The sequence below is a fragment of the Phodopus roborovskii genome, unplaced genomic scaffold, assembly GCF_943737965.1.
Source record: "Phodopus roborovskii unplaced genomic scaffold, PHOROB, whole genome shotgun sequence".
Lineage (NCBI taxonomy): Eukaryota > Metazoa > Chordata > Mammalia > Rodentia > Cricetidae > Phodopus > Phodopus roborovskii.
This window is the reverse complement of record NW_026125052.1, coordinates 21,174,478-21,292,615: the sequence shown is the minus strand read 5'-3', so window position 1 is coordinate 21,292,615 and position 118,138 is coordinate 21,174,478. Positions and strand designations below refer to the sequence as shown.

Here is a 118,138-nt window from a genome sequence, read left to right as displayed (position 1 = left end):
TTTCTGGTTGTATTACTTACTGGTCTGTTGACCTTTCTAGATTTCAGTGTATCCTCTTGTATTTGTCTTCGAGACAGTTTTGCTTTGTGATCCCAGCTTTATCTTGAATTTATCTATGTAGTCAAACACTCAGCAGTCCTCCTGCCTCAGCCACACAAATGATGGGGTTACAGGCACGTGTCACCATGCTCAGGCTTATTGTATCCTCAATAAAATGTGCCTAATTAATACCTAACTAATAGAACTGTTGCACAAGATGACCCTAAAGGCATGTGTCTGCACATTTCCAGATGAGGCAAACAGTAAGTAGTAGCAGCACCGATGAGATAAAGCACTTTTGTGGATAGGGAATTTGTGTAGCGTACTCTTAGGGATTGATCCCCAACACAGAAGAGAGGGTGGGCTGAGAAAATGGGAAGGAGTGGACAGGAGAGCAGAGAGCGAGCAAGCGTTTGCAATCTAAGGAAGTACAGACTGTAGTGAGCAGACTGGATACTGGATAGCATCTTGTGGTAAATAACAGTGCTTAGAACAAGAGTCACAGCCTTTTTTCAATCCTGTTATCTTCTAAGAAGAGCCACCAGACCACGCCACACCCAGCAGAGTGGCTTTTAATTTTCTTTAAACCTCACAATAGGAAGGAGTCACATCTTTTGTTTGCTACATCATTTTATTTAACCCATTGCTACCCCACAAGTGCTTGGAGGTCACTGTAAATTGATTTTGGCCAGGCAGTGGTGGCATACACCTTTAATCTCAGCACTCTGGAGGCAGAGGCAGGTGAGTTTGAAGCTAGCCTGGTCTGCAGAGCTAGTTCCAGGACACCCAGGGCTACACAGAAAGACCCTGTCTCAAAAACAAAAAAATAAATAAATAAAACAACAACAACAAAAAAAACAAACCAAAAATCCCCTCCAAGTCTAAATCATGACTTCTTCCGCTAGAGGGCGGCATGTGCCAAAATAAACACTGAAACCACCGCCAGTGCATTTTAACACTGGCTGTCTGTAGGGAGCTGGCTGGATCTCTCTGCTGCCAGTGGAAAGTGTAAAATACACAGATTTCTAGACTGTCCCCTACCTATGCTGAATCAGTAAGGAAGGAAGCACAAAAGGTGTTGGAAATAGATTTATTTAAGAAGCTCTCCAAGAAAAATAAAAACATTTGGTTAATTCCCTTCCTCTTACTTCCCCAGACATACCTAAGTCATCTGTCAATCTTTGTTGAATGTACTGGGTGCATATATAAGTGTATGTGCATGTGTGTGAGTGCATGAGTGTGTGGGGGGGCATGTATACTTGTGTGGGCATGCATGTGTGTGTGTGTGGTCATGCGTACCACAGTGTGCATATTGAGATAAGAGGATAACTTTTAGGAGTCAGTTTTTTTCTTCCCACCATGTGCTCCATGTGGATTCCGGGAATTGGACTCTAGTTCTGGCTCGACAGCCTTTACCTGCTGACCCATCTCATCTTGACCTTCTAAAATGGGAATTATTTAATATGGCTCCAGGAAGATTGTTAACTGTCTATTTTCTGGACTTCATATGATTAGATCTGTTTCAGAGAAGCCCTAAAATGTCTTAGTTTTTATATTTATCAGCGATGCCAGCTTTTGATTTAACACAAGTAAAAAGTTGTTTCAGGCTGCATGTGACTTCGGGCAAGATTGTGGCAACTCTACTATAAATAAAACACCAGCACTTGTTAGTCTGAATTGCCAGTCAAATGAGGAAGTGCACAAATGTGTAGGCTGATTAAGCCTAAGAACAATCCGGTGGTACAGAGGAGATCTCCAGGGAGCATGTAGCAGGGCAATCAAAGCCCAGGGATTGGGTCACCTCAATACGAGATAAATATCCCTACTCTGGCTCATGTTCCTTGATGGTTTCTGTTTGTTTGGGAATCTTTAACACTGATTTATGAGTCAGATCGAGGTCACTTCTTCCTTGTGCTCCATCTGCTACCTTTTTTGGGGTCACGGTGACATTTTGAATTGTCAATAAGCTCCAGTACAGCAAGTTCCCCTCCTAGGTCTCCCCCCCAACCCCACCCCCTCCCCCTCACCCCCTCCCACCTTTGCTATTTTGAGGTAGCATTTCATGTAGCCCAGGCTGGCCTCAAACTCAATATGCTGTTGAAGTTGACCTTGAACTCCTAACCCTCTTGCCTGCCTCCTAAATGCTGACTCAGCAATCCTGTCCCATCATCCTAGCTCCACCCGTAAATTTGTTATGTTGGAGGAAATACACCAGAGAAGGAATATGAAAGCAGTCTTTTGATTTGTTTTTTAAGTTTATAGGTGTGTCATGTGTGTTTGTGTGTGCATGAGTGCAGATGCCCACAGAGACCAGGGGTGTCAATGCCTGTGAGCCACCTGATGGGAACTGGCCTTGAATCTTCTGGGGAAAGCAGAAGTTTACCTGCTAAACCATCATTTCTCTAGCCCCAAAGCATTTTTTTTTTTCATTCAAGCTTGGTTTTTTGAGACAGGATTTCTGTGTGTAACAGTCCTGGAGTCCTGGCTGTCCTGGAACCCACTTTGAAGACCAGGCTGGCCTTGAACTCACTGAGATCCTCCTGCCTCTGCCTCTCAAGTACTGGGAATAAGGGTATGCACCACCAACACCCAGCAAAATGAAAAAGAAGAAGACGTTTTAAAAAAAAAGTTTATTACTGTATGATGTGTGAGTGTGAGTTCAGTCCTGCCACAGGACAACATCTAGGAGGTTTGTCTCTCCTTTCATTAGTAGTTGTGGGAATTGAACTCGGGTCACCAGGCTTGTACGAAGGCATTTTTATCTGCTGAGTGTGAGCTATCTCACTGGCTCCAAGCTCCTTTATTTGGAAATCCAAGCCTATGGTCTTATGGGTCAGCTTGCAGTCTGGACCTGTAATCAGTCATTGAAGTGTTCCTCTCCAATTCAGGGTTCTAGGGTCACCGTGCACAGGAGGGTTGGAGCTTCTAGTCCCCCACCACTCTCTGTCTGGCAATCCCTAACTTGTTTGCATTGAGACTTGTGGGTAGCACTTCAAATTGTGTCTGTCTGATGCTTTCAAAACTGCCAAGATTTGCCCCTCTCAAGCTGGTGCTGGATTCTGCAGTATGATGGGAATTGGCCCAGGTAGGGGGTGGAGGTGAAATAGGAACTCTCCCTACAGGATTTGGTTTTCCTGGGGACAGTTCTGTTACAGTTGGATAGACTTGACCCAAGTACACACAGACTGGACACTTAGTCCACGCCCCCTCCCCTTGCACACATACACTACTTCTTTGCTTTTTTTTCCCTAGAATTACACTTTTCCTCAAGGTTGTCAAAGGAGCAAGACAGGGAAAAAACTAGAGCCTTTGTCTCTGCTTCCCTCCCTTCATGGCCCCATGTAGCCTAGGCTGGTCTCAAACTCACTATATAGCCAAGGATTACTTTAAATTTCCAGTCCATCTCCAGGGTTAGGGATTACAGATGCGGGCCAACACACGCAGCTTTTAGAGTGCTGGACAAGTAGCCCAGTGCCTCACGTATGCAAAGCAAGCATTCCACCAACTGAGGTAGACTTCCAGCAACTCCCTTTTTCTACTTCGATTAAAAAGTAAGCTTTTCCCTTGAGTTCTGTTAGTCTTTCCTATTCTAAACAAGTTCTGTCCTCCCTCTCCCAGCTCAGAGTAGGGCAGCTTGGGCCCCAGTGACCAAACAACTTATTGGGCCCATTAATTCTGATTAATAACCCACAACCCTTAAATAGACCTTGGAGTCCTCAGCCCACCCACACCTACTGAAGAGTTGTGACACATGTCATCTCAAGCTTCATCAGGCCACATCTACAAAGGTCATGTAAATACATATGCAAAAGGAGCCACATGATTTCCTTCTTATAATTTTTGGTGAATGAGTCGGCTGTGCTTTATACGGAGGGGAACGGATGGTTGCTGGATATGAATTGGAGGGAATTCCTGAGGGCAAGGCAAGGGAAGAAAGGGCCTTCGGGCTGGAGGAGGCACAGCTGGAGGACCCTCCGCCTTGAACTCTGAATTCCCGCCAGCCGCTGAAACCCTTGCTCCGGAGGTCGCCTAGGCAACCCCTACTAAGTGGTTGCTGGCAGCCGGGAGACGGAGAGCTGTTGGGCAGCCCCTTCTTCCAAACCAAGCCGGGAGCCGAGGGTCCTTCGTTGGGCGAGTGGGGCCTCCGATGGGGTGGCAGACGCTATTTTTCCTTGGTCTGCGGACCATTTTATCTATTGGAAAGCAGAGCGCCCACAAACACCGAAAGCCACAAATACATTCTCCATCGCCTAGCGCCCAAGGACAGAAAGCAGCCCGAAGCTAGCCCCACCTCGGCCTCGTTTTAACCCCGCCTTCTCACGATGGCCACGCCCCAAACCGCCATAGGCTCCTCCCAACCCAGACAGTGACTCCGCCTTCTGCAGGCCCCGCCCCCTGAACCGCCCTTTACCCCGCCCCGACCGGAAGAAGCCTCGGCACAAGGCACTTATAGGGCCGGGAATGGGGGTGTCGCCGCCGCCCAGTCAGCTCCGTGTCTCCCGATCCTCCGCCGGTGCCGCAACGACAGCGCGGCACCCCCGCCCAGCCCTCTGTCCACTCGGTCCCCTGAACCGGCCTGCGGAGCCCGGAGCCTGGGCCGCGTCCCCGCCATGCTGGCCCGATGGCTGTTGCTCCTGCTGGCGCTGCTGCTGCCGCCGCCCAGCCCCGGGGTGAGTGACCAGGGGAGTGCGGCGCGGGGACGGGCGGGCTTGTGGCCGGAGGAGAGTCGCGCGGCCGCCGTGGCTGGCGTCCGAGCCGGGCCGCGGCGGCGGCGGCGCTGGCAGCTGCGGGAGGCCGGGCGCCTGGGCTGAGACGACAGCGGGAGGCTTGGCGGTGGGAAGCTGCGGCGGGGCGGCCGGCCACACACACGCAGGCGTCCCCTTGCCCAGGCGCCTCCGGGGCCAGCGCGGCCGCGGCGGCCAGCGGCTCCCGGGCCCGGGGCACGCGCGACCCGGGGCTGTCTCCCGAAGGCCCGGGCTCCGGGCGCGCTGCCCACCTGCCCCGCCGTCTCCACAGGTGGGCGCCCGGTGGCCGCGGAAGGACACCCGAAGCCGGGCGAAGCGGGTGGTGGCTGGAGTTTTGAATCTTTGCTCGAAAGTTTTTAAAAATACGACCTTTTGCGAGGCGAAAGCAGCTGGGAATCGGGTACGGCGTTTTTGTTTTTGTTTTTTTTAGCCCAGCCGCTGGGTTCTGCTTACCTGCCCCGAAGGTTTCTTTGTATTCGGAGGCAGGGGGCTTCCTGCCAGTGTTCTGGTTTGTTAGTAAGCCGTGGGCACTGAACCCTTTTAAAGACCCGATGCGTGGGCCAGATTGAAGTCACTTAAAAACTTAAAGCTGTCCCACGTGTAGGGTCGTCAGATTTACTTGACTTATCCACTTAGGGTTTGGACACTTGGACTAAAGAGGACATTTTGTGGGTGGACGTGGCTATTTTCATCTTCAGATTGGAAGAAGTGAGGAGTTAATTTTTTTTTTTTAAGATAAACGCACTGTTCAGGATGTAGGATGGCGTTTGTACTAGTTCTGTTTAATGACCTCTTTGAATGTATCATGTTCCTTTTAATATGGCATATCATGTACCAGGTGTCCTGTGGAGGACTGACATGTGTGCAGACCCGCGGGCCAGCCGCGTTCTTATCTCTGGCGAACTCTTTGAACTCTTATGCCTTGTAGGTAAATAATTGTAGTTTCAGACTAACAAGAAATTAGAATTTAGAAACTACTGAAGTATTAAAGAAGGTTGATGGTTTCAATTTCAAGGTCTCGCCCCCCAGGAAAATTTATATGCATTTTCGTAAGGACAGACCCTAGGCGATTTTTTGTGTGTGGGGGGGTCTGTTGTTTTTTTTTTTTTGTTTTGTTTTTTTTTTTTTCTCTTCTAATTAAAAAGAAAAGATCTGCTTTTCACAACTAGGACCAGGTTTTGAACTTGAACACTTCACCTTGGGTTGGTTGATTGCTGCCTGGTATCTGCTCACAAACAGAATGACTGAATGTTTTATGTGGAAATTGATCATTTCATGTTTTCACAGCTGGGGTGTATATGTTTTTCTTCCCCACAGCTTTGTATTTACTCTTCTTTAACTAGATTCTGGTTTTTGTCATCCAGCAACATAGGATAAGGACCAAAATAACCATTTAGCTTTAGGTTTTAGTTCATGTCAGTATTTTCTTTTTTATGTCAGTATTTTCAATTGTGCTTAGAAATCCATACTTTCAGATCCTTATCAAAGGGGTCTTAGTATATCTTTTTCAGATGAAAGGTCAGGATTTCACTTTCAGAATTTTCTTCTAATAAGACATTTGCACTCCAAACGTGGCTAAGAATTAGTATTTTAAAATCTGAGGTGGAAGTTAGAGTAGAATTTGTACTTAGAGGAGGCAGCAGTGACTTTGGGCAGAATACAGCAGCTGTTAAATCAGACAAACCCGATGACTTGCTAACTGTATCCTCCGGGAAGTTACTTTTCTTTTTAGGGACTCCATTTCCTGATGTGTGAAATGGGGACTGCTAGTGCTTGGGAAGGAAGGTACCTTGCACATAATGGATAATGAATGTATGTTCTCTTTATTTCCCTACCAAAGTACATTTTATTCTACATCATTTTAAGTGTGCTGTGCTTGACAGGGATTTGTGTGTGTGTGTGTGTGTGTGTGTGTGTGTGTGTGTGTGTGTGTGTGCATGCCTGTGTGTGTGGTATTTTGTTTTGATTGAAGAAGTACCTAGTACATTGGAGGCAATGCTGTGATTTTCTTTCAGAGTGTGTTTTTTACTGAACCAGACACTGACTCATTATTGGTTGAGACGCTAGGCTACAAGATCCAAAATGTAGTAACATCCTTATTAGTAAGTCCAGAAGCCTGCTTTTGCTGATCCAGAATGTGCTTAGTCACAATCTAGAATTTTCCTTTTCTCCCTAGACTTTTATTTTATAGCTAATGTTGGTTAATTTTACATAGGTGCCACTTCACTTAATTATATCCAAAAGATTGGCATTATGTGAGACCAAATGGTTTTGTTTAAAAAAAAAAATTAGCTCAGCTAAGATACATCAAGTTTATTTAGTCAGTATTTGGTTTGAGGGGGGTTAAGAAAAAGCCACTGAGAACCAAGGACCATATGTGTAAGAAACACAGAGTGCCTCTGAGAGAGAAATCTCAAACCAGAAATGGCCTTGTTTACCATTTTCTTTGATGACCATCACCTGCATGAATTACCCCAGTAGGAGACATGGAGTTACTTATTCTGCAGCTGTGAGTAGGGTGCTTCATTGCTGGTGTTATCAAGGTAGTTGGTTGTGAACTTGAACTATAGTCATGCACACATGTATGTTTCATTAATTCAGCTGCCCACTCAGCTTTCTTCAGCAAAATAGTGTTTCAGATCAGTAAAGAAAGCATTTACAGGCTGGAGAGGTGGCTGAGTGGTTAAGAGCACTGTCTGCTTTCCTAGAGGACCTGGGTTCAATTCCCAGCACCCACATATCAGCTCACAACCGTCTGCAATTCTAGTTCCAGAGGATCTAAAACCCACACAAAGACATACATGCAAATAAAACACCAGTGCACATAAAATAAAAATAAATCATTTTTTAAAAAAAGAACATGTACTTGTCTTATAGAGGACCTGGTTTTGATTCCCAGCATCTACATGGACAGTCTATAATTTCAAATTCATGGGATTCAACATCCTCTTCTAACCTCTGTAGGCACCAGGCATGCATATGGTAAATAAACATATACATACATGTTGGCAAACATATATGTGTGTGTATGTGTGTGTATCCATAATAAAAATATTTTTTTTTAAGTTTAAAGATAGAACATGATCCTGAATAGGAACTGAGTGAACCACATAAAAGTTTCTTTATGATGTCTGATGGCATAGTTCAACCTTCATGGATCTAGGGGAAGGAGGTAGTTATTTGCTTGCTTCAGGTTTTCTATACCATTTTCAGGTGGAGTCATTGGATGTTTATGAATTTTCATTGAAATTCTCCTTGCTTTTGAAATCTAAAGTCATCTGTAATTTTAGTATTTTGTGTGTTTATAATGACCAAATATTTCCTCCATAGAAATGATACAGAGGAGAAACACCTAATGTCATTTTAATGGATTCAGTTCATATTATTTTCAAATACTTTGGAGCCTGTCACCTAGCAAGATGATTAGAGAGTGGTGCTGACTTAAAAAATAGGGATGGTGAATCATGCTCTGTGAATAATAAGGGTGTTGGTTGGCTGTGTCTTCCGGATGCTAAAGATTGTGTTGTGGCTTCCATATTCCACAGACTTGCCTGCCTCAGAGTGACATACTGCAGAGAGACGAGGATGAGTGCACCCTACCTATGGGGGAAAGTAAAAATTAAAAACAAATAATCATAAGACCTTACTTGCATTTCTTCTTAAAATTTTAATCATCCATGTAAAAAACATTTGAGCTTTTGTGTCCATCCACAGGTTGGGGAATAGGGTCCTGATTGATTGGGTTGGAAGAGCAGTAGTTGTAGTTTGCCTAGTAGTTGCCTTGCTGGAGTTTGGAGTTGTTTTCAATTTCTCAGACTTATAAGGAAAGGTATTACTGCCTTTTATTCAGGGGTGCGAGCAAATGAATGCTGTTTCTGTATGATAACATGGAAAATTTAAAAAATATTTTATATACATTGGTGTTTTACCTACATGTATGTCTGGGTAAGGGTGTTGGATCTCCTGGAACTGGAGTTAGAGACTGTGAGACTGGGTGCTGGGAATCAAACCCAGGTCTTCTCCAAGAGCAGCCAGTGTTCTTAACCACTGCAAAATCTTCTCAACTGTTGGATGTTGTTTAAAGCATTAAACCAACTTTAAATTGATAAGATAGCCATTTGAGAGTAAGCTGTTTTCTTTAAGGTGAATGAAAAATGTTTTCAGGATGAGAATAACCTAGGCACTCGCTGACCCCTATGTAACTAAGCGTTGCTGAGAAGATGCTTTATGCTGGCTTTTTAAATAGCTCCTGGGCAGCTCTCTTTGCTCCACAGTGGTTTCAGATCAGCTTTCTAGCAGATGCAGCCCCCACGAGCAGTCTGCAGTTCCTCAGGGTAATCCTGTGACTTTAGTTTTGATGGCAGCCTGTCTCCTGCAGATAAGATTCTTTGTAAGTGATTATGAGGCCACTTAAAGTTTTGCCTGAAGACTGTCCATAAATCAAGAGGTAATGTATTAATTGTCCTTTTGGAGGCTCCTGTTCTTTTCATGGCTTGTCCATGCAGCTGTTTTTCTTAGGAAGATTAAAGTGCCAATTGACAGTAAAGTTATTACTTTGGGTTTTGTTGTTGTTGTTTTTTATTTTATTTTGCTTTATTTTCCTTTCCCTACAAACATACCTGAACCTATTTATTCAAAAGATTGTGTCACTTTCAAAAATAATTATTTCATCAGGGTCAGTTTATATGTTATATAAATATGCTCCCCCAATTTTTTTTAACTTTTTGGTTATATAATTTATAACTTAACAATAATTTTAACTCTAAAACACAATAACTATTTTTTAAAGTTATTTACTTGTATTTTAGAGACAGGGTCTCTGTGTAGCTCTGGCTGTCCTGCACTAAGTAGACCAGGCTGACCTTGAACTCACAGAGATTCCCCTGCCTCAGCCTCCTAGTTGCTGGATTAAAGACATGTGCTACCATACCCAGCACCAAAATAACTTGTAAAACTTTTTTGATTTGGTTTTTTTTTTTTTTTTTTTTTTTTTTTTTTTTGAGACATCATTTCTCTATGTAGCCCTGGCTGGCTTGGGACTCAAGTGTAGATTAATCTGGCCTAATCTAATTTGTATGGTGCTTTTCCTCTGCCTTGAGGTTTTTGTTTTTGTTTTGTTTTGTTTTGTTTTGTTTTGAGCTTTTCGAGACAGAATTTCTCTAACAGTTCTGGATGTCCTGGAACTCACTTTGTAGAGCAGGCTGGCCACAAACTCACTGAGATCCTCCTGCCTCTGCCTCCCAAGTGCTGGGATTTTAAGGGCATGCAACACCTGCCTGGTGCCTGGTGCTGCCTTTCTAGTTGAGATAACAGATGTGTACCACCATGTTCTACCAAGATAACTTTTCAATAACCCTAAGACAAAAAGGAGCCTTTTAATAAATACATATATTTACTCTTAAGCCAGTTATCCTTACATAACTTAAAACTGTTCCCACTTCTTTCTGGCCTTCGCTGAGTTTAACTTCTACATGAGTCACACTGCAGCTTTGATGGCAACTGTTACTACTTAGATTGATCACAGTTTATTGCAAACACTTGGATTAGATTCTTACTGGTTTACTGAAATGAAACCCAATAAAGTTCTAGAAATTTTGAGCTGTAGTAGCATGTGTGAATACATGCATGCATATAGGCTTCTGGGGACGGTGGGATCGGTGTAGACAGCTCCAGTCTGTCTCAGCCAGCTGATCCAATCCATCAAGAGTACAGTGCTGGTCCCTTAGTGATAGTGGGAGTGCATGGCAGTCTTGGATAGTGAAGTTTAGGCTTATGCCACTATCCCCACTTGTTCCCAGGGGTGACCCTTCCCTCTCAGGTTGAAACCCTTACCCTCTAGAAAAATAGATTAGGAAGCCAGGGCCAGAGAGGTCTGGTGACCTGTCCTTGGTTATATGTGAGTGGCAGGAAGAACTTTGGACCGGATCCTCTTGCTTTTCTCTGGAGAGCTGTCTCCCAGCCCTTTGCAGGTCTTTGGGGCTTATATTAGAGCTTGTCGGTTCAGCTCACCTAGTTAACCTGAGGAGTGGACAAAGGAGGGCTGCCATGAGGCTCTGGGTTTGGAGAAGGACCATCTGGTAGGTTTGCTGGTACTCAGGCCAATGTTTTCTTAGATTGTGTATATTCCTCCCACATGAGCTGTGACCCTGTGTTGTAGTGTGGAGCTTCAGTTTAAACTAGAGAAAACTGCCTTCATCTGAGAAGCTTTATCAGGAGGCAGGCCATTTTTAGTGGCCTGACCCAGCTCCAGAAGGTTAAGATCAAGAGGCCACTAAGCCCAATTTTTAGTTTAACCTCATTTCTTTGAGGGCTAATAATATCCGAGCAGGTGCATGTTTTTCAGAAACTTCTTGCCTGGTAACAAAACTGAAAACTCGTCTTAGAAGTCCTTAACTGAGTTCTTATTACCAGTTTTGCCGAAGCCCTCACCAGGAAACCCTGACGAGGTGGAGCTGTCTCTGCAGAGGCCCCACCTCCCAAGCAGTTTTGTCACCAGGGAAGTGGGCCTGCAGTGACAGCAAAGAGTGAGGACCGGACAATGGCAGTGACCCTAGACCATAGAAGGACTCAAATTAGCCTAGGTGAACCTAGGAAGAGAGTATAACAGGGGCTTGGGGGACAGCAAGGTGTCCTGGGTTTTGTGTGTGGCTTCTGGCTGACTTATTTGTGCTAGAGCCAGAGAGACAGCCTTGCTTTATTTTATTTTATTTTGCCTCCTCTATAGAGTTTAGCATGTGGTGTTAGCCAAACCCATTGTAATGTAGACACTCAGCAAATACTGACAGAATTTCCCTTTCAGGTTCATTAAGAACATTAAAGCAAGGGGCTATTTTATTATTTATTTATTCACCTGTCTGTCTGTCTGTCTACCTACCTATCCATCCATCCATCCATCTGTCCATCCATCCATCTGTCCATGCATCTATCTATTGGGGGCAGGAATTCTCTGTGTAGACCAGGCTGGCCTCAAACTCAGAGATCTGTCAGCCTCTGCCTCATGAGTGATGGGTTTAAAGGCATGTACCACTACTCCCCAGCACAAGGGGCATTTTAACTTCAAGCAAATGACTTGTGGATTCCATGAGGAAAGATGTCACTTTGGCTGTCTCTATTCTATAATCCCTCTGTTTTGTTTTCTTGTTTTTTGGTTTTTCAACACAGAGGTTCTCTATGTAACAGCTCTTGCTGTCCTGGAACTCACTTTGTAGACCAGGCTGGCATCGAGCTCACAGAGCTATTCCTTCCCCTGCCTCCTGAGTGCTGGGATTAAAGACATGCACCACTACTACATAACTTCCATTCTATAATATTTAGAAGAATTTCAATGATAATGTGTATTTTTATTCAGCTAGATAGGCTTTCAGAACATTTGCTGCTTGGGTGGGTAAACCCAACCTGAGTTTGTGGCATCTGTAAGCTCCTCATGTCAGCAGTGACATTCATTTTTCCATTGCCAAACCCCATCAGGTCAATGGTGGTGATCAGTCCAAGTCCATTTAATTCTTCACTCAGTGTGAGCTTTCACTATTAAAATAATGACCCTTGATCCAGGGTTGTCTTCATGTATTAATATGATTTCCTTAGTTAGTGGACTAATTTATAATTATAATTCAAAACCACATTGTTCTTCAGTGGATCATCACCCCTCCCCCATCTCAAATAAAGGGACAATTGTTTGTTGAGGTCTCAGGAGTGTTTGTCATGGAAACTGAATTTCTTCCTATATTTCTGAACAAACAGTGCTGTCAGATCCCCAGAACCTGATGTTGCCGTTGATCTCTGGCGGAGCCAGAGGAGCTTGTTGACTAAGGTAAATCATATTTCTTAAAATTAATGGCCCATGACTCCTGAGGGGCTTTGCAGGTGTAAGAGAAACATCTGCATAGAAGGCCACAGCTGCACCAAGGATGTGTTCCTTGCAGCAATGCTTCCTAGCCTGGATTCAAATTAGTCATCTGGAATCACCAGGGAAGCTTTTAAAGCTCCATACCCAGCTACAATCCCAGAGAAGGAAATAAAAGTCTCCAGGCATACAGTCTGGCATCTTCTAATATATATCATGTGTGCGGGAGTCCACAGAGGTCAGAAGAGGCATTTGGCTGGGTGGTGGTGCACACCTTTAATCCCAGCCTTCCAGAGACAGAGGCAGGCAGATCTCTGTGAATTTGAGGCCAGCCTGGCCTACAAAGCAAGTTCCAGGACAGCCATGGCTGTCACACGGAGAAACCTTATCTCAAAAAAACCCAAAATAAAACAGAGAAGCAAAACAAAAAAAGGACAGAAGAGGTCTTTGATCTCCAGGAACTGGAGTTACAAATTGTGGGTGCTGGTAACCAAACTAGGGTCTTCTGCAAGAGCAGTAATGGATCTTATCCACTGAGCTATTTCTCCAGAATTGGGATTATAAATGCACACCACAATACTGGGCTCTTTACATGTGCAAGAAATAAAAGTCAGGTCCTCAGCTTTGCACAGCAAGCACATTACTAACAGCTAGCTCCCCAGTCCTTACTATTCAACATTTTCCTATATTACTTTTAAAAAGCAGGTTAACATAAGAACCATAGATACTTATTTTTTGAGCACAAACTGTTGAAATTGCTATTATTAGCGTTACCTGATAGCCGGCCTTATATTAAAATACACTTAATAACTGAACCGCAAGAGGTTTATACAGAGTTTTTTATAATAGTTTTTTTTAAATATACTTTTTATTTCATGTGCATTCGTGTTTTGATTCCATTTATGTTTTTAATGTGAGGGTATCAGGTCCCCTGGAACTGGAGTTATTTATAGACAATTGTGAGCTGCCATGTGGGTACTGAGAATTGAACCCAGGTCTTCTGGAAGAACAGTCAATGCTCTTAACTGCTGAGCCATCTCTGCAGCCCCCTATAGATGTTTATTAGAAAGTACCCAACACTTATTTTTGCTTTCTCTGTTTATTAAGAGACTGGGGATTAAAACAACCCAACTTTCCAGGTTCCATTCCCAAACCCTGACAAGTAAAACATACTTGTGATGTTAAACAATGCAAGCAGCAACTTCCTAGCAAGAATGAAGTAGCCACGGGAAGTGGATGAAAGGTGTTTATGGAGGGTCTTTAAAGTACAAGAGTGAAGCATGTGCTTTCTTGAAGTCAGTGCGCCAAGGACATAGCTGTGTCCTATGTTTAGTGTGCCAGCACTCACAACAGCCATGGCAGGGAGTCAGCCTAAATGTTTGTCCATAGATGAGCAGATAAAGAAAATGTGGTATGTATGTACAATAGAATGTTATCCAGTCAGGGCTGGAGAGATTGTTCAGTGGTTAAGAGCACTGGCTGCTCTGGCAGAGAACCAAGGTTCAGTTCCCAGCACCTACATGGTGGCTCACAAATCACCAGTAACTCCAGTTCCAGGGGATCTAATGCCCTCCTCTGACCTCCACAGGCACCAGGAACACATGTGGCAAATAGATATACATTCAGGCAAAACATTCATACACAAATAAATAAAAATATTTTTTAAAAAAGAAAGAATGTTACCCAGTCATGAAAAAGAATGAGATCCTGTCACTTGTTTTAACATGGATGGAACTGGAGGACATAATGTTAAGTGAAATAAGCCAGACAGAAAGATAGATGCCATATAGTTTTTATTCACATGTGCAAGCTAAAGAAATTGATCTCATAGAAAACAGATAGTAGAGCCCAGTGGTGGTGGCACACATCTTTAATCCCAGCACTTGGGAGGCAGAGGCAGAAGGATCTATGTGGTTCAAGGCCAGCCTGGTCTACAGAGCTCCAAAGCTACACAGAGAAACCCTGTCTCAAAAAGCCAAGAAAAAGAAAAACAGATTGTAGAACAGTGATTACTAAACCAGGCATCGTGACACATGCCTATAATCCCAGAATTTGAGAGACTAAAACAGGAAAACTGTTCAAGACAACCTTAGCTTAAGACCCCATCACAAGGCGGGAAAAGTGGACGTACCAAAGGCTGGCAGGGGATAGAATGAAGGAAACAGAGAGGGCAGGTAATTAAAATATAGTTAGTTACTAGTGAGACGGCTCACTAAGTAAAAGCACTGGCTAGTAAGCCTAATGATCCGAATTCTGTCCCCAGAACCCACACGGTGGAAGGAGAGAACTGACTACACCACATTATCCTCTGACCTCCACACATGTGCCCTGGCACATGCCCCTCCTCCCAAGCAAATCAATCAATCAATAAATCAATCAATCAATATTTTAAAAAATACATAGTTAGGAAATTAGGAGCTTGTAGCTCAATAGAATGTAGTTAGTAATAACTTATTAAAGATTTCAACATAGTTGGAAAGGATTTTGAATGTTTCTTTTTCAAAATTTATACCTTCATTTTTATTGTATGAATATTTTGCCTGCATGTATGTCTGTGTTGTTACCTGTAGAGGTCAGAAGAAAACATCAGGTCTCTGGAACAGGAGTTACAGGCAGTTGTGAGCCACTGTATGGGTACTGGGACTCTAACCCAGGTCCTCTGCAGAGCAGCCAGTTCTCTTAACTGTTGAGCCATCTCTCCAGCCCAGAGTTTGAATATTTCTAACACAGAGAAATGATACATGAGATTATGGATATGCCAATTACTCTGACTTGATCGTGGCATATTGTATAGATCTTAAAAAACATTGGGAACTGGGCAGTGGTGGCACACACTTTAATCCCAGCATTCAGGAGGCAGAGGCAGGTGGCTTTCTGTGAGTTCAAGGCCAGCCTGTTCTGTAGAGTGAGCTCCAGGACAACCAGAGCTACATACAGAAACCCTGTCTCGAAAAACCAAAGTTCAAACCAAACAAAACCAAAAAAAAAAAAAAAAAAAAAAAACCCAAAAACAAAAACCCAACCAACCAAACAAAAAACATATTGTGGATACATAAGTACATACAACTATTTTTGTTTTGTTTTGTCTTTTGAGACAGGGTTTCTCTGTGTAGCTCCTGACTGTCCTGGAATTCACTCTGTAGACCAGGCTGGTCTTGAACTCGGAGATCATCTGCCTCTGCCTCCTGAGTGCTGGGACTAAAAGTGCACACCACCACTGTCTGGCCTATTGTATTTGTTTAAAACATTGTTTAGGGGTCAGCAAGATGTCTCAGTGAATGGATTAGCTTGCTCCCATCTTGACTACCTACCTGGTCCCTGGGACCAGCATGGTAGAAGGAGAAAACTGACCCCTGAAAGCTGACCTTTCCTCAAAAACTAACCTCCATGTATGCTTGCACAGACACACACTTACACCCCAAGTAAATGTTTAAAAGTAGGTTTAGTTTTTACATAGGAAGAACATGAAGAGCAGAGTAGGAGCATAGGGACCTAGTGAGTCAGTCAATGGACATGTCTCCATCAAGGAAGGCTCAGCTGTCCTGGAGGACTGGAAACACGGAACCTTATGTCGATTAGTGTAGGGGTCAGCATGCAGGTCTGTACTCCTAAACTTCTCGTCTCACCTTCTGGAGGAATGGTGGCAGCAATTTTCAGATATGTTTGAAAATCCTGAGCAAATCCAAGAGCTCCAGTTTTTTTTATTAATTTATTTTTTACATTCCAATCCCAGTTCCCCCTTCCTCCTCTCCTCCCACTCCCCCACCTCCTGTCTGTTTCTTGGAGAGGGAAGTCTAAGTCTGTCCCATCATCTTGTTGAGGCAGGACCAGTACCACCTCACCACCACCCACCTCCCTATATCCCCCCACCCCACCACCACTGTGCCTAGGCTGAGCAAGGCTCCTCCCCATGTAGAAGGGCTCCACCACGTCAGTCAGATCTTGGACCCACTGCCAGTGGCCTCATATATTGTCCCAGCTGCACCACTGTCACCTGTATTAAGAGAGCCTAGTTCGGTTGGTCTAATGCAGGTTCCAGTTGTCAGACCAGAGTCAGTGATCTCTCACTAGTGTGGGTCAGCTGATTCTGTGGGTTTTCCCATTATGGTCTTGACTCCTTTGTTCATATTATTGTTCCTCCCTCACTTCGATTGTACAAGAGCTCCTATTGTTGATTTTTTTTAATGGTAACAAGTAAAAATTTAAAATTAGGGAAATTGCTCAGCAGTTTCTTGATTTTTGTGATGACTTTGTTTCCAAGTGTACATGATTTTTACATTAACCAAAATTAAAATTTCTTGCCACTATAGTAGCATCTGTAATATCACCAAAGAACTTAAAATACTATAAAAAATTAAAATACTATAAAAAAAGTTGTAAAACCAGATTTGAAGAGCCTCACCTCAGAGGTACTGTTTGCTCTGCTTACAGTCTGGATTCTGTTGGGAATCAATTTCTAGTTGTCATGGTCTGGTTTGACAAAGAAGAAAACAGTTTCCTTACACAGAGTGATTAAGCGTTTATCTGTAATTTTGCTGTTTAACTAAAAGAGAATCAAACCACGGTTTCTTCTAAGACCAGCCCTATTTCTGCTCTGAGGGCTGAGTACTTGGAAATCTCTAGAGTTCTTAGTGCGTGGTAAAGCTCAGTCCTTATCTGATCTGTGGTTGGAGAGAAGGAGGGCTCTCCCTTTAGGTTTAGATGGTGGATGCTTTAAGAGTCTCTAGCTTGAGTTATACCTAGAAACCAGCCTCTGGTCCCTACAGTATTTTCTTTTTATTTTATTATTTGTTTTACCTTTAAAAAATTCTTTGATATTTCTTTCCTTACCCAAAATCTTAAAGTGAATCAGATAATTACTAATATCCAGTGTTGCAACATTTTGAGATAAGTGGAGACACGAGGGTGTGGTGGGTCAGGGAGGTTTAAGAATGACTGTGTTTAAAGGCATCGAGATTTCTGTAGCCTCTGTGGATTTTGGACATGGTTTGATGGGGTGGGGTTAGAACAGCAGCAATGCCTGAGGAGAGGTGAAGTCCCGGTAAGTTATAGGTGCTCACACGCAGGAGTAAAAGGCTCAATCCAGCCCACTCTTCTTTCCCAATACAATAGAAAGCTGAAGCCGGGTGGTGGTGCACACTTTTATCCTAGCACTCATGAGGCAGAGGTAGGTAGAGCTCTGTGAGTTTGAGGCTATCCCAAAACCTTGGTGTTTTGTTTTGTTTGTTTGTTTATAAGATAGGTCTGACTATGTACAGTCAGCTGGTCTAGAACTACTGTGTAGACCAAGCTGGCCTCAAACTCATAGCGAACCGACTACCTCAATCTCAGGAATACTGGAATTAAATATGTGTGCCATCATACCCAGCAACTTTGGATTTTCTGAATTTTGATTCTGAGGTTAGTCACGAGTTTTGGAGTCAAATGGACACAAGTTAGGCATAGGAGTGTGAAGACCTGGCCTAGGAAGGTAGGAATTGCTCTGGGCAGGGACTGGTAGTGTTGCCAAGTCAGCTGTCAGGAGGCATCATTGTGGAACACACTTTTTTTCATTGTCTTATGATTCCTCTGCTAGGTGGTCAGCTTCTTAAAGGCAGGAGTTTTGTAAGCTTTGGGGGTTCTATATAGCAAGCCTCTTTCTGTACATGTGTAGGATAAAAACAAGGGTCCAGTCTGAGAGTGGAGTTGAAATAAGTGATCCAGCAAGGAAGAGAAACTGAAGAGTCAGCCAACAGGAAGCCGAGTGAGGTAGGGAGTGCCTGGAAGAGATTGATAAATCCTACAAGTCCTTGCCAGCCTCCTTGAGTAATGGAGGTCATGATTCAGTGACTTATCTTGGTCTTTAGGATTCTAGGTTTCTCTCTTTTGTAGTAAAAGTCACCCTAGAATGGGTGCAGGTACCGGGGAGACAGATTGGGTCATTCTGATCTCATGGACGTGGCTGTTCAGAGAAGGCTGTTAGACGTGGAGTCTTAGAAAGCAGACCTTGAGTTGGGGTTCACCAGAAGGCGTCTTTAAGCTTTCCCATGAAGTTTTGCTCTGTTGCCCTCATAATCGGCTAGAAACCAGCTGTGCAACATTATTATAGTGTTAGTATAAGTTAAAACACGAGGAAAGATCCTCACAGGGCATTGTGTTTGACTTGTGGATTGTTTCAGGAGTAGGGTTTTCTTTCCAGGTCTGTTGTGCTGTTATAACAGCATATGGTCCTGCTGCTTCTGTGGGGTAGCCATAGATAAATCATGAACTAGACATGTTAAGTAGATTCTGGCCTTATGGCCCACTCTGTAAGCGCGTGCTCCAGCTTGTGCTTTCTTCCCTAGCTGTCTGTATCTGGGCCTGTTCTGTCTGCTTGCTCTCTCCAGCACATGGGTCCTAGAGGTCCTTAAACGCATCAAATATCTTCAGCGTCATAGCCTCTGCACAGACTTTGTCCACCGCCTCAGTTGTTCTTCCTTCCCTTGATCCATTAACTCAAGAAAACTTTTGAGAGGAAATCTCCATCCCTTTGAAAGACCAGATCATCTCTGTTACACTTCTACAGCTCTTTTCTGTCTCTTTAGTAGTGCATACAGCAGCTTGTCACTTTCTGTTTGTGAGATTGACTCATCAGTGGGTAATAGACTCTGTCAGACCTCTTTTATAATGATTATTATTGTGTTTTGTTATTATTAGTTTTAAAAAACTCTCTCTCTCTCTCTCTCTCTCTCTCTCTCTCTCTCTCTCTCTCTCTGTGTGTGTGTGTGTGTGTGTGTGTGTGTGTGTGTAGGTCAGAGGATGACTTGTAGGTTGTTAGGTCGTTTCTCTCCTAACACTTTATAGGTTCCAGGATGCAACTCAGGTCACCAGGCTTAGTGTGAACATCTCTACCCTCTGAGCCATTTTGCTAGCCTCCTCCTCCCTCCCTTTTTTTTTTGAGACAGAGTTTCTTGTCCATGACTAGCAATGTATCAGAGAATAATTTTGAGCTTCTAATTCTTACATTTTTGCTTCTGAGTTGTGGGATTACAGATGATAGTTGTGCATTCTTTTAAAATTATGATTAGACCCTCATGTCTCTGACACACATATGTATGTATGTGTGTGCATGCGTGTTTGTGTGTTTAAATTCATTTAAAATTTTAAATTGCACACACACACACATACATTCGTTCATTTAAGTTTCCCTAAATGTTCTACTATTTATCCCCATTTTATGGGTGAGAAAGCCAAGGCATAGGTTGGTTGCACATTGGTGGTCTGGCTCCAGAATCTGGCCTTAGCAGCCATAACATAATGGCTAGACACTACATTGTACTGATATTTGTTGACTTGTCAGTATCATCAGAAAATGGTATGACCAGGCATGGTGGCATATGCCTTTAATCCCAGCACTCAGAACAGGCAGGGAGAGGCAGAAACAGGTGGATCTCTGAGTTAGAGGCCACCTGGTCTGCAGAGCAAGTTCCAGGACAGCCAAGGCTACACACAGAAACCCTGTCTTGGGGGGGGGGAATGAAAAAGAAAGAAAATGGTATATTGTATAAGATGTTTCTAGATGGTTGAAGTACAGTCTAGAATATAACATGGGAGTGACATCTAGTAAGAATTTGTTTACTACTTACACTTTTCCTCAAACGTCACAAAGTAAACACATTTTCTTGTTCCCTTCTGGAATCTTTCCATCTTCTCTCTGGCAGCACCATCTATTGTACTGTTACTATCTGTCCATGAGAGATGGGAGTAATCATCTTTAAGACAGAGTGGATAATCAGGTATTTTAGTTTATTTGCTTTCTGATGATATCCTTGGCTACCACCAATATCCTTTGTTAAGTGTTCCTTATTACATTAATGTAACTCTTGTTTTGGAATTCTTTGCTTTTTAGTATTTAAATTATTATTATTATTATTAGGACAGGGTTTTTCTGTGTAACAGCCCTGGCTGTCCTGTAACTCAGTCTGTAGACCAGGCTGGTCTCAAACTCAAGAGATCCGCCTGCCTCTGCTTCCTGAGTGCTGGGATTAAAAGTGTGGACCACCACCACTTGGTTTAAATTAATTTTGGGGACAGAAATCTCTGGTGTATCCCAGGCTGGTCTTAAACTCCATATGTAATTAAGGATGACCTTGAACCCTTGAATCTTCGGCTTCCAATTCCCAAGTGCTAGGATTATAAAAGAGTGGTGCTGGATGGAGATACAGCCTGGAGCCCCATGCGTGCTAGGTTAGCACTTCCGCAACTGAGCTACATCCCCCATCCACCTCGAAATTCCTAATATTTGTTTTGCTTCTTAGCATTTACAGAGATGTTGATATTTCTCAGTTTTTAAGAGGGACAAAAGCAAAACAAAACATAGAAGCTTAATGTCCTTGCCTCACTGTGCAGATGCCCAAAGACTTAGAGAAGTTGGCAGTAAGGTTGGATGGCCTCCAGACTACACAGCCTGACCAGGATGGTGACCTTAGGAAGAGAGATTGGGGGAATTGGGCCTGTGCAGAAGAGTGTGGAAAGTATGTCTTACCTCCATCCCCTCTCTAGGCAGCCATTTTCCTTTTTCAGGGGCAGATTCTGTTCCTTGGTATCTGCAAAGGCTTCTTTTTGAACCTAGAGACTTGCTGTCTCCCTGCGGGCACTCCTTCCTGCTTCTGTTTCCTGCCCACCATTTGATAAAGTAGAGAAGGCAGTGGTGTTCCATGCCAACTGGTTCCTCTGGCTTTGTTCTTTCATTTCTCCATTTAAAAGCCACAGGTCTATAGATTTGGTTATTCCAACATAGTCTTCCTCTATTGTTCTCCAGCATATTGTTTGAAACAGGTCTCTCACTGAACCTGGAACTCACAGTTTTGCCTAGATGAGGTGGGCAATGAGCCCTCAGGATCCACCTGCCCCTGCCTCTGCCTCCTAGTTCTGCTGTTACAGGAGTAGATTGATTGCTGCACCTGGCTTTTACATTGGTGCTGGGGATCTGAAGTCAGATCCTCATGCTTGTGCAGCAAGCACGTTACCCACTGAACCATGTCCACGGTGCTCCCTGCCCAGAGACACAACTCACTGTGTCGACAAAGCTGGATTTGAATTTGTTCTCCCTCCTCTAACTTCCAAGTGCTGATATTACAGGCATGTTTCATCACAGCCAGCCAGACGTTTTTCCACAAGAAATGTCAGTTTCTGTTAGCCTCCTTTTGTGTGAGCATCTCATTCCTTCCAGTGAAACACTCATAACTTTGAGAGGCTCATCAATTTATGGCTGGTTAAAATGATTCCTGCTGTTGAAGGAAGTTGTCTCATACTAGTCAGTAATGTGTGTTTCCTATGTACACTAAAAGAGTAACTCTTCATCAAAGCAGGGAGCAGGCCTATATTCTCATCATCTCCTGACAGACAACCTTTTTAGATCATTAGAACTGGGTAGGCCTACTCTACAACATGGTGGCTACACATAGAAATAGTATTTTGTGTTCTTGTTTGTTTTTATCTCCTTCTGTTCTTTATTACATTTTTTTATTAATTAACTGTGTGTGTATGCATACCTAATTTGCATGCATACAATTGTGGATTCTCTCCTACACTGTCATGGGGTTTCATGGGATTGAGATTGGGTTTTCAGGCTTGGCAACAAATGCCTTTACCTGCTGAGCCATTTTGCCTGTCCTTGAAAATTGTTAAGAGACTAGACATTAAATGTTCTTACCATATACACACAAGCTAAGATGTGAAGTAATGCATTTGTTAATTATAATTAGTTTGATTATCCATTCTGTAATGTTTATCAAAATGTGTACACTTTAAATTTATACATTTTAATGTCATTTAAAACATAGTCTTATTTAGTTTTTTAGAACAGAGCTTTACTGTTTAGCTCTGGCTGTCCTGGAACTTACTCTGTAGGCTAGGCTAGCCTCAAACTCACAGAGATCCATCCACCTGCCTCAGCCTCCCGAGTGCTGGGATTAAAGGAGTGCCCCACCACCGCCTGGCATAATTTATTTTTAAATTAGGAAAAGATCTATGTTGGATTGGTGTGGGCTGTAGGATTTTTTTTTTTTAATGATGGTTAAGGCTATAACTTTTTGTTATTATTTCCACCCACTTACATGGATCTCAGAAAATTTCATCTAGAACTTTTTTTTAAAAAGGCCTCACCCTGGGAGCTGGAGAGATGACTTAGTGGATAAGAGCACTGGGCTGCTCTTCCAGAAGAGCCAGGTTCAGTTCCCACCATCTACATGATGGCTAACAATCATCTATTACTACAGTTTCCGGGGATTCAGTGCCATCTTCTGGCCTCCTTAGATACCAGGCATAGGCAGACATATATGCAGGCAAACTAACATACACATTAAAACAAACAAACAAAAAAAAGACTCCACCCTGACTAATTACTATGCTGTATGCTATAATCCGTATCTTTAGAAATTCTATATATTACATTTTAGTCTCCTTAGAAAGATCTAACTCTCAAAAAAAAAAAAAAAAAAAAAGCTGGGCTGTGGTTGGTGGCACATGCTTTTAATTCCAGCACTCGGGAAGCAGAGGCAATAGATCTCTGTGAGTTCGAGGCCAGTCTGGGCTACAGAGCGAGTGCCAGGACAGGTTCTAAAGCAATACAGAGAAACCCTGTCTCGAAAAGTGAAAGGGGAAAAAAAAAAAAAAAAACCCTAAAAGATTCAACCCTGATATCAAAGCAGAATGCTGATCCTCATCTATCCCAGCAGGATTCTAAGGGGAATTTCAGGCCTGAAGTAATTTAGGCTTGTGGCTCTCAGAGAACTATGATTTAAAGTAGTAAAATTATAGTTTAGGGGTAGTGGGCAAAGGACCAGATTGGGAGGTGGAGCTGTGAGTCCGCCCTGCGTTATGGTTAACTGTCTGTGGTGCTTGGGCAAGTCACTTCACCTCTGTGGGCCTTGATTTCTTTCCCTGTGCAATGAGAGGGTTGGGAGGTGATGTGTTGGTCCTTTCATCTCCAAAATTACATATGTCAGAAGCATAAGCAGCTGTGCTATTTGGTCTGTGTTATGTGGAGCCACGTGATTAAATCAACCCAGCTAACTGGGGGAAGGACAGTGGTGCTGCAGACATGGTTGGTAGAGGTAGATAACCTGCCAGCGTATGTCAGGCATGGGGATTCTTCTGGGGTCTGGCCCGTGTCAGAGCCAGAGTATTTCATGCTATATAACTTTTATCATGATGCTTGGCAACATCTGGCAAGTGTAGGTGGCAATTATGTCATAAATACAGTTGTTTGTAGATAATTTAAATTTAACTAGGGCACCTACCCACTTTCTCTTTGACCTCATCCCTTTCTACTCCCTTTGCCCCAAGGAATCTCTAAGGAAGTATAAAGAGCAAAATTGACAGTTTCAGATTATTATCAGGACTGAAAATGTTGCTGTGTAATTGAGACTTATTCTCCCTTTGGGGTTTCCACACAAGAACTCCTTAATAACAGGTTAAAAGGAACATGAGTATCCATATTCAAGAGGAGTTCGGCTCTTGAGAAGTAAGGCTGGTGCATCTTACAAACGTGTAGTTTAATCAGCTCTTTGTTAGTCTAGATTGGGCTGGTTCTCTATCAGCCCGGCAGGTTCCTTAATTGTTACAAGCTCTAAATTGTAGTTATTTCTCTTAAGTGAAGACAACAAAACACACGATAAGGCTCAGCTGCTAGGTGATCATGCCTCCTTAGGTTTTGGTTTTAGCATCTTATAAAATGAGTGATTTGGCCTAGTTCTCCAGTACTCCTCAGACATTTGATACCACTCCTGGGATTTGATACCACCTTAAGAACAAGGCTTTGTTTTCTTGTCTGTGGTATGGTAAAGGGTTTCCTGAAGCACTTTTCTAACAGAGTGTGGTGGAAGGACCCTGAAGACAAGTAGAACTGCAAATGACTGAACTTGGACTGTGCCTTGAGCTCTACAAGCAGTTAGGGGACACAGTCCCTAGCTATTGTGAAAGCAGCCACCTTTGTGCTCAGGAGTAAAGTGGACTTAGGAAGTACCTTTTATCAGATCCGGTAAAAGCGGAGGGATAGCCTGAACTGAAGAGTTGTAACTGTCTTGGGTGGTGGTTAATTACACCACACCCTAAAGTTGCCACAAATGCTAGTTTAACTCTCCCAGCTGCTTCATTGGAAGCCACACAGTATGTTCAGTTAGGCCTTGCCCTTTGCTACATCCCCAGCTAAGACAACTGACTCCCATCCAAAGTAAATGTCATTGTTACCTTTACTGACACACTATCAGGAAATGTAACAGTCAGAGCTCACTAGAAGGAACTGAATGGTTGATGGATTATGCTGACACCACAGGTAAACAGCATGACAGAATTTGGAACAAATTGGGATTGTTCTGAAATCCTTAAAACTAGACTTGAGGAAGCTAGAAAAGTTTCTTACCAGTGTTCTGATGTCAGCAGGCCTTTAAAGGCAGACCTTTTACTTGAGAAATTAGCCCATTTCCCTGGGCTGTGTAAGAGGCTTGGTCCCCGATGGGTCCTGTGGGCTTTCTTTGCTATATAGAGAGTTGTAAGTAATGGATTTGTGCTCTTAACCAGGGACTGATTTCTGTCTCATGCTGCTGTTAGGAATTCCTTTTTTGTTTGTTTGAGGTTTTTTTTTTTTTTTTTTTTTTTTTTTTTTTGGTTGTTGTTGTTTTGTTCCTCTCCCCCCCCCCCCCCCAAGCAGAGTTTCTCTGTATAATAGCCCTGGCTGTCCTTGAACTCGATTTGTAGACCATGCTGGCCTTGAACTCAGAGAGTCAAGTGGTGGGATTAAAGATGGACCACCATACCCAGCTCTGTGAATTCTTTTTTTTTTTTTTTTAAGTGTTTTATTTACGTGTGTGTGTGTGTGTGTGTGTGTGTGTGTGTGTGTGACATGTGGGCATGTATGTGGAGGTCAGAGGACAGCTTGCAGGAATTGGTTCTGTTCTTCTACTGGGTAGGTCCTGGAGATCAAACTCAGGTTGTCAGGCTAGGTGTCAGGTGCCTTTACCTGCTGAACCATCGCTTGGCCCTGCTGTTGTGAATTTTTGATGGTTTTTTGGCTTTTGTTGGGCACAGTCTCTCATTCTGTGATCAAATGACAAAATGATTTAATTCTGCTGAGTACTTTTATAAAACAATCAGAATCTCCAGGCTTTGTTTGCTTTTATAGGTAGTATTTAAATACTACAGGACTGCACTCTGTGATGGCATACCAGAAAAGCGTCTTTCTGATCATCTTTAAAAAGCAGTGAATCTGGGCCAGGCAAGTTCCAGGGCAGCCAGGGCTGTTACACAGAGAAACCCTGTCTTGAAAAACCAAAAGGGAAAAAAGAAAAAGAACAACCTTAGGTTGGTGAAATGGCTCAGTCGTTAGCCATGTATTAGCTCAGTTTCTTTGTTTTTGTTTTTTTTTTGGGGGGTGGCAGGTTTTCCCTGTGTGGTTTTGGATTCTGTCCTGGAACTCACTCTTGTAGAACTCACAAAGATCTGCCTGCCTCTGCCTCCCGAGTGCTGGGACTAAAGGTGTGTGCCACCAATGTCGGGCAGTTGTCAGCCATTTGAATTGTCAGTCCCAGAGGACCCAACCCCCTCTTCTGGTCACTGTATGCACATGATATACAGACATACATACATACATACACACAGACAAAATAGGAATTCCCTCTGTAGACTAGGCTGCCTCTACCTCTGCAAAGGCTGGGATTAAAAGATACACTGCACCACTGCCCAGCTATAAACCTTAAAAACATCTTTTCTTTTCTTTTCCTTTTCTTTTTTCTTAAAAAGACCAGTCTTGGTGACATAGCAAGACTTCATTTAAGAAAGAAAGAATTGCCCAGCCTGTTTGTTCTTACATGTCATTGACCTCTGCTTCGTCATTCATCACACTCTGTCCATCCCCGCTACCTCAACATTCAAGGTCTTGTTTTGCTTCCCCTTTTGAAAATACTCTTTTACTTCTAAGCATTATTGCTAGAGCTCATAATTGCAAACTCTCATTCTTTAGCACAGTCTAATTCACTTGAAATTATTTTTCATTTAGAGACATGTAGATCTAATTGCTCTCAAGACCTTGTATTTCCAAAGTGGACAGTAAAACAGAACACATTGGAAGCCCTTTATGCCTCACTGCCCTCCCTATTCCATGTCTTAACTGTAACACTGTATTAACACTGTATTATGCATTCATTAGTAAACCAAAACCACCCCTCTTTTTTGTTTGTTTGTTTGTTTAGACGCTATAGAGTCTCATGTACCTTGGTTGGTCTCAAATTCCCCCAGTAAACAAGGAGAGCCTTGAATTCCTGGTCCTTTGGCCTCTAATTCCCAAGTGCTAGATTATAGGCATGCATCACTGTCTGGCTTATGAGGTAATATGGATCTAGCACAGGGCTTCGTGTGTGCTAGTCAGGCACTTTACCTACTGGGCTATATCACTAGCCCACCAAAATGAACTCCTTTTTAAAGAAATGTATCTTATATGTAAGGCTGTTTTGCCTGCATATATATCTGTATACCATTTGTGTGCCTAGTGTCATCAGAGGCCAGAGGAGGAGGGAGTCAGATCCCCTGGAACTGATTACAGATGTTTGTTAGCCACCATGTGGGTGCTGGGAATTGAACCTGTGTCCTGGAAGAGCATCCATGCTCTTTTTAATTTTTTATTATTTTATGAGACAGGGTTTCTCTGTGTAACCCCTGGGCTGTCCTGGAACTCTCTTTGTAGACCAAGCTGGCCTTGAACTCACTGGGATCCGCCTGCCTCTGCCTCCTGAATGCTAGGATTAAAGACATGCGCCACCACTGCCTGGCGACTGCCAGTGCTCTTAACTACTAAGCCATCTCTAGCCCCAAAATGAGCTCCTAACTCCTTTGCTTTCACTTTTGGAACAAGTTGACTGGTAGTAGATTTAAGCCCTGGTAAGAAGTCCTTCACTGCAGAAGGCAGCTTGATTGTGGCCAGTTATAGGTTCCAAGAAGAGAGAGGGAGAGAGAGTGTGCATGCCCGCCACTTTTCTTAATTACAACAGATATAATAGTACATATCTATAATTCTAGCTCCAAGAAGCTAGAGGTAGGAAAATTGTAAGTTCAAAGCTAGCCTCAGATACATAGGTAGACCCCGTCTCAAAAACAGGGAAGGGGAGAAAGGAGGAGGGAAAATTACATAAAAATAGTAAGTTAATGTAAGAACCACCAAAGATTGGTTGAGAACACAGAATCATCGCATGGTTGGCGCCCTGCCTTTGACTCCACTCTGCATTAGCAGTCAGTGATTAGTAAATGCAGAGAGTGGTGCTTCATGCAATGGGAAGCTGTTGGACTTGGTGAAACTTCACTGTGTAATCAGAATGTTTACTCAGCTGGGCCTTGCATGGGATAAGGTGGCTTATTGAAGTGTGTGCTGAACAGGGTTACAGTGAGGGTCCTTCTACCGACAAAGGCCAGGAATAAAATATGCTGGTTTAAATGGTGTACAAATTGTACTTAATTGATTTACATGCACTTAAGTTACTTACAAAACAGTGGGTCTTGCTAGGTAGTGGTGACTGGCACACACCTTTAATCCCAGCACTAGGGAAGCTGAGGCAGGTGGATCTCTGTCTGAGTGCAAGGCCAGCCTGTTCTGTAGAGGGAGTTCCAGGACATCCAGGGCTATACAAAAATCCTGTCTTAAAAAAAAAAGTCGCTGTTGATGAACAGCAATTACAGTCCTCTTTTATGATCTGGTCCTACAAATGAGACAGTACAGTTTGCATCAAGCATAGATCACTTTGGAAAAAGTCATCTGATTTGAGATGCTTCAAAGCCTGAGCATTTCCAAAGTAATTTCTGGTCACTTGTATGAGAGGGGCTTTGTGGACAGACCCTGGTGTCTTTGGGAACTAGTGGATGTTCAGTTTGAGAATAGAGTAAAATACCTGCCCCTGTTATTCTCAACTACTACGGGTTTCCTGATTGGTCACTTTCTAGAAGCCATCTTCAAACTAAGTATATATGTATAGTTTAAAGCATCAGTTAGTTTCCAGACAGCATAAAGCATAAGTAGGTTTGACCTTTTTCCATTTTCAGGCCCTCTGGAAACTAACAGCCCTAGGGTCTGTTCCTGATTTTCATCTGTTGTACTAAAGGCTGGAATGACTAGGCAAAGGTAATGGACATGTTCATTATCATGAACCAGAGTTTTTCAATGTTCTGGTACAAATAGTTCTCAGCTATAACCAGTATCACAAAAGGCATCTAGGAGCATATTTATTCATATTAGTTATAGCAGCTATATTTAGAGGTAGATACTTTCATGTTTAAAAAAAATGCTGAAGATTTGGGAAGGTAGCTCAATTGGTAGAGTGTTTCCTTAGTACAAATGAAGCCCTAGGTTTGATCTCCAGTACCACATAAGCCAGGGATGGTGGAGGCAGGATTATCATTGGCTATATAGAGAATCCAAGGCCATCCTGGGCCACGTAAGGGCCTATCTCAAAGGGAGGGATAAATTACGATTGAGGTTTTGAAACACCAGGAAATTGATAATACATATTTATTTTCTGAGAGTATGATAGGCTACATAGTAAGACCCTGTCTCAAGCAGAGGAGAGAGGGGGAGGGAGGAGGGAGTGAGAAAGGGGGGAATTATAATGGCTCCCAAGGACACCCAGTTTGAATCAGTTATTAAGAGCATACCTGCCGTGCTTGGTGAGGGTCCAGAGGTGACTGTGGGCATGACACTAGCAGCTAGAGCTCATGACTAATCCAGCTCCTCTCCAAACCACAGGCATTGCCTTTCCTATGTTCCCAAGCTATCCAAACAAGGTAGATGGCTTTTGTCTGCCTGCTAGTAGTAAAGGAGCACTAAAGTTCAAAGGTTTTAAACTCTACCACTGTGATGAGATGCCTGGGACATTCTCTATACTGCAATGAAGGCTTCAGTAATGGCAACTCTCTTATCCTTTTAGATTATTGGTGACTACTGCTAATGAAAGGTGGCAGAGCTGCCTCACACCCTGACATTGAAATGTGCCCCGGAACTCAGGTGCTCACATAAATGCCCTTAAAGGTCCGCTTCTCTCTCACCAGCTTACTTGTGTGTTTGCAGGAAGCGGAAGAGAATATGATAGTGCTGTAATTTTGTAATATTTTCTTAATCTTTTCTCTGGTTTTGTTTATTTAATTTATTTACTTTGGTTTTTCAAGGCAGGGTTCTTCAGTGTAGCCTTGACTGTCTTATAACTCACTCTGTAGACAAAGCTGGGCTCGAATTTATAGAGATCCTCCTGCCTCTGCCTCCTGAGGGCTGGTGTTAAAGATGTATGCCATCACTGCGTGGCTTCTCTGTGTCATATTATAATTAAGTTTGAAGTTTTTGTTTTGTTTTCTGGGAGACACATGTGCCATAGTACATGTGTAGAGGTCAGAAGACAACCCAATGAGCAGCTCTGTCTTTTCACAATGTAGATACTGGAAATTGAACTCAGGGCATCAGACATAGTAGCAAAAACCCTTACCTCCTGAGCCATCCTCAGCACTCTGTTTTTTTGTTTTGTTTTAATTTTGTTATAGGTTGTTGTTGTTTTGTTTTGTTTTTCAAGGCAGGGTTTCTCTGTGTAACAGCCCCACCTGTCCTGGAACTAGCTCGTAGACCAGGCTGGCCTCAAACTCTCAGAAATCCACCTGCCTCTGCCTCTCAAGTGCTGGGACTAAAGACATGTGCCACCACTGCCCAACTTTATAAAAAAGACATAGTGTTCTGTTTGCGTGTATCCCAAAGGCCAGAAGAGGGCACCATATCTCATTTCAAATGGTTGTGAGCCATCATGTGGTTGCTGGGAATTGAACCCAGGACCTCTGGAATAATGCATCTCTCCAGCCCCTTTAATTTTATGTGTATGAGTGTTTGTCTTAACATATGTATGTACACTGCATGGGTACCTGGCCCACAGAGGCCAGAAGAGGACTGGAATTATAGAGGTTGTAAGCTGCCACATGGGTTCTAGGAACTGAATGAATCACGGTCCTCGGCAAGATCAGCAAGTGGTTTGTTTGTTTGTTTAATGATTTTTTGAGACCGTGTTTCTCTGTATTGCTTTGGAGCCTGTCCTGGAACTAGCTCTGTAGATAGGCTGGTCTCAAACTCACAGAGATCTGTCTGCTTCTGCCTTCCGAGTGCTGGGAATAAAGGTGTGCGCCACCAACTCTCGGCTCAGCAAGTGCTTTTAACGAAAGCCATCTCTTCAAGCCTCATCACTGTCTTTCTAAAATAGAAGGATGAGGGTGTGGACTATTTGGTGCAAGTAACAGAGACCCAATTCCAGCAGACTTACACAAATGGGAATTTGTTTTAAGGATAAGTGTGTTTGAGCTTAAGGAAAGCATTTGCTGAGGTCCAGGGAACAATGGAAGGCAGACGTTCTCTTACTGTCTTTGAGCAAAGTTTCTTGTCAGGCTTCCAAAAGGTCCATATGGTGAAAAACAACAAAACTCTTCCTGAGTTTATAATTTTCTACTCTAGCCACCTAGAACTTGGTTCCTGCATAGTTCTAAGATAGTTTTATAAAGTGGTTATTTCCTTGGTAACTATTTGCTCTGGGCCATACAATCTTCTCATGTCAGGGGAAGGCAGGTCCACTTGTTGCTTGTTACCCTCTGGAACCTGGGAGCCAAAATGATTTCAACCATTCCCAAACAGTGACCTTTAGATCCTTAGATAGGACAGGTACCACCCTTGAGGCTTCTGTGGCTTCCCTCTGAGTACGATTTCCGGGTTCCTCAGGTAGAATTAAAAGCAGTCTTTAATTCTGCCTCCAACTCCAGGCCCTACACAGATAACAGACCCTCCAGGCAGCAGGAAAGTTAGCTCTTTCACCTGCTCCAGAAAGACCACATCAAAGTAAGGGCTGCACCTTCTGCCCTCCAGGCTAGCCCTCCAGGGGACGAGCCAAGTTCTAGCAGCTGCTCCAACAACACCCCGGCTGGGTACCTCCAGTGGGTCACTCCTAGAAAAAGGAATGCATGGTCCTGCTACCTCAGGCTGCCCTAAGGAGAACCATCAGACCCTATCTTTTAAGGTTCTTAAGAGAGTGAGGAGACATTCTGGCCAGATTCCCATTCACAAATAACTACCCAATACTTTTGTTTTTAATATGAAAAGACAACTACTCTAAAAGGAGTGCTTGTACCAAAATTCAGATGTTACAGTTTAAACAAGCATTATTGACCTGCTTAAATTCAAGACCCCCTCCCCCCTCAGTAGAACCAGGTAATTTGCGGGATAGAGATAAAGGAAAAAAGTCCATTACAAAAAGTGTGACACAGCTGAGTGAACCCCATCTCAACGGGACAGTTTTATCTAAGAAACTACCAACTGTCATACACATATGTGGGTGCATGTGACAGATCCTGTGGAAATCCTGTGGTGAGGGTACAGAACCTAGCAAAGCCAGAGGACACAGATAGAACTCCAATACAATCAGAACAGGTTTTTCATTTGTATTTTTCAGTAGATAATGTATATGAGAAATTTTCTGTACATAGATTTAAAGTCTGTTAAAATTTTAAAGTCTGTTAAAATTTTAAGTCTGTAAAATTTTTTCTTGATATTTGTCTCAGTTTGTTTCAGCTTTTTTAGAAAAGTATATACTATTTAAAAAGAATAGTATATACCTGGGGGGTGGTGGCGCACGCCTTTAATCCCAGCACTCGGGAGGCAGAGGCAGGTGGGTCTCAGTGAGTTAGAGGTCAGCCTTGTCTACAAATTGAGTTCCAGCACAGATAAAAGGACTGTTACACAGGGAAACCCTGTCTGGAAAAACAAAAATAAGTAAATAAATAAAAATAATTTTTAATTTAATTTTTTGAGATGGGGTCTTGCTACATAGTCCAAGCTGATGTTTTACTCATAATCTTCTTATCTTCTCTAAAGTGCTGGGGCCACAGGCATGGGCAGCCATATCTGGCCCTCCATTGTCAGTCATGATTGAACAAAAGAGATAGACTTTAAATTGTATTTTGATTGTGGAGAAAAGTTTGGAGTTAGATTTTTTTTTTGTCAATTTCTTCAGTAACAGCTTCAATTTATATTATAAATTACACTGGATTCTTGATGTTTTAATTTTTTACTTTTTTTTTTTTTTTTAAAAGACAGAGTTTCTTTGTACAGCCCTGTCTGTCTTGGAACTCCTTCTGTAGACCAGGCTGGCCTCAAACTCACAGAGATCCAACTGCCTCTGTCCACCCCACCCCCCACTCCCCAGTGCTGGAATTAAAGGCGTATGCCACCACCACCAGGCAGAGTACATTGCTTTTTAAAGATTTGAAAAACAGTTTATTTATATGTGTGTGTGTGTGTGTGTGTGTGTGTGTGTGTGTGTGTGTGTGTGTGCGTGCGCGTGCGTGCGCGCACGCGTGAACCCATGGATTCCAGAAGAGGACAGCAGATCCTCTGGAATTGGAGTATAAGCAGTCATGAATGCTTAGCATGAGTGCTGGGAGTTGAACCTGGGTCCTCTGGAAGAACACAGAATGCTTTTCACTGCTGAGCCATCTCTCCAGTCCACGGATCTTGATATTCTAGCATATATAGTATTTATATAACAAAGGCTGACTTCCTATTTTACTTTAAATGTATTCCTCTAAATCTTTGCTTTAAAAAAATCTCCTGGCAGATAAGAAACAGTTGTTGTTCTTGTCTATTATGGACTCATAACATGCCAATGTTTTCTATAGTAAAATAGACCCAAGAGAAGGGAGCCAGGGAGCTGAACAAATTGCCACCCCCTGCCCCCAACCCCCATTTCAGAGGAAGTTGCCCATAGGTTGTTTCAGAGTTTTTGTCATGTTAGATTATAGACCTGTTGGTCGTGGGAAGGATCAGCACTTAGGATAAAGCGACTCAGCTCTTGTCTGGATGTGTGCTCTTGGGTGAGAATGTAGGCCCTCCAACCTTGGTTTCTGTGTTTGGAAGATGGATGATCATGTGACGGATGGTTTTGAGGGGTTTGTGATTATATATGCCCAGACTGGAGGAGTGGATTGGCAATGAAGATACTGTCTGTCTCGTTGCAGAGTTTTGGAAGTGCCAGCACGGTAACCCTGCCTGAAACCCTGTTGTTTGTTTCAACCCTGGATGGAAGTTTGCATGCTGTCAGCAAGAGGACTGGCTCCATCAAGTGGACTTTAAAAGAAGGTAATTCTGATTGTCCTGGAGTGATATAGAAACTTACTTAGCTGCTGCCAAGTCAACATATTCTAAAGGAAAATGGTTATATGATTAATAAAATAAGAAAGGACTTCTGCTCAGAGAGTGACTCTTATGACTCTCCACTGAATGCAGCAGATGAAGAAACTATCTTATCTTTTATGCTTCATTGCTTCTGTCCAGACTCTGAAAAGCTCTAGGCTTTTCTATTAATAGCTCTAGCTGCTTTCTGAAGACCTTCTGCATTAAATTTGTTAAGTTCTAATGATCAGAGTCTTGTAATCATAATTATAAGAAGATATCTTCTCAACCCTTTAAATTACTCACTTGTTTTTTTTTTTTTTTTTTTTTTTTTTTTTAATAGAGCCTGAAATAACTGTGGTCTGTAAGAATTGACACTCACCCAATTTATCCACATTACTGAGTTGTTGAAATGAGACTTGTTTCTCTTTGAACCCTCGTCTTACTATCATTCCATCTTCTGGTGGTAGTCAGTGGTGGGAAGTCCTACAGCTGGTGGAGTCATCCTGCTTGATTTCCAAAGCCATCTTCCCAGACAAAGCCATGCCCATCTCAGCTTTGGAGCTTTTAATGTCCTCTCTGTTATTCTGTCCACCAGTAAGTCTTCTTCGGTCTAAATCAGATCTGACCGATGTGTTTCCTTTCATCACTTTTCCACCGCTTATTATTTTCATGAGCACAGCATTAATTTTCCTTTGTTAAGCAGTCCTCCAGATGGAAAAATACTGTCATATGTCAGAAGGTCACCGTCATTTTGTCAGTACTGTGACAAACCTGCTTCGAATCCATAGCTAAGGGCAGCCTGAACACTAGGGTCATCCTGCCCCGCCTGTTTGGGCCCTGCATGGAGCCGCAAGAACTTTAAGGCACCCAAAGAGCCAGCACTATGAGAAGTGAGTGACCAAAAGATGACTCTTAGTGCCATCTTGTATTGTAGGCTCTGAGAACTTATGTGTACAGTCTCTCCTTCAAGTTAAGCCTTTCAGGGTTTAAAACTAAAACAGGATTTTTTAAATTTCAAAAATGAGAATCAACAAGTCACAGAGGACTGGGAGAAATAGTATGGCTATTGGATGTTGGGGCCTGTCCTTCCGTTTTAGTGTTTCAAGGCAAGACATCTTTGCCACTCTCTTCTTCCCCCTGCTCACTACACAAGTAGCCTTGGCTGTGTCCAGTACAACCGGGGCTTGTCTTGTCTGTTACTTACTCAAACACATCAGTCTGTTCTTCCCTGTGGCTGAAAGGTTTTTTTCCCTCTATTGTTTTCATCCCATTTAATGTGTATTAAAGAGAGTCTCCCTGCTTCAGTTCCCAGCACCTACATGACAGCTCACAACTGTCTATAATCCTAGTTCCAGGGGGTCTGACACCCTCACACCCAGACATGCAGGGAAAACACCAATGTACAGGAAATAAAAATAAATTTAAAAAACTAGAGAATCTAAACCTGGGAAAGATACTATATGGAACTTAAAGAAAAAGGGAGACCTTGTTGTCAAGGCACCATAGTTGGACAGGGAGCAAAGACAGCTTCAGTGTAGAGGAGGGTTTCTGTGACTGCTCAAGGGAGGTTCTGGCAGTGCCATGAGCCAGCACCCATCTGGCTACAGGTAGGCTGGTCACGTGATGGTTTCAGAGGTGGACCATGGCTTGAGAGGGTGGGGGGGGGTGGGATTTCATTTGGGATGGAGGCCTGACAAAGACAAGGGAGTGTTGTAGGATTTGGGAGAAAGGACTGGTGCATTCAGCAGGAGTCTGGGGATACACTAGAGGTAGAGAGTTCCAGAGCCACAGGGTATGTTGAACCTGATTGATTATACAGGAAATTGGGAGCTATTAACATGTTTGAACAAGTGAGTGATCATCAAATGTTCGACTTTCAGATAAATCAAGCAGTAGCCTGTGTGGGAAGGCTAGAGACAGAAAAGCCACCTGAAAACAGAGTAGGGAAAAGCCATGGATAGAGAGATTCAGTAGAACCCAGCTACTGACTAGGTAAGAAGCTCAGAGAGGAATTGTTTTTGATACACACACACACACACACACACACACACACCAATACATATGTATGTATGCAATTTTTTTTTTCCAGGATAGAATTACTTTGTGTAGGCCCTGTCTGTCCTAGAACTCCCTCTATAGACCAGACTGGCCTTGAACCCACAGAGACCTGCCTCTGCCTCTGCCTCTGCCTCTGCCTCCGCCTCCTACTAAGGTATATGTCACCACTGTCTGGCAGAGAGAAACTGTCAAAGACACTTAAGAATGGATTAGTGTGCCTGGCAGTGGTGGCACACACAGGACAACCAGGGCTCTGTTAACACAGAGAACCCTGCTTTGGGGAAAAAAATGAGTTAGTGATATTTATTTAAGATCTAATCATGTGAAGTAATATCTACCGTGTTGTAGATCTCATTGTTAAGAACGAACTATGGAGGGGTTGTTTTGTTTTTTGTTAGTTTTTGTTTGAGACAGGGGCTCCTGTAACCTAGAATGCCCTCACTCTTGATTTCATTCCTTGACCTTCTAAGTAACAGGATTATAGATGTATACCACCAAGCCCAGCAGAATTATACTTTATAATTAAATTATGCCCTGGATAGCAGTAGCTTCAGTTTATATTTCTATGCAAAGATAGTAGTGACACATTGATACTATCAGTTGGCAATATAATTTTAATCTTATGGCTAAAAGTAAATATTTCAAAATTGGCATATCAAAATTTTTAATATACAACTATATCATTAAGTATTTAGACATTGTTATAGACCCTGAATATATAGCAAGGGAATAAAACGGCGGGGGGGACCCTCCCTTTTGCCTGAGTTCAAAGTTTTAATTCTAGTAGCAACACATACAGGGAAGAAATTCATGGTGGAAAGAGCTGTAGAGAAAAACAGAGCTGGAAAGCGGATCAGCGCTGGGCTGTGGTAGGGTTGAAGGACTGCAGTTTTCAACAGGCCCCACAGAGAACGTCATTTGAGCAAGACCTCAGGGAGATGAGAGTTCCTGTAGTGAGAAGATCTGATGGAGTGTTATTGCGTTTAAGATTAGCTCCCACAGGCTCATGTCCACAGCTGGTGGTGCTCTTTTGGGAAAGTGTGGAAATGTTAAGAGTGAGGCCTGGCTGCTGGAAGTAAGCCACTGGGGATGAGCCCTGCCTGAGGGTTCTAGCTGGGTCTTAGTTTCTCATTGATCAACGTGATGTTAGCAGCAGCCTCCCATTTCCACTCACATGGACCAAGCTTCTGCTGTCATGACCTTCCTACTGTGGGGAATTGTATTCTCTAAAGTATGAGCTAAGAGGCTGGAGAGGTGGCTCAGTGGTTAAGAACACTGACTAATCTTCCAGCACCCACATGGCAGCTCACAATCGTCTGTAATTCTAGTTCCAAGTTATCCAGCATCCTCTTCTGGCTTTTACAAGCACCAGGTATACACCTGGTACATAAAATAGTATGAAACAAATAAAACCAACCCTGTGAGCCAAAAATAAATCTTTTTTCCCATTAAGTTCCTTCTGTCTGGTATTTTGTCATAGTAGTGAGAAAAATAACTGAAATAAGGGCGAGGGCAGGGATTTCCTCCATGGAAGAGCATTGGGATGGATGGGCCTGGCAGGAGTGGAGCAGGCGGAGCTAAACTGAACTTGGGGAGAGATGGGGCCAAATAGGGTATAAGTGACCCAGTTCTGCCTTTATATGATTTATTATAAAGGTATACGTTTGCTTTCCTGAAACAAAATTTATAGATAGTGACTTACACATATTGTTTCACCAAAAAAAAAAAAAAAAAAAAAAAATCTGTTGATCAACTGTGATTTTTAAAAATTGAGATAGAATCTTGCTATGTAGCCCAGGCTGTCTGTAGAGCTCAGGTTGGCCTCAAATTTATGATTCTTCTTACTTGGATTCCTTAGTACTGACATTTCTAGATACATAGTACAATACCTTGCTCAGGAAAACAATTTTTAATCATATGTGCAGAATTTACCCTGTAAACACTTGGACCTTTCATTTATGAGGGACACTCCACCAGTGAGGAGACATTGGGTCTGTTGATGGAGATGAGGATATCAACAGAGCCATAGAGGCACTTTCCAACATGGTGGACACTTCATGGTAATGTTCAAGTCAAAGAAGCAGTCTTGACTTATACAGTAGGTGTAGTCTGAGAAAATTCAGTATATTATATTGTACAAAATATGTTAAAGAATATTGTGGCCTTGGATAGCTCTCCCATGTGAGTGACTAGCAAATCAAAGCAGTCTGGTTATTTTGGACTACACAATGGCTGGGTATAGTGGTGTATGCCTTTAATCCCAGAACTTAGGAGGCAGAAGCAGGTGGATCTCTATGAGGCTAGCCTGGTCTACAGAGTGAGTTTCAAGACAGCCAGAGCTACATAGAGACTCTACCTTAAAAAAAAAAAAAAAAAAAAAAAAAAAAGATTACCTAGCATTTTTGGCCCCAACCTCTGTGACCATCAGAAAATGTTGTCACAGATTTCTGAGTATCCCCTCCCCCAATAAAGAATACAGGGCCTGTTAGCCAGTGGGAGGACTTGAAGAGAAGTGGGAGAATCCAAGTGCAGGAGTGACATGCCTGGGTGTTAGATTGGATGTGTCTCTGTATAGCCCCATAGTCTCATGTGGTGGAATGCTTGGTCCATAAGGAGTGGCAGGCACTATTAGGAGGTATGGCCTTATTGGAGTAGGTGTAACCTTGTTGGAGGATGTATGTCTCTGTGGGGGCAGGCTTTGAGGGCTCATATGCTCAAGCGATGCCCAGTGTGGTACATAGTCTCCCTCTGCTGTCTATAGATCAAGATACAGAACTCTCAGCTCCTTCTCCAGCAAGCACCATGTCTGTCTGCACACTGCTATGTTCTTCCATGGTGATGGTGAACTAAACCTCTGAAGCTGTAAGCCAGCCCCAATTAAATGTTTTTCTTATAAGAATTGTCATGGTCACGTTGTCTCTTCACAGCAGTAGAAACCCAGGACTGATTCTTAAGCTCCAGTTTAATGTGATGTGACAGTGGGGACTTTATGAATAACATAAGGACGAGACTCCATACTTGCATTAGTGTCCTTATGAGAAGAGGAGAGACCCATGTATGTGTCTTTTTCTGTCATTTGAGGGCACCGTGAGAAAATGTCTCTAGCCACGAAGAGATTCCCCACAAGAGCCAACCCATACTGGAACCTGATCTCAGAATTCTAGCCTCCAGAACTAGGAAAAATAAATGTCAGTTGCCTAAGTCCCTCAGTCTGTGTTGTTTTGACAGTAGAGCAGACTAGGGTACCTGTCCTCCAGTTGAGGATCAGTAGATGCTGTGTTGAATGAGACTAACTGATGGGGCTAGGAAGAAGTTGAACTAGTAGGCAGCAGTGTACTGCATATGTCCACACAAGGGAGGATTCGGTACTGGGCCTGAGACAGTAGAGCAGGTGGGAGAAACCTGTGAATGCAAGCACAGGCCTTCAGCCCATCAAACTTGTGTTCTTCAGAGTACATACCTGGGACTCCCATTTCATTCTTTCTTGTTTACTTTTTTCAGGAGCCAAAAACCTACATGTTTTTCCCCCCCCCTCCATTTCCATACTGGCTTTTGGCAGGTACAGTTGTTCCTCAACCAAGCACATGTTGCTGTTCCCAGCAACAAAGGTGTCTTGTGCCCACATGAAGAATTATACTTAGTAGGGGGAAGAAAAAAAAAAAAAGCTTATGTGTTGTGGGCACTAAGGTGAATTGTGGCATTTTGCTTTAGGTGTGGTTTTCCCAAGTCTGGTTTTGTGCTACAGCAATCCCTGTCTGCCTTTGAAATCAGGTGTGTGTGTGTTCCATTTCTGTAGCTTTAGACCAGTTGCCAACTGTGTGCAGCTCTGCTCTGCATTAGCTTTACAAACCTTGTGTTGGTCTGGTGCAGCTGAACCGACTCTAATATTCCCAGGGCTGGCTTAGGGCTCCTGTTCTTTCTCTCTATGAAACACTCGCTGCTGATCCTTTTTGACATTCATATCTTCATCAGATTACTAGTTCTTCTTTAGTAGCCCAACTATATCTCCTTCCATCTCTTTTCCAGTAATAGTGGATACAAAGTACTGGGTCCAATTTAGAATCATTTTTACTAATCATACATTCTTATGAAGCGTGCAACATGACTGCTATCCCAGCTAGACTCCCTGGTGTCCTGTGAGTGGTTAATATTGGAGATTCTCAGAAGGGGTTAGAACAAAATCACTTAATTGACATTTGAAGACAGCCTTATACATGAATGTCTTTTTCTTGCCTTGGTCCTTTCTATGCTGATAGTCATGGCCCATGAGTCTAGAGTAACACTCTTCTGCTATCCCCTTAGAGTTCAGCTGGCCACAGTCCTGTTGTGTAGGTACAGGAAGTACCTTTCTAAGTCTGACTGTTACTCTTCTCAGTCCCCAGTTCTAGGTCATAGCCAGGCTTGTGACATGCATCTCCTGGATTTATGTCTGCTAACCATCATCCTCACTCCCCACTGTCCCTTACTTTTATAACAGTCTTTACATTTGCCTGTCTAATTTACCCCACCCCATCCCTCCGCCCTCAAATGCCAGTGAGACTAAAGCTGTTCTTGAAAGACAGCAATGTTGCCTGCAGTGCTTGCCACCCATATCCATGTGGGGCGTGCGCCACCCCTGCATAAGAGAAGTGAAGGAAGGGAGCATGAGCATCCTTAATGGGCTTTTCAACGATGGATACCCATCACAGCTAGACCGAGAAGCATTGGCTCATGTGGTCAGGTCTGAGCTCATAGTATGCTGTATGCTTCATCCGTGTCTCAAGCCTCACTTCCTGGCACAGAGCTCCTTACCAGCCTCAGAAACCTTTGCCTTAGGGGCTGGAGAGATGGCTTCGTGGTTAAGAGCACTGGCTACTATTCCAGAAAACCCAGCTTCAATATCTGACACCCACATAGTGGTTCATCTGTAACCCCAGTTCCATGGGATCTGACACCATCTCTGGCTTCTGATAGTACCAGGCACACAAGACATATATGCAAGCCAAAATACTCAGACATGTTTCTTTAAAAAAAAGTCTTGGCTGTGGCTTATAGTGTTGGACAAAAACTTCATGGCAGGCCACTTCTTAGTCCTCAGGAAAAGTGAGCCCCTTCTTCACCTGGGTTCTGAGAGCCTTCATTGAAACCTGTGAAGGTACTGCCAGCTTTTGCTGGGGTTTTATCTCCCTGCCAGATTTCTCCTTCCTTGATGGGGCCTCTGGATCACTGAGGGGCTGTTAATGTCAATTTAGTTCCCAGGACCCTTCTGACCAAGTGTCATTTGAGAGTCCTTGGACCCATGTGGGACTTACTTTGCCTCCTTGGATGCATCTACCCCTGTCACTTGTACCACTGTGGTGGCAGGCAGTTCTGATTTCTTATCTTGAGTTTCACACAGCTTTTTGTAGCTTTTGTAGTACCTGTTAGGTTGAGTGTGTATTCTTAGGAACACTCAGAGATCTACTTGTAAAAGAACAATGGGAACATGAGATAGGGAAATTGTGGAATGTGATGATATTTCTTAGTAGTTCCATTTCTTAAGGAATTCCCAGGCTTTGGATATGATACATATCATTTTCCTTCCACCTCACTGCTCAAGCATGAGAAAGGTATTTTTCTTTCCCTTGTCTGTGGAGCACTGAAATTAAGTCTGACAAGAGGGAATTTTGACAGCTTTTTATTTTGAAATTGCATTGGGTTCTCCATCTTTCTGGTGGTACTAGGGATTGATTCTAGGCCCTTGTGCATAGTTGGCAAGTACTCTACCACTGAACTGTATCTCTTTCTCTCTTTACTTTTTACTTTGAGATATCTCACTAATTGTCCAGGCTGGTCTTGATCTTATTCTGTAGTCCCTTTTGCTGCCTCAGACTCCTGGGTAGTTAGAATTACAGCTATGTGCCATCAGGCCAGCTCTTCTCTTTTTTTTTCTCTCTCTCCCTCCCTCCCTCCCTCTCCTCTGTGTGTGTGTGTGTGTGTGTGTGTGTGTGTGTGTGTGTGTGTGTGAGTGCGAGTGCGCGCGTGCGCACACGCACGTCCTAAATATTCCAGCCCACACCTAGGACATCCTCTGGCATGTGGCACATGTTCCAGAAGTTTTTGTATGTACCATGACATAGATACCCACTTCACAAGCCAGTGTCTGACCTTCTATTATCACATAAAACACTTAGCAGAACTAAGCTGATAGTAGATACCCAGTATTTGTTTTTGAGATGCACGTGATAAATTTCAACAGATAATTGGTAGTTGGATTTCTGTCCTGAGAGAGACAGAAAAAGAAAGATAGACAAAGGAAAGAGGAAGGGAGGGAAAAGAAAGCATGTGCATGGTGGGCAGAGCATTTGAGACTTCATCTCTGGTCACTATTCTTCTTATGCCTTTTGATCAATTAGTTGTAAATAGTACTATTCTCAGACCAACCTTAAATGCCTGTTGAAAGGACCAGTCAATAACATTTCAGATCACTTGGAGATATGCACTTGGAAGTGACTGACCAAATGCTATAACATCCAGGTTGTCCTGGAGCAGTCTCAAGAGAGGAAGCTGGTTCCAGTGGTTATAAGTGGGGCCTGGTAGAGGACAGTACATAGGAGGACAGTATGACCTATGCTTTACCCGAGTGTATCTAGATATCCTGGAGAAATGGAATGTTCCAGAAATACTGGTGCTCATCTCCAGTAGGGAAGAGAATGATCTCTCAAGGCTCTTTGAGCAGTAGTTAAGTGAGCAATGTGTTCTTAAAGGTTCTGTAATCAAAGGGTTCTTACTTCTCCCGCCTAGAGCCACCTCCAGAGAAAACTGGCCATCCTCAGTTACAGTTTGAAACAGTTACTTAGGCTGGTTGACCTCATCAAAGCTCTTCTCCATTTAGCGTGTGCCCCCTCCCCATCCTCTCCTGCTGCATACCAGTCTGACCAGGTGGGGGTGGGGTGTTTCTGGCATGCAGTTGCCCTGGGGAACTGGAGGGTCAGACCTCCAGAAGCGTCTTACAGGTGAGAGTGGGAACAGGAAAGCCTTTGTTCCCAGCCTGTTGGAAAGGGTTTTCCGGAATAGCTTTGTTTTTAGTCTTTTTTTTTTTTTTTAAATTGTTTTGTTTTTAGACTTTTCATTTTAAAAAGTTTTATACATATGCAGAAGTAAAGAGAACAACAGCAAGAGAGCCTCATGTGACCAACGCCCACCTGCAATAATGGCCAGCACATGACAGTCTGTCCCTTTCCTCCCTTTATTTCAAAGCAAAAGCCACATCATCTTATCCATAAATTTAAGTAATTTTTAACTGGATGAATAAACATACTGTGCCTGGACAGCTGCTTTTAACTTGTATTATGTAGGTGTTTGTGTGGGATTACCCTTTTTATTAGGGAAATTTGGCTGCACTCTACCTGCAGTGTTGACTGTCCCAAATTACCGATTGCCTTTCACTCTGCAGACTGCGTTCTTCACTGTGTATTAAGAGGGCAAAGGCCTGCACAGCAGCCACTCAGAGACTTGCTCTCTAGTTAGTTGCTAAATATATGTGAATTTTCTATTTGCTGTGTATATTTCATAACAAACAAAATAGGTAGACCCTGACCCAAAGTACCTGGAGTTCAGTACAATCCTTAAATAGTCAATACAGCAAAGCTGCTTGAAACAAAGTCTCCCGTGAGAAACATAGGAGGTATATGGACCAAGTACATGCAGCAGATGCTGTTTGAATGGAGACTGTAGGGCAAACTGACTTAGATAGATGGAGGTAAGCAAGTAAGGGCAAGCCAGACACCAACATCAAAGCCCAGGATGAGTTTAGGGAAGAGTCACCGCAGAAGAAATCACGGAGAAATGGGCTATTTGTAGTTGACAAGTGGCAAACTTCATGCTGGAAGGAGTTGATAGTTTTAACCTCAGAGTATACTATAGTCATTTCAATGGTATTGTGTCTTTGTGAAGCTGGGTTTTTGGCAGTTGCTATGACAAAATTCAAATACCATGTGAAAATCTGTGTTAAATGATAATGAGGGTGCCCACATGCAGTTTATTATAAGGCTTGAAAATTGTATAGTATTTGACAGGTACACACATTCTATATTAGTAAGTAATTGTGATTAAGAATGAAACAGTTTTCACTGTTTTGTGTGGGTTTTTTTTTTTTTTTTTCTTTCTCTCCATGGTTTCTCAGTTACTGGAGTCTAAATTCTAAGTTGCTTAGACCTTTGTACCTAAGAAGTGGAAGTGTTAGGAATTTTTTTGAGGAAATTGCTTACATGAAGAATGCTATGAACCTGAAGGAACTAACTTAAGCCACAGCAGTAGAAGACTTTAGGCATGTGAAGGGGAGCTATTGGAGGATTTTAGGCAGGAAGAGTCAAGGATCGCCTTTGTCAAGCCTAGGTTGTAGCAAGTGGAATGTGGGTCTGAGAGACAGAGAGACTCAGATGAGGAGTTTAAGTGTAGACCAGTGGGAGATGATGTCCTCTCTTCCTCCTTTCCTCCTTCCTCCTTCCTTCTTTCCTCCTTCCTCCTTCCTTTTTTTCTCCTTCCTCCTTCCTTCTTCCCTTCCTCCTTTCCTCCCTCCTTCCTTGTTTATCATCTATCTATCTCTATCTATCTATCTATCTATCTATCTATCTATCTATCTATCTATCTATCTGGAGGCAAGGTTTCTCTGTGTAGCCCTGGCTGCCCTAGAACTCATTCTGTATGTAGACCAGGATGGCCACAAACTCATAAATTCGCCTTCCTCTACCTCCCCAGTGCTGGCAGTAAAGGTGTGCACCACCACTGCCTCTCTGTTTAAAAAGTGATAAAATGAAAAGGAGGACGTAAGTCCCCCCCCAAAAAAATAAAACAAAACAAAAAAAACCAGTAAACCAAAATTTACCAAACTTGGGATCTGATTGAGTGGGAATAGTAAGAGAATGCAATGCTAAGGACAAGGGTGTTTCTAGATTATGTGACTAGGGTAGTGCCAGGCCTCAGTCCCTTCGGGGTTATAGAGCGGGGAGTCTGTGCTAGGGCCCGAGCAGCTGGAAAAGGGAACATTGTCAGTGCAGGTGGAAACTTACCAAGAAGGATTTGAGACTGTTAGCTTTGCTCACTGAAATGTTACTGTAGCAGTGTGATCTTGACAGAGGGGAAAGTGTAGGTAAGAGAGTGGGCTGGGAATTTGAAGCAGTGCTTTCTTGTATGGCTCAGTATTAAATCATCTAGCATATATTATTAGAGAAAATTCCTGCCTCTCCAGACATTTATTTTCTAGGCTTGGGCCTAGAAATCAGCATTTTAAAAACCTTACTGCTAGATGCTGTTGGTAGTTGTAAAATGCTACATCCACTTTGGAGAACTGTTTGGTAGTTTCTTGTCAAATGTAAATAATATGACTCAGCCATTCCATTCCTTAGTTTCCCAGGGGAAAGAAAAAAATAGTTCAAATAGAGACCCATATTCAAGTGTTAGTAGTTTTTATTCACAACAACAAAAATCTGGAAACAACCAAACTATCCATCAATAAATGGATAGGTAAACAAATAGTGGCATGTCCTTAAGGCAAAATGCTACTCATTGATTAGCTGATGATACAAACCAGGGATGAATTTCAAAAGCATTGTACAGTAAAAAGAATCCCTACACAAAGAATCTCCATTTGCCAAACTTAAAAACAAACAAAGGAATTTATCTATCAGTGGTTCTCTGAGGGTGAGGTGATTTGGGAATATTGATTCCAGAGGGGTGTACGGATGTGTTTGGGATAACAGAAATGTTCTGTGTGTGAAGGTAGTGGCATAGGTTATATGCCTTTCAAGATTATTCAAACTGTGTACTTAAATTTGATGCATTTAAAAAAGAAAGGAGATCATATACATAAGAGAGGAGGAGGAGCCAGAGGCTTTAGAAGTAGAGAAGGAGGAGCAGGAGGCCTTAGAGATAGGATGCTTCCTAGTCCTTTGAACAGGAGTGTGCAATGTCTGCATAAAGGATGGAGTTGACAAACTCAATCATGGATGAATGGTAAGAAGTCCCAGAGACCTACAGTCTCCATTTTACCTGTGATACTGGAGGCAAGGAGTGGAGATTTGAAATACCAGGAATAAGCTGGGACAGAGGCCAACCAGGAAGTAGTTAATAAATACCCTAATGATATGGGACCCAGAAGGCTCATATATGTACACAATGTTGTCCCAAATGATGGCAGTGTTTTCAGCAAAATTCAGAGAGAGGCCTGGCTTGAGGAAAGGGAATCACTAGGTAGGGCCAGGGTTCTAATTGATGAAGCAAATGTGTTAGATAATTAAAAGTGATCATTGATAGATATGTGGACTGAATAGGAAGTAGGAAGGAAATTAATGCCTTTTTGTTGTTTTCTCTGTGTAGCCCTGGCTGTCCTGGGGTCTGTAGACCTCCTCCTCCACTTTCTGAATACTAGGATTAAAGACATGTACCACTAGCACCTGGTGAAAATTTTTGTTGTTATTATTATTATTGTTGTTGTTGTTTTGTTTTTCAAGACAGCGTTTCTTTATAGTTTTGGAGCCTGTTCTGGAACTAGCTCTGTAGACTAGGCTGTTCTTGAACTCACAGAGATCTACCTGTCTGTATCCCTAGTGCTAGGATTAAAGGCATGTGCCACCACTGCTGGTACTGGTGAAAATTAATGCCTTTTAATTACTTCATTCAACAGATGCATTGGATACCTCCTACGTGTCAGATTATTTTAGATAATGAGAATATAACAAACAACAGAACACAGTCAGTATTTAGAATCAGACACAAACAGTATCTTGAGACAAATTAATAGCAGAATATCCAGAATTTAGAAGGGAACAAATGCCATAGGGAAGATTTTGGCAGAGGATATAGGAAACCCTGGGGCATAGAGGTGGTCATGGAAAACCATTGAAGTATATACTTGGTCAAAGGTCTAAGTAGAGGGAAGAGATATGCAAGGGCGCTGAGGCAGAGCTGGCCTTGACAGTATGCTGAGGAATGCCAGAAAGTGGCATGCTGGGATAGACTAAAGAGGGACAAGTGTGGGGTGGTGGAGTGGGGAATGCATGTGAGCAGAGGCCTGATGAGCTAGGAAGACACCAAAGTGTTTTGAGTCCTGGAAATGTGTTCTGATTTATGTCTTTGGGAGGGTCGCTATTCTATGTTTGAAAGCATTGAAATAAAGTCTTGCCAGGTGGTGATGGTGCATCCCTTTAATCCCAGCACTCGGGAGGCAGAGGCAGACAGATCTCTGAGTTCTAGGCCAGCCTGGTCTACAGAGTGAGGTTCAGGACAGCCAGGGCTACACAGAGAAACTCTATCTCGATAAAACCAAACCAAACACAAAGAAATAAAATCTTGAAAAATTTAATATGCATTTAATCCATACACAGATGCTCCATGAAATTGATGTTATCTCTTATTTTCTCCCTTTTTACAGCTTGGAATTGAGATTAAGTAACTTTGTTAAAATCACTAGATGTCATTGGCAGAACTATGAATAAAGCCTTTGTTTATCTGATTTCCAAGGCCTGTAGATGAGGAGAAAAGGTAGGGCTTGAGAGACAAAGGGTTCTAGTGATGTTGAAGATGCATTAATTAGAACTAGGAAACAGAATGATGGTGGTCTTTGTAGTAACAGACCACAGAGTTTGGCAACTGCTGACATGTTAGGGAGAGATGGTGTCAGCAAGGTAATGTGAGCCTAAACCTTTTTTTGGTGAGAGTCTTTTTTTAAACCTTTCTACTTATGACAATTTTTCACATGTGACATCTTCATACTATTCTGTATATTATAAGTATATAAAATAGGTGTATGCCAGGTGGTGGTGGCCCACACCTTTAATCCCAGCACTTGGAAGGCAGAGACAAGCAGATCTCTGTGAGTTCAAGGCCAGCCTAGTGTACAGAATGAGTTCCAGGACAGCCAGGGCTCTTATAGAGAAACCCTTTCTTGGGAAAAAAAGAAAGAAAGAAAATGTCCTTATGTTGTACAGTAATACATATAATGAAGATACACAATGAAAATATAAAAAAGTGAAAACTAAAAATGTCTTATAAAAAAGAAAAAAGGGCTTAAATCTTGGCTTAACACTTGACACTGCAGGATGTGGAGCATCTTCAACATTTTCAGAATAAAAAAACTAAAGATTTTTTTAAAAAATGAAACTAATGTAGATGACTCAAACAGCAGGGCTTTTTCAAATAAAAAAAATTATTTATTTACTTTGAGATAAGGTCCCATTATGGTCTGGAACTTGCTGTGTAGATCACATTGGCCTCAAACTCAAGAGAGCTGCCTGCCTCTTCCTGAGTACTGGGATTAAAGATGCCAGGCACCAAACATCAATTTTTTAAGTCAAACATTTTAACACAATATAATCTAAAGGTAATAGTAATTTGATAAATGCTGATGAATGAGAGTAGGAAAATATTAAAAGTTTTTGTTTCTGTAATTAATTAAATTAAGTCATTATGTTTTTTTGTTGTTGTTGTTGATAGTAGAGTTTTGTTAATTTCTTTGTTTGAGACATTCTCAAGTAACCCAGACTGCCTTAGAACTTACTGTACAACTGGGGATGATCTTTGAGCTCCTCTAATTCTCTGGACTGTACACTTCCCAAGTTTGGGGATTGTAGGTATGTACCACCATAATTGACTTTAAACCATTACCTTCCTATAAGAGCAGAAAATCTTGTTTCCCTCTCCCACCCAGACCAGGTTTTTCTGTGGCTTTGGAGGCTTTCCTGGAACTAGCTTTTGTAGACCAGGCTGGTCTCGAACTCACAGAGATCCACCTGCTTCTGCCTCCTGAGTGCTAGGGTTAATGACATGCACCATCACCACCCAGCAAGAGCAGAAAGTCTTATATTATAATCAATAAAAATAAAGTTGTTCATAACATAAGCCTAGGCATCTCAATTTTGAGCAAGTGTTTCAGGCAGTATTAATGACATAGCACAGCATGATGGTATTCAGGGTGCAAAGTGTGCTTGTATATTCAGAACCAAGACTGAGGTTGTGCAATATAGCATGGTTGAGGGCTGCCTAAAACACCTTAGTGTTCAGAAAACTTTCACTCTTGCCAAATTCTTCCTGACCCCCATATTCAATTATGCAGTCCCATGTGGGTTTCAGAAGTTGGATTTTTATCAACAATAGAGAGTACTCAATCTTAGCACTAGAGCTCTCATTTATGTGTGTGTGTGTGTCTGTTTCTCTCTGTGTATGTGTTCTTTTTTTTTTTTGTTTGCTTTGATATATATATATATATATATATATATATATATATATATATATATATGTTTTCTCAAAAGAGAGAGAAGGCGTGGGGAGAAGATGAGGGAGGGGAAACCATTAATCAGAATATATTGTATGAAACAATATATTTTCAGAACAAACAATTAATAAATTAATATAGGGTACTTAAGAAGCTAGTCTTCGGTGAAAGATGGAAGGATTAATTTGGACAATGGAGACTGAGGTACTAGTAGCACATAAAAGAAATGTCCAGGTGATTCTGAGATAATAGCACCAGATAGGGACCTAGGCTCTCCCTGCCTTGTGGTTAGAGCTGGTTATAGAGAGAGGAGAGGCTTGAGCAGGAACCTGGAAATGCCCCTCCACTCGGACCAAGGAAGTACCTTTTGTTGGAGTTAGGAGCATTTATACTTCCACCCTGATGAGCTTGGACAAAGCAAAGTGTGGGCATCTGCTTTGCCAGCTTTGTCTCTGGTTAACAAGGATTCGGTTAACACAGTATGGTAGCAGTATGTGTCACCTGATCTGGCCCAGGATTCTGGACACCAGCTGGTGGAATTGAGTCCAGTGGCTGCTCCTTCCACGGCAACAGTTAGCAGTTTGGTTTCTTCCCAAGGTAATCTTGGGAGAGACCAAACATTGTTTTCAGTGTATTTCCCCATGGCTTTACTTGCTAACCTCACCTTGAATTACACCCATTTTACTCCCCTCCCCGTTTTCCCTTCTGGAAGTAAAACAGCTCAATGAGGTTGGCATTTACTCTTATCTGGCTCCATATGGATAAACTGTCCTATTTTGCAGGAGTATTTGCTTACAGCCCTGTGGTTTGCTCAGGGTTTCTTTTCATTGGCTGAAAACCTGTAAGCAAGAGTCTTGCCTGTTATGGTTCTTATTAGTAAATCTAAATAACTACTTTCCTTGTTGATCTTTCATCACACCTTTTCAAGTGATGCTTAATTTTATTTTTTGTTGTTTATCTTTAACTTTTATCAATATAGCAAATTTCAAGAATATGTACAGAAAATAATGAGAAGACTCCATGCCCCCACTTCCATCCCCAACAAGTTACCAGCATCTGCCTTTTTGCTTAATCTGCCCTTCACACAATTCTTTTCTGTACTAAAACAAAGGTTGGGTTCTCACCAGACAAGGTCTCACTAACCCAGGCTGGCCTTGAACTTGAAATTCTCCTGCTTCAGGCTCCCAAGTGCTAGAATTACATGTATGTACTACCATGCCTGGCTACCAATGATTCTTTTAAGAAGATAAATATCTGTTGAACAGGCCATTGTTATACCTCAGAAACTGAGCAGCTTCTGCGTTTTTAACCTGGTCTGTACCTTAGCAGAAGTTTGATCAGGTATCCTGCTTATACTGAGTAGATGGGGAGTGTGAAGGCAACCATACAGACTCAGCCCTAGAGTTTATCCCTTCCTAAGACTAGAAAGCAAGAATGATTCTTTGACACTGATGTTGGCCCAGGGAACCTTCTGTTTCCCACCAATATCCTTTATCTTTTTTTAAAAATGTATTTAACTTTATGTGCATTGGTGTGAAAGTGTCAGATCCTCTGGAACTCAGTTACAGACAGTTGTGAACTGCCATGTGGGTGCTGGGAATTGAATTCTGGTCTTCTGGAAGAGCAGCCTGTGCTCTTAACCCCTGAGCCATCTCTCTAGCCCCTGACCTCCTGTATCTTATGATTCAGGGTACATCATCAAACCCGAGGCCTCAAAAAGCTAAAGGACCAACACATAAGCCATAAGAAGCTAGGGAAATCTGTCTCTGGAGATGAGTCCATGAGACTGAGTGAACTGTACAGCAAAGATAGGTTGTGAACAGGAATTCAAACATGTTAACGCCCATGTCTTATTTTTATAATTGCTAGATTTTAGCAGTGTCTCCTTCCTCTGTTTTATCTGTGATATCATTAAGTGACTAAAGTAATCAAAAAAGATAAATGGCTTTTATACTGCTGTGCTCTCTTTGGAATATGGCATTTTTGCTTTTGCAGGCTGCATAGTTTTGAGGCTGAGTTGGAGTTTCTGGACCCTAATTGCACCTTGCCTGGTTTGTTTCAGTTGAGTGAATAAAGGCCGTGTGCCTTTATTTCCTGTGTCTTGCATCAGTCTGTTTGTGAGAGTGTACTGAGAGGTGATTAATGGGAAAGATAAACATGTGCTTACTGACTGAAAGTTCACCCTGTTTCCTGCGGTGGCTTTGGTTTAGTGAATTGTTTGTTTGCTGCCTGCAGACCACATCTGGTGTGTGTCTCTGTTGTGAATACCGTCTGCTCTTAAAAGCAGAATCAACATATGATAAGGTTTGACAGACTTCACAGGAAAATCCCAAGTGACAAGAAGATCAGACAGCTGCCTGTCACCATGAGCCTCTGGAGTCTAGAACTCTGCGTACAAAATCTAGTTTTCTGCTCTGGAGTGTATAGCTTGGTTCTAGCTGTGGGTTTTGCTGGGATTACTGCCTCGTTGTGCAGTCTCTTCCTTGAGGTTTCAGATTTTGCTGCCAATCAGGAGCCTCCTCTTTGGTGCATGCCTAGGAGAACCTTGGGAAAGAAGAATTTGGCCAGATTTTACTGCTGTAAACATGGATTTGAGAGAGAGAGAGAGAGAGAGAGAGAGAGAGAGAGAAATGTTTCTGTCCAACTTAAGTAATACTGATCTTGTAGAAAATTTAAGAAAAAATAGAAAAAGTGAGATTTGCTTATACTTTTAAAAAGAACATCATTAAACTTTTGATCTTTCCATCTAGTTTTTTCTGTTGTACTGAAGGTATTCAGTATTGTTATATTCTAACCTATGTAAATTGCTTCACATGATTCCAAAAGCATAAAAATTTGTACATGCTTGCAGCTTAGGTTTATTAGCACCAGGCTTGGTGGTGCACAACTTTAATCCCAGCACTTAGGAGGCAGAGGCCAGCATCTCTGTGTGTTCAAAGCCAGCCAGAGCTACACAGTCAGACCTGTCTCAAAACAAACAACAAAAAAATTTTATTATACTTTTTAAGAGGCTTTATTTTTTCTGCCAAAGAGATAATTTAACCATATCAAAGAACAGTTTCTTCATTTAAAATGCTATTGTGAACATCTTTGTATAAATAGCTCTTCCTGTATTTTACACTAGATTTTATGGAAATACAATTAGTGGATCAACAGAAATCAATACTTGAAGTCTGTAGGATTGCTATAAGTTGCTACAGGACATTTACTATCCAGGTAGCATCAGTTATGAATCCAAAGTATGGCATTTTCCATTGGGAATATCTAGGTATCCAACAACAATCTAATGATTCAGATTTTAGAAATCCCTCTGGTGAGGGGACTGGTTCAGCGGTTAAGAACATTGGCTACTCTTCCAAAGGACCTGCCTTCAATACCCAACATGCATATGGTAATTCACAGCCATCTGTAACTCCACTGCCAGGGTTCTAATGCCCTCTTCTGGCCTCTACAGGCATTTTTATTCATGTAACACAGACATACACACAGGCAAAACATTCATACGTATAAAATAAAAAAAATTTTATTAGACTTATTTATTTAATATGTGAATGTCTTGCCTATGTGTTAATAATGTATGCTTGAAGTGTCCTCAGAACCTAGAAGAGGGCATTAGATTCCCTGGAATTGGATTGGATGGCTGTGAACCTCTATGTGTGCTAGGAGTCCAACTCGTGGCCTCTGCAATAGCAACAAATGCTTTTAGCCACTGAGTCCTCTCTCCAGCCCCCTCTATCTGATCTTAGTAAGAATTGTAAGCACCTACCTGTGTACCTTTGTGTGTTTCCTGAAGTGCCCTCTCATGACTTAGCTAATGCAGGCCAGCCTTAGTTGTTGATACAGCTTGTGAAGTTGGTCCTGGGATGTTTCCAGGGCCTGACATTTCAGAGCCTGTCTGATGATGCTTCTTGTTCTTTTGCACAGATCCAGTCCTGCAGGTCCCAACACACGTGGAAGAGTAAGTTTCCTCATCTCTTTAGTCTTTCCTTTTAATTTACCATCTTATTTAGTCACCAGGCACAAATACATGCACAAGTTTAAAGTGTAGTGAGAACTTTTGAAACATAAAAATTTTCCAGGTGGGTGGTATGTTAGAAGCCTTTGTTGGGTGAGGAGGGAGGTAGTAGTAAAAAGAATTGTTTGGGATGGAGGTGTTTTTTTCCGCCGGAGACAAGGTCTCATTATATAGCTCTGGCTGACCTGGAGTTCACTCAGTAGACCAGGCTGTCCTCAAACTCACAGAGATCTTCCTGCCTCTGCCTTCTGAATGCTGTGATTAAAGGTGTGCACCACTATGCCTGGCTACTTGAGATAGAACTTAAGTTGAGTTTTAACCTAAATTCTAAAGTCTAGATCTCTCTTTTTAAAATTTATTTATTTATCCAGTCTCTTAAAAATATTTATTTATTGGGTGGTGGTGGCATATGCCTTTTTTCCCAGCACTCTGGAGGCAGAGGCAGGCAGATCTCTGTGAGTCAAGGCCAGCCTGATCTACAGAGTGAGTTCCAGGACAGGCTCCAAAACAATTCAGAGAAACCCTGTCTCAAAAACAAAAAACAAAATAAAAAACCCCACCATCCATCCATCCATCCATCCATACATACATACATACATACATACATACTCATTCTATTTTATGTGTATGGTTGTTTTGCTTGCATATATGTCTGGGTATTAGATGTGTTGCCTGGTGCCCATGGAAGCCAGAAGAGGGCATCAGAGCTCCTGGGCCTGGAGTTACAGATGTAGTAAGCCACCATGTGGGTGCTAGGAATTGAACCTGGGTCCTCTAGAAGATAGACAGCACTTGACTGTAGAACCATCTCCTCCCTGGATCTCTTTTTGTTCACTGTATTCATATCATGGAGAGGAAAGATGAATGTAACCTGCTCTTAGAGTGTTCATGTTCAAGGGAACATTGTTGCCTGTAAGAGCCTGAAATGATGGAACAACCCAAATTGAAAACAGATTCAGTAAAGGATTCCTCATGGCATTAATTATAGTTCCATCTTGAGGACATCCACCTGACAGAGCATCAACCTGAAATCTTTTTGTGGGATGCTGTTGACAGAGACCTTGTTCTGTATCCCTGACAGGTTCTCTGATGTCAAGCGTTCAAAGTTTGCTTTTATTGCTGTCATTTAAGAAATTAATGTTTGTTGAAAATGACAAGTAGATATGGGCAACACTAATTTGATTTAGTGGATTACTTTTTAAAATTAAAAAGAGGAGAGCTGGAGAGAGAGTGAGCGCAGCAGTTAAAAATACTTGTAGCTTCTACAGAGGATTTGGATTCAATTTCCAGGACTCACATGGTAGCTCACAACCATCCATAACTCCAGTTTCAGGAGATCCAAAAGGCATATACATGGTGTATTCACATGGTGCATATACATGATATATATACATGGTGTATTCACATGGTGCATATACATGATATATATACATGGTGTATTCACATGGTGCATATACATGATATATATACATGGTGTATTCACATGGTGCATATACATGATATATATACGTGGCAGGGGAGATGCAGGAGTAGTTGGAAAGGGGTGTGAAAAGTGGATATGATCAAAGCATAACATATACAGTTTTGAAATTCTCCCAGAATAAGTAAGTCTACAGATTTGGACTGTTTATACACGAGACTGTTGGTGCTAAGTATTAAGTGTTGATGCCCACATGCAATGGACATAGAAGTTGAAAACAGACTTACTAAGCTCTTTCATTTATCTCATTGTCATCCACAGTGCCCTGACCAAAAGACAGTTCACTTCTGTGACTTCCTATGACTTTTCCTTCTCAGGTTACTTTTTTCCATTTAAATAGAATATATACCTCCATGGGGTATTTTATTTTTATGTGGCTGAAGTGAATAAAGCAGTGGGTAAAGTTGTCTCTCTCTCTCTCTCTCTCTCTCTCTCTCTCACACACACACACACACACACACACACACACACAGGCTTGTCATGATTTTGCATGATTTTGATTGTTGTTTTCTTTTGTTTTGTCCTTGGCTATATAGTTTATCCTTGGTGTTTATTGTTTAATTTCTAGGCCTGCTTTCCTCCCAGATCCCAATGATGGCAGTTTGTACACACTTGGAGGCAAGAACAATGAAGGCCTGACGGTGAGACTATTTAGCTTCTTTGTATATTCTGGAACTCTTAACCAAGTCCTTATCTACATCTGCATGTGAGACCACCTAGGAGCTTTGTACACACTGCTGGGGATTCTGATTCAGTTGTGATTCAGATCATCTCAGATCATCTGGCACGGGCATGGGCATCAGTGCCTTTTCAAAGCTTCCTAAATGAGCATTAAGATTATTTTTTTTTAAAGCCAGGCAGTGGTGGCGCTCACACCTTTAATCCCAGAACTCGAGGGGCAGAGGCAGGTGGATCTCTGTGAGTTTGAGGCCAGCCTGGTCTACAAAGCGAGTTCCAGGACAGCCAGGCTATTACACAGAGACACCCTGTTTCAGAAACAACAACAAAAAAGAAATGTATTTTGAAATACTGTTTACTGGGCCAGCAAGATGACTCTGGGTAAAAGTACTTCCTTCCAGTCCTGATGATCCAGGGTGGATTCCCAGGACCCACATGGTAGAAGGAGAGAACTGATTCCTATAAATTGTTCTCTGGCCTCCACATATGTGTTGTGGCATGCATTCAGTCCTCTCATAGTATACACAGATAAGTAAATGTCATAAAAATGTTTAAAAAATCATTTTTCAAGCCCCCTCATTTCAGAGAGATGAGCAAGCTCCCCTTTTAGCAGAAGCATGTGATAGCCTACTGCTGTCTCTACTTGAGATTCTCAAACAGTAGTTCTCAATTTTTGTTACACACTGTAAGAACCAGAGGCATGCTTAAGTATACTGAGTCTAGGGACAAAAGAGATGGCACAGCTATTAAGGTCTCTTCCAGGTGACCTAGATTCAACTTCTTGCACCTAAACAGTAACTCACAACCCTCTGTCACCCAGTTCCAAGGCATCTGTCCACCTCAGGCTCTGCATATATGTGATACACAGACAATTTGGGAAAATCCTTATACACATAAAAATAAATAAAATACATTTTTAAAAAGTTTTAAAAGATGGACTGGAGAGATGGCTAAGGGGTTAAGAGAACTGCCTGCTGTCCCAAAGGTCCCAAGTTCCATTCCCAGAGACCACATGATGGCTCACAACCATCTATAATAAGATGTGGTTTCCGTCTTCTGGTATGTGAATACATAATAAATAAATCTTTTTAAAAAAAAGTTTTAAAAGACATTCTGAACCTTGCTATACTTGGTGGTACATGTCTTTAATACTAGCACTTAGGAGGCAGAAGCAGGCGGATCTCCATGGGTTTGAGGCTAGCCTGGTTTACCTGGAAAGTTCTGGGTTAGCCAGCTCATAGTAAGACTAGGACTACATAGTGAAACCCTGTTTATACACACAGTGCACACAACTGAACCTAGATCTCAGTTCCACAGTTGATTGATCTTTGTCAGTATTTTTGTTTCAAGTTCTCCAGATAAGAAAATTTAGAAATTAACCCATACAGATGATCACCTGACTTGTGACAATGATGATACTTTGGTGGAGGGCTATCTTTTTACTAAATAGTGTATGTCTTGGAGTGGGAATGTGGCTCAGTATTAAAACACTTACCTGATACAGGGCAGGTTTACTCCCCAGCACAAGGGGGTGAAGATACAAACAAATCAGTGGGATATCCATGTAGAAATAAGATATCTTGACTGTACATCCATCCACATAAAAATCAGTTTCAGACAAATCACATTTAATAAATGTGAGATGCAAGATAATAAAGCCTTTAATCCCAGCACTTGGGAGGCAGAGGCAGTGGATTTATGTGAGTGCAAAGCTACACAGAGAAACCCTGTCTTGAAACCCTCTCCCCCCAAAAAAGATAGCAAAGCTTCAGGAGGAAGTAGTAGAAGAGCTTCATGGTCTTAGACTATGTCATAATCTTAGAACATTTTCATTACACTTATTTGTGTCTGTGTACGCCCACTCATTCCACAGTGAGTGTATGAGTGAAGGTCAGAGGAGGTGTGCCATTTCACCAGCCCATAATGATTTCTTAAATAGAATACTTTTAAATATACCAACCATAAATATAGGTAAAGATTGATTGATATATTAATTATGTTAAAATTGAGAGCTTTTTTTCATGAAGAAAGGAGGACCCAAAATATTTGTAGTCCACATAACCCAACATTTGGGGGGGGGGAAAACAAAATATTCAAACATCCACATTTAGAAAAGAAAAACAACTCCTACAGGGGCCAAATTCAACCCCCCCAGCACTGTAACAGCTGGGTGTGGGTACATGCCTCTAATCCCAGCACTCAAGAGGATCAGAAGTTGAAGGTCATTGCCATCCTCAGCTACATAGTTTAAGAACAGAATGAATTACACGAGACTCTGTCTCAAGTAACCAACCAAAAAGAACTCCTGTGTGTCGTTAGAAAAAGACAGGTGTTTGGGCATGTGATGCACACCTCTTATCCCGGCAGCGACAGGCAGATAAAGCTCTCTAAGTTTTAGGCCAGTGGGTTCTACATAGTGGGTTACAGACCAGCCAGACTCTCAAAACACCAAAAAAAGAAGAAGACAGGTGATCCTTTGGAAAGGTAAAAGAATGTATTTAAATGGTGAATAAATGCATGAAAAGGCATCATTGGGGATATACAAATTGAAGTCACAATGCTAACTGCTGCCCAGTGTGGATATGATGACTGGAATACCTAACAGAAGAGAGAGGAACCTTGTGTGTTTGTGGAGATGCCAGTAACCAGAGCTCTGTCCACTGGGAGATGCAGGTAGTACAGAGATCTCAATAGCAATTGCCACAGACCTACAACCCAGTAACACTCTCCCAGGCATGTACCCAAGAGAAGTGCATGGATATGTTCTCCCAAAAGCCATTGTCATAGCAGATCTCTACTGTTGTGTAAAGACCAGGACCATAGTTCAAGAGGACATGGTTTATTTCATCTGAACAACTCTCAAGTCATACTCCCTAACTGAGGGAAGTTATGGCAGGAACTCCAGGTGCAGGAACTGAAGCAGAAATCGTGCAGGAATGCAGCTTACCTGTTTACACTGTTTACTTTCCTATATAATTCAGGACCACCTGTTCAGGGAGGGCAACCCCCACAGTGGGCAGGGCCCCTCCATATCAATCATCAATCAAGAAGATGCCCCATAGGCTTTGCCTATAGGCCAATCTGGGGGGGGCATTTTCTCTGTTGAAGCTCCCTTCTAAGTTGACTCCAGCCCATGGCCAGGTTGACAAACCAACCAAGATAGATGTTTATCCTACCATACTGCTTATTATATGCAAAATGTAGAATCTAGATAAGTACATCAATAACAGAATGAATAAATTATGAGATAGTTGTTCAGTTGAATGCTCAGCTGGAAGAGCCAACAGTCTACAAGTGCATTCAACATGGTTCTGTCTTTCAAATGTAACACTAAGTAAAACATGACCAATAGAACAGGCCACATACTCAAGGGTTCATTTATATAAATCTCAAAACCAGGAAAAACTAGATTCTGTTGAGTTTGGAGTTAGCATAATAGTTACCTCAGAGTTAATTATGACAAAAGTACCAGATGGGGCTTCCAGAGAGCTAGGAATGTTCTCACTCCGTCTGATAGAGATGTTAGAGACATACATTTACTTGATGCATTTGCTGAGCTGTGCTTATGAGTGCCATGCTGGTTCTATGTTATACTTCACAAGGAAGTTTTGAAAGCCCTCACACGATTCTAAGGTGCAGCCAAGGATACAAACCCTGTCTAGACTTTAAGTGGACTTTTGTGGGCTCTCAAATGTATATTTTAAATTAGACTTAAAGCACCTGGGGCTGATACAAACAGAGAAAGGCAGGACTGGGGGCGGGGCTGCATGCTTCACCCTCCACAGTCTCCGCATTGGTTTCTCGCCCCATCACGTAAAACACATCTGTGTTTTAAGTATTTTGTTTGCTAGAAATAGTGTGAAATAATCAGTATAAGTCCTCTCACTTGAATTTCTTGTTAGGGTTTGGGAGGTGTCCCCACTTTAGAGGTATAGAAACTGAGCCTGGACAAGTCAAAAGAATGTACCAAAACCAAAGCTCCCAGGATTGGTGTTTGGACTTGAAGAGATGTGATTTCCCAAGGATGCTCTCTCAGCTGTGATAGTCTGTCTTGGAGCACAGGGCTCCAGAGTGATTCCAGAAACATCTGACAAAACTCTAGGCATTGTTCCCTTTTGCTGTCATTTTCCTTTTTCTAAGGTTTGGTTTGAATGTAGGAGTGATAGGAAAATCCAAATCGTTAATTAATACCTCTGGCTGTGTTTATTAACACTGCAAAAAAAAAAAATCTTTTATCCCTTAGAGAAAAGGTAGCAGTATAATAGAAGCCTAACAGCAGGTACAGCAGGTATCTATCTGCACAGTTTCCGGGCCTGTTCCAAAAATAAACTTCACTGAAACAAGCAGTAGCCAAAAGGGCCCGTGAGAGGTCAGCTGTGGGCTCAGAAGAGGCAGTTTTATGATGAGATATGTTGAAACATGGGACTTCTTGGAGTTTCTTTTCTGGGCATAACTTCCTTTTTATAACCCAAAGGCTCTGTTTTCAGTAGAGAATTACTTACTGAAGAAAACACCAAAACTCAGACCTTTGTGTTGCCCATATAACCATCCCCCTTCCCTTGAACCTTGACTTACTTCTAAGTTGCTTCTTTTCAGCATTAATGATCCTCCTATGGTACAAGGCATTGTCCTACTACCTAGCATGGATATTTTTGGGCCAGTTTTTGAAGAGAGATTTCTTTCTCTCTTAAGAAATACCTAAGACAGTGCAGCTTTCCACATTTGTGTGATTTTTCTCAGAAAAGGTTTGTGGCCCCCTCAGGGAGTACCTGGATGGGAGACCCGAGGGACCTGTGCATCCTGTGTAAAGTAAATGCTTTGGTGTACAGAGTTCAGAGGCCGGGGAGCCCAGAGGCTGTTGGAAGTAGATGTGGAAACCTAGGACCTCCTCCTTAGGTTCCAATGAGAAGCCTCCGTTTGCAGTGCACTTCTCTGTTTTTAGAAGAACTGGGTAACAGAAACAACATGCTTGGTAAAATTACAGCAATTTCACAACACTTGGTTAACTTATTGTTTTACTTTTTTTTTTTTTTTTTTTAAGAAACTTCCCTTTACCATCCCAGAATTGGTTCAGGCATCTCCATGCCGAAGTTCAGATGGAATCCTTTACATGGGTAAGAGTTCCCATTCTCAGCACTAAAAGCTTGGTTCTTTTTGACAGTGAATCCTGGAGTCTGGGAAAGTTTTGATTAAGAGAGTGGCTATTGCCACCCTCTTTCAATTCCTTCTGAGAAAAGGGTTTCCTGCCTCAGTTGTGCTTTGGTGCTCTTCATGCCAGGACCATTATGAAAGAGCTCTCTCCTTCTGAGGAAAAAGTGACATCATTAATATGGTTACTCATTTAACAAGCTTTTAGCCGCTGGGTTAGCCTGCTGCTACTATTTCATGATTGCAACATACCTAGCTGCAAAGGGATAAAGTGAATACAATAGTCTGAGCCAAGGAAGGGAAGCCAGGCTCTGCCTATTAATTATAGGGCTTTCTTAGGATTTCCTGCTATCAGAATATTTGGTAGAAGCAGCAGTTAGCAGCTTGCCTAGATAAGCTGTCTTCATACCTGTGGGGTCACAGCTTTCAAAGCATCAGCTCACCTGTGTTTCTTCAGCACATTGCTGCCAAAATGTCAATAAAAGTGCATTGGTAGCACAAAGGAGGGCTGTGTGTGTCTTGAAATTCTAGTAGCAATAATAGCCTGTGTTTATCTAGCAGCTTTCTTTTTGAGGAACTGAAAGTGCTTGTTGCCTATTCATGCCTCAGGATCTCCATGTATATTTTCAAGTCTCAAATGCAGGCCGGTTTTTAAGTTTTGCTAGGGACACCCAAGCTCCTGCTTCTTTGCACGAGCCATTAAGAATGAGGAACTGCCAGTCAATAGATTCATAGGAATTGACCAGCAAACCTCTGGACCATGCCCTGGGCCCATATGACCATCTTCTGACTGTGTTATTGTTCTCTATTGGTCTTCCAGCAATTCATCGTCTATCATCAACTTAGGATATTGTGTTTCCACCATCTTTGTGCCATGTCTTAAGTGAGTTCAGAGTATATTTATGTTCATGGTAGTTACTCAATCTACCCATCATAGCTGTAGGTAGATTGTACAGACTGCAATGGTCCTTGAAGTAACCAAATGTATGTCACATAGATAGAAGCTATTAATGGTCATAGTTATTTGGATATAATTTTTCTCTATATTCAGACCTTTTTAATTTTAAGACCTTATTTTTGAGAACAGTTAGGATCCACAAACAAGTTGGTCATGTTTGGAATCTGATATGTCTGTTACAGCTAAATATAGCTTTAACAAATTCTGGTGGCCTGTGACCTTCTCTGACATCTCTGTGTTCTGCATCCACGGGAACCTGAATGTAGGAAACATCTATTAAAGTAGGAAGATTTAAATGTCCAGAGACATGGCTTACAGAATAGAATGCACACTTTACAGTTGACTGTGTTGGCCTTCAAATATACTATACCATCTATATTATAGACACATATGCTATGTATTTTCCTAAACATGTTTATGTGAACATGCTGTCTGCCTGTTCATATTCATAATCAGCTGACCAAGGCAAGAGGTATAACCTGTGACCTGGGAATAGTTTACTGGCTAGAGACAAAGGTTGAAATAACTTCAGCCTCATTAGCATCAGTTTACAGCAACTTTGCTGACCAAGTCACAGGTACTAGCTAATTATAGTTATATGCTGCTTCACATGTGTGTTAATTGGTAGGGATGTTGAGGAACATGAATCATAGTTGTCCAAAGAACCCCTAGGTGTGCTTGTGTTTATATAGATCCTCATTCGTGGGAAAAGGACAGGCAAGATTTTTCATATTTATGATAGTTATTTAAAGCAATAAAACCCAACTTAAAAGTTAAGAGAACTTTTTTCATATTATAATTAGGTTATAAACTTTAGAGAAATTTTTATGTCAGGTTTTGAGTATTAAATTAATATAAGACTCAGTGGCCCAAGCAGTTACTACATTCACATTACCATTTATTTAGGCACTTCCAGAGCACTATAGAAACACTTCTAACATCCTAGGAATTGCAGGCCTGTTTCCAAGCACAGGGAGGGTCTTGAATGGTTAGAACTGCTACCTTGGCGATGTTGTTTATTCTCTCTTGGGGTGAGTGTTGGCGCTGTGTCCACTAACATTCCAGGTAAAAAGCAGGACATCTGGTATGTTATCGACCTCCTGACTGGAGAAAAGCAGCAGACTCTGTCATCAGCCTTTGCGGATAGTCTCTGCCCGTCAACTTCCCTGCTGTATCTTGGACGGACAGGTGAGAAGTGAGCCTTTGTTAAACAACCTGTCTGTGTCTTGAGTGGATGAGACAAAGCTCCCTCCACTGGCCTCTGTTACTGGATTTGTTCTCCAAAAAGTAGCCAGAGTTGCCCTCTCCAAGCCACCAGGTTTCTCAGACCCTTCAGATCCCAGGGAATATAGTCTAGATTACTCTGATTACCTACAGAGCCCCATCATGAAGCTGGTACGTTTACCTCATTGAAGTGTTTGCAACTGGGTAAACTACCTATTGCTTTCAGAATAGCAGTGATATTTTTAGGACTCACAGTGGAGTGGCTCTCTCTACCAGGTGTGCCTGGCTTGGGCACATCAACGCCCTTTCTTCTTCCACAGCTCTGCTCACAAGTTCCCTCCTCTGTGAGGCTGTTTTCCCAGCCTTCAAGTTCCTGCTTTGTTCAGGAACTCCATTTTCCTCTCCTGTTCTGGGGATACATGTAACAGTTGACAGGCCTGTTACAACAGCCATCCTCCCTAAAAAATCAGTGTCCTCATTGCTGCTGTTGGGACTACTTAAGATGTGTTTCTTTTTTCCATCAAGTAAAGCCTTGCAGGGATTCCTAGCTTCACACAGGTGTAAAAACTATGGGTCTCTGGTAGAATAGCGGTATTGGAGGGAGTTTGGACATGCTCTGGCTTTAGATGAAATGTATGTTCCTAGTCTGTAAAGCCACTGTTTCCTTTATCTGTTGCCATGTAATAAGCTACCTAACCTAGTGTCTTAAAGTATTAAGACATTAGAAAGCCATTTTATTGTCCCCAATTCTTTGACTAAGGAATTAGGAAGGGCTTCACACAGATATCTTCTCTACTTTCCAAGCTGGAATGACTTGTGTCTGGAATTGTGGTTCAGCTCCGTGTAAACTTCCCCCACACATCCATAGAGAAAGCCTGCACTTCCTGGCATGGCTCCTTCTTGGGCAAAAGTGGATGGTAGAATGCCCCATAAGGTCTGAACTCCGCATTCTCACAGCCTTACTTCTGCTTCAGCCATTGATCAAAGCAGGTTATTAGACAGGTCCAGAGCCAAGGGTGAAGACAAAGACAAGTTTTCACTGAGCATGGGCGCACATCTTTAATCTCAGCATGTGGGAGGGAAAGGCAGGAGGATGAGGAGTCTAGCCTTGCCTGCATGTGAACGTAAGGCCAGCCTGAGCTGTATGACACTCTGTCTTAACAAGGTAATGAGGGGACAGGGGAGGACGGGTTCTCTCTCTTCTGCCTTTCCTTCCATCTACCTGATGTACAGTGATGAGACAAGGTGGCTGTAATAAACATTCCCATTCAAAGAGAGAAGAACAAAGGGTAGAGGATGTGGCTCAGTAGTAGAATGATTGCCTAGCATGTATAGGGTCCTGGGTGTAATCCTGAACACTGATGACAAAACTAGTAAAAAAAAAAAAAAAAACAAAAAAAAAAACAAACAAACAAAAAGGAAAGATGATGATTTTTAGTAAATCTGAAATCTAGCCAGGCGTTTATATTCAGGTTCTCCCACTCGGGAGTACAGAAAACAGTCCTTGCAGAACCCAATTTTACTCCCAGACATCTGTTCCTTATGTTATTCTCAGTGGCTTTTGGTTCTATCCTATGGGAGAAATGCTTCCTTTTTCATCAGAAATGGTTAGTTTAGGGACTGGAGAGATGGCTCAGCAGTCAAGAGCACTGGATCCTCTCCCAGAGGGCTGGCTACAATTTCCCAACACCTATGTGTTGGGTTACAACTATAACTCCAGTCCTAAGGATCAAATATCTTTTTCTGTCCTCCATGACAACATGCATGTGATACTCAGACATATAGTCAGGTACACATGCACCTAAAAGAAAAATGAACACACACACACACACACACATATATATATTAAGAAAAAAATGGCAAGTTTTATAGCTTTCTATTTCTTATTGAAAGTAGGGAGCTTGGAGACTGAGTCTACCCCTTTTTATTATCTGATTATTGTGCTAATGTTACTTCTTTAAAGACTTGGTGGGTTTCCTATATGTCAAATTATAGTTAATCCATTAGGTAAAGACCATATCACAAATGTCCACTTTGATATTGTGAGAGTGCCCTGGCCACATTCTTATGACTCTTAACTAGAAGAAGGACCTCGATGTTATCACCTTAAATCTTTCTGCGGTCTCTAAGAAGGGTTTTATATACTCACCTGAGTTTGATTTTAACCTTGACCTGGGACTTTTTTCCTCCTGCTGGTAACTCCGACCTTCCTTTTTATTTTATTTATTTGCCTGCTTGATTATTTATTTATTTATTTTGGTAGGTAAATTTTTGTTTTGTTTTGTTTTTGAGACAGGATTTTTCTGTGTATCCCTGGCTGTCCTAGAACTCATTTTGTAGATCAGGCTGGCTTCAAACTCAAAGAGATCCACCTGTCTCTACATCCCAAGTGCTGAGATTAAAGGTGTGAACAACCACTACCCAGCCAGAACAATTTATTTACCTACCTACCTACCTGTAAATGACAGGACTTCTCTGTGTAGCCCTAGCTGTTCCAAAAACTCTTTATAGACCAGGCTGGCCTGGAACTACCTATCTCTTCCTCCTAAGTACTGGGCTCTGAACTTCCTTTTCATTGGTGGCACACACCTTTAATTCCAGAATTCAGGAGGCAGAGGCAGACAGATCTCTGATCTACAAATCAAGTTTCAGGACAATCAGACGGCACAGAGAAACCCTGTCTCAAAAACCAAACAAACAGAAAAAGAGTCTTTCCATCTGGAGATTCCATCCTGCTGCCTTGAATCTCATTAGCTACATCCCTGAGTCTAGTGGGTACCTTTTCTGTCTTCCAGGTTACTGTAAGCAGTAGCCTTACTAATTTGTTTACTATATAAGCTCATGATTGGGCTACCCCTTTTCAGCTTCCCATAGTGGTTTCCTCACTGTTCGCTCAAGTTGCCTAACACTCCCCTTGTTGCCTTCTACCACCTGGTCCCAAAGTCAGGCCATGTTTTTTGATTTTTGTTATGGTACCATCTTACTTCTAGGTACCCATTTCTAATATCCCCTATGTATTAACTATAATTAAGAACCCTGAAACATAGTGGCTAAAAGCAGCCATTGCACAGCTAATGATTCTGTAAGCTGTAGCAAAGGTGATTTGTTTCTGCCAGGTTCACTCTTGTGTCTGAGACTTTAGTCCTCCACATGCTCTTTCCCTTTCCACATGCATATTCTTAATGCAATTGAGTGAAAACTTTTTGTAGTAACTGTATAGCACCTTAGTAGGTTCTACAGCCTCTCCATGGTAACCAATGGGTCTGTATTTTCCAGAATATACCATCACCATGTATGACACCAAGACCCGAGAGCTTCGTTGGAATGCCACCTATTTTGACTATGCAGCCTCACTGCCCGAGGATGATGTGGACTACAGTAAGTGTACAAAATGAATGGACACCCAGAAAGTTGGGTTGGCACCTTCTGCATGTCCACATACAGAAGTGATCTCTCCAGAAAGCAGGGTTTTTTGTTTGTTTGTTTGGTTGTTTGGTTTTTATTGTTGTTGTTACTTTTTAAGTAACCCTTCATCACCAAGTTCTGGGTTTTTCATATATTTGTGGTGATGGCTTTAGCCAGAGAGAAGGGAAAGCACACATTTTGAGTCTCTATGTATCGCAGAAGAAATTTACTATGAATTCATGGACAGTAGAATTAAACGTTAGCGTGTGCCATCAATAGCTCCATCAATAAGGTCACTCTAGGAGGCTGAAGAGATAGCTCAGAGTACTTGTTGCTCTTGCAGAGGACCCAAGTTCAGTTCCCAGCATATGGTAGCTTATAACTGCCTGTGACTCCAGTTCCAGGAGATCAGATACCTTCTTCTAGTCTCCATGTACACATGGAGTATACATGTAGTATACATAAATATGTGGCACACATAAATAATTCATTCAGGTACTAGCATATTCTCATAAAATAAATAAAAGTTAAAAACCTTGCCAGGCTGTGCATGGTGGCACACACCTTTAGTCTGCGTACCAGGGAGGCAGAGGCAGGCAGACTCTGAGTTTGAGACCAGCCTGGTTTACATAGTGAGTTCCAGGAAAGCCAAGTATATATAGAGAGACTATCTCAAAAATATAACAAAACAACAAAAATCTTGCCTAGCATACATAAGTCCCTGCATCCAATCCCTAGTACCACAGTAAGAAAAACAAGGCCACTTTTAAATGTGGTTCATACTCTAATTACTTCTCTAGTTTTAACATTCTGTAACTCAGATGGTAACCATGCAACCTCAGTTTATTATATTAACTGGTATCTGAAAGTTTGACTTTCTGTCTCGGGACCTCACATACTTTAATCTCTATGTGGCTATTTGTGGGGTCAGAAGCACCCAGGTCTGACTTTTCAGTTTTAGTCACAGGTTTTAAATGACTGCTCTGAAATGGCAGCTTTGTAGGCCCCAGCATTGGCTCCTCTCTCCTCAGCATTTACTCTTAACTTATTGAATAGAATAGTTTTGTTTTGTTTTTGTTTTTTTTTTTTTTTTTAATGGCAGGAAAGTGGGAAATAAACTTATTTTATAGTTATAGGTCAGGCATCTCTTAGTGTCTTGATACTGAAGGGCTTATTGGAAACCAGTGAACTCTTGTGACCTGAAAATATTCCAGAACTCTCCTCTTCAATGAAATGACTGCAGCTTGCCAAGAGAGTAGAGAACATGGTTGCAGGATGTGGTTGACGTGCTTTGTTTGGTCTTTGCAGAGATGTCCCACTTTGTGTCCAATGGCGATGGACTAGTGGTAACTGTGGACAGTGATTCTGGGGATGTGTTGTGGATCCAAAACTATGCCTCTCCTGTGGTAGCCTTCTATGTCTGGCAGCGGGAGGGCCTGAGAAAGGTGATGCACATCAACGTTGCTGTGGAGACTCTACGCTACTTGACCTTCATGTCTGGGGAAGTAGGGCGCATCACCAAGTGGAAGTATCCATTCCCCAAGGAGACAGAGGCCAAGAGCAAGCTGACGTGAGTTGGAAGAGTTGGGACAGATCAGGCAGCCAAGGATAGCCATAACCCTGGTGGTCTAGGACTGCTGCAGTGTAACATACTCTATACTGGAGGAAGTCAAGGGGTGGGCAGACATCTCTGAGGTCACGTAGGTCATCAAGAGTCAACACTGGCTTGTTTTTTTCATTCTGGCTCAGTGGTACACACCTTTACTCTCATCGCTTGGGAGGCAGAGGCAGGCCTGGTCTCCAGAGTGAGTGCCAGGACATGCTCCAACGCTACACAGAGAAACCTTTTCTTGATAAATCAAAAAACGAAGAGAAGATTTTTATTGTACATCATACTTTAAAAATCGGGAAAAAAGTTGTTACAGTGTTTGTGACTGAGACTCAGAAGGCTTGTGTTCTTCATCCCCACCTGGTCAAAGCCTGTCAGTCACTTAACAGACTAGTCCTCACCTTCCTGTTATAGATTTGTGAGGAAGTGTGAATGTGATCACAGAGGGGAGAGTGTTGTCTGTAGTGAAGCACCATTCAGGTGGAAGGTACTTGTTGGAAGAAGTCTGGATAGTTTCAGAGATGATGGATCCACCAAGGCTCCTAACAGTAGCGATCATAGGGATCTGTAGGCACAGTCCCCACTGTTTTCATGCTGATACTAGACAGGCCTCTGTGATGTCTCCGCTAGCTTACCTGAGCAGATTACCAGGAAATATCACTCAATTTGGATTGGAGTTTCCTTTTTCCCCCCTTTTTCTTTTTGTTTTGTTTTTCTTTATTTGAGATGGGGTTTTATGAGCCTAGGCTGGCTCCAAACATACTGTGTATACTAGGATTACAGTACCACCCTACTGCTTTATGCATCGTGTGCATCCCTTTTGCTCTCAGCGTCTGGAATAGAGCAGTTGCCCGTTCCTCTGCAGGCCCCGTGGTATCCTCACCCCACAGAAGCATGGGGGTGGTGCTGGCTCAGGGTCACCTGGGAAAATGCTGGTCATCAATAGTCATCAATACAGCCCTTTCCTGGGCTGTACTCGACTCAGTGTAGTCCAGCCCTGGCACTGTGCAGGTGAGGAAAGTGAGGCTTGCCATTCTGTAGGTGACAGGTGAAGCTGGGCCCTGAAGTCTACTGTGCTGTCATCCTGCGGTACCTAGTTTCTGTGGGAACTGCATGATTCATGTGAGGGCAATGCTTGAGTCTATAATTGTGACCTCCTAGAAGCCACACTTCGTGAGTTTGGACATGAAATGATTTCAGATGTGTGTTTCTGTTTTCTTCCCCAGGCCTACCCTGTACGTTGGGAAGTACTCCACCAGCCTCTATGCCTCTCCCTCAATGGTGCACGAGGGGGTTGCTGTAGTGGTGAGTCAACTGTGGGACACAAAGATGCAGTTTCTTGACTGCTTTTGTTCCTTTTTAGCAACAAGTGACCTTGAGCTATATGTGAACATCTGGTTAAGAAGAGGAAATGATTGGCACACGCCTGTAATCCCAGCACTCAGGAGGCAGAGGCAGGCAGATCTCTGAGTTTGAGGCCAGCCTGGCCTACAGAGCGAGTTCCAGGACAGACAGGACTACACAGAGAAACCCAGTCTCAAAAAAATGAAAAAGAGAGAGAGGATGAAACGTAGAGCTGAAAGAATCATGAACACCTTCTGTACAACCACATTCTACTTTGAAAGCAGGATAGTTGACAGAAACACACCTCTTATACCCCATGGCTTTTGTGTTCAAATCTAAACTCCCCAGGCTTTTTTCCAGGTAGTCCTACCCTGTCTTTCTGCTGAATTTGGGGAGTGACGTGGTCCAGATAAACACATCTCTTCCACAGTCCCCGGACTTCCCTGTTCCTCTTTCTACTGAGTCTGTTGCTGGTCTGTCACTTCCTTTTCCCTGCGCAGTCCCTTTTTGTGACCTCTCCCATGCCTCCCCAGGCTACCAGCCTGCTTTGAGCTCTCTCTGAGTGTCTGCGACATCACACTCCTGGCCGCTTGTCCTGATCTTCTAGTGTCTGGACTGGTTATTTGTACATTGTCTGCCCAGTGAGTTGGTTGGCTGCTGTAACAATGGGGCCACTCCTGCCTCTATCAGCTCATCGGTGTCTGCTTTATTCCACATGAGAACCTGAAAAGGACCAGACATGAGAGTACATGCCTATAATCCCAATACTTGTGAGGTGGAGACAGGAGGATCTGGAGTTCAAATCCAGTCTGGGCTGCTTAAGTCCTGTCTCAAACAAAAATCTGAAAAGATGTCAGTGGAGCACTATTGTAACCTGAGGGAGGAGACCAGAACCAGAGCAGTCAGTCCCTTTAGGGGACAGTGGTTGTGGGGAAGTGCTGCAGGAAAGCTCTCCAGCTCACAGCATCCCATCTCCTCAGCCCCGAGGCAGCACTCTTCCTTTGCTGGAAGGTCCCCAGACAGATGGTGTCACCATTGAAGACAAAGGAGAGTGTGTGATCACCCCCAGCACAGACCTCAAGTTTGACCCTGGACTGAAAGGGAAGAGCAAGCTGAACTACTTGAGGAATTACTGGCTTCTCATAGGTAAGAGCTGAGCTATCTTTGTTGGGTAATATGCTGCCTCCTGGTGGGCAAAAGCCAGCCCTGCTGGTTTACTGCTGCTCTTCATTCTGAACGCATTGTGTGTGCTGTCCATCTCAAGATGGCTTAGATCTGGGAATGTTTTTACTTCCAAGGAGTTACAGAGTTCCAGGTTACCTTGTCAGGTCTCAAAAGCAATTTCTCTAATGTTCCAAGACTCAAATACATGGTGTAATTTTCAGGCCTAGAGTGTCTGCTCCCTATTCTCACAGTGACCACGTGAGGTAGGTATTCTTATTATTCCCACTCTATAACTAAGAACACCAAGGCTGTTCATATGGAATTGAATAAATGTGAGTAAGAGGCTGGGTAGGGCAAGTTTAAAGTCCCATGATTACTAATAGTTGTGAAGTAAAAGGCAAAAGACTTATGCAATCTGAAGAAACTATAATCAACAGCCATGAAGAATCTGGACTGTTCTTTGGCTATGCACAGTGATCCTAGGGGGGTTTCTTTTTCTCAATCTATTCTCTTATCGTTGTGTTATTCTCAGGGCTACCCTCCAATCATTTGACCTCTGCAAGTGCTAAGCTTATAGGTATGCACTATCATGTCTGACTTCTTCCTTTCATACTGTTTTCCCCTTGCTGAGGAGGGAACCAGGGTCTTAAGCATGCTGAACATGCCTTGACTCTGGACTACATCTTGACCGTTTTTTCTTCTTCCCATTGTTGTTGCCATCACTAATGACCCTGAGGTTGAATTAGAGGCTTTGTTACAAAGATAAGAGGTTGATCTGACATCCCAAGGCATTAAGTATGGCAAACAAAGGCAGAAGTGTGGGGAACTATGTCTGACAAGTATCCCAAGTAATTAGAGCAGGATGGAGTCTTCTTGAATCATGTCTTTCCTTTCTGTGCCTCCCCCAGCACCAATAATACACACCAATTCTGATGGCCCAGCCTTAATGATGGTAAGAGATGGGGTTAGTCCCAGCAGGATAGGGTAGATGTGGGTAGCTAGGAGAGTGTGGGCCCAGGAAGCAGCAGCACCTGCCAGGCAGTGGGTCAGGACCAGAGTATGAGTACTCAGGAGCTGCAGGGGGAAATCTGGTTGTGCTTGAGCTCAGATCACTCCATTTGCAGGTCTTCTGGAAGACCCTGTTCTTTGTTCCTTTTGATTCTTTACAGCTGTCTTTATACTGTTGTTGTTATCCAGATACATGAAAAAACAGCGCAAGAATTCTTCCTTTATAGTAGTAGTTTGGGAAAGCATGTATGAGTGGACCCACATTGAAGGGAGGGAGAAGCCAATTAAGCCGATGCCATTAAAATTAAGGGTCCAATTAAGGGTCCATAAACTGCCTGGCAGTGGTTAATAAATGACACAAAGGAAATGTGTATGAAAATATTAAACAATGTACAAGAGAATTCTCCATGGCAGAATTGCAAAGTGAGATCCCTTTAAAATTTGATCCCTTTAAAACCCCTGTAAACTTCAGAGTAGAGCAACTGTGAAGCCTGATAAAGTTCCAAGAGGTAACTAAGTAAGGATCTCACAATTCTGAGGTCCTCTGTGAGAAACTTCGTAGCTGATCAGCTTAACTCAAGGCAATAGAAATATGTAACAATCTTCTCATAGACCCTAGTTATACCTGTTAAAGTCAAGATAGAGGCTTTGGTTCTAAGCCCACCTGCAGATTCACCTTGAAGATAAAATGAATCTGTTGTTGCTCTGTTTCTCACCCCAGCAGTGACCTTGACTTGGTGTTCAGCCTCACCTAGTGCTTTGTCAAAGAGGCAAGAACTGCCATTGGAGACCCAATGCAGGAGTTCCAGACAGATGGTCCTGTGCCTTTTGCTTCAGAGTCTGGACCTGTTTGCTCAAAGATATAGTTACAATGACTGGGTGCTATTTATATAAGAATGTTTAAGAACCTTGTGATAAATTTGCAAACGGTTGGTTCTGAGTGCACATCAGGATATTACTGCACACCCTTCTTCAGCAGGAGCCTGTTATAAGGGTGTCAGTGACATCTCTAGCTGTATATTGGTAGGGAGCCTTGTAGACATGTAGGACTTTGAACAGAAGGACTGCCATCAGGGGATGGGTCCTATAATGCAGGGTGGCCTGTAGAAGAACAATCTCATTTCTCTTAGCCAGTGATCTCTTGTTGGTTGGCCTTGGTGACCTGTGGTTAGCCCCATTCAGATTCCTGTGTCACCACCAAATCTGACTCAGAGTTCTGACATAAGTAGCCACATGTGGGGAAACCCTTTTGTAGAACAGAGCAGGCTTCAGCATGCCATGGTAGACAAGAGAAACTTTGAGATGGTTCAGAACTAAAGTAGGTTTCCCTTAAAGCACCATGTCATGCTGTGGCTAGAGAAAGCCTGAAAAGACTGAAGTCAAATGAGGGATTAAAGAGGGACTTTCCAGATCAAGAAATGCAAGCTCTGTCTAGTTCCTGTCGAGTTTTGCTTGGAACACATTGCAGACAGTCTCTAATAGGTTTTGGACAGTATTGGAGAGATCACAGAGTAGGGGCTGAGGAAAGGAGTCAGTGGGTAAAGTGCTTACTATATGAATGTGAGCATACAAACCCATATAAAAAGCCAGGTATATATACAAAGCAGAGACAGGTGGATCCTGGAATTCATTGGCCAGTCAGTCTGGTTGAAACATAGAGCTCCAGTTTCAGTGAGAGACCCCGTCTTTAAAGGAAAAAAAAAAATATATATATATATATATATCCTCATGTTAACTTGTGGTCTCTACACACAACCAAGAAAAAAGATTATAGCATGAAAAGCCTGACTCGAGCTAAGAGCTGACCCCACTAAGAGACCAGAAAGGAGGGAAACTGATGGGGCCTTTCCAGCCTGTGAATGGAACCATTTCATATTAAAGCCAACCAGATTCTCATAGGAAACTCCAGTTCCTTATTGTGGCTGCTTTGTTTCTTTTCTTGCACACACTAGATTTGGAGTGGGGGGTGTGCTGAATGCCAGGCAGTCATGGAATAGGATGTACAGAACAGTGAGCATCACTCTGCACCCATCATCCTGTCCGTCCAGCGCCCACTCCCTGTCATTCTCTCACATTCCTGTAGGTGGAGCACAGGAGTGAACCCTGCCTGAGCAACGGAAATGCACAGAAGGGGGCTGGGGAGGTCTTACTAGCCTGATGCTTCTAGAAAAGGCAGTGAAAGAACTTGTTTGAATGAAGCAGCATACTAGTCCCTGAGTTGAAGATATGCACCCACAAAAGCCTTGCATTAAAACATCTTGATGCCTTCCATAATAAGGACATAAAGGGTTTTTTGTTTTGTTTTGTTTTTTATTTGCAGAACAAGCAGACTACTGGGCTGGAGAAGCGGCTCAGTAGTTAAGGGCTCATACTGCTCTTGCAGAGGACCCAAGTTTGGTTCCCAGCACCCATGTCAAGTGGCTCAGGCCCACCTGTAGTTCCAGCTTCAGGGGGATCTGTTACCTGTCCTTAGGCACTGTACATATCCACACACATCTATGTAATTAACAATATTTAGTTTTTTGTTTTTGTTTTTGTTTTTTGTTTTTTGTTTTTTTTTTTTTTTTTTTGGAGACAGGGTTTCTCTACGTAGCTTTGGAGCCTGTCCTGGAACTGTAGACTGGGCTGGCCTTGAATTTACAGAGGTCTGCCTCTGCCTCCAGAGTCTCTCAGTGGCCTGGAATCCACTGATTCGGCTAGGCTAGCTAGCCAGCAAGCTCCAAAGGTCAACCTGTCTCCATCTCCCCATTGGATTACATACACATCATCAACTTTACTGCATGAGTTCTGGGGATCAAACTTGGGTCCTCATGCTTTCACAAGCACTTGACTGATTAAACTGTCCCTCCAGTCATAAATTTTTTTTGGGGGGGGCTGTTGTTTCTTTATTTTTGTTTGTTTGGGTTTCATTATGAAGCTCTGGCTAGCCTAGAACTCACTGTGTGTATCACGCTGGTGTTAAACTCACAGAGATCCATCACCTCTGCCTCCCAAGTGCTGGGTTCAAAGGTGTGTGCTGCCACTCCCTGTAAGGCTTCTGTTCCCATGCTAATCCTCCCTTTTTCTCAGTATAGGACAGACCCCCTCCGTGCTTAGGGACTGTTGCTGAAATTTTGTCTTGAGAATTACCACTGCTGAGGAACTGTTCTCATTAAAGGTTTCTTCCCTCTTATAGGACACCATGAAACTCCTCTGTCTGCATCTACCAAGATGCTGGAGAGATTCCCCAACAACCTGCCCAGACATGGGGAAAATGTGATTCCTGCTGATTCAGAAAAAAGGAGCTTTGAGAAAGTGAGTGTAGACGTGTGAACTGATGGCTCTAGCTTTTCTTATCAGGTGTTAAGGGGACTAGATTGGGGCCTCAGCTGGTCCATCCAGTTGGAAGAATCCCAGCATTAAGGAACTGTGTGAAACTATTCACACAGATGTTCCCATAGCATACCTTGTCCTGAACCCTGAGAGAACAGAGTGGAAAAGGCCTCTGAGGACAAGCTGGGAGCTTCAGTTGAAAGTCCCTAAGCACTCAACTTGGTTAATTCTCCTCCATCTCCTCTGCTGGTACTTTCTTTTTTGTAATGGTTTACTTTTATTTTATCTGCATTGGTGTTTTGCCTGCATATATCTCTGTGTGAGGGTATCAGTCAGATCTTGGAGTTACAGACAGTTGTGAGCTGCCTTGTGGGTTCTGGGAATTGAACGCAGGTCCTCTGGACGCACAGTGTTCCTAACTACTGAGCCATCTCATCACCCCACCCTGCCCCACTCCACCCCACCCCACCCCCTCTGCTGGTACTTTCTATTGGCTGTTCCTTATCAGATTAGAGGGTTGGGGAGGCCTGTATGACCAGCAAAGGGGACTTGGAGGTTTGTGAAGGCCTTGGTGAGCCAGCTATTCAGTCCTGGAACTCCTACAGCTCTGCCAAGTGGGGAGGGGTGATAGAGAAGGGGGGTAATGGAGAAGTGGGGAGGGGTGATGGAGAAGTGGGAGGTGATGGAGAAGTGGGAGGTGATGGAGAAGTGGGAGGTGATGGAGAAGTGGGAGGTGATGGAGAAGTGGGAGGTGATGGAGAAGTGGGGAGGGGTGATGGAGAAGTGGCCCAGGCTGGGAGAGGGTTTGAAGAACAAGAGCATCTGATATGGGCGATCTGTGGTCTAACAAATCACTTGAGAGACTTAGTTTTCATTTGTTTGTTTGTTTTATAGTACTCCTGGGGTTATAGGTGGCTGTGAGCTGCCTGATGTGGGAGCTGGGAACCAAACTCAGATCCTCTCCAAGAGCAGTACATGAATTTAATGACTGGCCACCTTTTCAGCCCCACAACTATCTTTTTAAACACTCTTGAGCAGTTAATACCTAAATAAATGTTCTCCCTTGTCACATTCTCAGCACATTTTCTCAGTCACTTGCTACATATCAAACAAGCTATAGTCCCCATGCACTGTGAGATAGATACACTATAAGGGAGGCATGAACAAGAGGTACCTGGATGGACTCAAACAACAACTGGAAGGGGAGACAAGGGCATCCAGGCTGATGGTTACAGGAGAGATGTAGTGATATGAGCATGTGGAAAACCCAGTGTGTGAGGTCAGGAAGCTGTGTGTTAGCTTTGTTGGACAAACAGGGAACACTAGCTGTTTGAGTACAGATCAATGGTTTTTCTAAACTGTTCCAGGAAATCTCTGAGATTCCGAGGAACTTGAAGAGAAGCTACATGCATATCTGATTTAATTTGGAGCTTCTTCATAGGCAATTCTTTCTCTTCCCCCACCCACCCCCCTTTGGATTTTTGAGACAGAGTTTCCTTGTGTAGCCCTGGCTATCCTGAAACTTGATCTGTAGATCAGGCTTGCCTCCAATTCACAGAGATCTGCCTACTTCCCAAGTGCTGGGGTTAAAGGTGTGTGCCAACACTGTCCGGCTAGCATTTCTTTAATAAAAGCATCGATACTTTGCCCTCACTTTGGAAAAATATTAGAATTCTTAAATAAATTACTTTAGTTTAGGAGTCACTTAAACTTTAAAGACAACCTAGCTTTGTTAGCTACACTAGGTATAGACCAGCATATATTATATAATATGTACAGCTTTCTTGTTTTTTGGGTGTGTGTGTTACAATATGGGGGGGTGCTAAGTATTAAGTATTAACATTAAGTATAAGGAGGCCAGAAGACACTGGTGCCCTGCTCTATTGCTCATCACGTTATTCCCTGAGACAGTCAGTCTCTTACAGAGTCTGGAGCTAAACTGGTGACCAGCAAGCTTCAGTCTCCACCTCGCCCCACTGCTGGGGTTACCCTTGCATACTACTACATCTGACTTTTTATGTGGTTTCTTGGGATTTCACACTTGTTTGTATAGTCTTGCTTTATTTTTGTGGCTTGACTTCTGTTTGTTTTTTGTTTGTGGTATCAGGATTAAACCCAGGGCTTTTGCGTGCTTTATTTTTCAGTGTGAAAAGGTATCGAATTGATGGCCAACTTTTCACTAGATTTTTTTTTGTATAGTTGGTTTAGGTGATTTTACAGTTTTCCTTAAATAACAAATCTACTATCAAAGGAGTAGTATATTTATCATTGAAATTTTTAAAAGAATGTCAGGGTCTAAAGGTATTTAAATAGACATGGCTTCTCTTGAGTGCTGACTTTATCTATAAAGCTAGACATTTAGTAGATCTCTTCCATACAAGGTTATCAACCTGGTTGACCAGACTTCAGAAAACACACCAACCACCGTGTCTCAGGATGTGGAAGAGAAGCTGGTCCATGCTCCCGCCAAGCCTGAGGCCCCCGTGGACTCCATGCTCAAGGACATGGCTACTATTATCCTGAGCACCTTCCTGCTGGTTGGATGGGTGGCCTTCATCATCACTTACCCCCTGGTAAGCCTTCATCCTTCTCATGGCCTCTGCATTATGGTACTTCTCTGTCAGTCAGTAGGTGTCAGTGGAGGAACACAAAAGCAGCCAACATGTTTCATATTTAAAAATCAACATTTGAGCCAGAAATAGAGTTGTTCTCCTCTAATTATAGCACTTGGAAGTTTGAGGAACTACATAGCAAGTCCAAAACCAGTCAAGGTTATATAGTGAGACCCTGTCTCAAGGGGGGGAAAAAAGACAAAAGGGAAAAGAGAAATATTTGCTTATCTTAAATCATTATTAGAGATACTAACTTCTCATGAAAAGACAGTTTTGTAACTAAATCTTAGTGTTTTTCAAGATAGATCTATAAAAGCTAATGTATAATCCCTGCCTAAGATCATTTTAAACAATTAGTGTGTCTTGTTTTTCAGAAGGAAGGATAGCAGATGAAAATCTGCTCCCTTACATCAACTATGAGATCAGCTAAAGTGTAAGGGTGGTATAGTGTGTCCTTTTGTTTCCTAGTTGCAGATAAGTCAATAAAAATGATGATGTATTTGAGTGGGTAAGACAATAGTCCCTGCAGCAAGTTGTCCAAGCCTATAGTGTTGCCTCCTGTGAACACTAGCATACAGGCAGCTCACATCTATCCAGCAGGGAAGACAGAGACTTTGTATGCTTTTCTTTCTGTGGGCAAAGTACAATTACCTAATTGTTTTTAACCTCATACAGTCCTAAGAGGTCATTGTTATTTACTCTCTGTCCACAGAAGAAGAAACTAGGCCCAGGGAGACTACGTTCCTGGGGTACTAAGCTAGTAGGCAGCACACCCAGAACTTTGACCCTGTCAAAGGGAGCTAGAAAACTCCCTCTAATCCACCTCCCATGCACAGGCAAGAATAATAGCAGGCACTGATGCTTCTCATGATGGTGGAGCAAAGCTTCCAGAAGGTGCTGTGTGGCGGCATGATGGAATCAGGTCCTTAGGAGCAGGACCTTGGCTAGGCACCATGATTCAGCCCCACACTGCTTCATTCTGAACCCAGCTTCCAGCCTGCCTTCTAGACGTCAGGTCACCCTGCTCTACCCTCTATTCAGGACAGCCGCTAAGGACCAGGACCTGCCCCCTCCCCACCATACCACTGTGCACCTCTAGCCATTCTTCACTTTTACAATAACTCGAAGGTTTTCTTAAAAGTCACTAATTTCTAAGACTACATGGAAACTTCTCCACTTGGCTTAGCCCTCTTTCTAGTGCAGGTGTTCCTCCTGGTAGCCACTTAATCTCACCAGCACCCTCCAGAGGTAGACTGTGTCCTACAGAAGAGTCAAATTACCAAATCAGTTCTGTCTCACTATGGCTTCTCTCTGGCCTTGTGCCTTAAGGTTCAAATAAAGTCTGCCTGCCTCCTTGGCCACATGGAACACCTCTCCCTGTGACTTATTTCCCAGCTACACTAACCAGGATGTGGGTTTCCCTTCACAGAGCATGCATCAGCAGCGCCAGCTCCAGCACCAACAGTTCCAGAAGGAACTGGAGAAAATTCAGCTCCTGCAGCAGCAGCAGCTGCCCTTCCACCCACATGGAGACCTTACTCAGGACCCTGAGTCCCTGGACTCATCTGGCCTCTTCTCAGAGAGCTCAGGCACCAGCAGCTCCAGCCCATCCCCCAGAGCCTCCAACCATTCACTCCACTCCAGCAGCTCTGCCTCCAAGGCTGGCACCAACCCCTCCTTGGAGCAGGATGATGAGGGTAAAGATAGTTCCCGTTGTATCTTTGCACATCACCTGGAGCTCAGAACACCATGGCATTCCTGAGGGCTCACTATGTTCTCCCCTGGCTCCCTCCCACCTATGGGTCTCTGCCCCATTCAGGTATCTTCTGTTTGAGGGCCTTCTTCTGCCATCTTTCCTCTACAGGGCTATGAACTGTTGTTATCCAGAGGGAAATTTCCCATCTGGCTCAAGTGAATTCCTGAGACCAGCCCCTGGCCAAGCTTGAAAGTGAAGCAGTGACCCACTTTCCTCTTGGGGTGTGGGCTTAGCCAATGGTCAGGGCCCATATTCTGGAAGGATGGCCACAGTGATTGTGACGGGGCCACAGAGCCCCTAGTTCTAAGCAGTGTCTTTATTTTACCTGTCCTACTACACTGAGACTTTTTAGATATAGATCTTTGAGGTAGGCCTTTAGATCATTTTTTGTTCACCATTAACTAAATATGAGACTCTATAGAGAGTTCTTTTCTTTGGGAAAAGCTTAAGACTCCTGAGATAACAAAAGGGCAAAAACAGGATGTAGGGATAAGGGACAAGATGTTAGGAGGAGGCAGGGCCCTGGCATAAGTGAGCAGTGGCCTGTCTAGCTCTTGCCCACCAGAGATCTGGGGATACAGGCCGTCTTCAATGCCAAGTCTCACTCAGAAATCAGGAAGCTTCAGGAATCTGGGGATACAGGCCGTCTTCAATGCCAAGTCTCACTCAGAAATCAGGAAGCTTCAAAGTTCTTTGGGTGGTGTCTGAAAATGAGCTCTTCTTCCTGTTTTATTCCAGATGAGGAAACTAGAATGGTGATTGTTGGGAAAATTTCATTCTGTCCCAAGGATGTCCTGGGCCATGGAGCTGAGGGCACAATTGTATACAAGTGAGTGGTGTCGCCTAGTCCCCCAACTATGTGAGTGCTCGTAGGGTTAAAGTTTTAAGTGCCAGGTTCCTAGGGCATAGCAGGGTCAAATGACCAAGGTAGGTGAGCCTGGCCTCCAGTGAGCTCCCACACTGTCTTAGAGTTTCTGTTGCTGTGATAAAATATGACCAAAAGCCCCTTGGTCCACACCATACTCCATTGAAGGAAGTCAGGATGAGAACTCCAGGCTGGATCTGAAGTAGAAATCATGGAAGAGTGAGTACTGCTTACTCTCTTACTCCTCATGGCTTGCTCAGCCTGCCTCTTATATACCCCAGGACCGCCTGCCCAGGGTGATAGCACTGATAGTGGCTGGGCTCCCACATCAGTCACCAGTTCAGGAAATGTGCTACAGAATTGCCTACAGGCAAATCTTATGAAGGCATTGACTCAGTTGAGAATCCAAGTTGACTTAAATTAGTCAAGCAACACAGTAAATGCAGTGGAGTCACTGTGGGTTGCTGGTGTTTGGCCAGGGCCTCTGGGCCTTTTAGCTGAGGTAGCTGACACTGGAAGAAGGAGCATTGGTTCCCTCCAGGGCTGATCTCATGTCTACAGCCCGTCGTGCACTAACCAGACTCAGCTACTTCTTGTCCTACAGAGGCATGTTTGACAACCGTGATGTGGCAGTGAAAAGGATCCTCCCTGAGTGTTTCAGCTTTGCAGACCGTGAGGTCCAACTGCTTCGAGAATCAGATGAGCATCCAAACGTGATCCGCTACTTTTGCACAGAGAAGGACCGGCAGTTCCAATACATTGCCATTGAATTGTGTGCAGCTACTCTGCAAGAGGTGGGTCTGGCTGGCCTTCTAGTACCTGAGGTCAGTGACAGCCACAGCCACTGTAGCCTCTTCTCCCACCAACTGGGATATGTTCAGGAAGTATCTATTTATATTTTTAAACTTTGCTTTATTAACTTTATTGAAGTTACAATACAGCAACTTCTGCTCATCTTAAATGCACTCTGTGTGTGTGTGTGTGTGTGTGTGTGTGTGTGTGTGTGTGTGTGTGTGTCCTCTTGATCACCAACTACAAATACAGAGCATTTTTAATCACCACAGTCTTTGTGGAGTGGTCCACTCAGCATTCGTGGCCAGTGGGGTTGCAGTTAGCATATTTCTTCTTCCCTCTCTTTTAGGGAATCTAATAGGTTCTTCTTATCCCTGGTCTGGTTGGGTATAGTCTTGGAGGTTGCTGGTTGATAACTCCAAACTGTCAGAGCATCCTAAAAACTCCTTTTGCTCCATATTTAGACTCACCTGGAACATTTCAGTATCTTTTGGGTTCTCCTGTAGGCTTGCCTGTTGCAGGCAATAAACCTGAGTGTCTTGCTTATCATTTTCCTCATTGTAAATTAATAAACTTTGTTTATGTGGTTAGTCAGCATATGACTTTAGGAGATCTGTTGGAAAATATGGGTTGAACTGAGAATGTTGTCAGTAAAATGGGATTGAAAGAAATGATATCATAGGCTAAGAAGTCCTGAAGGTTATGTGCTGTGACCTTGCCATTGTGTCTCTTACAGTATGTAGAGCAGAAGGACTTTGCCCATCTTGGCCTAGAGCCCATCACTTTGCTTCAGCAGACCACCTCAGGCCTGGCACACCTGCACTCTCTCAACATAGGTAAGTGGATCCTCTTGGCCAGGCCAAAGGGGGCAGCTAATTTGGCCTTCATAGGAGTATGCAAGTGATCTCTTGAGAGGCTGTGTAGGAATTTGAGGGATAACCTTAGGTAACTGAAAACTGAACATTCCAGGTATTTCGGAGGCCAACAAGGACCCACAACCCCTTGTAGGAAGCTGGGGTCACTCATAGTAAGCTTGGAATGAATTTGAGGTTCTCTCTTAGTTCACAGAGACCTGAAACCCCACAACATTCTCCTCTCCATGCCCAATGCACATGGCAAGATCAAGGCCATGATCTCTGACTTTGGCCTCTGCAAGAAGCTGGCAGTGGGTAGGCACAGTTTCAGCCGTCGTTCAGGGGTACCTGGCACTGAAGGCTGGATCGCCCCAGAGATGTTGAGTGAAGACTGCAAGGAGAACCCTGTAAGTAAATGGAATGTCTTAAAAACCACAGTACTGGTGCATTGTTTGTCATGGTTTGCGGGCCCAGGCACACATGGTTCCAGAATGACATCCATTTAACAAAGAACTTTACTGTGAACTTCCCATGTTGTTCTGATAGATACACAGGAGCACAGATGATGAATAGTAGTCTCTTTCCCAACCCTTCCAATCACTTTTTAACACATTTTTCCTTTGGGAACCTGGAGAGTTCAGACTTGCCTAAGTTTTCATTTGTTTAAGTTTGTTTTGTGTCCCCAGACTTTCATTTTAAGAATTTGTAGTCGTACAGAAAATTGAAAGCTTAGGACCTCTGTGCTTCCTTCTAACCTGAGTCACGGTTACTATGTGATGTAGACTTGCTCTGTCCTCCTGTGTTTGCCTGTGGCTGGACTATTTGCATATAGGGAGCCTTCCATCCCAAATGCTGCAGCATTTGTTTCCTAAGAGCAGTGCCTCCGCCCACCTGTATGCCCGCACTCTATTTCCTCACACACAGTCCAGCTGCTTCCCCCAGCCAGCCCTCAAGGCGTTCACAGCTTGTTTGGTATTCCAGGACCCTGTTGTGTGCTGAATCCACTGTCTACATTCCCAGCAGCCCCCCCCCCCCCCGGACCTGTTTTGTCCCCTATGCTTATTCTGGATAGGGTCTTGAGCGCCCATCCTGGCTACTTCATTTGCTTCATCTTGGCTGTGCTGCATAGCTCGCTCTGGTCTTTATATGTCCTGTAAGCCAGAACTTAGGACGAGAGGCTCGTTTAGTTTCAAGAGAAATGTTCCAGGCAGGACTAGATCATGAGTCAGGGAGGAATGTGATGTCCTGATCAGAGATGCTAACTTGGGGCTTCTGGCAAAGAGCCAGCATCCCAGGCTGTTAACACACACACACACACACACACACACACACACACACACCGCCAAGCCCATGACCTTACATCAGTCAGGACACTAGAGTAGCACTACAGTGTCCCTTGCTGCTCTGGGCAGTTCATATTCGTCAGCCACTTTATCAGTCAGGAGGGAATGAATTGAAGTCAGGGCTGTGAGTAAAATGATGGCTGTCTGAGGCCTCACACTCTGCATTTCTTTCAGACCTACACAGTGGACATCTTCTCTGCAGGCTGTGTTTTTTACTATGTCATCTCTGAGGGCAACCATCCTTTTGGCAAGTCCTTGCAGCGGCAGGCCAACATCCTCCTGGGTGCCTGCAGCCTTGACTGCTTCCACTCAGACAAGCATGGTGAGCAGGTGGTTTGGGCGGTAACACCTTCCACTGTCTTGCCCGTTGGGCCTTAGGAAATGCTGAAACACACAGAGTTGATGGAGGCTGGGTAAGATCATCCTGGAGTACTGAGATGCTGACCTGGGAGAGTGCCCCCTAGAGACTGCTCTTTCTACCTTGTGATCAGAGGCCCTCCCTGGCATATGGGAGGGCCTGTGCTCTAAACTGGAGTCTATTGTATGAGGGCCATGGTTGCAAGACATTGTCTGTCCTTCTTTGAGCTGCTGACTTGGATACAACACGTACTTCTTCCTGACTGGGAAGTTTGTAGATTACATTAGATCACAGTGCTGTGCTGCTATGTGAAAAGATTAAAACAAAGTAATTGTTTTACACTGGGCAGTGGTGACATACACCTTTAATTCCAGCACTCAGGGGGATCTCTGTGAGTTTGAGGCCAGCCTGGTCTACAAAGTGAGTTCCAGGACAGCCAGGCAGGACTATTAAACAGAGAAATCCTGTCTCGAACTACCCCCAAACCCCAAAACCAAAAAACTAATACTTGTTTTGCTTATGAGTTTTTTCCTTTTTTTTTTTTTTTTTTTTTTGTAGAATAACACATTAGCATAAGGGCCCACATTTTCATTATAGAGGGATGGATATCTGCTATCAATGATTTTGTATATATTATTCTAATTGCTTATCTAGATATGTATACTCACATTTATAAAAGTGGGTCCAGAAGTGGTGGCACACACGTTTAATCCCAGCACATGGGGGCGGGGGGGGGTCAGGCGCAGGAGGATCTCTGTAAATTTGGGCCCAGCCTGATCTACAGAGTAAGTTCCAAGACAGCCATGGCTACATAGTGAGACCCTGTTTCAAAACAACAACAACCTAAAGATGGGGTTAATGGGTTGACAAGATGTCTCAGTGGGTAAAGGCACTTGCCTGCAAGCCTGATGACCCCAGTTCAAACCCTGGGAACCCACCTATATGGTAGAAGGAGAGAACCAACTTCTTACAAGTTGTCCTCTGACCTCCACAATCCCTTCCTCTATACACAAATAAATAAATGTAAAACAGCGGGGGTGAAGTGAAGGCTAGAGGTTACATACTTGTAGTCCTAGCACTTAGGACACTGAGGCAGGAGACTCTCAAATTTGAGACCAGCCTAGGATACAGAGGGAGTTCCAGCTGAGCCTGGGCTGATAAGCTCCTGGTGGAAGTCGGGATGGACTTAAATCACACATGCAGCAGGCTCACTTTTCAACTTCATGTTTTTGTTTGTTTACTGAGTCAGGATCTCTTTGTGTAGCCCAGGCTAGCTTAAGTCTTCTTATGGAACTCATACTGGTTTCAAAATCATGGTCTTCCTGCCTCAGCTTCCTGAGTACTGTGATTACAAGCCCATCATGCCTCACCTTGAATGTCTTTCTAAATCCATCTATATTTAGCCCTGGTGTCATTTTAACAGCTCATCATCTAGTACATAAGCCTCTGGTTTGGGATATTTTTAGTCACTACTTTGCACAAACAACATAATGAAAACTCTGTTATCAACTGATGTTTGGTGTGAGTTCATTATTTTATCAGAATCCATTCCTGTAGCAGAATCTTGTATCAAAAGGCATACAAGAGGAGATGGCCAGTTGGTAAAGTGCTTACCACAAAAACAGGAGGACTTGGGTTTGGATCCTCAGCACTTAGGTTTAAAAAAAAAAAAAAAAAAAAAAAAAAAAGCCTGGTGCATTTTACCTGTAACTCTAGTACTGGAGAGGCAGAAATAGGAGGACCCTTGAGGCTTCCTGGGTGGCCATTCTAGCTGAAGTGATTAGCCCCAAGTTCAGAGAGACTCTTACGTCAGAAAACATTAGGTTGAGAGCAACTGAGGAAGACATCTGACATGTGCAACAGGTACACAAAGGATTCTGATAGTTCACTTGGCTACAGGTTGGGAATAATGGGTTATTTATTTTCCTCCTTTTTAGAGGACGTCATTGCTCGTGAATTGATAGAGAAAATGATTGCAATGGATCCCCAGCAGCGGCCCTCTGCGAAGCATGTGCTAAAACACCCATTCTTCTGGAGCCTGGAAAAGCAGCTCCAGTTCTTTCAGGTACCTGTTTCTGTTTCTCCATCAAATCTAACTGCCTTCCAGCGTCTGAAAAGGTAGAACGGACAAAGAGCAAAACACATGACCTGTAGCTCACAACCAAGTCAAACGTGATTGACATTTGTGTTAGTAAACTCAAGTGTATTGTAAGGGGGGTGTATTAGAATCATGAGCTACAGCCTGGGTAGCCCAGCAGTGGCCATCTGCACACTGGAGAGACTGAAAAGCCAGTAGCTGCTCAGAAGTTGCACTCTACGCTAAAGACCTGCAAGATTTCCTAGAGAGCCCCTGGTCTTAGCCCACAGTGGAAGACTGACAAAGCAGGGTTCTGATGTCCGTGAAGGATGGCAGCAGCTACAGAGTGGGATGGGTGTTCTTATCAGCAAGAAGCAAAGGCCAGCAGGCTAGACTGCTTTCCCTCAGACCTCTTTATATCTACCCACCTGTCAGAGGGTACTGCCCACGCTGGGAGAAGGGCCTTTGTTCTGGAGCTGTCTCCACAGACCCACCCAAGCATATGTTGATTCTAGATATGATCAAGTTGACAACCAAAATTAACCTTCACATTTTGAGTTTTTTCATATAAATAAAATTATAATTGGGATCAAACTATATATCCTGACTATATATAGACTATAACATTCTATCATATGAATATACCTTAATTTTTTATTTCTTTAAAAAATTAGTTTTTTTAATGTTATGTGTATAAATGTTCTGCCTGCATGTATGTCTATGTACCACATGTGTTCCTGGTGTCTGTGGAGTTCAGAAGAGGGTGTCAGATGCCAGGAAAATGGAGTTACAAAAGGTTCTAAGACAATGTGGGTGCTAGGAATCAAACCTAGGGACTCTGGGAGAGTAGGAAATGCTCTTAACTAACTACACCTCTAATTGTTAACCTTTATGTTCTGGGATTGCTAATGATACAAAAGTAGACTAAATACTCTAGAGAGCTCTTCTAATCTATCCTCCAGTTTTAGCAAGTATTCATTTCTATGCTCTTTCATGCCCCAGATTATTTTTTAAGATGTATATGAGTGTGTATGTATGTTATATACTTGCCTGGTACCCACAGAGGCCAGCAGACAGTGGCTCCCCCGACACTAAAATTACAGATAATTGTGGCTGCTACATGGGTGCTGGGAACAAAACCCTGTCTGTTATGAGTATGTTTTTCTGCCGGCTTTGGTTCCAGAGCTGTGCCAGCCCCAAATAACACAGAGACACTCTATTAGATATAAAGCTGTTGGCCTGTTACTAATGTTTTTTATTGGCTATCTCTGTCTTAACTATTAACCCATTTCTATTAATCCAGGTATTTCCATGTGGTCTTATCTTACTGGAGAGAGGGGCCAGAATTCTGTTCTCCCCATCCTTCATCTTGAATCTCCTCCCTACTTCCTCCCGAATTCTCTTTGTCTCCTAGTCCCGCCTATCTTGCTTTCCTATTGGCCAACAGTGCTTTATTCATTAACCAATAAGAGAAGCATATTTACAGAATGACATCTCCCATCACCTGTCCTTTACAAGAGCATAAAGTGCTCCTAACTATTGAGCCCCAGTCCTACATTATTTTGAAGCAAATCTCAGATACAATATAATTTCATTCAGTGTCATAAATTTAAACATCTCATTAAGATTTTTCTATTGTTTTTACTCAGATCTCATTTTGTTTAGTATTCACTTTCCAGCTAAAAGATCAATGGCTCTGAACTCCTTTGGCATTTGACAGCTCTGTGGGTTTGTGACATTGCCAGGTGGCTTTGTATAGACTAATTGTGGGTGGTTGGTGGCATGAGATGATTGACCAGAGTATCTCCTCTCTGCTGTGAAGAGCAGTGGGGGTGGGGCAGCAGGGTTCTCTCCTGGAGAGCACCTGACTCAGAGTGGACACTCACATTATCTGGAGTTAGACAGGAGCCTTGGCTATAGTGATGTCCTAGAGCATACACTTCTTGAAGGCAGGACTTTCTAAACTATTTTAATTACAGCTCTGTCCTCAGCACCCAGCAAGGACACTGCCTGGCCTGTTGCTGGTGCTTAGTAACTATTCAGATGTCTTTGGGTTGAAGGGCCCAGTATCTTATTCCAGGGCAGCAGTGGGTGTGTATAGATAGTGTCATGATTGGTCACTGTGTGCCATAGGATATAACACGAAAATTCTCAAATCTGGGTCACTTAAATGACAAAACAAGACAACAGAATAAAACTTACATATGAAGACCTTCACTCCACCATAAAATAGTTAATGCTAAGATGTGTGTGTGTGTGTGTGTGTGTGTGTGCACGCGCGTGTGTGTGTGTATACATGCCAGTGTATAAGTATAGTTAACTGGCTCTCCAAGGGCTCAGCATTGATATGTGGGCTCATCATCCCCTGCCTGTCAGCCAGTCTTACTGGTGGGTACTTAGGGTTTCCGCTCTTCTTCCCTCTTACCCTGCTTGAAGCCCAGTGGGGCCCACAGATCCCACACCCACCGCCAAGTGCTCTTGAAAAGAGGGCCCTGTTTCTGTCTCTCCAGTCCTAGGTAAACAGTTATAACCTGGTTAGGGTTTGTTTGGGGATTTCTGTAGCACAGATTAGTTGAGTTTCCTTCTTATGTTGTGGCTCCCTGGAGGATGACTCTGTAAGTGTGCTTTGTGTGAGTGTGAACTTCCAGAGGCAAATGCATGTTCTGCACACACACACAGGTGCACCTCATAACGTCTCTCTTTTTGTCATGGAGGGGATCTCTGCAAGTTTGTCCCAGTGAATGACAGGTGTATCTGCTCACAGGGAAAGTCGGTGGATCAGGGTAGTGAGCTTCAGGTCCCTGCTGCCTGGCTTTGAGGAGGCTGTGGCCTGGGCCTAAGAGGAATGCTGGTTTGCTTACAGCCCACACGCCAGTGGCTACTCTGTCCCTTAGTGTGGACAGAGCCCAGAGCTAGTGTTCCTGTCTCTGACCCAGCATCTGCTACCTGTTCTCCTTCACAGGATGTGAGTGACCGAATAGAAAAGGAGTCCTTGGATGGCCCGATAGTGAGGCAGCTGGAGAGAGGCGGGAGAGCTGTGGTGAAGACGGACTGGCGGGAAAACATCACTGTCCCCTTGCAGACAGGTGACCACACAACTGTAAACTTGATATGAACAAGGCAGTTCCAGCTGTTGTCATTCCAAATCCACTTCTTGGATTTGACACTTACTTAAGCATGTCCTTGGGTGTGGTTACATGCGTACATGTTCATGTTTATCCCTAAGTGATAGTGTCGTGCTTGAAGGTGCCCTTTTCTCATCTGGATGAACTTCAAATGAACATCACCTTTATTTTAGGTCTAAGAGGTAGCATCTTTTTGTTTGTTTGTTTTTTTCGAGACAGGGTTTCTTTGTGTAACAGCATTGGCTGTCCTGGAACTCACTCTGTAGACCAGGCTGGCTTTGAACTCACAGAGATGTACCTGTCTCTGCCTCCTGAGTGCTGGGATTAAAGGTGTGTGCCACCACTGCCCAGCAAGAAGTAGCATCCTTTGCAGTGACTGAGATTCACTTTAGTCCAATTGCAAGACCCCAGTATTTTCTTTAAAAATTTATTTGCTTAACCATTACGTCTCTTAATGTTTTTCTAGATCTACGAAAATTCAGAACCTACAAAGGTGGCTCTGTCAGAGATCTCCTCCGAGCCATGAGGAATAAGGTAAAGGGCTTGTGTGTACTCTGGGGAAGGTGGCCAGAGCAGATATCTCCTCCTTATATTCATTTCTGTGTATCTTTTTTCCACAATGGATCCCACCCTGTAGAGGCTGGGCAGCCTCAGCTGGATTTGACAGGTGGCTTAGTCACTTTTCTATTACAGTGAAGAGACACCATGACCAAGGCAACTTATAAAAGGAAGCATTGCTTACAGTCTCAGATCTCAGAGGGTGAGTCCATGACCGTCCTGGCAGGGAACATGGCAGCAGACAGGCAGGCATGGTGCTGGAGCGGTAGCCGAGAGCTAGAGAAAGAGACTGGGCCTGACGTGTGCTTTTGAGACCTCAAAGCCCACCCCGCCCCCAACAAGGACACACGTTCAAATATATGAGCCTATGGGGACCATTCTCACTCCAGTCACCACAATAAGTAAGCAACCGTGTCTCCACTCGAGGAATCTCTCACCAGAGACTTCAGAATGCAGGGCTAAGCTCTAAGGACCAGGCTCTTGGGACATAGGTGTCTCATGGTCTCTGCTGGATTATGGTACCCTTTGGCTGCCTGACAGACACCTTATAAGCACTCTCTAACAGGGACTTTCTGGTCACTTTCCTATACAAAGCCAAGTCTTCAGAGGTTTGGGGAACGGTTCCTCTGTGCCCTTTTGGAGTCCTAGGGATGCTCCTGACCCATGCAGTCACCAAGCAGACTTCACAAAGGCCTGACCCCAGGTACAGAAGCAGCCTCCAATCCTGTTAGGACAAACACTACAACTCCATGACCTTCGTGGGAGGCCTGCGCTCCCTTCCAGGTGGCCAGCCCCATGGTGAAGCTAAAGCTGCTCCCCTTAGGCTGAGCCTCACCCACTTTGCGCTCCCCTTCTGAAGGAGCAAATCCTACAGGACACTGGGATGTATTGTTGGTGCATGAATCTTTCCTTACAGAGAAGCCCTGAGCACTGTCATCCTGCTGCTAAAGCTGTATGTCTCTCTGCTCATTCACAGAAACACCACTACCGAGAGCTCCCTGTGGAGGTTCAGGAGACGCTGGGCTCCATCCCTGACGACTTTGTGCGCTATTTCACATCACGCTTCCCCTACCTCCTCTCACACACCTACCGCGCCATGGAGCTGTGCAGACATGAAAGACTCTTCCAGACCTACTACTTGCATGAGCCCACAGAACGCCAGCCTCCAGTGACTCCAGATGTGCTCTGAGCTAGGGCAGCCACTCTAGTCTGGTGGCCCCAACAGTGACCGTGGGCCGAATCTTTGCAGCCCATAGCTTGCTGCCTCTGGGATTAGCGGGAAGACTAAGCTTCTCAAACCAAGTGCCTTGAGCTGCCGCCCTGCAGCCAGAAGAGGACAGTGCTGACCCTAGGAAGCGGGAGAGGTGGCACCTCATGACTGCAGAGAGCTGAGGCGATGTGGCCCTGAAGCCTTGTAGTCAGGGTTGTCTACAAAGGTGGGCCTGTCCCAGAGGCTGCAAAAGGAGCAGCATCGACCTTTCCCTGGATGAGCTCGCTTCTCTTTCACTGGATGGACTCTTTCCCCTTATATTTCTTTCTAAAATCCCTGTGGGGTGGCAGTTTGGGGGTCTTTCAGTGAGGGAGTAGAGGCATCCTGTTTTGCACGCATGCTAAGAGCAGCCTGGCTGGGGTGCAGCAAGTGCACCCTCTGCTAGAAATGGTTTGAGAAATCCAGTGTGCTAAGGAAGAGGACGTGCAGAAGTGTTGTCCTGGAGACAGGAGGCACCTCCACTTTCTGGTAGCCTATGTTGCCTGTGCAGCAAGTTTTAAATGTGGGGCATGGAGTTAGAGACTGGTTAGCCGTGCATCTGGACAGCTGAGGTGTGTCTGTGGGAAAGGAAGATGAAGAGGGCATCAGTTCTGGGTGTGGTGCTGGCCCAGCACAAGCGGCCTAAATAATGGCCCCTGGTAGATTGAATCCTGTCCATGTGAACCAGAGATGAAGAGTTCCCTGGCCAAGAAGTCAGCTAAGACCAGACAGGGACAGAGACAGGTATTCAGGTCCAGAGGGGAGCAGCTAGAGGGAACCTCCCAGTCACTTGGAGAGGCTCAGAGCCAGAAGGTCTGAGTGATAAGGCCCCTCTGCCCCAGAGGCTAGCGGATGAGCCCACAGCTTGTGAACCAAAGCCCTAGGGGTAGACAACCAAGGCCAGGGCCATCACAGGCTTTTTAGGCCAGCTTTTCTTGTTCTGGCAAATTTTAACGAGTGTATTTTGATCATATTGCAGGAAGCTGCATTTGCATCAGTAAGTTAAATGTAGCTTGATGCTTGTGAAGAAATGCAAGATGTATTATCTTTTATTTTGTGTAGTACCAAAAATCACTATTCCCTCAAGAATGAAGAACAATTGTCGAATGCTAAAGAGTAAGGCATTCTAGCAACACTACATAAATGTGTTCCCGTCAATTATATCAGTACCATTTTTCTCTAAAATTTTTAACTTTAGTTCTAGTCAGAATTTACTGTCTTCTCCCTCCCAAGACCTTAGAGGTTAGAATGCAGTCAGGGGGAAGATTCTGTGTGGACCCCTGGAGCCAATGAGGTCTCTGTTGCGTGGTCCTGGTGAGCTGAGGCTCCATTCTGTTCTGTGCTGAGAGTAGGCTCGGCAGCCTACTCTCAGATTGAGTCATTGCTGCTGCATCCCCTGAGAGGTCTTCTAGAGGGCTGGAACCAGGACCACTCACCCAAAGCTTCCTCTGCTGCTGTAGAACTTGATTCCCTTACTTTCATAGTGGCCAAAGTGAACTTTTTCTTAATCTCTTACATCTTTGAATCTCATGGGTGACCTGTTTTAGACCTTAGGACCTCAGGCTTCCTGCTCATCTCTTAGCATAGCACTGTGCCAGCGTGTGCAAGAGGGAACAGCCCAAGACCAATCGCAGGAGGTGGAGCCAGTGTGCTCTAACAGCATTTCCTGGGGACGGCTGCTTACCTTGCTCATCTTGGCTGAGTTTCCCTTTGGGGAACGCTGAAGTCTTTTCTAAAAGCCCAGCTTGATGTTATCTCCCATTTTACCGGGGGTCAGCTTTTCAAATGTCCTTGCCGCTTAACAGATCAGTTTCTAGCCAATCAAATTTCCAAAAGTCCTCTATTCATCATACTTATTTGAAACTTTCTGTAGAGTTAGGTGGGGCATGAGACACTTGGGACACAGATGACAGTTAGAAAGACTTGTGCCTTTCAAAGCCTCGTGAGAGTCGTTAGCACACAAGTGTCGGGGCAGAAAGAAAACTCAAGTGGGAAGAAGGATGTATATTGGGGCTTGCCCCACTTGTGCCTTAAAACTGTCCATCTCAGAACCAGGCAGCTCCGGTTGGTCACCTCTGTGTGCCATCTAGGAGTCAGGCAGCCATTAGCTCTCCAGGTGTCAGGAAACACTGGACATCTGGGGTCCTCGGCAAGAGATGCTGTCTGTGCACTGTAGCATCTTCAGTGGTTGGCAGGTTTCCTGGGAGACTGCCCAGTTGTCTACAAGCACAGCACCTTCAGCTTTAGGATGGAGTTGAGCTGTGTCTGGGACGTTATCTTTGTTAAACCTGTCTTGTGTTGAACTTTAAGTTTAGGAAGTATGCCGTGCCATTAGGCACCAAAGCACTTGCACTTTTGGGAACTTAGGTGTTACTTGGCAAATCACTGAGCCATCTGGAGACTGACAGTGAACCCCTGCAGAGTTGTCCCCTGCTCTCAGTATGGCAGTATCTGTAGGCTCTTCCCATGATGCACTGCAGAGAAGGTGGAGGTCTGGGGTCAGCAGATACAGCCAAGTGCTTTCCACCAGCTTTGAAGATAGGATGAGACGTTCCTCGGACTCCACTCACTCGACTTTACCAGATTTGTGCGCATGTGATTCAGTCAGCTGCTGCAGCTCCTTTCCCAGATGAAAGGCTGGCCAGCTGCTGCTGTGACCCACCTCCTGCAGAGCACCTCTGGCTGCAAGCTCTCCTGTGCTGCTCACTTGCTTGTCACCTGCAGGGTTGTGGTCCTGTGTGGCTTCTTGCAGGCCCCACCCTCCAGCTGTGCCAGGATTCTTCTGTCTGCTTCTGTTCCTTGTTCATTGTCTTCATCATCCAGAGGTGCAGGAAGAGCTGAAGGAGCAAGCAGCAGCTGGAAAGAGCAGCTGCCCTGGAAAGAACCTCTTGAAATCCCCTGTTCACGCTTCTCTGATTGATTTTCCAACATTTCTATCCTTGCCCGTCACTCACTTCTGGGAGCCAGGGTGATGGCCACCAGGGGTCTGCCATCAGCTCCCCTGAGGGTTATCAGACCTCCAACTGAGGTCTGAATTCTTTTAAGCCAAAGTGCCTGCTCTCTTCCCTATTCTTGGTTTTCATTATGAACTAGTGATTTACCTTCCGTGTGTAATTCTGGTTGCTTTGGGCACTTAGGTCTCCTGTGTGCTGAGCCTCCCTCTGGAGCAGCCTTAGCCACACTGTTTGCCAGAGACCTGTGGCCTCATGTCTCCTGCTGCCATGTGTTTGGTGGGTATAGTATTCTTTCCCAGTTGTCCCTAAAACTGATGGGGGAGTCCCCACTCACCTAAGCATTACCAGCCAGCTAGGTGGCATCCCCACATGAGGACCTTGTGTAGTTCTTTTTGCAATGACCTATTTATTGAATCTATTTATATTTATTTAATTTGTACTCTAAAGTTTATCTGGTTACAATTGCACTTGCTTAAAGCACATCAGATCTGTTTTGGACAATACCCCTGACCATTTTAAAACTGGAAAAGGAAAGTTACCCTGTATCCTGCCACCTTATGGTAGCCCTGTCTTTAAAGGGTGAATAGTTTGGTCTGGGTAAAATGTTAATTTTTAGATGATTTTTTAAAAAACATCTTGTGCCATGTGTCTTCTCTGTGGACAGTTAATTGTTTAATTGATGTGTGCTGATTGTATGATTCACTCCTCTTCATGGAAACTAAAATATTCTTTTTAGCTTTATATTTTATAAACTGCCAGATTGTACAACTTTTATGTGTATTTTTAAAGCTCATGATATGAGGGCCATTATCTAAGGTAAATGGCCTATTTTCGTACCTCTTGTACAGTTTTATAATTCTGCTCATTGATGAAGGTGACTTACGCTGAGCCAACCACAAATAAAGGTAGTTTTAGATTTGGGAGTCACTTTGCTTCTTAAAGACTAGAGCGTGCTTGAAGCAGGGAGCCGGGCCCACCATCTTCTTCCAGGGGTGCAGCGTCTGAGTGACCTGAGCAGCTGGCTAAGCCTGTGAGAAAATGGGTCCCTGGTATCTATGGCTGGGTTCTGGAGCTAGAACACCCTCCTTAGGGGCTGTTGAGGAAAAAGACTGCCTTGAAATGTTGCAGGAAATTTCCAGAAGTATTGTTTAACTGAATTTCAGGAAGGTGGCCCACTGGGATTGACCTGCCACACATTGGGAATTAGGCTCCCAGTCAGTCTGGGGTTTGTATATGATGAGTAGGATTCTGGACTGAGAGACCTGGGAAGAGAGAAGAACTGTGATTAACCCCACTAACAAAGCACCGGGCAAGTGACACAGGTTAGCAGCTCCCCAGACAGCTGGCCCCAGGGGTGTGCTCATGGCCTAAGTCAACTTAGTCTCCTCATGTGCTTTCTCATCCTATCCGGAGAAGTCCGGCCTCCTAGTGCTCTTGCCCCAACACAAGGACTGTTTACAAAAGACAGACCCCAGCATCAGACTAGCCCAGAAGACCCTGTCAGGTGCTGTGTGGATGCTAACCATCCCCTCCCACTTCATGCCTTAGAAGCCAAGAGGTCTGGATCCTTAGGATCATACCTTCCCTCTACAGCACTAAATCTTGGACCCAGACATAGCCCCCACAAGACTGAGACCATCCTCTTCCATGGTCCATAAGAGCCAGAATGACACTACTGAGAAGTAGTAGAGCCTTCAAGAGGTAAGGCCTTGGGAGATATGGAGGGTGCAATTAGGCCATTGGGAGTGTGCCCTCAGGAGATCTGGGCTCCTCCCCTTCCTCTCTGTTTTCTGGCCACAAAGTAAGCAGTACTCTCGGTTGACCTCGGGGTGGCTAGAGAGGCTATTGACCAGATGGGACACCAGGTAGGTCTATGGCCCAGAACTCTATGATCTCATTACAGTCCCTCCATCCCTACCTCCAGGAAATGCCATCCTGATGTCCACTGCATCCCAGAGTAAGGATCAGGCATACGTTGTCTGGGAGGAGCAAAGGGGCTGGGAAAACCAGTGTTTGTCCTCACTGCCCACCTCCACAGTGGGAGATGACGGTTCTCATAGCCTTCCTGAGATGGAAGATTCTCCCACCACAAGAAGAGGGCCATTGCCAGGCACCACCACACACTAAGGGCTGGCCTCAAACTCACAGAGATCCGCCTGCCTCTGCCTCCCGAGTGCTGTGTTCTTTTCTTCTCGAGTGCATGGTTCCCAAAATCCACAACTATTTTAATTATACACATACAGAACAGACCATTAGAGCCTCTGGAGCTGCAGTTACAGGTCATTGTGAAACACCCCACATGGATGCTGGGAACTGAACTGAGAGCCTGTGGAGGAGGAGCAGACACTTGTAACCAGTTTGCTATCTCTCCAGTACCCTGAGGGACTTTATTTTCCTCCTAAGACAGGGTTTCTCTGTGTAGCCTGGCTGTTTTGGAACCTACTCTGTAGACCAGGCTGGCTTTGAACTCAGAGATCTGCCTGCCTCTGCCTCCCAGGTGCTGGGATTAAAGGTGTGCATTACCACTGCCTGGCCTATTTTGAGGAGGGTGATATTGTGGGAAGCAGAGGCAGGTGGATCTCTGTGAGTTTGAGGCCAGCCTGGTCTATAAGAGCTAGTTCCAGGATAGGCTCCAAAGCCACAGAGAAACCCTGTCTCGAAAAACTAAAAAAAAAGAAACAACAAAACAAAATAGTCCTTCAGACTGCCTGGTGACTCCACCTGTGACCACAGCCCTTAGGAGGCTGAGGCAGGATTTCCACAGGTCTAGACCAACCTAGTCTATCCAGTGAATTTCAGGCCAGCCTGGACTACAGAATGAGCCTGTCTCAAAACACACAGATTCTCAGGGACCCATCTGCAATTTACCTTTGAACAAGAAGGAATGCTAAGCCAAACTCCTGGAATCCAGTTGCAGAGAGGGAGAAGTGATGAGCAGAGGGGTCAAGACCAGGCTGGAGAAATCCACAGAAACAGCTGACCTTAACAAGGGGGAGCTCATGGACTCCAGCCTGATAGCTGGGAAACCAGCATAGAAAGGAACCAGGCCCCCTGAACGTGGGTGTCAGGAGGACTGGGCAGTCTGTGTGGCCTCTGGTAGTGGATCAGTATTTATCCCTAGTGTACTAGTGGACTTTGGGAGCCCATTCCACATATAGGGATACTCTCAGCCTAGACACGTGGGGGAGGGCCTGGGCCCTGCTCCAAATGATGTCACAGACTTTGAAGACTCCCCATGGAAGGCCTCACCCTCCCTGGGGAGCAGAAAGGGGATGGGATGGGAGTTGGTGGGGGGAACAGGGGAGGGCAGGAGGGTGAGGGAACTGGAATTGATATGTAAAACAAGCTTGTTTCAAATTTAAATAAAAATTATATAAAATTTTTTAAAAACATAAAACAAAAAACGAGGAGGAAAAAGAAAGAAGGAAGGAAGGAAGGAAGGAAGGAAGGAAGGAAGGAAGGAAGGAAGGAAAAAGAAGGCATGATGTTTGGCACAGCCACCCGGCCCAGAGATGTAATTCTCTTACCTTTTAGAGTAGGTGGCAGGATGCTTACTCTCTCCACCACTTGGTGGCGCTCGTGTGCTGTCCACCCCAATTCCTCCTGCAGTGGATTGTTTAGTATGGCTAAGATGAGCAGCCTGAATGCTGATCTGACTCCACAATCTGTGGTGGGAACCCCCCCCCCCCCTTGAAATGAGGCTAGGGCCCAGATCAAAGAAGAACATGCATATGGGCGTTTTGACTACATGTATGTTTGTGTACCATACACATGCAGTGTCTGTGGAGGCCAGAAGGCATCAGATTCTCTGGGACTGGCATTACAGTTGTGAGCCACTGAGTGCTGACTGAACCCAGGTCCTTTGGAAGAACAGCCAGTATCTTAACCACTGAGCCATCTCTCACCCAGGGACCTGGCTTTCTGAACCCAACTCCTTCATTAGCTGGTGGTTTTCTAAGTAACCCACAAGCTCTTCTCATTGCGAATTGCCGTTGACCAGAACATATGCCACCCTGTCCCTTGTAGAGTGAGGATGATCGTGGAACTGGGCATTCTGTGAGCCCCTGAAATAGTACAGATGGACACAATCTACAGATGAGCACATGTCCAAGTACCGACTATGACAACCAAACTTCATTGTGTGCCCTTGACTGGTGTTTTCTAAATTACCTATGTAAACCCATGATTCCAAGCTGGCCCATAGCCTCAGCCAGTGACTCAGTCCACCATGAAACTCTGGCCTTCTCTGCCTTGGTCAACACTTGGCTCTGTTTTCTGTTTGTTGGCTGAAATTGACAGCCCTTCCTCATTCTGCTAAAATAGTGTGTACACCCATCACCTCCACCTCCCAAGGGAGAAAAGGGGTCAACTCAGAATAAACAATCTTTAACAATGTGCCTGTGCTGAGCCAGTACTAATACAGACGTCCCAATTGCTCTTTACAATGTAGAGTACAAGTGTGCGTTTATAGTATAGCTATGAGAAAGTGTCCCCTCTGTCTTCCTATCCCTCCTGGCTTGAGATGTGACTGTCTCCCCATCATTTATATTCACTACCCTCACTAGAAGCCAAACCAATGCCCCCACCTAGGATTTTAAACCTCTAAAACAGAACTAAATATTTTTTTTTCTTTCTTAAGTTTGATTACCAGGGCTGGAGAGATGGCTCGTTGGTTAAGAGCATTTGCTGCTCTTCCAGAGGACCAGGGTCCAATTCCCACCACACACTTGACAGTTAACAACTACCTATAACTCTGGTTCTAGGGGATCTGATGCCTTCTTCTGGCCTCCACGGGCACCAGGCATACATATCATACACAGACCTATACACATAAAATAATACAGAAATAAATTACTTCTGGTGCTTTCTTGTGACAGACAGTATGATACTGACTGATACCCCAATTTTTGTGTCTATGACAGATACTGCTAAAACATGGGTAATATCAGTCCTTGGTTTGGCAGCAGTGTGGAAGGACATTTTAAAGTTACTTTAAAGCCAGGCATTGTGATGCACGCCTCTAATCCCAGCACCCAAGAGGCAGGACAGGTGGATCTCTGAGTTCAGGCCAGCCTGACATGCAGAATAAGTTCCAGGACAACACAGAGAAACCCTGTGATGGAAAAGGGGGGATGCTTCAACGAAGCTGAGGCACAAATGCACTGAGAGAAATTGTTCCAGAGCCAGTAGACTCTCAGCATTCATTCTGTGAACACCCGATAAGATCTAATTTGTGGCTTTGCCGGGCCAGAACTCTTAACTGCTGTGAATTGTGAAGCTGGCCTGTGAGAATAAAACCCTTTGCTTGTGGGTGAACCTAGCTGGCTGACTGCCCAGTATCCACCCAATCCCCCTTCCCCCCAACTTTCATATTTCCTGCTTGTTAAAACAAGAGCACTCTGCTTGCTGGTTGAGGCTACAGACATGAAGAGGTGAGGGGTGATGACTCTTAGTCGATAACAGGTTTTTGTGGACTGCGGGACACGGCCAGATGGTGTTCTGTGCTGCTAACTGGACAAGCACAGAGGAACAGTGAGTGGCTCATTCCATCAGTCTGGAGAGATAGCTCAGAGGTTAAGAGCACTGGCTGCTCTTCCAGAGGACCTGGGTTCAATCCCCAGCACCCACATGGCAGCCCATATCTGCCTGTTACTCCAGTTATGGTGGATCCGACTCCCTCAAACACCGATGTATATGAAAATTTTTAAAAAGAAGCTAAATAAAAAAAAGAAAAAAGTGCACATCAAGGGTGTGAACAAGACAGCGGTTCTGAAACTTACAGAGTGGCTGTCTGATATAGCAATTCCACTTTTGCGTATGTTACCAGAGAACTGAAAACAGAGATTGCCCGCCATTTAACCATGCATAGTTCTACAGTGTTGCATGCTCACGCCCTTCTGCAGTGGCTGGCACACTCATGGAAGGGGACAGCCACATTTCTAGCTGAGAAGCTAAGAGGAAGGAGCGTAGTCCAACAGCGTCTTTCCAGAATGGTTTCCAAGTGACCCAAGGATCCCACACAAGGTCCTGGCTCTCTTTGAAAAGATTTTGTTGTAGGTCTACATTCCCTAGGTCTCAGTCAGTGGTCTCTTGGCCCTGCTGTTCCTTCCTGGGCAATGGGGAGACAGAGCATTGAGGTAGGGGGCATGAGGAAGACTGGAGATGGTCACTTGATGGTGGCCAGGAAGCGGAGAAAATAAAAATAGGAATTGGAATCGACAAGATAGCTCAGCGTTGTATATGCCAAACCTGATGACCCGAGTTCAATACCCAGGACCCACAAACTGCCCTCTGACCTCTAGTGTGTGGTGTGCACATCTGCATTCATGAACATGCGCACACTAAATACATAGATTCAGCAGTAAGATGTCTTAAAAAGACAATGGAGCTGGGCAGTGGTGGCGCTCGACTTCAATACCAGCGCTCCAGAGGCAGAGGCAAGCAGATCTCTGAGTCTGAAGCCAGCCTGGTCCAGAAGAGCCAGGACTACATGGAGAAGCCCTGCCTCAAGAAGCAAAGTAAAATAAAGACAATGGGAATTTCCACACCACGTTTGTAGCAACGTTCTTTAGAGCAGCAAGAAACACGGTGGCCAGCTGTGGCAGGTGAGTGACAAACAGACTATGACGTGTGGATGTGTACAGTCTACAGCCTTAGAAAGGGACGTTCTGCCACATGCCGCCAGGATAAAGTCAGAGGAAGTCACGCTGAACGAAATGAAGCCGGCCCAAAAGCACCCAGAATAGTAAATCATAGAGACGGAAAATAGAATATGGGAGTTGCGGGGGTTGGGGAAGGAATGGGGAATTACTGCCTGGCATCTGGAGCTTCAGTTTGGAAAGATGAAAAGCTCATGGTGAATGAACTGCTACACAGCTGTATGTTTGAAAACGGTTGAAGGCATAATGGCTCATATAACGCTAGCCAGCCCTCAAGAGGCTGAGGCTGGAAGACTTTGAATTTGAGGCTAGCCTGGTCTAGATGATGGGACCCTACCTCCGGGGGAAAAAAAAGAAAGGAAGAAAGGAAGAAACTACATAAAAAAAAAAAAAAAATAAATAAATGTTGTTAGGTACATTCTCTGACAATGTGGGGAAACGTCAGTAGTGGTGTTAAAATCATGTTAATTCGATATAGACACCAGGGAACAGGAAACACGTGACCCCTGAGTGAGCTAAATGTGGAACCAGTAGAAACTTGCACCTCACACCACATTGTGGCAGTTGCCAGCATCTGAACCCTGCACGGTAAGTCACAGCCTCTGGCTCCCCCACTTCTGCTGTAGGAGCCCAGCAGCGGGAGCTTCTGGACTCTTGGGTGTTAAGCCTGAACTCTGCTCTCCTCTCTCTGGGCCTGCTCTCCCTCGACACTGGTGAGCACAGTGGTTGGGGGATCCCCAGAGGGAGTCCCTCCCTAAAGCTTCTGAAGATCTTGTCTTGGTCGCCAGCCCACCACGCTGGCCCCGCCTTAGTGTCTGCTTCCTGTTTTTCCGCTTTCTTCCTTCCCTTCCCCCTCTGGGTGGCATCCACACAGGTGACAGATTTAGAAACAGCCCTGGATGGCCTGGAACTCCCAGAGGGCCACCTGATTGTATTTCCTTTGGGATTAAAGTCATGGGTCACCATACCCAACAGAGCCATGACTGTCTTAGCCCCAGGTCCGCATGGGATGTGACCTGGAAAGGGACAATCCTGCTTCTCCCTCCCCCTTCCCCTCCCCTGCTTCCCTCTCCTTTTCCCTCTCCTTCTTTCCTCTCTCCTTTCTCTCTCTCAGTTTTTTGAGATAGCCCTGGCTGTCCTGGAACTCGCTCTAGACCAGGCTGGCCTTGAACTCAGAGATCCGCCTGCCTCGGCCTCCCGGGATTAAAGGTGTGCGCCACCACTGCCACCCAGCCAGTTCCCTCTCTCCCTGAGAACCATGCCAGTCAGTGACAGGAGCTGTTAACGCTGTGGTCCACATTCCCACCAAGCCTCCTCTCTTCTTTCCCCTTTGTGTTTTTATAAAATTGAACATGTGACGTGTGAGAGGCGGCCTGTGACATACCTGTCACCAGAGAGCACAGAAATGTCACTAAAGCTCTCGTGGACTTAGCTCCTCAGGAGCCACATGCTCTTCACCCACTCGCTAGAATTTGGTGTTAGTTTCCTCTCTGAAGTGTTCAGTCATACAAACATGCTTATTTTTATTTTGTGAGATGATTACACAGTGCCTAGCATTCCAGATCCCTTAAAACATCTTCATTTAAGCCAGATGTGGTGGCAGCTGCCTCAAATCCTAGCACTTGGGTGGTAAAGAGAGAAGAGAAGGTCGGGAGTTCAAGGCCAGCCTCAGCCAAAAATTGAATTTGACGCCAGCCTGAACTACTGAAGACTTTGTCTCAAGGAGGAAAGATTGACTCATTTAATTCACACAACAATTCTATGAAGGAGATGTTGTCATGAATCCCATTTTACAGATGAGGGAGTGCTAGCATAAAGAGATTGAATGATTTGCCTAAGGTCATATATGTTTCCTGAGTCTTGGCACAAAAGCTCTCCCAGGACATGCACATATCTAAGAGAAGAACTGTGCCTTACAGGGAGGAAGCTGCTTAGCTCAGGGCTGGAGAGATGGCTCAGTGGTCAAGAGTGCTTGTCGCTCTCGCAGAGGACGCAGAGGATGGGCATCCCTTCCCTCTCTCTGCTGATGGCTCACAGCCACCTTAACTCTAGGACATTCCACATTCCCTTCTGGTCACAAACACATAAAAATACCAAATAAAGTAAGTCAGTTCTTACTCAGCTCTACAAGATAACATTTTGTTGTTCCCTGGGGAACCAATATACTCTCCCATTAGTAATTGTAAAAGTTGCTATTGACCTGTAACTTCCCCAAAAATTGACCTTTCTATATCTTAACCTCTGCCAACTTAGTAGATGTGGTTTTCATCTTAATCTCCTGGCTACTACTGAGTTAAGAGTAGTGGCCTCTTTCCTTTGACACTCCTTTGTGAATTTGATGCACTCAGTTATCAATGGTTTGTTTATTTTTCAGTGCTGGGATAGAACCCAGAACCCGTGCATGCCAGGGAAGTGTTCTACCCATTGAGCTACAGCTCTAGCCCCCTTGTTTATGATTGAAAGTTTTGAAGACTTGACTAATACCTTACCCCGATGACATAATACCCTCCTATATTTTTTGTCAATGTCCCTAGAGTTTTCTTTCACACATAATTACTCACTGTGAATGGAATTGAGTTCTCCAATTGATGTGATGTGGGGTTATCACCCCCTCCTCATCTGGTTAATCAGTTGACCCAGTCATCCACAGTGTCACCATTGTGGTTCTAGGGTCTAGAAACTAGGACCCACTAATTAATCTCCCTACCCCCTTATTAATATTTTATACTAAATCCCAATATTCAAAGAGCAAATTGCCCATCTTACTCTTCCCATGTGTCTTGATCCTTTTATCTTTTCCACAAACTCTTTATGAGCAGCTCTCGAGTCCCACGAACAGCCTTACTGGGATTAACTGGAATTTCACTGAGTCTGCCCATCAGTGGAGAAGGTAATTATCATTTGAAGGCGAGAACTTAATTGTTTCACTAGGACCCAAGATAAATAATAATGGGTATTTATCGGGGAACAATTAAACAGAAAAATACGAGGAACCACAGGAATGTTTCTCTGCCCTTCCTACCTGATCAGCTGACCCATCAGAAAGGAAGGAGCAAAGGAAAGCCACGCCTCAAGCTTCCCTCTGTCTGCTTCAATCTGCCTGAGGCCACACCCAAAGGGGTGCAGCCACCGCTACAAGTTCACTGCAAGACCACTACAATCGTTCTTTTATATTTTATTACATTTTATCTTAGGGGGCATGCGCATGCCCCGGTACACATACAGACGTCGAGGACAGCTTGTGGCAATCAGATCTTTCCTACCACATGGGTTCCAGGGATCAGATTCAGCTTATCAGCCTTGGTGACAAGAGCTTATCTATCTGCCCCCTGAAAGAGCCATCTCAGCAGCCCCACTCAGATGTCTTATTTCATCTCAAATTAAGTCTGAAAAGGTAGTTTTTTCTGAGATTTGGTTCACTTTGTTCCAAATTTTACGCCATACATTATTTTATGGGCAAAGGGGTTGAAAGTAGCCCAAATTGGCTCCAAAGTCACTGTCCACCAATCTCAGCATCTATGTGGCACTAGAATTATACAATTGAGCCAGCACACCAGGCTTTTATTTGTTTGTTTTTTACACCGGGTATCTCTGTGTAGACCTGGTTGTCTTGGATCAAGCTGGTCTTGAACTCAGAGATTCACCTGCCTCTCTCTGCCTCCCAAGCGCTGGAATTAAAGGCATGGGCCACCACCACCACCTGGCTTATTTTTTGTTTGTTTGTTTTGTTTTTTTTTGTTTGTTTGTTTTAATTTTGGTGCTATACATATAAAATGTACTGTGTGCCCATTTGTTTATTTATTTTCAGCCAAGCATGTTCACATTGTTCCAAAACTAATCTTGGGATCTTACAAAATGAAACACCCCCTAGGAAAACTCCCACTTCCCTTCCCAGCCCCTGGCCACCTCCCTTCTCCTTTCTGTTGTGCTGGCCTTTTTATGACCCTGCTATGTTTCCACAGTTGCTCTGGTGATGGCGATTTGCTTTCTTTTTGAGCCTTGTCAGGAAGTTTTCTCTGGCCTCCTGCTGTCTTGCATGTCCCTCCCAAGGGTCTCTGGGGAATCTGACCCTCACGGTGGCTTCCTTTGCCCCTGCTCTGGTGGCCTTCATCAGCTGCCACAGCTGCCTGCCCCATAGGGACTTCTCTCTTACCTAGGTATGTAACCTTGACCAAGCCACTCAGCCTGTCTGTGTCTCAGTTTCTCCTAGGGGATGAGTTCAGTAGGAGTACTTGAGCTTGTAGAGTTTAGGAGAAATTAGTTAACAATTACAGAGTGTCTCGACAGTGACCAGCATGAAGTGGGTACAGCCACATGCCCCAAGACATTGCAATTAGTGGCAAGCCACGCGTACAACAGGGGTCCCAGAAAATGACACCGAAGTTAGAAAAGTCATCCCACCTAGAGACATCATAGCCACCCTAACACCGTATTCAATGCATGGCTCCCAGATCCCTGGTGACATCAGTGCCAAACTACTGTACTGCCGTTGTGTTCAAGCACAGCATGCACAGATATGTACATGAGGTATGTAGTATCTACCGTGTACCGTCTAGGTTTGTGTGGACACACTATAATGCTCACACAAGCACAAACTGCCCCATGACGAATTTCTCAGACCACTTAGACCCTGTCTCCAGATGAAAAGCACACAAGACTACTAGGGATGCATCCCGGAGCACTGGCCTAGCACGGATGAAGCCATGGCATCTCAGTCACCAGCATCCCCAAGATGAAAGAAAAACATGTTCCCTTCCTAAGTCATGTCTGTCTGTTGCTGTTGCTTGCTATTATCTCCACTACTGTTGTTGTTCTTATGACCCCCTGTGTCACCCAGACCCTTCCAGCTGGCCTGTCCCCTGGGTCCTGCAGTGTGTCAGCCTCATATGAGATCAGACCCCCGGCCCCTCCTCTTCTCCCTCTTCCCTGTTACTCTGTCTGCCCCTCCTCTCTGGCATGATCCCAAAGCCCGGCGGCTTCATGCAGGGACACCCCTGGATCCACACTGATAACAGCTGCTAGCTAGCTATACCCAGCAGCCAGTACTCAGCACTGTGAGAATGGCAGGATGCCATAGCACTCTCCAACCCGGGAACACAGGACACTGGTTGAGCCATTGAAGCTTCCTCCACTTGACTTGGTCTGGGAGCTGGCTTCCTGGTCTCAGATAATGAGCTCTCAAAACCCTGGGACTACCTTCAGATAGGCCCTTTCTGGGATTCCACCAAGAAATCGAGGTGCCCCACCTGTCCTGGAGGAGCCTGAGAAGGCCCTCTATCCCTAAAAGCTAACTGCCTATGGGAAAGCATGCCTGGCGGGCACTGGGCTCTAAGCTTCCCAGGCCGAGGCCCTGCCTGGAAGATAGATAGGCAAGATGGCAGTAACTGACAAGTCTAGCAAAGAGCCTAGGATTTGGGAATAGGCTGTAGCCAGTCTGTTCCCTGACTTCCGGGGCCTGGGCCACTGGAGACCATTGGGGGCTGCCCTTTTGCAATCTCTGAGTCCTATGTGGGCCCTGCATTGACTGAGTTAGGGCTAGGCTTCTCCTAGAAACTAAGCAAGGCATTAAGGTGTGCAGACACATGCAGGGTGTTAGCAGGGGCTTGCTACATGACGCTGTTCTGACTTTGGATATTATCTTTCCAGAGATGACTACGGCAGAGGCCTGGTGGGATTCGGGGCGCCTCAGATCTGAGCTTCACTCTGCTCATGCACAGAAATAGGAATACCATGTGCACATGTGTATACACATGTGTGTGTGTGTGTGTGTGTGTGTGTGCGCGCACACACACGTAAGTGCATACACACGTGCTCTCCCATGCGCCACACACACTTCCCTGAACATTAGCTCTCATTACTCTCCTAACCCTTCACAGGGAGCAAGACACGTGGGAGGTCCATGTTATACCCTTGCTTATCAGCTGCTTCCCGGTTTCCTCTGCCTGAATTCTTGAGGGCCTGAAGGCTTGGGAGCTGGCCTGTGTATATGGCTTCCTGATCTCAGATAATGAGAGGAAATGAGATCATTGGTGCAGAGACTACGGATTTCAGTCCAGAGCGCCAGCCTTCACTCCCCAATCTGTAGTGTCCATCTTTCCATCTCCCTCCAGGCAGCGGTCAGCTGTGCTCCTGGAGCCCACAGACCCCACAGACCCCACCTGAGATGCCTTCTTTTGCTTGCCGGAGCCTGCCTATAACACTTCTTGCCCTGCTCTGCTGCCCAGGTAAGCGGCCCCAGGGTTCCCAGCACGTGGCATCTTAGGGTGGAGAGTTCCATACTGTTCCTCGGACTTCATGTTGAGGAGGCGGGCATCCTGGCCACAGGGGCCTCTCCACCATGGATACAGAAGACTGTGACAGCCTGGCTTTGGTTTTCCATGGCCTCAGGCAGTGGCTAGGATCATGGCCTCCTGGTTACTGGATGGAACCAGCCCAGGGCTCTGAGAATGTTGATATGGTAGGCTACCAAGGTTGGATGGTGAGTAGGGGGTTAATAGGGGTCTCGGGAAGGGATGCTGGGGTCTAAGGGAAGACAAGACAATGTGCCAAAGGGGCATAGTGAACAGCAGAGGGCAGCAGAGACATTGCACTCACTAGGACAACAGAATGGAAATGAAACCCTTTTAGGTGGGTCAAGGAGACCCGAGTGCCTTACACTTTCAAGTGTAAGTGCCAAACACTTTCAAGCCTACTTGCACTCAGGGCCCAGGGGAGGGCACATTAGCCCTCTTAACAGATGAAGAAACTGGGGTTCATAGAGAGAATGCATCTAACCCGAGGCCACCCAGCCAGTGCATGGCGAATGTTGAGTTCAAATCCAGCACTGTCTTCGTGGAAAGCCCTCCTTTGCCACTTACTTACATACCACTAGCTGATGGCTGAGTGAGCTGTGTAGGGAGGTAGCAAGCATGGGCCATGTGTAGGACCTAGGACCTTCACAGAGGACTCCATCTCACCTCACAGTGAGCACTGAGGGTCTCATCTTCAAATACCAGACACTTTGCAAATGTCTGTCTTGCACAGGGCTGTGTGGTCAGCATAAAGAGAAACGTGCGAAACTCAGGCCCAGTCTTCTAGAAGCTTCAAAATGTCTACAGAGCTTCAGCATAAATTATGAGTCATTAGTGCAATGTGTCCTTTTCACGGTAGCCTGTTGCTTTCCTGGCCTTTGGTGCTAACATTCCTCTTCCAAGCTAAGCTCCTGCCATTCTCCCTCTGCATTGCTTCAAGAGAGCATGCCCCCAAATGGCAGGTCTGCGAGCCAGCAGTCAGTTCCCTTTATCTGGAACATGCTCCCACAACACAGGCAAGGTTCACTACCTCCCTCCATATTTGCCCCAAGGCCATTATAATTATCTTTTATTAACCATGTTATTAAAAATGGAGTCACTCTGGACAATGGTGGCGCACACCTTCAATCCCAGCACTCGGGAGGCAGAGGCAGGTGGATCTCTGTGAGTTCCAGGCCAGCCTGGTCTACAGAGTGAGTTCCAGGACAGGCAAGGCTGTTACCCAGAGGAACTCTGGCTCAAAAAAAAAAAAAAAAAAAAAAAAAAAGAGTCCATCCATTACCTCCCCTCCATCTCCCCAGAGCTTACCACTACCCAAAGGGCATCCTGGGAGTTCTCCATGACTGTGGGAGCTCAGAGCTTCCTTCTGTTCTCGGAGGTGTCTTTGTGACAGAAGGAATTTTGAGCTGGAGCTTAAGGCAGTCAGAGACAGGCTTGAGGAAAACTGACCCAGCGTTGACAGACAGACAGAGGGACTGGAGGAAAGAACACAGGGAGTCACTGGGCCTCTCTATAGGCCCTGCCCCAGGAATGGGGCAGAGGGACTAAAGGTGACCTGTCTTCTTGAGCCTTAATTACAACCGCTGGTAGTAGAGATCCCAAGGGCAGGCAGGAGTCAGAGGCATCCACTGCCTGGTATCTCTTCTGGTCTTCCAGGGTCCGGTGAGAAGGCCTTTGATGTCTATATATGGTCGGAGAAGCAGGTAGTAGAAGCCTGGGAGTCTTGGAAAGTCAACTGTAGCACCAACTGTGAGAACCCGAAAGTGGGCGGTCTGGAGACCACCATGGACAAGAAAACGTTGGAAGAGCACCCTCAAGGGAAGTGGAAGCAGTTCTTAGTTTCAAATATCTCCAGTGACGCCAAACTCATCTGCCACTTTACCTGTGCCGGGCAGCAGCGCTCAGAGCACCTCAACATCACAGTCTTCCGTGAGTGTCTATGCATGGTCCACATCTCCCCGGGCTCCCGAGCCACAAGCAGGTCAGGCCCGAGGGCTCAGGCTCTGCCTACACCCCAGAAGCAGACTGTGGAGGTTTTGAATCTTGCTCCAAGAAGGTCGGTCCAGCCCAGGTTTGCACAGATCTAGAAGTGAGTTCAGCCACCAGAGCGCTCCACAGGCAGTGTGATGCTAGCTAATGGGCTTCAGGAGGTGAAGGAGCTACTAGAGAATGGTTTGGAGAAAGTGGAGGTGCCACGCGGTATTTTGTGCCCCTCCCCCACCCCCCAGGGCCCGTAGCAAATGTGCCAGCATAAGCCAGGGCTCTCTCAGCATCTTAGCTCCAGCTGTTTCACCGCAACCCGTTACCAACACTGATGCATCAAAAAATGCAAAGTTGTTCAAAGTCCTAGGTGGAGTGGGGTTGAGTGGCATTTAAAAGGGAACCAGGGTACCGCCATAGTCCTTATTCAGTGATCTGGAGTTGCACTGGTCATGAACCTGACTGGAGAAGTGAGGCAAAGCCTACTCCTGCCCCAGCTTTACAAGGGGGCTCAGGGAGCTCCTCGGGTTCCCACGTGCATAGGTGCCCCCTTCCAAATGCTCATAGCACAGCCACCCCGCTGGTTAATTGGAAAATGCGTGCTTAGTATCTGGAGGGGATGGAGACAGGTCCAGATGTTTTGGTTTGCTTTTTTTTTTAGCCTCCTATTTGGGTCTATGATCTCTGGATCTCCTCTTTGTAGACCCCCTTTCTATTTTCCAAATCATGCCCACAGAATTCGCAGCTGGGACATCCTCCATCATACATTTCTTCTTCCTCCTCCTTCCAATGAGCAGGCCAAGCCCCAGCTCACTTCCTCCCTCTCAGGTCCAGCTAGGAACCTGGGTTACCAGATGTCAGGGTACCAGGTTGGGCCCGCAGGGATATAGCTCCATCCTGAGTGACCTTCCTTCTTTGTCTCCTACAGAGCGTCCAGCTGAGGTCACCCTGAGGCTGCAGCCTCCTCAAGTGATTATGGGTGACGCCTTCACCATTGAGTGCACAGCATTGGCTGTGAAGCCCCTCAAGAGCCTCACCCTCACAGTGCTCCGTGGCAGAGAGACCTTGCAGAACCAGACATTTGGGGGAGCTGAACCTGAGGCCACCGTCAGATTCAACAGCACAGCTCTAACAAAGGATGGCCACAACTTCTCCTGCCAGGCTGAGCTGGACCTGCGGCCCCACGGCGGGTATATCATCCGCAGCATCTCAGAGTCCCAGATCCTCGAAGTCTTCGGTAAGGAGACTCTGGGCTGAGAGGGCAAAGGCGGCATCCTTCTCGGCACCATGGGGCAAGAAGACCCTTAGAAGAGAAAACTCTTAGGTGGCTTGATGTGCATGTCGAATCTTGAGGGCTCTCTCTTACTTCCTAATTCGCCAGCTTTCTCTCCAGGTTCCAAGCTGAGCTCTAACTTCTCCAGAAGCTAGGAGAAGCTCAGCTGGTGGCTGGGCCGTTGTTGAGCATTGTGTAACCTTGACCATGGCAGTGAGCTCTCAGTAGCTATGGCCCCTTTCTACAATGAGAAGGCTGGCTGGCCTGACCCACAGGTTTCCCTGTGACACTTGGTGGCCAAAGCCTGTTGTAAATGAGCTTGCTTGCAGCTCGCTCAGCTCTGCCTGAGAAGGGACATGGTATAAATATGACTGTGACATCCCCTGGGCCATGGTGTCCGGGCCATGGTGTTGTTTTATTGTTTCTGTTTTTTTACTCTTCTCTCTTTGGGGGCCTGCCACCCAGCTCCCAAAAAATCTAGACGCTTTTCTTTCTTTTTTAAATATTTATTTACTTTTATTTTATATGCATTAGTGTTTTGCCTGCAAGTGAATCTGTGGAGAGTGTCACATCTTGGAGTTGCAGTGTTGCATTACATGTGGGTGCTGGGATTTGAACCCAGGTCCTCAGGAAGAGCAGTCAGTGCCCTTAACTGCTGAGCCATCTCTCCAGCCCCTGGCTAGCTTTTTTATTGTTATTGTTGTTTTTGTAGTTGTTTTGCTTTTTGAGACAGGATTTCTCTATATTGCTTTGGAGCCTGTCCTGGAACTTGCTCTGTAGACCAGGCTGGCCTTGAACTCACAGAGATCCTCCTGCCTCTGCCTCCCGAGTGCTGGGATTAAAGGCCTACGACACCCACACTTGGCTTGTTTTTAACTTAAATTGTCCCGTCTACCTTTTGTCTCTGGGCTTTTACCTTTCTTTATTTCTGTATATCTTTTCTTTCCTTCTTACTCGGTGTCTGGCTGTGTGGCTGACCCTGACATTCTCCTCTCCTTTACTCAATCCTCCTCCTTTTCTTTTTCTCTTTCCATTTATTCTCTCCCCCTGGCAGCTCCGCCTACCCTCTCTCCTGCATGGTTATTGGCTGTTCAGCTCTTTATTAGACCAGTCAGATGTTTTAGACATGCAAAGTAACAGCTTCACAGAGTTAAACAAATGTGATATAAAATGTAGCAACACATCTTTGCATCATTAAACAAGTATTCCACAGCATAAACAGATGTAATACATCTTTGGCTAATATTCCCCACCACCGTGGTATCCACACTCTACATACTGGTCTGCTGGAGGTGCTGGAGGAAGGGTATCTGCTCTGCCTTATGGCCTGGAGAATAAGCCACCTTCCTCTTAGACGTCACACTGTGGGCAGACACCTTATGCCACCGCTCTCTGTTACGAGGCTGACTGTGGAATGCATGATGGGCAAGGGGTAATGGGTGGACTCCCTGGGGTGCCTGGCATCTGAAAATCTCTAAGTCTATTGCCTTTTCCCTCCCCAGAGCCTGTACAGGACAACCAGATGGTCATCATAATCGTAGTGGTGTCAATACTGCTGTTCTTATTTGTGACATCCGTCCTACTCTGCTTTGTCCTCGGTCAGCACTGGCACAGGAGGCGGACAGGCACCTATGGGGTGCTAGCTGCCTGGAGGAGGCTGCCCAGAGCCTTTCGGCAACGCCCCATGTGAGCTGGTGTTGCTAGGGCCCTGGTGGCTACTGGAACTCAAATGGGGCCTTCAGGGTGTGGTCCAGCTGAGGACTGTGGCAGCGGCACAAGACTCTGGGGACGTTTCCCTTTCTAGCTTCAATACAAGTACCTGGATTTCACCCTGTGCCCTCCCTGTCTGCTCCTGGGATAAGAGACACCACCTGTGACAAGCAAGGTACTAAGTGTTACCTGCTCACCCAGGCCCCTCAATTCTCCCCACCCCCCTGCTCTTCCCCAGGGCTTTCCAGAACCTCTGCAGCCCAGGCTCCAGACATCTACCCATCCTTAGCAATCGGTTTCCTACTGAGGTCCCATGAGGAGGAGGACATTCTGTTTGCACATGGCCCTGGGGATTCCAGGCTGTTCCTGGTTGAGTCAGGACAGGGCTCTGGCTGTCCTTTCTGCCAACAGAGTCCAGTGAAAGAAGCTGAGTCCGCTGTAGGGATGTCCCGAGCTGGCCTTCTCCCCAAGCATGCTGCCTTCCAGGGGCCTTAAGGCACTTGGAGACATGAGCCCTATTGCAGGCCCAAGTGAAGAGAGGGGCAAAGACCAACTGGGTGTGTCTCTGGTATCAGGGCCTTACTCCGGTCCAGGCAGGAAACAGTGGATCAATGGGTTTACATGGCTTCTGAGTCAGAGAGGGACTTTGAGGAATTTTCACTCTAGAAGAGCCAGCTCAAGAGAGCATCAGAGTAGAGAGCCTGATGCCCCAGGGGAAAGGGCTTGAGTGGTAAGAGGGGCTCTGGCATGGGTGTGGGGTCGCTCTGGCAGCCCCGTGCAGTAGCTGCTGAAGCCTGGTGAATATCTGTCTTCATGGCAGGCTCTCAGCATCGTAGTAATCTAGGGGGACAGAATCCTGGGCTTGCTCCTTCCTGCCTTGGTAAACCCCAAGGAGGAAGACGGAACGGGATAAGGCAGTGGTTGCCGGGAGCCCCCATCCACCGGGCACATGGCCCTTCTGACATCTCAGTGTGCCCCAGGCCAGGCCCTACCGCCACTCACCCAGCCCCTACCTGAAGCTGGGGGTACATCTGCACCAACAGTCCCTGTGGCACTGGGGGGTGGGGGCGGGGGAACATCTCTCCTGAGATGGGAGAGAGAGAGAGAGGACCCTGTCAGAGGCCCAGGGTGGCTTTACCCCCCAAGCCAGCCTAGATCAGGGACCTGGCCAAACCCAAACCCCTCCAGCCTCACTTACACCTCCCCTTGCCTGGAGGCAGGGGGCTGATGCTGAGTCCTGGGTGCACCCTGCCAGGGAGGCTGATGTGGGGGAACATGGAGGAAAGGGGCTGGCCAGAGAGTCATGGGACCCAAGGAAGTCACCGGACACGGTAGATAGAGGTGATGAAACACCGCAGACGCTTGTTCTGGCTCCTGCGCGCCCATCTCTTCCTCCACCTGCTCCCCTTGGCTGTCTGTATAGACCTGGGGGTGTGCAGGGTGTGTGTGGGGGGGGTGGCACGGGCCACACCCTCCCTGCCCCACTGCCCCGCCTCCTCCACCTCCCTCTCCGCGCCCTCTACTACTTTCTGACTAGTTTCTGCACATAGTCCTTAGCAGAAAGGCTACTGTTTGCTGAGCTTCCGCTGGGGGCAGGCAAGGCCAACCCATCACTCTGCAGAAGAGAAGGGAGTCTCTGAGAGGGGAAGCAACTCATGTAAGAGCCTCGGGAGCTAACAAGAGGTTACCCGGGCCTGGCTGGGAAAATCCCAGTGACTCCAGAGTGGGTACTGGAAGCCCTTGAGTCTGCCTTTTCCTGCATTTTTCTGCTCCCCCCTCCCAAGAGGAAAAGATGCTCACCTCAGGACCTCAGAGGGCTTAGGGGTATAACCCCTAACTCAGGATCTCCACCTCCCTAGACTCCCCAATTAGCCCCTTCTTGAACCCCTCCAGGCCTCCTAGAGCCCCCCTTTCCACGGGGTCCTCTGTTTTCAGACCTCATATCCCTTTCTCCCTCCATCCTGGGTCAGAAATCCTACCTGGTTCTCAAGGCCACCTGCAGTCCCCCAAGGACTCGCCCTCCTTCCCGCCCTCCTCCCCTCCCTCCCTCCCCCCTTCCCTGGTGTGTACATATACCACTTTTCCACAAGGCTTGTCACAGCCTACCTAGTCATTGCCTTGCCCATTTCTTTGACAAATAGCAGCTGAGCCCCTAAGAAGGGTTCCTGGGGCCTGATGGACACAGAGAAATGTCGCGAAGGAAAACCTTGGAAACAGCATTTGGGTGGCAGTGGAGACTTGGTAACTCCCTTCCTATTAGAAGTTGACGCCACGCCTTGACACGCAGTAGATGCCAAAGGAACTCAGTCAGACAGGGATGTGGCTAGCTTCCTGCTGCTACTCTGTGCTCTTTTTTCTTCAGGTGGCCCCCCCCCCATAGAGCTCCACCCTGGGCCCCACTTCACACACCTGTGGGCAGGGCCACTCCGGCCCTGGGCTCAGGGCTCCAGACACCATTTGACTCAGCAGCAGCTGGTGCATTTGCGCATTCTGCAGCATCATGAGCTCCAGCAGGTCTGCGAACAGGTTCCAACAGGGCCCACCCGGCGGCCTGCACACAGTCCCTGTCCCTCCCACCCTACAGCACTGATACAGGATGTAACCAGATCAAGGAGGGGGCCCCAAGTATGTGTGGCTGGCGGAGGGGAGTCAGGAGAGCGACCCGGGAAAGTTACCTTCCTTGACGCGGCTAGGCTGGGGCAGAGGAGATGGGGCAGTCGAAGGAAAAGGCTGCAAGATGGTCACCCAGGGCTGGGGACATGGGTGGGGAGACTCAGCCATCAAGGCAGAAGAGGGGTGAGGCATGCCAGGAGCCCCCTACACTTCCCCCTCATGGCATTCCTCCTCCCAGTTCAGTTTCTTCCTCTTGGTTCGGGACCTCCCCTCTCTTCACCCCATATGTGGCCCAGAGTTTACCTCCATCCCAGCTCCGCCGTCCCGCCCCACCTCCCATTCAAAACTGTCTGTGCTCCTGGGCTCAGGCCTCACCGTAGGGGCTGCACTCTGAGATGGGACGCCACTCCAGCTTCCACTCCCGAGGGAGGCCATGGCCTCGCAGGTCCGTTACCTTGGCAGCTCTGGGGACGCTGGGGAGGCTCCTCCCCAGGAGTACAGTGACCCGCCCATCGTAGGATGCCTGGTGCCTGGGCAACAGCCCTGGCCCTCCTCTTCTTCCGGACTGCGGGGTCTTTTGAGATTCTGAGGCTCAGGTCTCTCTTCCGGAGATCCGCCTTCGGGCCCCTGTGGGGGGTTCCCCAGACTTTGGTCCTACTTCTCCTGGTGCTGATACTAGCTCTGGGGGGGAACCACGCTTGTTGGGTGAGAAGATAAGGTGATTTGGTTCCCTGGTCCCACAGGAATAGAAAATTGTATAGAACCTGACATGAGTGTGGGAGGCAAGTAAGGAGGGCAGAGAAGCCACTCACTGTCACTCTGTCAGTCACTCTTTGGAGAAAGGAGTGCTAATGACCCAGTGGTTTCTGGAGCCCCCTCCCCCCGCCCCGGGCAGACACTGGGCAAATTCACAGAACAGGCTGTGGCTCTGGCCCTGAATGCACGGGGCTCTTTATATATTCCCCGCTATTTCGCTCAGTTCTTCAAAAGCTGAATGGCGCACTGCGCGCTCAGCGGAGGGGAAGGTGAGCGAGCATTCAGTCCTCCAGCCGGCACCACCGTCTTGTGTTTCCAACGCGTGTTCTTCTGACAGGAAGTTAGAGAAGCGACTATTGCTTAGGAACAGGTGAAGAGGAGAGATCTATTTCCGCAGCTGTGACATCCGAAGACAGGCCCCAGCAGCAGTTAAAACAATCCCGGCAGGAAGCTGAGATTAGCGCCGGAGACTCACCCTTCCCCCATTCCCCACTTCTGTTCCCATTCCACAGTCCAGGAGTGTAGAGCGGAAGGAACATTCCCAGCTCCTCCTTTGTCCCTGTCTGTCGGTGATATTGTTAGTGGATTTATCAGGGGCAAAGCTCTTTCCTCGATCCTAGACAGTCACCTTCAATAAACCTTTTTAAAAAAACCAATTATCCAGGCAGTGGTAGCACACACCTTTAATCCCAGCACTTCTGGAGGCAGAGGCAGGCAGGTCTCTGAGTTCTAGACCAGCCTGGTCTACAGAGCCAGTTCCAGGACAACCAGGGCTGCACAGAGAAACACTGTCTAGAAAAACCAAAAAAGAAAAAAAATTAATAATAGTAAAAATGTGGAAAAAGGAGAGTGGCTCAATGTGGCCACATTAGGAAGGGGACAAAGGGATCCAATGATAATCTCACCATCCAGTCTACCCACGGGGTCCTGGCATGCAGCTCAGTGAAGAGAACAGGAAACAGCCCTTGTCCCGTGGTGTAAAAGTGCCTGAGGGGAAGAGAAGTAAGATTTTAACCTTTGCTGTGATGAACACCACGACCAAAGCAACATGGGGAGGAAAGGGTTTATTTGGCCTGGATTTCCTTTTTACTGTCCATCCCTAAAGGGAGTCAGGGCAGAAGCTCAAACAGGGCAGGACCCTGGAGGCAGGAGCTGATGCAGAGGCCAGAGAGGGATGCTGCTTACTGGCTTGCTCCCTGTATCTTGCTCAGTCTGCTTTCTTCTAGAACCCAGGGATGGCACTACCCACAACGGTTTGGGCCCTTGTCCATCAATCACTAATTTTAAAAATGCCCTGTGGAGGCATTTTCTTAATTGAGATCCCCTCCTCTGATGACTTCAGCTTGTGTCAAGTTGACATAAAACTAGTCAGCGTAAGTTCATCCATGGAGAGAAAAATTCATTCAGGAACTCAGCTGGCTCATCTCCCCCAATTGGCTTCTGGTGATGTTGTCTCAGATTTGCTGATGTCATCTCTATGGTTGCTATTTGTTCTTTGACTTGGCAACCTCACCAGAGTGGACACTCTGCTCAGCCTGGGACTCTTGGGAGCTCCAGCTGGGTGCATCATGGGGTTTTCTCAGTTTCTACTGGATGTTTGTTTGCCTCCAGCTCAACGATGCCTTTCCCTTTGGCTCCAAGTGTGGCTATTGTAGGCCATCCTGAGGACCATAAAAAAACCAGCAGACACAGTGAGACCCAATAAACCTTCCTAATGCTGTGACCCTTCAATATAGTTCCCTGTGTTGTGGTGACCCCCCAACCATAACATTATTTCCATTACTATTTTGACCCCTGTGAAAGTGTTGTCCAATCTCCAAAGGGGTTGCAACCCACAGGTTGAGAACCACTGTGATTAAAACTGCTGTTCCAAGATACAGAATGTAGACATCAGCGTGTGAGTAATGGGGGACTGCGGGCAGATGCCAGCAGAAGAGAAGGGATAATTTTCACAGCCACCATTAGAAGAAACATTTTTTTCCTCACATCTTTATGCCAACTCCTATCTTATAGATACACACACATGTAAACATGCACTCACACGCATTTGAGATGGGGTCTCAGGTAACCCAGGCTACCCTCAAATTCCAAATGTGCCCAAGGACACCCTTAAACTCCTGATCCCCCCTACCCATGTTTCTTAAATGCTGGCATTACAGGCATGTCTTTTCACACCTTGTTTATGAGTGCAAATGTTCTATCGATCAATTGAATCATAACCACAACCACAATTCTAAATAACAAAGCTTTCGTGTGTGTATGTAGCCTCAAAACAACAAAACAACACTGCAGTCAGGCGGTGGTGGTGCAAGACTTTAATCCCAGCACACCCGGAGACAGAGGCAGGAGGATCTCTGTGAGTTCCAGGACAGGTTTCATTTAGAGCTACAGAGAAACCCTGTCTCCAGAAACTATCCCCCTCCCCAAAATACTATTCAGCCATAGCATGTCTATATTGATGTAGAAAGATGTCAAAGAGAGTTGGCTGAGAAAAACCCAGTAGGATCTTATTGTATGTGTGTTTTAATTTAATTGTATGTGTATTGGTGCTTGGCCTGCATGTGTATCTGTATACTACATGTGTGTCTAGTGCCCCTGGAGGACAGAAGAGGTATTGCACCCACTGGATTAGAGTTTCAGTGTTTAGAATTGAAACCATCTCTCTTCTTATATTTTTTATTTTACTTTCTGTATATGATCAGTTTGCCTGTGTGTATGTCTGACACCACTTGTGTGCTCCGGGAACTAAGGTTACAGTTGTGAGCAGTCATGTGGGTGCTGGGTGGGTATTGAACCTGGGCCCTCTGTAACAGCAGCCAGTGCCCTGAGCCATCTCTCCAGCCCCTTTTGTGTTTGTTTTTAAAGATTTCCTTTGGTGACCTTTTGTGCTTGGGTTCCTCACTGCAGCCTCCATCTCTGCTCAGTTCTGAAGATTAACGTGAATGATAAAATCTTACTCTGTTCTCTAAATCACATGACCAGGACTAAGAAGTAGCTCCATTGGCTCCGTGAGGCCCTGGGTTCCATTCTTGTCCCACACAGGTACACAAATCACAGTTTATGCTTGTGTATTTGTGGAGTGTTCATACATGGTGTTTTGCTTGCACATATATATGTTCTCTGTGTGCACGGGACATCAAATCTCCTGAAACTGCACTCATGGATGGTTGTGAGTCACTATGGCTAGGTACTGAGAGCCAAACTCATGTCTTCTGCAAGGACAAGTGCCCTTAACCTCTGATCTGCCTCTCTAGCCCCACCTTAGTTTTTGAGACAGAGTCTCTCACTAAACTTGTTCACTGTTTTAGCTAGACTGACTGCTCATGGACTGCCCTGGAATCCATCTGTTCCCAACCCCCACCACTGAGTACACCTCTCCCCACTGAGCTGGGGATCTGCACAACCCACTTTCCCATCCCACTGGGGATGGGGTCATTTCTAAGACAATTTGTCTTCTCTGTTGCCTTACTAAACCCATTTCTAGAAATAAGTAAACACAGGAAAAGGTTTGTACCCAAACATATTTATCACAATTTTTTTGTTCATTTGTTTTGTTTTGTTTTGTTTTGTTTGTTGGTATTGTTTCGAGACAGGATTTCTCTATGTAGTCCTAGTTGTCCTGCAACTCGCTCTGTAGACCAGACTGGCCTCGAACTCACAGAGATTCTGGGATTAAAGGCGTGTGCCACCACTGCCCTGCTACTGTGTTACTTTTTAATTATTTACTTGTTTTATGTGTGTGTGTGTGTGTGTGTGTGTGTGTGTGTTGGGTGCATGTATGTCAGTGCATCACATGTGGGCCTGATGTCTGCAGAGGCCAAAAGAGGTCATTGCATCCCCTGGAATTGGAATGACAGATGATTGTGAGC

General features: G+C 44.7%; 3 protein-coding genes across 4 annotated transcripts; 2 read left to right on the top strand and 1 right to left on the bottom strand.

The window, feature by feature from the left end:
• Positions 1-4,558: 4,558 nt before the first annotated feature.
• On the top strand, positions 4,559-93,909 carry Ern1 (endoplasmic reticulum to nucleus signaling 1). The gene is made up of 22 exons (XM_051179211.1): positions 4,559-4,709; positions 33,658-33,778; positions 53,025-53,058; positions 55,164-55,236; positions 60,315-60,387; positions 62,445-62,567; positions 65,880-65,981; positions 67,317-67,578; positions 68,844-68,922; positions 69,942-70,107; positions 74,309-74,427; positions 76,827-77,018; positions 78,487-78,754; positions 79,552-79,642; positions 80,283-80,472; positions 81,207-81,306; positions 81,532-81,731; positions 82,842-82,989; positions 84,963-85,090; positions 88,065-88,188; positions 88,694-88,761; positions 89,762-93,909. Exons 1-22 carry the CDS (start codon positions 4,650-4,652, stop codon positions 89,972-89,974), a joined length of 2,934 nt encoding a protein of 977 aa, XP_051035168.1. The 5' UTR covers positions 4,559-4,649; the 3' UTR covers positions 89,975-93,909.
• An 11,718-nt stretch (positions 93,910-105,627) lies between these two features.
• On the top strand, positions 105,628-111,019 carry Icam2 (intercellular adhesion molecule 2). The gene is made up of 4 exons (XM_051179350.1): positions 105,628-105,871; positions 107,594-107,866; positions 108,846-109,154; positions 110,693-111,019. The coding sequence occupies exons 1-4, from the start codon at positions 105,811-105,813 to the stop codon at positions 110,878-110,880; spliced, it is 831 nt and encodes a 276-aa protein (XP_051035307.1). The 5' UTR covers positions 105,628-105,810; the 3' UTR covers positions 110,881-111,019.
• Positions 111,020-111,123: 104 nt separating this feature from the next.
• On the bottom strand, positions 111,124-114,038 carry Prr29 (proline rich 29). Of its 2 annotated transcripts, XM_051179388.1 has the most exons (6): positions 113,889-114,033; positions 113,576-113,651; positions 113,310-113,416; positions 112,099-112,325; positions 111,914-111,984; positions 111,124-111,740 (listed from the first exon to the last, which is right to left on the bottom strand). In XM_051179388.1, exons 1-6 carry the CDS (start codon positions 113,946-113,948, stop codon positions 111,712-111,714), a joined length of 570 nt encoding a protein of 189 aa, XP_051035345.1. In that variant the 5' UTR covers positions 113,949-114,033; the 3' UTR covers positions 111,124-111,711. The 2 variants fall into 2 exon arrangements, with proteins under 2 accessions (XP_051035345.1, XP_051035337.1); XM_051179380.1 differs by having other exon boundaries at positions 111,124-111,984; positions 113,889-114,038.
• Positions 114,039-118,138: the final 4,100 nt, after the last annotated feature.

Coding starts and splice junctions, on each gene's coding strand:
- Ern1 (XM_051179211.1), top strand. CDS start 4,650: ATGCTGGCCCGATGGCTGTTGCTCCTGCTGGCGCTGCTGCTGCCGCCG. Junction 80,473..81,206: donor GTGCAGCTACTCTGCAAGAG/GTGGGTCTGGCT, acceptor TGTCTCTTACAG/TATGTAGAGCAGAAGGACTT. Junction 81,732..82,841: donor AAGACTGCAAGGAGAACCCT/GTAAGTAAATGG, acceptor CATTTCTTTCAG/ACCTACACAGTGGACATCTT.
- Icam2 (XM_051179350.1), top strand. CDS start 105,811: ATGCCTTCTTTTGCTTGCCGGAGCCTGCCTATAACACTTCTTGCCCTG. Junction 105,872..107,593: donor TGCCCTGCTCTGCTGCCCAG/GTAAGCGGCCCC, acceptor CTGGTCTTCCAG/GGTCCGGTGAGAAGGCCTTT. Junction 107,867..108,845: donor CCTCAACATCACAGTCTTCC/GTGAGTGTCTAT, acceptor TGTCTCCTACAG/AGCGTCCAGCTGAGGTCACC.
- Prr29 (XM_051179380.1), bottom strand. CDS start 113,948: ATGGCCTCCCTCGGGAGTGGAAGCTGGAGTGGCGTCCCATCTCAGAGT. Junction 113,417..113,575: donor GCCTAGCCGCGTCAAGGAAG/GTAACTTTCCCG, acceptor ACCTGTTCGCAG/ACCTGCTGGAGCTCATGATG. Junction 111,985..112,098: donor GCCTCCAGGCAAGGGGAGGT/GTAAGTGAGGCT, acceptor CTCCCATCTCAG/GAGAGATGTTCCCCCGCCCC.